Source organism: Patiria miniata, unplaced genomic scaffold, assembly GCF_015706575.1.
Source record: "Patiria miniata isolate m_02_andy unplaced genomic scaffold, ASM1570657v1 HiC_scaffold_18, whole genome shotgun sequence".
Classification (NCBI taxonomy): Eukaryota; Metazoa; Echinodermata; class Asteroidea; order Valvatida; family Asterinidae; genus Patiria; species Patiria miniata.
The window spans coordinates 6,511,511-6,638,752 of NW_024037056.1; the positions used below are offsets into that span (position 1 = coordinate 6,511,511).

The 127,242-nt window shown below is 40.1% G+C and overlaps 4 protein-coding genes across 9 annotated transcripts; 2 read left to right on the forward strand and 2 right to left on the reverse strand.

Annotated features, from left to right (window-relative positions):
- The first annotated feature begins 13,831 nt into the window (after nucleotides 1–13,831).
- LOC119725138 (melatonin receptor type 1B-B-like) lies at nucleotides 13,832–15,417 on the forward strand. The gene has a single exon (XM_038196499.1). It carries the CDS (start codon nucleotides 13,852–13,854, stop codon nucleotides 14,944–14,946), a length of 1,095 nt encoding a protein of 364 aa, XP_038052427.1. The 5' UTR covers nucleotides 13,832–13,851; the 3' UTR covers nucleotides 14,947–15,417.
- A 3,573-nt stretch (nucleotides 15,418–18,990) lies between these two features.
- Nucleotides 18,991–35,153, reverse strand: LOC119724432 (androgen-induced gene 1 protein-like). Of its 4 annotated transcripts, none has more exons than XM_038195489.1 (6): nucleotides 34,927–35,153; nucleotides 28,248–28,385; nucleotides 27,032–27,133; nucleotides 24,099–24,214; nucleotides 22,598–22,749; nucleotides 18,991–19,896 (listed from the first exon to the last, which is right to left on the reverse strand). In XM_038195489.1, the coding sequence occupies exons 1-6, from the start codon at nucleotides 35,119–35,121 to the stop codon at nucleotides 19,853–19,855; spliced, it is 747 nt and encodes a 248-aa protein (XP_038051417.1). In that variant the 5' UTR covers nucleotides 35,122–35,153; the 3' UTR covers nucleotides 18,991–19,852. The 4 variants fall into 4 exon arrangements, with proteins under 4 accessions (XP_038051417.1, XP_038051415.1, XP_038051419.1 ...); XM_038195487.1 differs by lacking the exon at nucleotides 34,927–35,153 and adding an exon at nucleotides 32,498–32,847; XM_038195491.1 differs by lacking the exon at nucleotides 34,927–35,153 and adding an exon at nucleotides 31,770–32,087.
- A 4,392-nt stretch (nucleotides 35,154–39,545) lies between these two features.
- Nucleotides 39,546–66,887, forward strand: LOC119724433 (zinc finger protein 40-like). 3 transcript variants are annotated; one of them, XM_038195492.1, is made up of 4 exons: nucleotides 39,546–39,855; nucleotides 52,097–52,168; nucleotides 55,170–63,505; nucleotides 63,846–66,887. In XM_038195492.1, the coding sequence occupies exons 1-3, from the start codon at nucleotides 39,816–39,818 to the stop codon at nucleotides 63,494–63,496; spliced, it is 8,439 nt and encodes a 2,812-aa protein (XP_038051420.1). In that variant the 5' UTR covers nucleotides 39,546–39,815; the 3' UTR covers nucleotides 63,497–63,505; nucleotides 63,846–66,887. The 3 variants fall into 3 exon arrangements, with proteins under 3 accessions (XP_038051420.1, XP_038051421.1, XP_038051422.1); XM_038195493.1 differs by having other exon boundaries at nucleotides 52,097–52,156; nucleotides 55,167–63,505; XM_038195494.1 differs by lacking the exon at nucleotides 39,546–39,855 and adding an exon at nucleotides 49,853–50,327.
- An 11,496-nt stretch (nucleotides 66,888–78,383) lies between these two features.
- Nucleotides 78,384–95,393, reverse strand: LOC119724434. Its single transcript, XM_038195495.1, has 2 exons — nucleotides 95,234–95,393; nucleotides 78,384–79,525 (listed from the first exon to the last, which is right to left on the reverse strand). The coding sequence occupies exon 2, from the start codon at nucleotides 79,450–79,452 to the stop codon at nucleotides 78,667–78,669; it is 786 nt and encodes a 261-aa protein (XP_038051423.1). The 5' UTR covers nucleotides 79,453–79,525; nucleotides 95,234–95,393; the 3' UTR covers nucleotides 78,384–78,666.
- Between the last annotated feature and the right edge of the window lie 31,849 nt (nucleotides 95,394–127,242).

Consider the following 127,242-nt stretch of genomic DNA (forward strand, 5'->3'; position numbering starts at 1 on the left):
CCAGTGAAACTGGCACCAAAAGAAGCAGAAAGAGTTACTCTATAAAAGTACATTTGAAAATATCGGATCTATATTGCTACTTACAAAAACAATGGGCATTTTTAACTAGTGAAAAGTGTTTTTTTTTTCACTCGCACTGTAGACAGCAAATATGAACACTTTGATAGTGCACATCTGATCGTAGTTTTTTCCTTCAAATTTTCCAGATCAAAACGTGTATTGTCCGACTGACAAATGCGTAATTTCAATGCGCTTTGTGGACGCAGACATGACATCTGCAGACATGACATCTGACGATTCCTAGTACGCGAGGTTACGAATGAAATCTCAAGGAGTATTCAGCTTAGAATGGACAATGTAATTTGTATTGCTTTTAACCACTTGAAAGCGAGATATACCAAAATGTCTTTCAGTTTGATCGCAGAAGGACATAATCTGCGGTGTGATAAAATGTGGGCACGCTTCATCAATTTGTTGGAGCCGCTGTATTCATAGTTCGTTTTAATGCGCGTACTTGAGAGTTCATGTTCTCTCGAAATGTTCCGCGTACTCGTTCAGATTCTAAACGCTTAATGAAACGCCGACAAAACATGGCGGCACACGAAGCAAAAACCTCAGTTTAGCTATGATGTTGTAAATTACAGGGTGGTGCAAAGAAGAAGAACACCCACTTTTGACAGCGATTTTCACCTACTTGTTGAGCATATTTTAAAAATCTAATTTAATAGTATACAAATATTGAATGCTTCGATAGAATAGAATGGTCCATGGATCATCGAGGGAGGCTAGTTTTACTTCACCACGAGATAAAGCATTCAATATTTGTTTTATAACACTTCACCCACAGATTCTGCTTGATTTTAATATTTTAACTTATTTAAATCTGAACACAGTTGAAATAAACTTCAATTTCAATACAAAATTGGTGGAAAATGTATTTCTCTCTTCCAAACTACCCCTTCACGAAATGTTTGAACCCAAGTCTGCGGCGCGCTCTCTTTGGAACAATACGCGCTACGCGCAACGCGCAACGCGCACACAAGCATCCATTTGCACACAAATACCGCACCGTGGAAATAGTACTTTGGTTGCCAATGGTATAGTACTTTGGTTGCTACGGGTATAGTACTTTTGGCCGTGAACAGAAAGATAGCAAAATTAGAAAGTAACATGTGACTCGATCTCGGCCAATCAAGACACATAATCTGTGAGTGAGGTGTTATAATATTAAGATATTGATCCTTAAGCATAAGTGACGAAAAATGACTGCAAATGCATGTTTTGTCCCTGAGATATGGTAGTTTAAAAATGTCATGTGCCAAACCGGTTTGTCCACGGACGGCTTTTTTCCATCCGCTTGACTGAGCTCCGGAGTTTGGTTTGAAGACAAAAAACCCACTATACTACATTAGATACGGCGCTGCACTTCCAGAGCTCCGTAGTAAATACATCTGGACAAGTCGTCAAGTCGACTTCGGTAAGTCGACTTGGCGATACAGTTTTGTGATTAAGTCGCCTTACTCTCGACGATATGTCAACATGACGTGATAAATTATCTGAGTAAATAAAGACGTGGATGGCACTCATGGAGCGCCGTAGTTCTCTTATCTTAACAACTTCATATATTGCACAGCAGTACAGAGTCAGAAATGTAAAGAAATGGTTATGCAACTTGTTAAAGATAAGATACAACATTTGCAAAGATCACAAAACGAATGATCAAATTATCACAAAATACCTTACTGGATTGCTAGGGAATGACAGTCTAAAGCATCCTGTAAACGTGGCTCTTGGTGTGCTGACATTTTCAAGAAAAATGGTATTTTTTTCCAACACACGGTCGGCTGCCGACCAGCGTTGGAGAAAACTGCTCCTAGTTTTTCATAATTAGTTATTTTGCGTTTTATTTGCAATGGATTGCACTCCTGTGAAGGGGTACAACCCTGGCAGACTGATTCTCTGACCTTAAAATTCCCCAAAGTTTATAAATTGCTCCGTTTCATCTTAAGTGGGTCAGGGAACCAGACTACAAGAACATGATTGGTTTTATTTGTTTTTCCATCATCTACAAGCCCAAAACGTGAAACAAGTCATTTTAACAATATTTCCTATACCAATCCTCCAAATCCATTTATTTTTGAAAATTTCAGCAAAAGTAAATGTTGTACATTCCCTTTAAATAACTGATGGCCAGAATGGCATTTAAGGTTGATCGGAGTAGCACAAAAATGACCTTCAACTAATAATTGCCAGTGTATACTGAAAAAAGAAAGAAGTTAATTTCATTCTTATTTCCAGGTACTGTTCAGGAAAACGGAACAAGATGCAAGCAATAAAAGTCTGCAGCCACTGCACGTTCATGCTTCTGATGCTCCTGGGCCATCTACCAGCAGTACACCAAGAAACCCATTTACATCAAGCACATTGTGTACTATTTGCTACGACAGGGAAAAGGAAGTATTTTTTATGCCTTGTGGGGACACCCTGTTTGCAGTTTGCGCAAGTACTGTACAGATAAATGACGGTCCATGCCCATTTTGCAAGGCACCAATTAAGAAGATCAAGAGTTTCTATTAGGCGTGACATTTCGAAAATGTACCATGACCAGCTTCCTCGGTAGTCACGATGCAAAATATCAGTGTGGCTTTAAGTACAGAGCAGTCTGACAGGTATCAATAAGTACCTGCTTAAATCTGGTTTGTTCAACGAAACTAACAAAATCTTTTAAATGAAGATCTTCAATTTATCTGCAGGCCCTTGACAACGACATATTAAGAAGTGTAACCTATCATGTATCATGTTTTGGAAACTGTATAGCCAATTGAAAGTTGCACAAAGACTGTGAAATTGTTTAACATTGAATTGGTCCATGTTTCAATCATTAAAAAAAACCTTAAAGCACTTCACTTTTCTGAGTCTTTTATCATGTCACATAAAGAAATTCGATTTGAAATGTAATTTCGCCAGCTCACCAAACCTCACAGTTGTTCTTCTGGATCTCAAACTACATGGCTATCGCTTTAATTTCATAGTTCCTAAACATTATATTAAAATGCATGCTCCACATTTCATAGCTCTATGTCATAATTGTGTTCAGTTGTGACCAATAAGTACATGTACTTGATGGATGTAGACATGTTCATGTTATGCAGTTTGTTCGTAATTATTTTTGGATGAAAGTTTGACTGTTTTTATCCGATTTATGGCCTCTGTCCTCTGTGCAAGAGAAACAAAGCGAGCGTTTTGACATAAGAAATGCAGTTTTAAAAATAACATCTCTGTTTCCCAAATTTTCCAAGATGTTTTTGAAAGTATAATGTACACAATACATGTTCTAGTTATAGTGCTGACATAGTGTTCATGTTTGTTTTTTCAGCAAAGTGATTTTTTGGCATAGTGATAACAATAGTGCTGACATAGTGTTCATGTTTGTTTTTTCAGCAAAGTGATTTTTTCTAGCATAGTGATAACAATAATATGTTCATTGTTTGAAAGCACAAAGCAACATCTCTTGTGTTATTTAGTTTCATTTTTCCCTGGAGAACACCGTTTCCAGCTACTATACAGCCATGTGGTTGCGAAGGTGAAGCGTGGCCCGTTGATAAGCAAAGTTAATTCGATTAAGTTGCAGGTGTTCCAGTATGTCACGATTGTCCATCCACAAATGAGTAAGCATAACTACATATCATTTAAGCTTGATGAGGCATGTACAAACAACATTTCACTCATAGGATTGCTTCAAAACATCTGGAGTGAAAGAGTTCATCATGATTGCCATTAATCACTCTAACAACTCAACGAGCGTGCAAAACAAGTCAAATGCCTCTTCTCTCGTACTTGGCAAAGAATACTGGTCAACATCTCCAATTAATTGGGTCAGCAGTGCCTCAAATCCTGGGGTACATCCGTGTACAGGAAAAGGCTCACAATAGTCAGCTCTGACTTGCTGCATCTCAACTAAGGAATAATGCAGACGCTTCTTGTAATCCCTCGTGCCATAAGCTTCAGGAAGGAAGTACATTACATCTGGCTTGCCAGGCGGGCATTCTACATTTTGTTTGATGTCTGATCCGATGCTGATTCCACATCTCTGCAACCTCGGAAAAATCACGCTGGATTAGTGGCGTGACGCTTCATTTGAGACCACCATGCTTCTATCCGTTGATTGGCGGTGGAACGACCGTACATAAAACTTCGTCCGGCCCTGAATGAATCGTTGTGGTGTAACCGGAGTGCTGTTTGGATGTCTCGTACTAAGGAGTTTTCGGTTCCTCTGTCTGCTCTTATTATTTTAGGAACACCTTGCAGCCGCTCAATAAACTCTAAGAAGAAATGTGCAATATTTCTGGGATTTGTATTCGAAGGCCCGACTTTAATCCCCAGAATCCGTCTTGAGAATCCATCGATTGCAGCATGAACGGATATCCCAAACGGCTTTAGTTAATCAAAACCGTCTATGTGGATCAGATCATTCGGGCCCTTCGAAATGTAACGTCGGCGCCTAAAGCGTTGGATAGATCTCAACCGGACACCCTCGGGATCAAGGGCTCTTAAAAGGTGTCTGACCGTATGCTGCGAAACATGCAAGTTGTACCGAGTTGTCAAAAGACGCCACATAAAACGATACCCGAAGGAATTTGGAGTGTCGTTAAGTACTGAAACCATAACTTCGATGACATCTTCTAGATCTGATTCCTCGCGACGACGTAGCCCAAGTTGTCGAAGAATTCTACGCAAGTGACGTAGAGTTATAGCAATGTCATACCGAATGCAAAGGAATGCAATGATTTCATAAGCAGTATAGCCAATTAATAAGAAGTAATGAGCAATCAATTCGTCCCTGGTAACGCCACCATGTCCAGTTATTTCTGCTGCTGTGTAGGGTATATAGCTGGTGCAGAAGCAGTCGCAAATAAAGTGAACAAGACGAGCTGTATTGAAACACAAAATAAAGTTAAGGTGAACATCTTCTAGAATACAAAATGTATTTCTGATTACACCTAGCCGTGAAAACGTGATACTTTGTATGCCAACGTTTGTTTACGCGAATTCAAAGATAATTAAAAATGGATATGAATTACAAGTGAACTTCATTACTCAGGCATGCAGCTTTTCCTCGGGTCTGTTGATTTCCTCATTTGTTTGTAACTTACTATGAAGGCCATTACAAATTGAAAAAAAAACCACCGTGCACAGTCTTGTGTGAATTTGAATTTCATCAGTTTTCCTAAATTCATAGTCAAGTCTGATAACTGCTCAAGCTGCATCGTGATTGTACATGGATATGGATAGAAAACAGCAAAGTGACCACATTCAGTTTTATAATGATTAAAGCACACATTTGACTTGATCCCTTCTTACCCACAACAAGCAGCAAGACATCATGACCTCTTATCAAATCAGCGACGGGATAAATGCAAGCCACACGTCCACCTGTGTGTTTTCAAGACGGCTTCAATGCTATCCTTGAAAAATTATGTCATGATGTCGTCATCCTATTTTCAGGATGTCGTCATCCCATCATGAATTATCTCGGGATCTCGTCATCCTATTTTCAGGATGTCGTCATCCCATTAAAAATTATCTCAGGATGTCGTCATCCTATTTTTGGGATGTTGTCATCCCATAATGAATTATCTCAGGATGTCGTCATCCTATTTTTGGGATGTCGTCATCCCATCATAAATTATCTTAGGATGCCGTCATTCAAATTTTTGGATGTCGTCATCCCATAATGAATTATCTAATGATGTCGTCATCCTATTTTCAGGATGTCGTCATCCCATAATGAATTATCTAATGATGTCGTCATCCTATTTTCAGGATGTCGTCATCCCATAATAAATTATCCTAGGATGTCGTCATTCTATTTTCAGGATGTCGTCCTCCCATTATAAATTATCTCAGGATGTCGTCATCCTATTTTTGGGATGTCGTCATACTATCTCAGTATGTCATCATGCCAGAATAGATGGTCTTAAGATGTCGTCATCCTATATTCAGGATGTCGTCATGCAATATTAAATTATGTCAAGATGTCGTTATTCTGCTTTGAGGATGTCGTCATCCCCTAACAAATTATCTCAGGATGTCGTCATCTTGCCTGTAATATGTCGTCATCTTGAGATAAAATAAGTCAGTATCTGAACAAGTCGGATGACACTTCCAAAGCTCCGTACATGTGCGTTTAGCGGAGAGTAAGGCGACTTAATCACATAAATTATCTCGTCAAGTCGACTTCCGAAGTCGAGATGACGACTTGTCGAGATGCATTATCTAGCCAAGTCGACTTCCCGAAGTCGAGATGACGACTTGCCGGGATAAATCATCTCGCCAAGTCGACTTAACGAATTCTAGATGACGACATGTCGAGATGAATTTTCTCGCTAAATCGACTTCCTTGGTGAGTTATCACTTCTTCACAAGTTGTCGTATTACTTCGTGAAGTTGACTTGGCGGCCTGATTTATCTGGACTAGCCGACATCTCAATCGAGGAAGTCGATTTAGCGAGATACATTATCTCAGTATATAAATAAGTGTATGGCATTCATGGAGCGCCGGAGAAGAGCTATACTTCACTACATTATATAAAAAAAAATGCCAGTTCAAATAAGTTACTAAAGTAAGTAGGTTAAAATTACTGAAAAAGTTGGTTTCTTTCTTTTTGCACCAACGTGTATTATGTTCTCCCTGAAAATCGTTCCGGAAAGATTACCATATCTGGCCATCACTTGTCACCCTGTGCACAAACCCTATGAGACTGGTCTGAAAATCTTTAAGTGTTTTCTCAGTAAATTCCTCAATATTTTCCCTGCTAATTTGACTTTTTATGACATTATCACTTTCTGATGGCTGATGGGTCGCTGAAGGGAAAAATTAGTGATGGCCAGATACGGGAATCTTTCCATCGTACCTCCTGTTTATCGCGTGGAACGAAATACAAAAACGAATTAACACAAATTAGTGCGTAGGCCACACAAATTAAAAAACACCCTGATTTCTTTTGGCTTCAAAACAAAATTATCGCCACGAAATAATTGTGTAACAACTTCATGGTTGCAAAAGAATGGCAAATTATTTCCAAATATTTACACAAAATCATATTTCGATGACGCCGACACGTCGTTCATGAACTGTCAATCATATTTAGTCTTCCTAATTTCTGCTCACATGCGTGTTTTTGTAAAAAATGTGTTTATTACATTTTGTGAAATAATGCTTGGCCGTTTGTTGTTGAGTTGGAAACAATTTACGCGCACCCCAAGTATTGTGTGCATTGATTTGTTTTGGCAGACTGGACACTCGTTCGCCAAGGTCAGATCTCTCAAATTAGTTTGACTTGATACAAGATGTGAAGTTAGATTTTCTTATCAAATTTACAGACAAAATTATCAACGCGAGCTCGAAGACAATTTCTCTTCAGTGTAAGAGCAAACGATAAATGGTTATAACGACTTAATTTTGAGTACGGTCATTCTGAACGTGTTTACCTCCCAAATTATTGTATTATATTTTTCATGTTTACAATCAATACGCCTACTGTGGAAATATTTGTCTCTTATTCTTATTAATCGATTCAACACACAAAGGCGAACAACGCTGGCGTTTGATTGTCCGTAGAGTCGCTTTTACCATGAAACTGCGTTTCATTGTGTACTGCTACACGAAATGGCACCCTTGTTTTGTTTTTCTTTGAAGGGACTTTATACTGGCGATTCAATACCAATGTAATCAAATCAAAGATGTAAAATTATGTATTCTGAGCAGGTTGACGTCTGCAAATATGCATCACATTTCGCGTAGAATCTCACAGCTTGGTGAGAAGTTATGCGCCTGCCCATAAGACTGCTCTTATGTTTCAGTTAGGCGTTTGTTTTGCAAAATCCATCTTAACTCACTTCGCCCTTAGTATCAAATCGTGTCAAGGAGCAGGTGCAGCAAGATGCCTACATCTTATAATTTACTATCAATAGCCAACGCCACTAGCACACAGATAATGATCAGAAACAGAAGCGGAGAACTTAAACCCGAGATGTAGTTTGACATTGAGAGACAAAATAATAAGTGATTGAAGCCACGCCCATAACCTACTGATAACCAATACAGCTTCGATAGTTGCATCAACGCTCTGAAACACTCCGGTGATCACAATGCGTACGCTGATTATACGTACCGTTCTTAGCGCATGCGCAGTTTGATATGACGTCAGCCGTTACTAAGCTCAGAGACGAAGGAACTGACCAATCACGGAAAGCTTTAGTGGTATATAGAAACCTGCAACTGAGCTCACTTTCAGTTGCCTTTCGTGGTCTCCATACGACATCTTGGTATAAACATATTGCGATATTACAACCATTGATAGCGCTACGTATCGTGTACTGTCGTGTCGTATTGTCAGCGTGCTCGCTACAGGTTTCTCTATTGGTAAGTTCTTGCTTTTTACTTCTGGCACTATTGGTTCGGACAATGCAGTCTCATTAATGTATAATTTATAAATGTGGTACAATCGTTTAATATTCAATTTTTCTCAAGTATGCTTTGGGTCAGTTAGGCGTAAAGTACCACTTATAACAATATCGTCTTTTGGCATCTAATCAACTCCGCTTAAGGTCATTTTAACGAAGCAAAGACGATTTAAATCGGACATGAAAAAAGTGGCAGACCTGGTTGAGTTTGACTCATGTCATCGTCCTTCCTTTGACATGACGAATCACTCATGATCTTAAAAGCGGAACTGTGGTACTAAATGTACTTCTAAATATTAAGACCTAACGTAACTTACGTGCATGTATAAGATTGGAGTTAGTTTTCTGCTTCTGCTTCTGCTCAATACTGTGCAATCACCTCCTTTGGGCGGTTATCGCGCGCAGGCCAGTGTAGCAAGTGCGCCTTGGTAAAGAAATTATGAAGGTTAATGTCCGCCAAACTGGTTTTGAATGTCTTAATGTCAGGTGCTGTACAGATGTTTGGTGGGAGCATGTTCCATTCTCTGGCTGATCTTGGGTACATTGAGTATTGATAGCATGTCTTGTTGAAGTCAAATCAGACACGACATTTTTAAGAATGTGATAAGCCGATAATTGAACATCATGGATAGACATGGTCGCAAAGGTGACTGCTCTAGGTGAGGGTTAGGTTAGGGTTGGGTTTAGGGTTAGGGTTTTGGATAGGGAGAGTATGTGCAGTCGGAACATTGACATAGGGGTGTCGGAATTACATAGGGGCGTCGGAATTACATAGGGGTGTCGGAATTACATAGGGGTGTCGGAATTACATAGGGGTGTCGGAATTACATAGGGATGTCGGAACATAGGGATGTCGGAACATAGGAATTTCGGCACATAGGTTGAGTTGTCGGAACATAGGGGTGTCGGAACATAGAGGTGTAACCGTCTCAAAAGTCGTTACCTAAACTAGAGCGACAGACTTAGTAAAGAAAAAAAGACCGCTATAACGAACACCATTCTAACCAACATTTGGCTATAACGAACACCCTTTGGCGCCCGGAGCAGTAAATTAATTAATATACAGCGTGTCACATGTCCCTCTGGAGGTTGTATCAGAATTCTCGTAATATATGAACATTCTCAAATCCGATTATTAAATTGATGAGCACAAACATTTTTCTTTCTTGTGTGAGGTTTTTGTTGGATTCGGTTCAGTGGTTTCGAAACAAAAGCCATTTTGTAACACCAGTCTATTTTGCTCCATTCCAAGTTTGAAAACACTTTGAGAGCGTACACAATGTGTTTCTCTGCAAGTGATTTTAACAACATAACGCTTTGAAACGCTGCTTTGCTAAAATGAAAGAAGATATATATTACACAATAAATAGCCACAGTCAACAATGAGAAGTGTCAACAATAGTATTCCTCCTATATAGCTTAGTATACTTTAATCAAAAAGCCAATTTAAGCAAGATGTTCAACTTGGAATGGTGCAAAATAGTATTGTGTTACATAAGAGCTTTTATTTGGAAAACCGGTGAGCCGGACCGAAGGAAATGTTTACAGAAAATAGTATAATAAAATATGCTTCACAATTATTATTATTTTTTTTTTGCGATTTCTGCTATATACAACCCAAAGAGGGGTATTTTAAGGACACCCTTTAAGAGAGCCCGTCACGTGGCCGGTTTTAAACGGTTGACAAAGACATGGCTGGCTGGTCTTAAACACTTTTTCAGTGTCACATGAAATTTGGACTGTATGAAATCCGGTGCCATTACCGTTTTATTGGTTGAACGTTCACAATCCTCACGTAGGCATGCGCAATAAACCTTTGTACTGATGACGTCACACTCTGTTTACTTGCGTGCTTTCCTATGGTGCTCAGTGGACCGTGAGCCCCCACTGGCTCCACAGGAAAGTGCACACGTAAACAAAGTGTGACGTCATCAGAACAGAGGTTTATAAGACCAGTGAGTCAGTGTTTCATAGTCCTAAATTCACACTACATCCGTAAATCTCGGTTGTGCGCCACTTCACGCAGTACGCGCGACGCGCGCGTCAATCTCCATACAAGGAATTGTTTACCAGATGGCCTTACCATTGTATAGTCAGAGGGGTGTTTAGTTGATCTAAATCGTTCAAAATGTATAATTTTGACCTTTTAAAAAAAACCTTTTGGATCAAAAAGTTTTGATCTTTTTTAACGAAAAAGGTATTTATGAATGGAATGGGAATATAATGCGTGGGCGGTATTAAACACTATGTTTAAGACCGTACGAGTTGGAGTCTGGATGCTGATAATTACCCTCACCTTCGGCTCGGGTAATCATCAGTATCCAGACTCCAACCGGCCTTAAAAAGAGTGTTTAAAACCGGCCAAGCACACATTTATTCCCTTAATAACGAACGACCACTATTACATTATTGTGTGTGTGTGTGTGTGTGGACCCCATCATGTTCGTTATACAATGGCGTTCTTCTGTATCCAATACCGTTGCGTGTGTCATACCTGGCAGATCGTGTTGTTCTTCGTCCATAACTGCCCAGGACGTTCAAGCGGTCTCGGCGCAGTTTAATCTCAGAGGATCAATCACTCAAATTCATTCGTGTGTATGTAATCCTGTTTCGTTACTCAGTCTCTCGAGGCCTAATTGCTTCCAAGTCATCGGTGTTTTAATAAGGGTCCTCGGTGAATGTCACAACAGTTCTGTCAATAATCCCTGGAGATATGAAATCCTGTCCTTGACGAGCGCCATGCGAATCAAACTTGAAATGGTTCCGACGAATTAAACGCTGATATTTTTTTACAAACTCGACTCCATCCATTGCATTTCGCGCTCAGCTTAATAGCCAGTGAAGAAAGCCACCAAGGAAGTTGGCAATGCATCAATGAACAAAGGAAAAACCGACTACTTAAAACAATTAAAATTTACTTCAGTAAACGATTTGTGAATAGCCCAGTGCGTAATTTAGCTATAAGGTCATTTTGCTAGCAAACATTTATTGCTTAGGGGTGAGTCCAATTTTTCAAAAGTCAAAAGTACTTAATTTTCAAATGAAATGCTTTGCCGTAACGGGATAAGCACTCTCCATTGAATTAATAATTAATCCAAGGCAGGAAGACTTCATTTCCGCGTGGTATATGAAACCGTCGACTGGCATTTTGCAGCAACCCACGAATTTGATTACATTAAGGCGCGGTGTTGGGGCCACTGATATTAAGTGTAGGCGCGCTTTTAATGTGACCAGACAACAGGTTTGTCTGGGAACGTAGCTAATTGATTGATAGGGCTAAGGAAAGGAAAATGTACACATCTGCGCACAGAGAAATATATCATGTTCAACGCTACCCCTAAGCGTACTTGAAATCGACAGGTTTTGAGAGCATCCATTACATTCCGGCTGGAGAAGGAGTTGAACGCACTCATTGTGTTTGTTTTATCGAGGAAACTCATTACGTTCAGAGCACATTGGCGAAGAGTAAATGTTCTGGATTGGTTTTTGTTTGGCCAATCGAGTTGGCATTCAATCTGTCACTGATATTCGCTCCGGTTTTGTCCAAGACAGGTTATTCATCGACTTTGGCAATAAAACTCGCCAAGTGGCTCTTGTTTTTATTTCATTGTGAAAGGTTTTGAAGTGTTTGTACCATTTCGTACTATGACAATACGGTACTGCGGTAATACGGTAATGCATAATGAATTGTTTATGGCATTTGTTCATCCAACATAATAACGCATATGACTTGATGATATCATTTTGATTATTATAATCTTAGATGATCACATCAATTATCCTCAGATAAAGCCAGTCGTTGGGTTTTATAAGATTTGACTTTTTTTGCGTCCGCTTCTAAGCCGTGCATTATCTCCTGCAGATCTGATTTAAGAGCGATGTTGTTCCATAATTTAATCTACCAGGGTTGGAAGGAATGGAATTTGTTTGCGAACATGAGCTCCGGAACTCTGGGGAAATTGACAAAAGCCCAGTCACGGACGGTAATGCATTTATCATTGTTTACCTTGGAAAGGACCGAGGTTGTTACATGTGCGGCAGCTGGAAGCACACGTCTGACTTGATTGTTTTCAAGCCTTGAAGATGATCGAGTTTTTCTTTTGATTAAGTCACGCACGCATTCATTTTCGAGAACTTGGTTCGGTTATTTACAATGGCTTAGAAATAAAACTTATTCAGGAAATACAAGTATTTCGGAATTAAGTAAACACCGCAGAGAAGAAAAAGTCCACGCTCATTCGAGCGGTCATAATTTTGAATCTGATCGTCTTAATGATAACGTCACATATATTATTTTATATAAGAACGTTAGTGAATGTTGTAAACTTCATTCTGGTACCCAGTTTGCTACCAACAACCGTACATCGTCCAACATTGACAACGGTTTATTAAAAATGATGCAGTTTGAAAAGTTGCAAATTTAAAGAGTACGCGAGTGGGAATGGCTCCGTGATCGATAATGTCACACTGCCCTAAACGAACGGCAGGGAATACCGACCGCACTAGTGCTTGCATGCATGGGAGCACGCGAATTGAATTACCCGCGCTTTGTTCGGGCACTGTGCGGTCGATCCGCTCCGTTCACAAGTACCCCCTCACCGGCAAAGAAAGTACAGTTGGGGGTGACCGACCGACGCCATCTTGCCTGACTGCAATTAATTTGCCGCGCAAGCACGGCCACTGCGTATACATAGTACAAATCCCCTGGTGAACGTGCGTCACACACAAGGAACGGTGCGCGTCAACCAGCGAAATGTCCCGCCCATAGGACGTTGTTGCTAGGTAAAAGGGCGCCCTCTTTTTCGGCGCACGGAGTCCATAGGGGCCAATTACTGGCATGTGTGGCTACGCTTAGCAATTTCTCTTCGCGTAATCTTTACATTTTGTAACTTTTCAAACTGCATCATTTTTCATAAACGGTTGTCAATCTTGGACGATTGACAGTCTTTGGTAGCAAACGGGGATCAAAATGTAGCCTACAAAATTCCCAAAGGTCTTTTGTAAATGACACCATCATAAGACGATCAGATTCAAAATTATGACCCCTCCAATGAGTGTGCGGTGTTTTATGTTGGAATATTTTATTAGGCACAGTGTATAGCACCTACATAGGTTACTAGACTAGCTTAATTCTAATAACGCAAATCAATGCGCAGTGCGTCCGGTGTAGGCGCTATAGGCTCCTTCACATGGAAAAATGACAAGTATATCCTGCACATGCACCTTCGTAGGTGCTGGTGTATTGAAAATCTAGGTAAATGGCACCCTATGCACCTATAACATCTTTAAAAGCGTCACTTTTCCCACTCAAGGGCGCAAATGCATAATTTTTATATATATTTCTCTATTTTCCAGTGACTGGAGGAGTTGTTTGTGAATGCCAAGATGGATATCACCGAACCTACAGTTGATGTCACCGTCACCGCCGAAGGCGTCATAGACAACAGCGATGAGATTTCCATCAACATCGTATTCCTCATCTGCACGATAATAATGTTGTGTATGGGCTTAGTTGGAAACGTGCTCGTCATAGGCGCCGTGCTTGTGCATAGGCGCCTACGAGTTCTGGGCAATGTGTTCGTCATTAACTTGGCCATTGCCGACATGTGCGTGACGATCTTCGTCGACACCTTTTCCATCGTAGGAATCGCAACCGATGGAAGATTCTTCGACACCCAACAAGCGTTGTGCGACATGGTGGGCGTGATCTGCGTGACGTCATGCTCATGCTCGATGTGGAATATCGGCCACATCAGTCTCAATCGTTACATGCGGATCTGTCACGGCAAATTGTACCCAAGAGTCTACAACAGGCGCACAATTCCCTTCATTCTGGCCGTAACTTGGACCCTGTGTTTCCTGATTGACTTACCAAATCTTGTGGGTTGGGGAGCCCATGCATTCGATGCTCGAATCATGATGTGCACCTACGATTACACCGAGTCCTACACCTACACACTATACTTCATTGGCTGGGGCTTTGGCTTTCCCTTGGTGGTAACGAGCTATTCCTACCTTCGCATTATCTATGTGGTCAAGCAGGCTGAACGCAACGCCAGAAAGGCTAACGACGTGCAGACCGTATCAAAAGCTGTCTCGGGTACCACGCGGCCGGCAGGTACCAGCAAGGAGTCCCAAAAACGCGTGCCACGGATCGGCAACACTGATATTCGTTTACTTCGGTCGGTGTTCACCATTTGGATCGTGTTTTTGGTGATGTGGTCCCCTTATGCGATCACGGTACTGGGAGACACGCAGTATCTGTGGCCAACTGACGTGTACGTGGTTGCAGTCATCTTGGCGCACACTAACAGTAGCATCAATGGGATACTGTATGCTGCCACCAATCGTCACTTCAGGGAGGGTTACGGCTATCTGATTCGTCGATGCTTGCGCGGTAGAAGAGTTAGTCCCGGAGCCGTGGACACAGAGAGCACCGTTTTGATGAGACCCCAAGAGAAATCTACCAGCACCCGTTGAACAGGAATTTTTCAATATATTGAAGAGGTATCATCAAGAAACGTAACAACAAAGATGTGTCCAAGTCGTTGAAGCTGATCTATTGAGGCTAGGAGGCCTCCGGCCCAGAATTTCGAGATTCATCTTTCGACGAGACATGGCTGTGACTAGTCTTCTACAGGTATCACTCATGTTTTATTGATCAGCCAGGACGGGTTCAGAATAATTATGACCCTTGAAAGGGGCAAAAACTGCAATTCCTGCCATTTGGACATAAACTTGGCTCGTATACCGTCACTGAAGTGGCCACGCCCCTGTGGATTTTCGGGGTTGCCCAGTTAAGACAACAGACAGAGGGCTAGGGACCTTGTATATATATGTACTGCTGATTTTAATAACTGCTAGTGATTTTAATGTTAAGTAAACTTTGAGGCTTACCATGGTGAAGATACTAGGTTTGCGAAAACACCTTGTGGGAATAATTTCTCAACTAAGAGAATGGTTCTGAAAAGAACCAGAGGTATAAACTCGACGTTCCGGTCTGACCGTCTTCAGGAGAGTGCCTTATCTCTAAGAAGGTAAACACAAATACTAAATGCGAAGTCGATGAAGTGTAAACTACCAGTGGGCCAGTTTCATAGTCCTAAATACACAGCACACCGGCACATGCGTTCTGCGCCACATTGCGCAGTACGCGCGACGCGCACGAAAATCTCCATATAAGGAGCTGTTTACGCAACCTCGTCCCCAGTGCTTACTTTATTTCCAACCGCGTTTCCAATAGTAAACCCTGGATAGGAAACTTTCTTCCTGTATCCTGATTGGATACCGCAATTGGCTAGTAATGGATTTTTATCGTGTACTTGGTGCTATATATTCACAACGTGCAGTACGTGTTTTCGCGATTATTCGTCCACGCCTTCTCGAATATACTAATTTCCTTTCCAACTTGCTCATATTAATATGAAATATGATACTGCATGTTGTCTTGATAAGATCGTAACAGTTTGATTTCAAAAATCGTGTTTTCGTAACTCACGCCGTGCTCGCGCTGCTACGAATTGACTCTGTTTTTACCCCAGACACCGCATACAAAAACAAACGCTAATGTGTAACGCATATCCAGGCACCAGACTGTTCCTCATTTGCATACGTGTGCAAAAATCTTGCACATGCAAATGATCCAATACCAGGGCGAGAGAGCAGGTAGTGGTGGGCGCGTACTGCTCGACACCCTGGGGGCGAGGTTGCTGTTTACGTCAACTCGCGTGAGGTCCATATCATATTAAAGCTAGCGGGGTGTCCCGAAAAACATGTAGTAAAATTGCTTAACAAAATCGTTGGAAATGTATATATATATTTTTTTACTTGTTTTGACTTTTGGACCGAATAGTTTTGATTTTTTTGACCGAGAAGATATTTATGAATGGGAATATAAATACATGTATGTGCTTGCCCGGTATTAAACACTATATTTAAGACCGGTTGGATTATGGATTCGGATAAACACCCTCGCCTTCGGCTCGGGTAATTATCAGCATCAAGTCTCCAACCGGTCTTAAACATAGTGCTTAAAACTGGCCAAGCACACATTTATTTTTTGCCCTAATCAAAATGCGGTCAGAAATAATGATCTAATGTAAAATACATAAAACTATTGTGTAATTTCGTGTTATGTAAATACATTTTGTGAACGTCTGAAAAGTTGAGAGCCTTGTGCAATGCAGTTGAGGGCGCTGGTATATGCGATATGATAATGTAGTCCTAAAATGACCAGCAGTTGAACGTAATTGTGTACAAACGTAAAGTTTTAAACATATTTTTGTACATATAGCTGTGTACAGTACATAATTGTGTATAAAATAAAGAAATTGTATTTTATAATATGAACCGATATTGCATGAGACGGTAGTGCACTGGTATTGTTTAAAATTAAAACAAATTTCTTTTAAGAAATCAGTCACAGAGATATGAATTATGTTCAAGGTGTATTTTATAAACAGAAATGGAGTGTCCGGTCGGTTTCAAAAAATGTAACTTACTCAAAAATTGCACAAAAACGGTTACTTGTTTTGCTTAAATACTTTATTTTACTTATTGGTACTTTATAAAGCTGGATATACGTTTTTGAAAGTGATGAACTCTCGGCTAAAAGTATTGTTATTATAAGGTGGAACTGTTGGGCGTCACTCGATAGAGAATGACAGTACATTGTATACTGTGACAAGCAAGCAGCTTTCTTTTATCTATTAAATAATTCTATTTTTGTGTAATTAATTAATGGTCAGCTGATAGGTCGATAATTAATTTGTTTTCAAATGAGCCACAAAGGGAAACTGACAAGGTGAATTATAACAATGATTTGAAAAGTTAAACAAAGAAATTGACTGGTGCAGGGGTTGAACCTGCGACCTCCGGATTACCGTTCTGGTGCTCTACCAACTGAGCTATCCAGCCCTATGTTAGCAGTTCCCCAATTCGTTAATATATTTGTTTAAGGAGCGCTAAGACCCCATTTACACAGGGCTGCGACCTTTGGGCCTCCCTTGTGCAACCATAAAACTGGCCAGGTCGCCGTTGGAGGCTCCAATGAGGCCGAATGGTTGCCTAGGTCGTTCAAAGGTGGTACACAGGATGTTCAGACATCGCCACGGACGCCATGTTTGAACATGTTCAAAACAGTCGCACAAAGGTCGCCGAGGAGGTTGGTTGCTCAAAGGTGGCTCAAATGAGGCAGAAGGGAGGCACAAGCATTGCCGTGGTCTCAGAATGGATGCACAATGGTCGGCCAATGGTCGCCACGTAATAGATCCGCTCCGTTGCAAATTTTACCGTCAGTCTAGGTGATATGCTTCTGCCTCCCTTGTGCCTCCTTTGGCCGACCAAGAGCGTGCATTGAACGATGTCTGTGGCGACCGCTGTGCCTCCATTCGGCGCTGGTTGCCGTAGGTTGCACAGGGGAAGCACAGGGGAAGCAGGCAAGTGGCTCAGTGGACGCACAGGTCGCTCGTAGCTCGACATGAAAATACCCGAAAATTGCAGTTTTTGTGGTTCAAGGGAGGCACAAGGGTAGCTGTGGAGCAGTTACATAGAAACATGATTTTCTGGGTTTAGGCGACCATTGAGCATCCTGGCTCATATGAAGCACAAAGGGAAACTGACTAGCAAGGTGAATTATTATAACAATGTTTTGAATAATTTAATTGTTAAAATCAAGTAAAAACAAAAATGGCGTGTTACTAGTAGCCTGAAAGCGAGGACGATGCTATATGTTAAATCTGTATTAACAGTTTCATTATTTATCTTTACTTACATTGATTTCTCTTCGTAGCCGTCACCTTGTAATTGGCTTTCATCACATTTAAAAAAAAATTGTCTACCTCTTTAATTAAAAAAATAGTTTACACAACTAAGAAGTACATGTAAATTCATAAAGTTTGATTAACGTTTTTTGATACTTGCGTAGTTCATTCCAGACATGTAATAACTGTTTGCGTGACGCATGGGAACCAGCTAAATGACGAGGGTCATCAAATGTCTTCATGATTTGTTTAAAGAACACAAGTAGACCAGTGAATAAATTATAATACCAAGGTGTTTCAGATTATATTTGCACCAATCTTGTGTCTAAATCCGTCTTTTGTTTTATTAAAAAGTTGGTTCTTGGTTTCTTTATACAGGGTGTGAGTAAAAAAAAAGGAAACCAAAATATGTCGGGACAAATTTTGTAATGAAGTTCTGCATGTAGCACTTTCCAAATCTAGGATATGAAAGCCCAATTAATAGGCTTTCTTTTAGTACAAGAATCAGTAAACAAAACAATTCACATACATGAAGCGGTGAGCGTGAATTGTTTACGTTTTGCTGAAAGAACACTTTCTTTTTGTGATCCGTGGACAGAACTTTAAAACGGTGTTTGTGTTCAAAATTCTGTAACTTGAAAAGTACATGAGAGATTTCATTTGAATGATTCTTGTACTAAAGGAAAGCTTATTGAATTGGGCTTTATATCCTAGATTTTGAAAGTGCTACATGCAGAACTTCATTACAAAAATGGGTTTCGTGTTTTTTTTTTTGACTCGCCCTGTAGACAGGCACAAATTAACCTAAGACTTTATTGCTAATACCAAACAAAGCTCATAATTTAATGTTTTAGGAAATAAAATAATCGTTTGAATTCCAGACACTTAGTCAATATTACATATTCTTTCAATAGATTTTAATGAAATAATTTAAAAACTGGATTTAAATATATATATTTTTAAATGATAACTGGCCACTGTCGCAATTTCTGGCATGATTTATTCCTCTTAACTGACAAGCTACATGATCTGTGGTCTTACGGAACCCTAAATTGTTCAACGTTTCAAGCATTATATCTTGACCATCTCCAAGGCATTCAGGATATCACCACAATGCTTACTACATGTACTTCACTATTTACCAAAGAGTGATTGCTGTGTGCGTGTTAACTATGTCTACATCAAGCACAGAACTAAATGTACTAAGCAAAATCTCACCCGCAAACTTAAATTTACAAAATACAAATTGTAAAAAAACAACAACATATTTTCACCTCAAATTTTCTATATTTTCCACACAAAATATCTTCATCTTCACAAACCGCAAATAAAATTATAAAAGACTTTAGCACAATATATTTATGGCTTCATTGATTTTCTTGGTTGATTGTTCCCTGGAAAAGTGTTGTTTACAATGTTAAAGTGTGTTTGACAATAATCTCTTTTCATGATTTTTTTGTGTATACACTTTGCAATGCTTATAACTATTAAATTATATTCATAAATACCAAAGACACTTTACCCATTCCTATTGGTCGACAGCCCGTCATATGACGGTTGATGAAGACCGGCTCATTTTTGATGAATGACTGGAGTGTTTTAGAACAGTCTAGGAATGCCATCCATTAATCTAACTTTGCCATCTCAAAGTCGTAGTCTGTGTGGCCACCTGCAAACAAAGCAAAAAAATTGAACACATTAACTTTTATCATCCATTACTTCTGTTGTATCTTTGTTTCGGTGTTTGAATGCTCGCCTTAAAGGGTCTACGACATGAAGTTTGCTCTGGAACTTATTTTGTGCAAAAATCCATTCCTCCGAAATGTATGAAAACTATGAGACATTCCTTTTTTTGGTTAAAATCTTTATGAAGTCCACTTTTTTTAAACATTTAAAATATTCCATTCCTTTTCTTTCAACAGAGGGCGACGTTGCTGTGATGTCACTTCAGGAACACACTCTTCATTTTAGGGGTTTTCTGTTCATATTGTCAACCCAAACATTTGCTCGTACGTAGATCTGCCGTACGTACTCCTGCTGGTATGTGTCTGTACGAATACAGACATTTATTTCTGCAGCGGTAGTGACACTGCTTGAAGTATCGGCACACTACGGAACTGGACTAGATTAAGTTTGTGGTACGTGTACATGTACGTCTGTCTGTCCACATTGCCCACCAACAAGTTTGATAAATTTCTCAGGTTTTGAGAAATTACAGGGGATTATCTTCAAGATTTAACATTCATCTGTTCATAACATGGACAGACATTTCATTTTCAAGTGGTAGAAAGCAGTACATGTATATACATGTAAAATACATCAATTATCCCAAATTTGTTCCTAATGTAAAGCTACCCATTGCCACTGGCCAATCTCAGGTTAATCCTCGAGGTATTTTAAACTATAGGGTGGGCACATCTTCAAGACTTCATGCTCATAACAGGGACAGATATTGTGTCACAAATTTCTGTCCATGTTATGAACATGTATCAAGTCACATCATAATTTCATAAATACTTAACAGGTTGCTTTAATGTTGAATGATACAACTCTTCATTGAATATGTAATTTAAATGGAACATGGGCTGGATTTATTATAACAAGAACCTATAGTATGAATCAAGAGTGTCCGTCCATGTTATGAACATTATCCTTCATTTCATCTTAAAGGGAATATACAACATTTGCAAACATCGAAAAATAAAACTACCAAGTCTTTACAAAACACCTTACTAGGATGTTGGTAAATGACAGTCTAAAGCATTCTGTAAAATTATGGCACCTGGTGTCAAGTCATTTTCAAGAAAATGGTATTTTTGTATACATTTCCAACGATGGTCGGCCGACCACCGTTGGAAAAACCTAACTATTTTTCAACTACAGCTCAAAATTTACAATTTTTTTCAGTCCAAATTTTGTTTGCTATTGGTTACATAATCATAAACAGGTGCAGGCCAGCTGGACTGGTTCCCTTACCTTACAATTTTCTGACATCTATAAATTGATCCATTTTATCTTTAGTGGAGTCAGGGAACCAGACTACTTAAACATTTTTGGTTTTCTTGGTTTTTCAAGCATTTTCAAACACAAAACTTCAAACATGTCAGTTAAACAATATTTGATCTATTATACTAACCCCTCAAATAGTTCATTTCTGAAAATTACAGCAAAAGCCAATGATGTACATTCCCTTTAAAGATGGCTGAGCAATTTCCTACATATCCAGTGAATCAGCCTAATTAGTTATCAGTGCAATCACGGATAAGACAGGAATCTTCAAAAAACAAAAATTAGCTTTGAAATCCACCTCCCATGTCTCACCCATAAAGCTATAAGTTGTAACTGTTAGTGTGGATAGACCCACGTACATATACATACAGGGGGGAATCGCGAAGCCCGATTCAGTGTGTGCTTACATACACCGTTTATGTGTACGTGTTCTACATAACCCCTGAGGACCGACACACAAAGGGAGAACAACAGATCCTTTCAGTCCTCAAGCGTTAGGTCCTTTGTTCAAAACGGTCCTCTGTAGTAGGTTCGTGTGCTTACTCTATGGGAGAGTGTTATATTACAGGGACAAAGGGAAACACAAAGCATTGTCCTCGGGAGTATAGAAAAAACAAGAGTGCGTGGCCGCGTGTATGTGTGGGATTGATTCAGCGAGATTTTAAGACAACCGATCGGGCTGGCATGACATCGAAATACAATGCCAATGTGTTGGGAAAACAACTGAAATCAAGGATTGTAGTGGCTGTAATAGGCTTATGGATGTTTATCACAAAAAGGCATGGGCGTCGCGAGGAGGGCAAGGGGGGTGCTTGCCCCCCTGGAAAGGCAAAAAAAAAAAAAAAAAAAAAAAAAAGAGAGAAAAGAAAAGAACAAGAGGCGCAAAGTCATAGTGGTGTAAATTTAATGGGTGGGGGGGGGGGGGGGCAAAATGTCCCTGCCCCCCTCTTAAACTGATAAATCGAGAATATGTCGAGAAATACAAGATTTTTGGGGAAAAATATGTTTTGCCCCCCTCTAGAAAAAATCCTGGCGACGCCCATACAAAAAGGGCACGACGGCCAAGGTAAATATGGGGCAAGGCAAAACGTGTCATGAAGAAATTTTTTTTTTTTTAGGGGCACCTCGGCCAGTAAAAAGGCAACTTCGGCACTGGCCCTGGACACGATTTCAAGGTGTTATTACATGGAGGTGTCGGAGAGAGTATCTATCAGCCGGTCAAAGGGAACATGTGATTTGCCATAAGTTAGATCATATTCCAACTGTGGTGAGGTATTGACACAGTTGCATGCACATTCATTCAGTATTAGGGACTGGTCAAAATTAACATATGGGAACGTCGAGTAAAACTTAATACTTACGCCAGAAAACTTTGGAGACCTTTTCACCAACAAGGTACATCCCGAGAAGAAGAACAGATGTTGTGAGGATAAAACCAACAAAGACTGGACCTTCCATGACTTTCAGGAAAGGATAGACCCAGATGTCGGCTACAAAACCAAGCCACAAAATCCTACAAGGTGAATAAAAACAAAAGTATATACAGGGTGAGTCCAAAAAAGCGGAACCCAAACCCCCAAAAATATATTTCACATTGAAACAAAATATCTAGCATATATTTCATATTGAAAAAAAATATATATAGTACCAAAAATAATAATGACTGGAAAGCCAATTTCATACATGTAAGCTACTTTTAAATGTAGATGAAAAAATTATTGAAATTGCTTAATCCGTTCAAAGAATATCACCATTTAAACGCAATGACCCTAAAACCTGTTTCGTCCAAAAAAAACCAATTTATTGTGAATTCTGACTGTTTGGAACAAAAAGAAAATGACACAGAAGAATACTTGTTTCAACAACTGTCAACAACTGTAGTACACAATATCTTTACAAACAACCCTGGTTAGGCAAACAATATAATTAAAAAATCCACTTTTTTTTTGAAAAGACGGGCCTTCAAAAGGACTTAGTTGAATATTTTTAGCTTTAAAAACGAGGTTTCAAGTCCTAAGCCAAGTCGCAAGCTACATGTATTCAATCACCGATCCTCTACACAAGGATAAAGACTCATCTGAGCTTGTCTACAAAATGTAAGGAACGGTTTGTCTACATGCATGATATGCCACGTCTGTGCATAGAACAACGAACAGAACATGTAGATCAATGCGCGCGCCATGATGGCAACAGCTGGCGTACTGACAGAAATTTGACCACTGAAAGACTGCAGTCGTGCGCCTAGTTTCGCGCACGCACGAAACGCAAGTGCCATATCACGCCTCTAACCAGAAATTTGGGGAAGTCGTTTGTCCTTGTGTTGAGGATCCGTGATTCAATTCGGGCGATTCACAATGCAGTGCGCCACCAAGAGTTTGCCACCGAGAGTTCATTTTCCCAGTGCATTGTGGGAGATGGTCAACAAATTTGCAGCGCGGGACATTTGAAATTGTTAGTTTTTTTCAGTCAGTGGTTTCGTAAGTGTATGATTAGAGGATCTGTTTGCCTATTTCTTTTCTTGTTATCAATATGGTGTTTTTTTTGTAAGGCGGCAGAACGCTATGCCCCAATCTATGACATATTAGCTCAAGTTGTCTACCGAAACTCATTCAAATGGGCCATGTTTTGTCGACCGTAAACTTGAAAAATGGACTCTCCGTGGCAAACTCTTGGTGGCGCACTGCATTGTGAATCGCCCGAATTAAATAGTGACAGAGGCATTCCTTTCTTTTTGTTCATACCCTTGTGACTGGGCTTACGGACTGACTTATGATACTGCGGACGAAACTTGTGATCGTCGTGGTGAAATTTACTAACTACAACTACTGTATTCTCCTGTCAAAGAATCTCATCTACACTCACCATGAGAGATACGACAGGGCTACGACAGCTAGACCAAGTATTCCAGTCAGCTTGGAGGGGTATCGGTGTCTGACCAGGAACATATCAAGGAGCAGAATTGGTAGCACTGTTGTATGCTATAGAGGACGAAAGCAATCAAATATTGCAACTTGATAAATCTACAAGGTATAAGCTTTTTCAATACGTTTGTTCCTTTACTTTGCATAGATTTAAGGAGAAATTGCATTTATAAGGCAAAGTAAAAAAAAACCAAGTTTCTCGTCCCCGCCCGCTTCCTTTTTGGAAGCCGCCTGGATTTTTTTATTATTTTTTATTTTTGAAAAATGCAGTAAAAACACTGAAAAAGTCTACAAATTCATCGGAAAATAAATACTTGCGAAATATGTGAGTCGAAGTTTTCAGTATAGACTCTGTCGGTCACTTTGTACACCACATAAAATCGACGTGTGATCGCTACCCCTGCGACGGTGCGAGCATGGCGAGTTCACAACTCACCCACTTGGTTCCCAGACCAAAAGATTCTGACTATTCCTGATGAATCTACGCGCCCATGGAGTCGAGGCTGAGACGTGAGCGTCAGGAATAATTGTCAGGTCTAGGGAACCAGACTACATACATGCATGTCTATTGATAGTTTTAGACTACAGTCGTTTGAAAATTCAACCGGAATCTGTCTGCCGTATTGTATGCGGTAAATGCTGACTTCAAAGCCAGAATGCAACCGGTATGAGACTAGCTCACGCTGGAGCATGTGTTTAAAGAATTCGCTCGCGACTTTTGGCGGTTAAAGCAAATGCATCTAAAACTGTTGGTATTGGTAGACCAATACAACTCTAAAGGACACTTTAAATATGTTCAGTTCTCTTGTACAACTTGTCTTTCATTTTAAAAGTGTCTTTGAACAGTGGAAACACCAACAGTTGCAGCAAATTTTAAAATGGTGGCCATCTTGAAAAAAATAAAAAAATAAAAAATAAAAAGCCCCTCTTCCTCCTATTTTTCAAAAACCCGGACGAGAAACTTTTTTTTTTTACTCGGCTTAACTTATTTTTGTTTAAAGCAAAAGTGCCAAAAGGTTATGATGGTGAACCAAGATACAACATCTGTCGACCTAAAAAAAACAACTCATGAGCTTGAAGTCGAGCCAAAGTCTTGAAAAAAGTGACAAACCAGACGACTAATCAAAGACTACCTTGCTGTCCCGAATATTCCGAATATTTGATCATTAACTGACATTTGAATAGCTTTTTGCCAGTCTGAATATTCGAAAACAAAAAACTACGCGCATGTTGTACACACACAACTGTGATGATATTTTATCATAACAATGCAGCGTTTTATTGTCAGGTGCCACTTTATTTGTTAACGGAGACTTTTTTGTCGACGGCAATTCCTTGTATCTATAAAGATCCTTTTAGCAGGTTTAAGCCCTTGACAATTTATTTATTTATTTATTGATTTCTTCTTTATCCGCTCCGTTCACAAGTACCCCCTCACCGGCAAAGAGAGTACAGCTGGGGGTGACCGACCGACGCCATCTTGTTGGACTGCAATTCATTTGCCGCAAACCGCGGCCACTGCTTGGACATACATGTAGTACAAATCCCCTGGTGTACGTGCGTCACACACAAGGAACGGTGTGCGTTAACCAGCGAAATGTTCTGCCCATGGGACGTCGTTGCTAGGTAAAAGGGCGCCCTCTTTTGTCGGCGCACGGAGCCCATACTGGGTGGCCCATTCAGTCCTTTTATCAGAACTGATCTCCCATGGGTCCCAGTAGGAGCAATAATACAATAAAACACGATGCGAACACTAAAATTGATAATTTTAATCACATTTTAAGTTCATGCATGTTTATTCTCATTGCACAGTATGAAACAAATTTTATTTTAAAAACAGAGAGCATAATAATTGCTTTAAATTTAGCGTTCAAAATTATACCTAACAATTAGCTGAAATAAATATAAACATTAAAAGTCAAATTCATCTAGCACCTAGTGCCCAACAATAGACACATTATTCAGTCCCTCAGACATCATTATTGCATATTTGATGATCAAAATTAAAGAAAATCAATTTAACAAAATCATCAATAGTCCAGCTAGTTATGAAAATACTTACTACAAAACACTCCGTATTGATATTTAAGTGCCGCACTCTGCACCCAACTTTTGACCGGAGCGGCACGAAGTTGCAGCTCCAACAACTGAATATTTGGTCTCCCATATGGAAAGTTCCCGTAACCAACAGGTTTGGGGCATGGCCATTAATGATGACGCAACAGAACAAAACAACCCTACCCCACCCCTAACACTACCCCCCCCCCCCCAAAAAAAAACCCCAACAAATCAAAAGACAAATACCCCCTAGCTAAAGATGAATATCTGTGCCTCCTTCTTACCCAGACAGGGCTCTGGAGTGCTCTGAAGCATGGACAACTAAATCAGGCCCACTTTACTCACAGTTTAGCCAGTAAATTTCTCCAAAAAATCCACTGGGGCAAAGAAAATGTCCTCAGTAGTTCACCAACCAAGTTTGCAGACTCAATTTTTAAAGGAGACTTTTCTTCAATATTTTGCACATGAGAGGGAAGTCAAGTGATTTCAAAATGGGGCTAAATACTAGACTGGTACATGTCCATCCATGGTCCAACTATTTGAAAAGACTGACCTCTTCATTCAGTGTCAATAGTCTGGTGGCTGACTATGGAGAAATGTGTAGCAAATTGAGACTAGTTCCCGCTTCATGCCACAAGTTTCTTGAATTCCTTTGGCATGGCTATGGTTGATTGATGCAGTTCTGAAGCTGTGTTGGACTGGTTGTTTTAGGTGCCAGTCTATTTTCTTGTTTTGCATGTTTTCAATACCTTAAGTTTTGGGACTCTCATACACTGTACACAGTTGAGAGTCCCAAATTTTCGGATTACTTCTTACCATGACATGATTGAGCCAAGCTGGAAAGAACTCGTCAAGTATTTTTGGGAATATCAGCTCTCGGTCTATCGCCCAGAGTCCCCAAAACACTGTCACCACAAGCTGCACAAGGATGAAATAAAACAAGGGTAAGACAAACATGTACTGGAGCTTGTTCATTTACCCTGCCCTTCCCAATTCCTCTAGACTTGATGACAAGGGGTCAGACAGTCCTGTTTTGTCCGTGAACTTCAGTCGAACTGAAGTCGAAATTTTTGTTGCGTAACAAATTTTGGACTTGGGAGGACTAAGACAAGTCAAATGTGATTTGGACAGCATTTTATTCACTATCGAAGTGTTACGCAATAGCGACCAAAGGTCCCTGGGCTTATCCTACTGATGGAGCTGGCCACAAATGAGGCAACCACTGCACATGTAATCGAAGCAAAGTCAAATCCTTTGAAATCTGGTCAAGCAAAGACACCACGATGGTCAACTATTTCACACCGTGACCGTGCGTGGACTGTAATCTTACAAATAGAAGTCGACGCTGTAGGTTTTGTCTAATTTTCTGATGAAACTACTGTACATGTACACAAAAATACTCAGAAAATACATGAGTCCAAAGTGAGTATTAGCCATAGAGCTATACATGTATTAAATGACTAGAGGGCTAACTCGATGTAAAAAGTAAAACTCAAAATTTTGTACGGCTTTTGTACGGCTATTTGCATATCTGCGTTTGTATTTCATACCGGTGCGTCATCGAAGCCGATACGCCCTAAACTGAAACGCACGATCAGCAAATGAGCATTCCATTTTGCTCCACGTAAACAGCACAACGCATGCGCGCCCCTCCGCTGCAGATGCTTTTCGCCGTGACGCTTTTTGAACCGTCATGACGCGCTTAAGTTCTACTTGCGCGTTGCATTTAGAGTGCACTTTTAAAAATTCAATCCATCTATTTTGATTGTGTTGTACAAACACGCACATAAAATCAAAATGTCTGCCCCCAGAGCAGCTTCAAAGCGTCTCCATGCTCAAGAATGAGGAGTTAGCGCTCTAGTAATTTAATATAGCTCTATGGTATTAGCCATGTTTGCATAAGCATGATCCCATTGCTGTGCTAACGACTGGCCTTAGGCGATCTTCCTGCACTTCGATAGTGAACTATGAAACTAAATGTACACCAAGTGAAAGATGCATGCAGGTTTTGATCAAAGTTGAAGACACTCACAGTTCCTATTGGGAATGCTACTGCAGCCAAGAACCAATCCCTGAATGCTGCAATCTTCCGAGTTAACGGACTGTGAGCTCCTGAGCTGGCGACTAGATCGCTGACGCAGCATATGAAGAAATACGTCAACTGAAAAACCTGGAGACAGTGAAAAAAAGAAGAAAAGATTTTCTAGTTTTGTCTTTACTTTACTTTGCATTGGAATAAACTTAGACTGAGAACTTACAAACAATGTAGGGGCAGATAAACATGCAAAACACAACCAGGAAAGAATGTTGCAACCTGACCCCACTTAGTATTTTCTAACAAACTTGGCAATGTTTCTTATTCCTAGATTCATGTCGTATATTTTTTTTTTACAATTAATGACCTTCATCATGTTCATTGAGATTATATATCAAGAAAAAGTGACGTCAGGTTGCAACATTCTTTCCCTAAACCAGGCCAATATTCACTCTTTAGCCAACAAAAATTGGAAAGAATGTTGGAACCTGAGGGATATATCTTCAATCCTTTCAATGAAAGTTATCCATTGCAAAAATGATGATAACACATGAATCTGGGACTGAGAAACATTTCCAATTTTGTTAGGAAATACTTGGAAAATGTTCTTAACTCTCCATAGACTTTGTACACAATCGCAGGAGTGGCGTCAGGTTGCGACATTTTTTTTTTCGCAGTGGCTATCGTTACGGCAGCCGTAATTACGCATTACCCATTTTCAATCGTTACGGTAGTACTGCAACTTTTATAAAAACATGAGAAGAGAATATAAAATTAGAAGGAAAAAAGTGAATTTGAACGTTATGAAATTCGGACTTTATTTCCCTTTTAAAAAAAATCCTCCAAAGCCTCAGGTTAGAAAAAAATTCGAGTGCAAAACTGAGATGAGAACCCGCAACCTCGCGGTGCAAAATCCGGTACAACTATAGAATGCAGGGCCACTTTACTCTACATCCGCGCCTCCGTACGGCTGCGTGGAGCCGCAGTCGACCTACCTCGGAAAATCGATCGTGGAGTCGTGGAGCCGCAGTCGATATCTCCGAGAATTGCGCCCTCCGCCACTCCAGACAGTGCCCCGTCGCCCTCCTCCCTTCCTAATTTGCGAGCCCATTTAAAATGGATACGGATGCTTCGTTCTCAAAAAAATTCCGCCAAGAATTGCGCCCTCTATCGGCGCGAGTCTCTGCGACTCCGCCACTCCAGACAGTGCCCCGTCGCCCTCCTCCCTTCCTAATTTGCGAGCCCATTTAAAATGGATACGGATGCTTCGTTCTCAACAAAATTCCGCCGAGAATTGCGCCCTCTATCGGCGCGCGTCTCTGCGACTCCGCGCCTCCGCCACTCCAGTGCCCCGCGTCTCCGCGACTCCACGACTCCGTGCCTCCGCCACTCCGCGACTCCGATCCGTACCGTGCCCCCAACACATTTACAAGCACGCCCTCCCTTCCGATCCTTCATGAGAAGCTTAGAAGACAAGTGCATTCGCTACTTTGCACTTTTTGCAGGTTTGCATATCTATTACTCCTATCCATCCACGCCTCCAAGCAAAATAAAAAACCTTGCTCCGGCGTGGCCCTGCATTCTATAGTTGCTCCCAAAATCCTATTCTCTATCGACTGAGCTGTCGCACTGCTCGCTAAAGCGTGGGGAAACAAATAATTTTATACCTGCGTGCGTATCAAAAAAGTATCGTAGAGGGCGCTAAACAACGGCTGCCGTAACGATAGCCACTTCGTGTTTTTTCCCCAAACCAAAAACCAACATCCACATGCGCATGATGATGATTAGCATTGAGTCATGATCAACAACACAAAATATCTGGACACAACGCACAGCTCACTACTGTCACTATCCAAAAACAACGAGAAAACTTGCCACAGAGTCTGTGATCATGGCTGATCAGCGACTGTGAAGACAATGCCGCATCAGCATGCAGCATTTTATGCATGCACGGCAAGTGACATGGCAGTTTTTGCCGCACACGCTCAAGTCAACTCACATGACTCACCATATTCCACATTGTGAGGAATTTCGTCATCCCATACTTATCTCCTCTGGAACTGGCTACACCTATCTTCTTAAAATACGCGTCCATTGATGGATTCACATAAGCAGTATTGTAAAATAACCCATAACTGTACAGAACGAGTCCCAGAAAACTGAGGATTGTGCTGAGCACGAGCATTCCACCGGCGGCCGCCATGTTTGTTGAATAAAAATAGTCAATTCAAACGAATACGATTATTTGTAAGTTGAGTATCGAAATTATAGCCGAGTCTTTGGTAATCGATTTTCTGAATTCTAATTCTGAGTGCAATTAGGAATGAATAATGAATCAGATGATTTATTCAATTTAATTAGTAGTTCAGGGGTATTTGCGTGTATATGTGTTGTTTGGTTATCTTGATCGTGGCCTTCGTGGGTGGGCTATTAAAACGTGTTTTGGAATCGATTATTGCTCGCCAAGAGAATCGAAATTGGAATGTTGTATTCGAATTCTATCACTACCAAAGTTTTTGGCGCCCCTGGGCAAAGTACACACGAGCGCCACGAGTTTGGAGTTAAAAATGTAATTATCCTAATTTAATACTTGAAAACTGTGTGGACCCACGCCAAGGATGTCGAGGATAATACAGGGAAGTTTTCCGTCCAACTACGGTGAGCGTAAAAATGTAGAATGAATGGTTTTCGACTGGATTGTTGGCGGTCAAGTTTTTAGCGGTCTCGGTGAAGGGCGCTCCCTAGCGGTAAAAACCGGTAAGTGGGAAGTTTATGAACTGGTGCTTTAACATGTTAAGTTACTTCGAATTTTCCCCTAAAACCCAGGCATTGTTTCCAACCACTTTGCTCATGAAACTTCATATTAATTCATGTATAATTATGGTACTACTACCTTGATAAAAATTGCTATGAAAAACCTGTTGAATAATTTTAAGTCATGAAATTTAGCCCGACTGTATAGTGGTGTCCGGAGATTGGGCGATATACGGAAGCCTTCCTCAATATCCTGGAATTTTGAACATGTAAAAATTTCTTTGTTAAAAATTGAAAAAAAAGTAGAACATGTTTGATAAACGTTAATTAAACTTCACTCACATATCAAATTAAACATTTGCCATTGAATTATGTTCGCATTTTTGGGCGCATTTAAGTGTTAATTCTCTGCGCACTTCAAAATAAAATCGGAAAATCACGCGTATTACGTCCGCATAACCTTTCTCATAATTTTGAGTGGAGTCGGTTATAAACTCCGTATCTATGAAAAGGAATATTAGAACTGGATGGAATTTCAATTCTTGGGTAAAACTTTTGCTCTTTCAAAGCGTTAGAGGAGACAAATAAAAGGGCGCCCCTAAGGGCCGCCCGAAATTAGGGGATGATTATAAATACACGCAGTAAAAGTTGCACATCTATATCTGCTGGCGTCATTTCCAGCAACTTAATTACATGACTGGTGTACTGGTCGGAGTGACCAACTAAATCTCTCAACAGAATTCTAAATCTTAAAGCTCCACTTACCGCACACCAACTCGTGAGATACATACACTTATAAACCGCAGAGCCATCAAAGAACTTGACGATATCAGGGTCCATGTATTTGCTCCTTATGAACACTGGCGTTGTAACCGTGATATCATATTTCAATTCGTAGGCGTACAATGAGAATGCCAACAGATGAAAGACGTGCACGAAGTGCACAACAGTCTTGGCCAATCCACGAGGAGGCCTTGTCTGATAGGGTGGAAGATTTTCTTGTTGTATTCATCTTAATGTTCGATAAAACTCCCAAAACAGCCTTGCTAAAATCATAACCAGTCAGAAACTATACATGAAGCTCTGCAGTGCCAAAGGCTAGATGGTTATCTTCGTATTATGATCACGTACAATTCGGAATGCAAACTGATTAACGTTGGGAATTATTATGGTTATCTGTCTTATGGTTATCTGACGTCGTTGTACCTTGCCTTATCCACGTGATTGTCTTTATTCGGAAAACAGTAATTATTTTGTTACAGCTTTACACAGATGAATTGCGCTCTAAGCATCGACGAACGGAAAAGCAGATTTCAGAGTTGATAAAAGTGGTTTGCATCTTTGCAAATATTGGTTTATTTGTGAACATGCTTGTCAGCAGGTTTGCCATGCTAATTGCGCAGTCAATCAAAAATAACAAAGCTAGTACACGTGGAATTCAAAATGACGTAAGCTTCACCATATATTTACCAGATAATCTTGTGGTTTCTTACCGCACACCACGATGTGAGATGCAACGATTTGTGTTTCAGTACCGATCCATTGCTCATGGCAGAAATCTTTGGGTTCACGTACTTGCTCTTCATGTACACAGGAAAAGTCTGCGTCGCATCGTAAACGGTTCCAAACGAGTAGAGGGAAAATACTGCGAAGTGGTGTACGGCCTGCAGCCATGTGACTGACACGTCAGATCGCTGGCTTGGATTGTTGTTAAACCTGGCCTTCCCCATGTTGTACACTTCGCAGTTTCGTTGCTCGAAGATTGCGCAAAATTATTCGGATCAAATCGGAAATTGCATGGGAATAAACATACGTATCCCCTCGTTCATTGATACAGCACTCACATTCAGCAGTGACAGGACGTGAGGTTTTTATCCATTTTTATCAAAGTGCAGATTATTGATAGTACATTGTACGGGGATTTGGTTGCGTAACGTTAACGACGAGGGATATATAGTAATCAGAAGTGTCAAAATTGGGTTTTGCTCTTCACCGACGTATTTCAGCTTGTGAATAATCAGAAATGTGAAAAGTGTTTATGTCAGTTAGATTCACAATCTAGTATTACATTTTGCCATTGACCGAGGAAAAACAATGTCATAACTTCCTTTCGCCTATAATGAACTATTCAGTAGTTGATGTCGGATTTGGAAAGTGGTATCAGCTGGGGTACCGGTGTCATATGAAAATTGGACTCGTATGAACATCGGACTCTTTTTCCCTTTTCCTTTTATTGGTTAAACCCTCTCACGTGACCAGTCCCTCTCCTAATTATCTATGCATGCGCATGTGCAATACCACCAATGAGTCCGTATTTCATAAACCTAAATTCATGCTACACCGGTAGTGCATGTTTGGCTCCATTCACGTATCTCTCGATCTCTTAGCTTAGACTTCGGACCTGTGCTGGGGCCCATTTCAATGCGCTGCTAAGCACAAAAAATTGCTCAGCACAAAAAAGTCTGGCATTATAAAAGCAGCTTACCAGTCAAAACTCCACGTGATGTATATTGTTTGTGATTGGTATTCAGCTCTGGTTTGCTTAGCATGAAAATCACATTGAGTTTTGGCTCAGTAACCTGCTTTTACTAAGCAAGACTTTGTTGTGCTAAGCAATTTTTTTGTGCTTAGCAGGGCCCGATCCACGCATCTCTCTTATAACCTAGACTTCGGACCTGCTGGGGCAAATTTCATGGTAGTGCTAAGGCACAAAATGTTGCTTAGCATGAAAATTCTTCCTGGGCTAAAACCGGATTACCAACCAAATGTCCATTGCTTATGATTGGCACTCATGCAGCTGTTATTTGCTTCGCATGAAAATCACAAGGAGTTTGCCTCAAACAATTCTTGTTACACATTTGCCGACAACATTTATGGATTTGCCAACATAAATTTTGAATGGGGGTGTCACACACCCCCTCTAGCGACGGCCCTGTTTAAACTCTTCCCGGAATCTACGGTAGATTACAACAGTTGAATTGACACAAACGTTATATCAACAGGCTGAACGTGTTACGTTAATTTTTGATTATCATTTTGGATAGGTATAGTGAATTGAAATTAATAAGTACCAGCAGAAATATGGACTTTGCCCTCGCGACCTCGATTATTGACATATTAATGATCAGGATGCAGGGCTGGCATGATTTGCACATTTTCTTGTGCCATGAATTACCTTGCTATCGCAAAGCAGACTCTATAACTGGTTCCTCTCTCATGAAATAGTATTTCGTTTATTTACGATACATTGTATGCATGTATTGTTTATAAAAAAAACACGAAAAACTTTTCCTATTTTTTACTCACATTAATTTTGATCAAGGCTTGAACACAACAGAATGAACTACACAATGCATTTAAAAATGCAGAATTTGCGATTTGCTAAAAAAATATAATCAATTAACTTCAGTTAGCAACTTAACGTAGCATATTTTGGTGTCATGATATATTTGACAAATTTAACAAACAAAACAACCAGAAGAAAGCAATGAACTTAAAAACTGGATGAGAAAAAGAAATTTGAATCGATCTTACCGAATTCCAAATGGTGATGTAGATAAACTTGTACGCTATCGATCCACCGAACATCTCAAGGATATCACTATTTAAAAGTTTGCTCTTCATTAAAACAGGGGTACATACTGCGAAATTATACCCAATTGCGAACAGGTTCAGACCAAATACGAATACATGCCATGCTCTTTTCAGCCATGCCATAGTTGGTCTATTGGCCCTGTTGCTGCGCTTCGATTTGGTGGAACGTTTACGCATGGTCTATTGCGAACACAATTTGACGCGGTGTTTTGGACTACAATGCAATTTGAATATTAGACTTCATGATGCCAACGAAAGGCATAACAAGTATTGAGTATAACTGTAGCAGACCACCTGTCAATATATTGGAAAACTAGGTTAAACTTACCATGTCCCAATACGTGAGTGCCAGGGCTTTGTGAAGTAGGTACGAAGTCCCAAATTTCTCTAGTATGTCGGGGTTGACGTGGCCGCTCCTCATAAAGCGTGGTGTGGACACGTTGATGTCATAAACGAAAACGAAGACGTAGAAACTGAGCAGAACAAAGTGAATGGGTAACATGACGACTGGAGATGATGCCATGATGTCGATCCGTATGATTATGCAGATGTGTACTTTAAGGATGATTCTTACAACGCATGCAAATCTACCCAGTTTATGGGGCCGACAGTCGTTCTATTTAATGATAATACGAACCAGCACGTAACCCAATGCACGTACTGTATAATATGGACCAGCTGTACTATATGCTGGGGTTACAAAAATCATCGGAGCATAAAATTCGATAGAAACCAGCTCTTTTGCAAAAACGTAAATGAGAACCGATGCCATATCTAACGTAATATTCGTCCCTGTGAAATTATTGCTCAGTCATATTCGTCACCGACACCACGAAGTAACACTCTACCGTGTTAAACCATATTTTTTTCGATTTCCAGTTTTTGGGATTTTTAAACATTATTCATCAAGGCCTACCATTGCACGAAGTTTCAAAGCTTCAAGAGCTTTACTTTAATAGTTACGCTAAGTATCCATGGCAACTTTTGCGCAAAAGTGACAATTTTCGTTTTCACGAAGTAACACTCAAGTTCCATGCATTTCTATATAAGTTTTTGTAAAGCGTGATCTATGTGACCGATTAAAATTTAAGAGTCACATAAGGGAGTATAACACTTTGAAAAAAAGGGGGATTGTGTTTTTTATGTGTGCAAAGTACTTCCTTCGAAAAGAGAATTTCCGATTATCCACCGCATATGCACCGCAACCATTATTATCATTGTGAATTGGTTGTTGCTAGATAGCGCCCTCTTGTGACCTCTATTGATCTGCCTATAAACCGGATTAGCCTCCTGTACGTAATTTTCCAGGATCGCCTTATTAGGTTGATATCTCCTCTGTCCAATCTGAATATGAATGGGGACAGAAAAGGGTTTTTTATTGAAGCTCATTTTGTTAGAACCGTACGTAAACCGTGGAAAAAGTAAACAAACGAAATGAATGATAGTTTTTCTTTGCTGTTTATATTCCGGGGGAAGAGTTCAGTTACATCAGGGTTTAGTCACGCACAAAACTGTCCATGGATGATGATTCCATATTGACCATACAATGTATCTGACCACTGACCCCTTGCCACAATACTGACAAAATAATCTTTATAAGCAATCCAGCTTTGAAATTTTGATCATATTTAAGGGCCCGTGAATGTGTTTTTTTTTTATGCAATCCTTGAAAAGGAACCTTTGTGTCCCACTTTAACCTTATTTTCAATTTTCATTTTGCCTTTTTCAAGGGTGCTTTAGCGCCTTTTTGGTTTTCTATGCTGATGCGAATTTCCATATTCATGAGCAAAAGTGTGATGTCATTTCAGGCAGAAACCCCAATGTTACAGCTATCTCATTAAAAGTTGCCAGAATTGTTGATGTTTTGCTGTTCATAATTTTTTTCTTTGGCGTTTGTGCCAGTACATGGCAGTAAGCCAATGAGCAAACTTTTCTTACAATTTATGTTTTCAATTAGCAAAAGTTTGGGTTCACAAAACCAAAAACGGAAAACCGGAAAAGTGAGCAGTGTCTTCCTGAAATGACATCACAGACACAGCGCCCTCAGTTGTCCGGAAAAGCATATATTTAAAGAAGTGTACTTTTCAATGAAATGAATAAAAAAGGGATTTCAAATAGTTTTTATTCATTTTAAGAGTAGTAGCCAGTTGTACAAAATGTGTTCCAAAGAAAAATCCATTCCACTAACCCTTTAAATTACATTTCTTGATGTATTGTAACATCTTTACTATCCTCAAGACTATAGCAGACTCTGTATACAGTATCCATGACAACCAAACATCTCTTCTATTAGGATTCCTGCCGGGGGCGGCGGAACGCCTTAAGGGGGGGGGGCACCAAAAAGGGGCACTTGCTCAGAAAAAGGGGAACCTGCCGTCGGTGTGAAAGTGGACGAAAAGAATAATGGTCCCGTTCATTTCGCTTTAAACTATATATGACGAGGAACAAAATTTATAAATACGTTGTCCATCTTGCTCTTTTTGTTCTTTTACCAAGTTTATGTAGAGAGACCATTTTTTTTTATCGCGAGAGGGCACTGTTGCTTTTGATGGCCAGTTCAGTGACCATTTTATTCTCGTGAAGAGCACTATTATTTTTGGGGGCCACTTTTCCATCTTGAGAGGGGCACAATTTTTAATGTTACGACCGGGGCGCTATAATTGTGCTTTCAAGGAACAGTTTCCCATCTCGAGAAGTTATCGCAAGAGGAGCACTATCGTTTTTGATGGCCAATTTTCCATTTCGAGAGGGGCACAATTTTATTTTTGCGAGAGGGGTATTTTGTGCTTTCGAGTGGTAGTTTTCGATCGAATAGATGCACAATCTTGTTAATGCGAGAGTGTTTTTGAAGGGCAGTTTTGCATTACAAGAGATCGAGATGAGAATTCGGACAAGTTTATTTGTAGCGCGATCATAATGCTTTCATACGTGTGCGTTGGAAGGGCAGTTTTGTTTTCATCTCGAGGGGACACATTATAACCGCGAGAGGGGCACTTTTGTTGGCAAGAGCCTCCCCCCCCCCGTTCCGCCGCCAATCCTGCCAAAAGGTTTATGAATCGAAAGTGAAAGCAATTCACGTCAGTGTACCCCATGACCTTTAGCATGTAAAGTCTGGGACGGTAAATTTACCTCCACACATCGAGCGCATGCCTCAATACCCGGAAAGCCATCAGCTTTGTCACTGCATATCAGTATAAAAAAATATATATATCATGCTTGTAGAATGTAGTGCACATTAACAATGTTTTGAAAAAAAAAACCCCAATATTTCGATTTCCTCCTCTTTTCATTAGACAATTCAACATTGTAATTTACTGCTTTCATTTATTTACATTATATGTAACACAATGTTATTGTTGTTTTGTTATATTTTTCATTTAAAGTGCCATGCGACGATTTTTTTTCTTAGAAACACTTTTTGTGCAACTTTCTACTCCTCTGTCCTAAGTTTATTTATAACAACTATTTGACATCCCTTTTTGGTTAATTTTATTGAAAAGTGCACTCCTTTAAACATTTAAAATGTTCCATTCTTTTCTGAACACTGACTGAGGGCGCTGTTGCTGTGATGTCATTTCAGGAAGAAACTGTCCAGTCTAGTAGGGAGTTCTGTTCAAACTGTTAACCCAACATTTGCTCATTGAATCATTTGTTGAAAAAGGGATGCTCATTGACTTACTGCCATGTACTTTCAAAACGCATATCACCAAAGAAGAGAAAATTTGTCACAGCCAAACATGCACAATTCTAGCAATTTTGTGTGTGCCGAAATAACTGAAACATTAAGTATTCTGCCCGCAATGACAGCTTTGTTCATGAATATGCAAATTCGCATTACCATAAAAACGAGAAAGGCACCAAACTATCCTTCAAAATGGCAAAACGAAAATTGAAAAATAAGGTGTAATGGTTTAAAGGTGCACTTTCAAGGATTGCATTTAGAAAATTACATTGCATGAGCCCTTTAAATGTATTTTTTATGTACCTTAAAATGCTCTCTCTATTATTGCTTGACCTAATACAACTGACCCCTGCAGTCCAGATTCAGTAATTTTGTGAAGCCGGCCACCATATCAAAAATATCATACACAGTGGCGGCGTGGACACGATTATGAAATTACGCCAAGACCTGTCAACGGCATTATTAATGATTATCATCAGAAATATGCACGGTTCTTACTGAGATGCATTGCATGAATTTCTAGGCCAATTCTTTTTATCTACCGGAAAATCGTTTGGGCAGATTTTAATCTTTTTTTTAGTAAACAGTTGATATTTTCCAGGCCAGGCCGCTGCGTGGGTGTGACTCGGACAGCAGGCGGCCGAACACGCACGACTTAACACGGCACGCAGCATGCAAACATAAGAAATAAACAGAAACATCGCAATACAACCAAACAAAAATACCAATTAAGCTTAAGAAGCGTTAATAAAGATAATTTTAAATGAGCTCATCAATTCCTTTTTTTATTTTCTTGATGACTACGGAAGAAAATTCATGTTTTATGAATGAATGGACGGTACCATTATGTTTCAAAGGAACTTATTCTTCTTCTTTTTTTTGCACGGGCGTGTTAATAATTGAAAGCAAAGTAACCAATGTCCACTTTAAATTTGGTTTGCTTAGTTTTTCAAGCTACAATAAAGCAAATTAAGTTTGACGTTTAACCTACAATTCAAATTTCATATTTCGGGTAATTTTGATCAGAAATCCGAGCAGATCCCTGAATTTACTACGACTTGATCCCTTAACCATCCGCGCAGCCAGGTAAATAAAACCCCTTTCATGGGTCATAAATTTCAGGATAGTCCCCGCCTCCCTTTATAATAAGGTATGTGCACGATAGAGTCGAGCCGGTGAACAGACTACTAGGGAAAATCCGCGCCAAGTCGATGCAGCCTCGCTCTGGGGCGTGGCGCGTTGTGGAGACCCATCGATGACGTCACCGAAGCTCATAACACAACCGAGTCACCGGACACACCGATCCGCCGCACAAACCGAAGCGAGAAAACACCTTCGATTCCACCATCTCGCAGGATAACGGCAGTTTATATCAGTACTAAGATGATTTCCGGCTATTTGCGGTAAAGTTACTGGAGTTGACGACGCGGGGAAGATAGAAGTGACGGAGTTTTGGCCGGGAATTCCCGGCATTTGTAACCCGATGGCGAGCCAAAATTGAGCGTGGGACTACCGTGTGTGTATACAACTACATCATGCCACGTCAAAAACAATCCAAGCCAAAGGCGCTGAAACGTAAGTTTTCCTCTCAATTCCTGCTATAATCAATGAATAATTTGCACGATTTATGTGACAGTGGGACAGTGTGTTAGTGGAGAATATTTTGTGGATGTTGTGAGGTTGATTCAGGGTCAGACTTGTGATGTTTTGAGAGAAATCGGAGGGGTTGTTTCGGGGAAATACCTCTCGCGTTAGAGTTGGGGTTCCCTCATTTATATTGCGACATTCCCTCTATGACGCGTCATCCCTCCGGAGGTCAGGCCGCGGACGTGAATCATGATCCCTATTTCTGCGAAACCTGTCAATTTCTTGAGGAATCCCAAGCATTCTAGTGATGTCATCATCATTCATGTTGTATTCTAGTGATTTTGTGCTGATATTGTGTAGTTTTGAGGAATTTTAGACCTGATTTTGAGTGTGTATTTTGGCTGTAGTGAGGGGGTGTGGTTGATACTATAGGCTTTCACTGAGACGCTGTAAGGAATGCCATTTCATTGACTGGATGGGCGCGTGATGTTTAGGCAATGGTTCTCCTAGTACCGGCTGGGGTGACTAAGTCGTTATGCTATGCCGGACCCCATGTACCTCTGTACATAATTTAAAGGAAAATTCAAATGCTGTTTTTGTTTGGAGATAATAATAAATATTAAACTGAAACAATGTTATGTAGAGCTGAATGATACTTGATTATTGATAGTGATATGTTTACTTGACTACATAGTCACAGTGTACAAATCCAATGCACATGTGTTATTGTGCTAGATGCACTTCTACATGTACATGTATGTATCAAACTATTCAATTATGATAAATAAATAACAGGAAAGAGAAAGATTTCATTTTTGTGTCGCCTAAACAAAGTTTTGGGATGACTGTATGACTGGTGTAGGCATTCAAGTTAATGGTTTCGATTCAGTTTTTGAAATTTTTTTTTATTATAACTTCTACATACTTTCATTGATTTTGATGAAAGTTGGATGCAGTGACCCTTGGGTGGGAAGACACAAGTCTTCATCGGATTACTGAGGTCAAAGGTCATGTAGGGGTCATTAGAGGTCATTGTTCAAATAAGCTTATAAATGTTTGTCTACAGAATTTGTTGGATTTTAATTTAACTTTGATGGAGTGATCCTTGGGTAGGGGTTCATCACAAGTCTTCCGAATTTGGAGGTCAAAGGTCATCTAGGGGTCATTTGAGGTCGTTTAAAAATGCAATTCAAATTTGACTTTTTTTTCAGAACACAAAACATATATATGATCGACCGTGGACAAAGGGAACACGTGATTTGTGAACACTTGTTGATATTGCTGTTGAAAATGCACAATATCTCAGTTTTATTTGCTGAACCTAAATAATTTCAACTTGCAAAATATTCAAATTACCTACATTGTGCCTTATTCTGAGATACTTTTGTCCAACATTATTTTTTTACTACTATGGAATTTAACTTACATGTACATGTACATGTGCACACCTGTATTTCCTGGTATAAATATCCTGTTTCCTTATGGATGTTTCTTTTCCACCACACAACTTGGTTTTTAGGCAGATCAAGGGTAGGAACTGCACAAACAAACAAAAGTTTACAAACGAAAGTTGATTTGAAGGTTTTTTTTGCTGTGGAATTCAGGTCTGGTTCAACTCCTAGAACAAGTTTTATACTTTTTCAAATTTTTCGTGCTTTTCTTATTGGTTTACCTTGATATTAAAATGACACAATCTGAATTTCATTTTAATAAGAGGAAACTAAAATATCATAAGGATTGAGGCAGTGGTCACCCCTCCTAGGACCACATTCAAGAAAAAAACTGAAGATTTTGGAGGATTGAGGCTGTATGCAATTTTTACATGGAGGCAGTTGGAGGATTTTGCAGGATTGAGGTTGCATCCTAGCAAAAATGCCTAGGGAGATTTAAAGATTAAACAAGAGTGCAAAGATCTGCATTATACATTGTACATTGTAGTTGATGGTGTACAAGTTACAATGTATTCACTATTTCTCCTGTATACAACAAACAACACTGATTAACACAGGTTTAGTGCATCACTTTTTGAAAGTTGTGTTGGGAACAGAAATACAGTCACACATCAATCAGGTTAAATTTCCGAGATACACACATGAACTTTTGTGTGTACATTGATTGCTCAAATACAACCAGGACAAAGGTTGGTTTTTGCCCCAGTCTAATTTCGTTAGCTTATTTACTTTTCACATAATTTCAGACATACTTGTACAACATACATTTACACAATGGTGTGCAGTTTATGCAACATGGCATGCATGTTCAGGTAGGTCTAGCTTGTCGGTCTGTCTCGATCACTGTGCCTCAATCCAGAAATAGATATTGTGAATTTGTTGCTTTAGAAAACAATTTGTTTGTTTGGTGAACATGCAATTTGAATTCAGTAGGACTATTTTGTGTGTGCAGATTTTCAGCCATAAACATGTTCAAGTAAAGTGCATATAAAATTATGATGGTAAAATTTACAAATGTATTACTTAACCGTAACATACCTGAATCCATCAAAATCCACACCCCTGTTTCAGGGGATTTCGGGGGACTATTATTTTTTATTCCAGTGCGGTATCCTTAATCCATCATAATCCATCAAGTCTTTGGCTGTTGGACTTGGACAGATTCAGGATACCTCCAGTATTTACACTGGTGGATTCTGATGGACTCAGGACCCTATTATTTTTTGCTTGATAAAATTAGTGGATTTTGACGGATTTAGGATACTTTCTAGTAAAAGTGCCCAAGGGGTTAGGGTGAATGTAGGGATTAGGGTTAAGGCCTACGGTTTCTGGTATGGAGCTTGCCCAAAAAGTGGTGCGGCGACGCGGCTTTCTTTTTTTTTTTACCTGAGTTTTTTGCTTCAAATGTCGGCTGACGACTGCAAATGGTGCCCGACTAAACTTAGTGCAAATATATGGGAGTCCAGAGAGGCCATATAAAGCTTATTCTTGACCATAACCCAATCTAAAAACACGTTAAAATTGTGCAGCCGCAGGATTCCTGTCAAACCAGTGAGTTTGGCGGTTTTGAGACATCATCTTTCATTGAAAAAAAACAACTTTTTCATTTTGCCGACGCGCATGGCTACGGCGACGCGCGCGCATACCAGAAACCGGAGACTTTTTTTTTTGGCCTAATGTAGGGTTTTAATGCAGCTGTATTTTTCAAGAGTTCGTTTTCTATTTTGTGGATTTCTCTGTTGTGACTTGTAGAGTAGATTAGTAAATATTTCTTCTGTGTGTAAATGCACAGCACAGAACCCCAATGTGAGAATGGAGAACAAACTCCATAAATTTATTTCCGGGACGTGAAATTTTCATATTATTAAAAAATACGGATAGGCTAAAAAAAACCTTCCATTCACACATTGCGTGAATCACAATGCATGCTTAGCAGTCCAAGTACGGCATTTCACTAGTGTGATTCTGCAGTCTTTCATGGTGCGACACTGGCTGCACTCGAGTCAATACAGTCTGCGGGTCAGGTGACTGGTAGTGACTGAATCTATTGGAACGCTCGACTGAACCATACGATGATACACACGGCTAAAAATAGAATCACTATGGGACCACGATACAGACAGCACACAGACTTTAAAGGGAATGTACATCATTGGCTTTTGCTGTAATTTTCAGAAATGAACTATTTGAGGGGTTAATATAATAGATCAAATATTGTTTAACTGACATGTTTGACATTTTGTGTTTCGAAAATGCTTGAAAAACCAAGAAAAACAAAAAAATGTTTCAGTAGTCTGGTTCCCTGACTCCACTAAAGATAAAATGGATCAATTTATAGTTGTCGGAAAATTGTAAGGTAAGGGAACCAGTCTAGCTGGCCTGCACCCGTTCATGAACATGTAACAATAGCAAACAAAATTTGGACTGAACAAAATTGTAAATTTTGGAGCAGTAGTTGAAAAATAGTTAGGTTTTTCCAACGGTGGTCGGCTGACCACCGTTGGAAATGTATACAAAAATACAATTTTCTTGAAAATGACTTGACACCAGGTGCCATAATTGTACAGGATGCTTTAGACTGTCATTTACCAACATCCTAGTAAGGTATTTTGTAAAAACTTGGTAGTTTCATTTTTCGATGTTTGCAAATGTTGTATATTCCCTTTAACGTGGTAGTACAAACTGTATTGCACGTCAATGTAAATGAAGCATATGACCTCAAATGTACACAATCGGTTGCTCACTGATACTAGTGGGATAAACAATGATTAAGTGATGTTACTCATCGGTGTTACACTATGGTACAGTGTTTGTTTATGAATATAGAAATAGACTTGGAGCCAGAACAGGTCCAGGTTTGTCTGAAAGTTGAAGCACAACTCTGGGTGATAAATGCTTAATTTGCTTTCTTCCGGCCACTTTCTTCCTGACGATGGAAAGAGAGTGACCTCATCTGTCAGTCCGCTGACTTAAGTCCAAATCTGGTGTTGATATGAAACTGACAAATGAAATGCATTTGAAAATTCAAACCTTTCTCTTTATTAATAAAACGCTAAGTGACAATTGACAGGACAAAAACAAAGAAGACAAATTTATCCACTTTAACCCTGATGTACCTGAATCATCAAAATCGACAGTTTTGGAGGAATTCGGCGGAATCAGGATACTTCCATGTTGAAAAAGTTGGGGGATTTTGATGGATTCAGGACAGTAAGCCTAGCGGTACTGCAGGATTTTGATGGATTCAGGATACCTCCGTCTTGAGCGATTGGGGGACTTTGATGGATTCAGGATCTCAACAATTTAATTCCCGGCTCTCTGGTGGATTCTGATGGACTCACAGGACTCCAACATTTTTTGCATGACAAAATTGATGGATTTTGGTGGAATCAGGATACTTTCTAATAAAAATACCTAAGGGGTTAGGGTTAAAAATAATCATCCAATATTTAGGAAATTTACTCGAAGGCGGCATTATGTACCATTTATTGGACTACAGTTGTAGCTAAGCAAGTACATTAATTGTACAATTACCCTATTCTCTGAAATTTAATCTAATGATTGAAATTCTACCCGCGTGTAGACACTTTGGATGCATTAGGCTACGCAGTGTGACTGCGAACGTGCGATGATAAAATACATTTGTCGCCGTTGACAAGTTTAGCAGAATACTCGACCATAACTTATTAATAACAGCGCTCGCTCGTCAAACATTAACCCGTAAGTTTACACACAATATTGGGACGTTTTTATCACAACAGGCGGCAGAGAAAGAAAGTCAACAAAACTGGTGACGCTCTGCCCTTTGGAACCCCGCATCTGGAAAGAGACTCTGGACTTTTAATAAAATTGAGGGAAACTGATAATTATTATTTTTTTTTTACGAGGACAGACCATTTCTCATATGTTTCATTTCTGATTTATATCTGACGATTCATAGCATCATCCTTATTTTTTTTGTATTACAATGTAACTGTGGATCCGTTTTATGTTAATTTTTCTGTTTTGATGGATACTTGAAAGGAATACAGAAGGTCATTGACATCCAAAAAAAAAGTGAATCCTTTCATCATGATATTTCTGACATTTTACCCCCAAAATTGGTTTTAATTAATTTGTATTTTCAGATATTTGTTGTTAGGCCAAAAAAAAAAATAATCGGTCTCTGGTCAGACTGAAGTTCTGGAATTGATGCGGCGACGCGTTTTTTTTTTTTTTTTTTTTTTTTTTTTCAAGCTTGAATTGTACAGACAAGGTTAGTACTATTTTGCTTTTTTGTGTCCTCATTTTAATATACATGGTGTCCTCCATATTTTGCCTTGGTGCCCTTTATCATTTGCCTTGGTGCAATTTCCCCATTCCTTGGTGCTCCTTGGTACAACAATTTGAGGAGGTGCGGCAATAGAGGGCGCTGTTGTAGCTTCCGTGTTAATTTGAAGAAAAAAAAGAAGGTTGACGCGCATGATTAAAATCGACGCGCGCGCTGACCAGAGACCGAGTATTTTTTTTTTTGGGGCCTTAGTTTTCAGGTTGTTTATTTCTGGTACATGTACATGTGCCAGTTTAGGCCTATATTCGTACAATTTAATGTACATTGAATGTTACCATACTACATTACTTATACAATACTATTTTATCCATTCACTTCAGTTATAAATACAGGTAGTAGCCAGGGCCTATGCGTACGTGCAATGCAGCATATTTCTTGATGCGTACACCACTCACACCGTAGACAGAATTGCCAATGATAGACTTTGGCACAATTCCAAATATTCCATATTGCAGACAGTCTTTACGTTATGTACCGGTAGCTTAGAATGGGTTTAACGTATAGTAGAAGCCGTGGTAATATTATACACTCAGTCTGGGCCGGTCTGGGGTCCACGTTAAAGGGACAGTGTCAAAATTATAAAGTTACAAAAACTTACAAATTGTGTCATATTAATTAATGCCATAAAGGATTGGATGTTAGGTGATTTACTAGGAACTTTCCTCATCCTTGCAAATCCCACCACCATATGGTAAACTGTGCACAACTGTTTATTTGTGGTATGCCTAATCCCACGTAAAGCACAGTCAGTTTACTACATGTAGTGCAGTACTCATCCTAACAGATTCCAACAAACCCTGGTGTTGGTGTTTGGCTGGTTTGGGATCGTTAGGGTTAAAGGATTTATACTCACATTGTTTAACCCTAACCCTGCTCAATCCAACGGGATCCAACTATTTTACATATCCGTTGGGTCCTGCTGGATTGAGCAATAAACCCCTTGTGTATATTCCTGTTGGAATCTGTTGGATTTAGTAGGCAACTGAAAACAATCAGAGTCGGATTCTGTTGGGTTCTGGTAAATATTTGCCACGTTGGTCTCTGTTGGATCCAGCAGGAAATAGAAAAAAAGGCCCTGTTGGATTCTGTTGGATTCAGCATGCCAGTCCTGCTCAGGTAGCCAACAACTTGGCAAGTTGGATTGTGTGGGAATGTGTTGGATTGAGCAGGAAACTCATATGAGAAACCATCAGACTTTGTTGGATTTAGCAGGAAAGAGAAAAAAGGCCCACATATAAAATGACTGGCATGCTCAATCCAACAGAATCCAACTGGGCCAGTTGGATTCTGTTGGATTGAGCATGCCAGTCATTTGATATGTTCAGGTAGCCAACAACTTGGCAAGTTGGATTGTGTGGGACTGTGTTGGATTGAGCAGGAAACTCATATAGTCCCGGGGAACTACATTTACCATACTAGGGGGTACCATGATATTTGGTAAACAATTTTTTTGATGCTGTTTGTTTTCTACTGATTTGTTGTGTAACTCCCTAGGCCTTTTTGCTACGATGTAGCCTCAATCCTTCAAAATCATCCAATTGGCCTCATACATGTCATAGTAAAATAGGCCTATAGCCTCAAACCTGCAAATTCCTCCATTATGCCTATTTCTTGAATATGGTCTGTGGAGGGGTGTCAACTGCCTGAATCCTGCAAAATCCTGCGGCAGTGACTGTCAATATGTTGAGGCTTGGTCAGTGACATCCTGAAGCAGTACGGAGGATTTCAAGCATAATCCAGTCCTATATTTATGCATGGCTGAGCAAAAACAACACAAGCTCCGGCCCAAGACCTTGACAAAGTGCATCCTACGAAATCAGTAACACTTTCCATGTACCGGTAACCTCAAATCCCCCCCCCCCCAATTCCTCCACTTTGGCAAAGAGGATTTTGAAGGATTCAGGGCGGTTAGGGTTACGTGTAATTAATTCACCTGAGACACTTTAAGGTCAGTGTGAGTCCAAAGACAGCCACGGGCACATGTTCTGTCAGAGGCATAATTGCAAGGCCAATAAATGTGAACAGCGCCATCTAGTGGCCAGACAAGATCCAACCCGATCATTGCAGTGGTTGCTTTGGTGATTTGAGTCTAGATGGAGCATTGCCAAGTATCAATGGTTAGATCCCTAGCGTTGTTGTTTCCTGGCCAAGTAGTGGGTTGAATCAGGATATGCCAGGCAGGCTTTCCCGTCCAAACTGGATGTGACCGAACATCCCCTCGAGTCTTTCCATTTCCTCATGGCATTTGGAATATAGCACAGTTTACATTTTTTTTCCTGATACATTGTAATTGTGGTAAATATTGTGATACATGAACATATGTGTGGACAGTTTGTGTTTATGTTCGTTTCTTTGAAACATGGTCGCTTCCAACTTGGATTTAAAGGAATTAATTCCTTGTTTTTCTCAGAATAAGTATATTTTGTGTGAAAATAGCAATTTTGTTTTACCTGAAACTCTGGGGGTTCAAATAACACAAATTTCAAACCCTGAGACTTTGGTCTAGCTGGGGCAGAATGAAAACAACACCACCCAAAAACAACAAAACAAAGAAAGAAAGTAAAATTCTACATTACATTTTTCAAACCATTGGCATCCTGAAATTATATGATACGTGTATCCGTGACAGAATTTCTGTCCAAACATTATTGACAAAAGTATCTTCTTTTTGAAAATGTTCTGTGACAGAATTGTAATGTTCAATATAAGGTTTTTGCCCTTCATCGACGTTTAAACACTGTATACTCATTGCGTTACCTCCCAAGTGAAAGTTGGAAAAAATCACTCGGGTGGGACTCGAACCCACGACCTCCTGCTTTCTAGTGCAGACGTCTTACCACTAGACCATCGAGCATGCCGGGATCGGCTGGCTGGTTGGAATCTGCTCAGCAGGTACCATCGTATTCGTAAGATGGAATTTGCGTCGGGGAGATGTAAAAGAAACTTGTTTGTGATGATATCATCATTTCAATTTGATTAAGGTTGACTTTCATTTTGTACTCGGCAATGCATCCGTGTTTGTCAGTAGAGTACATCTATGATGATTAGTTGAGGAATGACCATACGTAGCTGAGGCTCTATTTATAGGCTGCCAGTACTTGCAGATTATCAATAGGAAGCCATGCTTGTCACAGCTGACCCACAGGCTTCCTGGGTAGGCACAGACAACCTTCTCTGGCTTTGCAATTGCCAGAGGGGTGCTCAGTTGTCTTCAGTCCTGTGAGAGAGGCTACTTCGTCTTTCTAAAATTCAGACGTGTCAATGTGGGAAAAAAAATGGGTAAAATCCTCCAACAATTTAAAGGGAAGATACAACATTTTGCAAATATAAAAAAAAACGAAATGATCAAATTATCACAAAAATCTTACTGGATTGTTAGGGAATGACAGTCCAAATCATCCTGTAAAATCATGGCTCCTGGTGTGCTGACATTATCAAGACAATTTGTATTTTTCCAACACTGGTCGGCTGAACAGCGTTGGAAAAAACTGACTTTTTTTAAAAAGTCCTTCCAATTTTCCTATTTATTTATTCCTCATTTTCTTTGCAATTGATCACACACCTGTGAAAGGGTACAAACCTTCTTAACTGATTCTCTAACCTTACAATTCCCCAAAGTCTATAAATTGCTCCCTTTCATCGTACGTGGGGTCAGGGAACCATAATTGATAATGATAGGCCCTATTGATTTTTAGCAAAACGAAAACAATCCAGATTAAAAAAACACATCAGAACACTCTCATAACCATGACACAATGTACATGCAACTTTAATTACCATAACCTTTATTTAAACACCTTCTGCTTCCAATGTTAAAACAGCATGTTTTATAATTTAATGTCAAGAGTTTATAGTCTTGCCCTGCCTTCTACTTGGCTACCCTGGAGACTTATGGGATTATTCCGATATCTTTTTCAGGATACAACATGGTTTCAATTTGTGTTCCAAATTCCATAACTCAAAAAGTACATGAGTGATTTGAATGATTCTTGTACTAAAACTAAGAAAGCTTATTAATGGGGCTTTCACGTCCTGCATGTAAATTGGGAAAGCACTACATGCAGAACTTCTCTACAAAGTAGGGGGCGCCATTTTTTTTTTACTCACCCAGTATCATTGAAATGTAAATCCATGTGTACTTTAATTGAAAACCTAACTGTTGGTTGCTCACCAAACCTGGAGATTACATACATAATACAAATGCACGTGTCAAGCCGAGTTGAACAAGCCACAAGGGAAGGCTCTTCCGGCATATAAGTTGAGGAAACCCCCCTGTACTGATAACAGCTTGACCCAGCCTATAACTATAAGCTAACCCAGTTCGGTAACGAATCCACTGGGCAACTTCCCACTACGGGGAAACCTGTCTGGCTTTCCCTGATTTGACATTTGAGCTTTCGAGCGTCCCGTTTCTCATTCAAGAAAGGAAGTGATGACTGCCAGCCGGGATATGCTCGTGCCTGATTGCGGCGTTGTTAAACAGTGACTGAACTCGGAGTGGTGGTATTTACTTTGCCGTGCTTGCTGGGGAAAGTCGAGTCTCTTGTCTGACTTGTTGCTGAGTCAATCTGTCTGGTGGCTCGGAAGTTTTTCCTGCGAGCTCTGTTTGGATACACATGCTGTGAAGTTTTGGAAGACTTCTTGTAATACTTCTGGTGTTGGAGTCAGCATTATTGTTTGTAAGTTGTAATTTAAGAGTTATGCTCTTCGCAGTAGCAATTGGTTTTTAGAGTGGAGGGTTGGAGCGGTGAAGTTCAAATTACCGAAGTTTCCATTTGCGAAAAAGCAGTGTTGTGATCAAGTATTTTCCATGATTACAACTTACAAGTCATTGATTGGACATGAGTACAATTTATCTTGTTCTATTTTTTTTGTGGATTGGAGTTTGAAATTGTGGATGATAGGGCTGTCTTTTTTCGAATATTTTAGTATTCGATTACTCGAAACTGCGTTTGACCGAATATTCGGATATTCGAAATTTCCAGCTGCAACTGCGTGCTGCGCCGGTAAAAAGTTGTGCAAAGAGTGTGCCAGTTAAAGTTGCGCGGAAAGCAATATGGGACGCTTGAGTGTTTAGCAGTAAGTGTTTTATAACCGTAAAAGGGCTTTAACCTGCTAAAAGGATGTGACCAATGAACCGCCGTCAACAAAAAGTTACCGTCAACAAAAAAAGTGGCACCTGACACTAAAGCACCACAACTTTATGCTAACATTTACATGTATAACATCATACTCGTGTGTGTACATGTACATGTATGTGCTTAGTTTTTTGTTTCTGAATATTCAAACCGGCAAACAGCTATTCGAATATTTGGTCGATGATCGAATTATTGAGTAATCGGTAGATTAGGGACAGCCCTAGTTAGAAGAGTTACGCGCTTTGCAGTAGCAACTGGTTTCTAGAGTAGAGCAAGGGCGGATCCTGAACACAATTTTGGGGGGGGGCCAAAAAAAAAAATGGTGTCTCCCAAAAAGTGGGTCAAAAAATTATGGCGTGGGGTTCGGGGCCCGCTTAAGGGCCCAGACAATTTTTTGGATTCTCGATGCTCTGTGGTGCGATCTGAGGCAATTTCTGACCACTTTAGCCAATGTTTTTGAGGAAAAGATGGTGGTGTACTCATTGCCTGCCTTTATTGTGACGTCACATAAAAAAAAAAAAAAACGGATCCCCCTGGGTCCGCCCTTGGAGTGGAGTGTTGGAGTGGTGATGTTCAAATTACTGAAGTTTCCATAAATTTGTGACACAGCAGTGTTGTGCTCGAGGACTTTTCACAAGTACAAGTCTGTGTTCAATCATGAGTAAAAATTATCTTGTTCTTATATTTTTGTAGATTAGAGTTTGAATGTGTGGACGAGTATTTCATGAGTGACTGAGATTGAGAATGAGTGTTAAAATGTGTGCGGGATTGCTACATGGTGTTTCCACAAACTTTCACTACCGGTAGTTCATACATGTACCACCATGCAAAGTTTCAAATCTGACTGACGTCATCCTGACGTCACCTCAATTTTTACCAACATGTACATCCCAGTCGTCTGCAGTCTACCTATATGTTCATACCGGTACCAAGTTTGAACCTAATCGGACTTATGGTTCTCTAGATATAGAACTTTAAAATATGTATCTTTAAGATGACGTCAAGTGACCCATGATGACGTCATCATGACATCACTCTTTGGGACGCGTCTCCACCATGGGGTCTTTATATAAGATACTTTGTTTTATGCCAAAAGTGTCTGCGGGAATAAAACCTATACAAAGTCTATGGGATCGGGTTCCCAAAAAGAAGAAAAAAAGAAAACAAAGAAGGAAAAAAAATCAGAACAAAAACAAAGGCTTTTGCACTAAGTGGAAAAGTAAAAATTAAAAAAAATAATACAATTCTGATAAAGTGAGGTATACTTGAAAGACATGCTTTAAATTTTTCTTTTCTTTTTTTCCCCACAGAGCAACGTGAAGAGGTGGAGCAGTTGATTCGTGATGGTGAGACGTCTGACCTCAAGAAACAACCTGAACAAGGTGGGTACACAACCATAAGTCAGGCGGGGTTCTAGAGCCAATATTGGGGGGGGGGGGGGGGGGGGCTAGCAGGTTGGATCCAGAATTTTTTTCAGGTAGGCGTGCTGAAATGTAGACAGTTTTTTTTCTCCAGACACTTAGGCCTCTGAAAATGATTCTCGTTCCATATTTTGAATTGGGAGCGCTGATAAAATCTTGCAATCAGGCACACTATATTAACTAAAAGTGTACAAATGCACCCTTCTCTAGGTGGAGACCGTTCGCATGTACGTCACATTCTTACATTTTGCCAGTGCCATATTTTCTGTATGGAATTTTTTTTGGGGGGGGGGCTAGACAAAATTTACCCCCCCCCACCCCCCTTTCCCAGAACCGCCACTGCCGTCAGTTAAATGGAGCCTAGGCCTGTTATGTACCTTTACGTCTCAGTCTTGAAAGCCCCAAAATGTTTCATTTTCTCTGATTTTGTTGACATTTTTCTTTTCTAATTTTAAAAGTGAACTGATATTCTCACAATCACAGTCGCAGAATTTACCAGGAAGTAACCTGAGTAATATGTATGTACACAGTACCTGGCATGTTTCCCGTGAACATATGTTTTTGCTATTTCCCTTGAAGAATTCCAGGTCAATTCCTGGCCAAACCACCTGCATGCGGAACATGTAAGGTGTTATGAAATGGTGTAGAAAAACTGTTGTATGGTAAAAAGAAATGCAGGTTCATGTTTGACCATCTGTAATGTCCCAAAGCTTGTCGGTTGGAAAATAGGATTTTATTCAGTGCATTTTTGTTTTCAATTTAGATGATTTCTGTATGTTTTAATTGATTCGATCTTTAAAAATCTTTGAAAATTTGTACACAAGGTTTTACCGAGTTTTCTGTTGAGCAGGTGACGGGAAAAATAAGAGAACTTATGTACATGTACATATGTATGCAATTTAGATTTGTTGTGTGAGTTAGCAGAATTTGTCTTCAACATTTCGAAACACACTACTTCCTGGCTTGACTTTGTTCTTTGTATTTAAAACAATGGAAATGATTCATACAGATTTTGTGTATTGTACGTGTACGTTCGATTTTAGGTCATTGTCTTGAGAACATCTTTATTCTGCTTTGTCATTTCTCAAAGCACTTCCTTTGTCCTACTGTACATTACCACAGAAAAACTTTCCTGTTATACATGTACAGAATAGTATTTAAAACAATGTAATAGAAGAAAACATACATACAATGTACATGTACATACATGTTTACATGTACAGCTACAACATTTAGGTACATGTACATTGTACACATAAAATGTTCGTGTTCATGTTGTACATGTACAAGGCATTCATGCAATGGATGTTGATACAGGGTGTTCCCCCCCCCCCCCCCAAAAAAAAAAACCCAAAAATTAACCCTCAAAGCCCCCTCTTTTTCAACTTGAAACAAAATTCATCCCAGCTATCTGGTTTCTGGTCTGCACGCGCATCGCTGTAGCCTCCGTGTTGGCAAAATTAAAAAAGTTGTTCAATGTACATGTACATGTAACATGATGTCTCAAAACCGCCAAACTCACTGGTTTGACTGGAATCCTGCTGTTGCACAATTTTAACATGTTTTTAGATGGGGTTATGATTGAGTTTAAGCTTTATGTGGCCTCCCAAGCCTTTTTGCACTAAATTTAGTCAGGCACCATTTGCAGACGGCGTTGTCATTTTGTAATAGTGTGTCTGGAAGCCAGACTGAGGGAGCGACGGTCATGTACATGTATTACCGTAGGGTTAATCAGAGAAAAAGTTGCATCTCCTTGTTTGTTCATCTGTTGTTTGTACAAATTCAGTATTCAACTTTTTGAAAGTTTTTGCCTGTCTCTGTCATCATGCACACATGTACATCATGTACAAATGTACATGTACGTACTAGTCCATGTACATGTAAAAAACAAATTGTACATTGTACATGTACATGTACAAATGTATACATGTAATGTAGTTTTACAAACATACACAAAAGTGTACACTGTACAATGTAATTAATGTACAATTGTACTCGTGTGGTACAATTATTGTTGTTGAGATTCATCAATTGTCAGTTACTAAATGTATGTGATTAAAATGGTAATGATAGAAACAGAACTGCCCATTTTACCTTTTTAATGAGATGCATTCATGTACATGTACATTGTACATCTATTTGTCTACTGCACATGTACAGTATACATGTACACGTATGTACATGTACATGCACACTGTACTTTTATAGCACCAGTGGACATGTACATGTACCATGTACGTTTACTCTACTGGACTAGTTTTGATACTACATGTACATGTAGCTCTGAGCTTGTGTTTTGCATGTAAATTTATAAACAACTAGTGCAGTGCCCGTCTAAAATGTGCATGTTCGGGAAGCGCAAATTGCTTTGCCGCTGTTATTGGTTGCATGCTTGCAGGGTTTTTGAGAACTGCTCGTGCAAACAACCCACGCGATTCAATGGTGTGACAGGTTGAACGCGCACTCACGTCAAAGTTTATGCCAAGTTTGACGTTGTTTGGGCGAGTGGTTCTTGAAAAAACTGCAAAATATAGCGCAGATACTCACCCCTACTGGACAATGGTATCGCCCTACAATGCACGTGCGCGTGCCTGTCCTTTTTGCATTGTTTGCGTCATATTGAGCACGCGTGCTTTAGCTTAAACATGACGTAAACAACTGAAAAGAACATCAGTACGTGGTGGTACGGTTTAGGCTACCTGTATGTACATGTACTGGCACGTTTGCCTTAGAAAATATTACTTTTTTACAGCTTTTTCGAGAACCGCTCATCCAAACAACTTAAAACTTGGCACTGCACATTCTGTGGTCCCGAGCAATACACCCGCTGATTTTCAACTTCATATGGTGCCCGGTTCTGGAGATAATCGAAATACAGACACTCAGACAGACAGAGATTCCTGGAATTATAGTAAGGATTGTAGTGTGCAAATTTTGATGTCTGTTATCGGTTTTTTTTCAGATGCCGATTCATCTTTCAAGTCTTCAAGGCAGTCTGCTGTCCTGTCATCTGCCGGAAAGGGAAAGAAACGACATCGTCACAAGAATGCCATGAAAGTGAAGATAGCCAAGAAGGTACACAACAAACGCATAACCAAGGCTCTTCAAGCAAAGGATATTCCAGTCAGCAAGAATGCAGACATCCAGGACAGTGTCTCAAATCTCAACCCAAACAATAACGAGAAGCCAGTAATTGAACTTAAGGAACTGGATTCTCCAAAATCGGTTGCAGAAGTGGGACCAGAAGCAATATCTGATAGTTTTATATCAGACGCTGACATTGTCAAGGACAAGTATGACATGATCAAGGAGAGAAGCCTTCAGCGGGCTACTAAAGTCAGACAGACTCCCTCAGAGAAGGATAAAGACATTGAAGGTAGTCCTAAGAAAGGTTTAGACAGTCCAAAGAAATCCCCCATTTCCCCTCTGAAGGAACCTGGAAGCCACTTGCAAAGAAGCCCAACAAAAGCTGAAGTATCTGCTGTTCAGTTATCGTCGAAACCAAGGCATTCAAATTCACAAAGGAAATTGTCTGAGGAAAGTGGACGTTTGCACAGTCGGAGTTTGCTGAGTCAAAGTCAACCCATTGTGAAAGGCCGACAACGCTGTGTGTCAGAGGGGATGCTAACCTCTCAGGAGACTTTGTCTAAACAACATGCTCTTGAAGCTTTGCTTCAAATAACAGGTGTGGAACTCCACACCATGAGCAAAGTGCCTGACAGTGAACAATCTGTGCCACGTACAATGACAACAGTGACTAGTTCGACTCCTAATGTACCACAGACTTCACTCACTGGTTTGAACAAAGGTAGCATGGTAAAAATCAGTGAGTCCGACAGAGGAGTTGTCAAATACCACCTGCAGTCTGACTCGCTGGAAGAGCAGGGTTTGAAACTTGTATACACAGCACAAGCCGTTGGACAAACCAACCAGGAGCAAATTAATTACAGTGCCTATCGCCCACGTAAGAACAGCACAAGGAGCAATGCATCTGATTCAGCTGATGACCCCACTGCCAAAGACTTACAAAAGTGCTGTAAGAAACCTGGACGACACGTCTGCCAATTTTGTGGACGTCGGTGCACAAAGCCAAGTGTGCTGAAAAAGCATATCCGTTCTCACACCGGCGAACGCCCCTACCCATGTTCACCTTGTGGATTCTCATTTAAGACTAAGAGCAATCTTTACAAACACTGCAAGACACATGCACATGCCATCAAGGCAGGACTCACACCCAACTCTGAGGAACTTGCTAAGCTAGCCTTGCCTGATCTAGACGAAGATGACTCTGAAGAGACGGAAAGTGAAGATGAGATAACAACTTGTGATGCAACAACCTGCCAAACAGAACTGACTGTAAAAATGTCACACAGTGATGCCCAAATGCATGTTGGTTCTATACCGCAGTCAGGAATGGAGCCATTCTCAAGAACCTCACAGGACAGAAATACCAAAGGGACTAACATTCCCATGATGCAAGTACCTAGGAGCCTTGCTGTTGTACCAACTATTCCCCAGCAGCAAGCAGATAGCCAAAGCAACCAGGAAACTGTCTCAAGACATTCCAGCTGGGTTCCTACCCAAACTTCAGTACTACCAACAAGTAATATCAAAATGGACATGCCACTTCTAAGTACATTACTCCCCAACCAGTCTTTGAGATCATCCAACATCACATCAGTTGATCGACCCTCTTCTGCTCCTTCTGCATCTGTTGAGTTCTCCACAACAAACCGTTCCCGGCAAGATGGGCATCACACACCAGAGAGCCGCAATGATGATGAAGTAGTCATGTCAGCATCTGGAGCCTCCTCAAGCCAGCTTTTGAAGTCCATAGTTCCCGGAGAGCTAGCTGGCTTCCGTATTGATATGGAAACAAGACGAGCTATTCCTGTCCTTAGTCCTCAACTTGGAACACCAGGATTACCTCCTACAACCCAATCTACTGATGAAGTATCATCAAATCCTAACCAACTGTTAATTCCTCTCACAGGATTTAATATTGTAAAGTCTGGCGGTCAGTATCATGTTCAGATTCCAGTTCAGGGCATCTCAGAAGATTCTCTAACCATGAGCCTTGATGGAGAAACAGGTGCTGCTATAGATGACACAAGCAATGGTTCCAGCCTGACAAAAGGCGTTTCCAAAGAGAGTCTGCAAGAAAGAATCCAGCTTTTGATATCTCAGAACCGTGCGATTGTAGATAATACTGTGCTTGAATCTGTGAAGCCAAGACGTACCAGTGCTTCACGCAGAGACAGTGAGAATAATTCGCCCAGGATAGAGTTGACAGCGGAACCCCCCAGTGAAGGAAAATTTCAAGAAGGTAGAGTCATTAATCCTTCAGGTTACCAAGAGTTTGTGAACCCTGCGGTGCGTTTCAGGAGAAACTCCTTGTCAGAGGCACAGCACCCGCCTTCTGTAACTCATGGGTCTGTGGCTGGCTATCCCCTAGCAGGTGAAGGAAACCTTCTAGAGAGGGTTTTGAAGTCACAGCAGAACACTGCCAAAGGGCCATCTGCTTCTGACAAGCAGATACTTGTTCCATTAAGGAATTTGCCAGCAACTAAAGTTGAACCATCAACCCGGCAGACAGGAAATTCTGGTGACAACAGGAACTCCATCAAAGATCTTTTGATGCAAGACAGGCCACATCGCTTGGCACAGATTGCCCAGCACTCCCCTGTTCAAATGTCAGGTGATTCCCCAGGGGGACGAGGGTCACCTAGTATGAGATACATCCCTGGATCTTCTTGGCCTTTCCCACAAGGTGGAGAGTCGGCCATGCATCAGCTGAGAGGCACGCTGCAGCAACAAAGAGCAGCCCCACATGCACAGGGTCTGATGTATCCATCATTGTATAATACACCAGAGGAGGTCAATGTATCCCAGAGGATTTGTGAATTAAGAGGTACAGGTCGAAGGAGGAAGTACAAATCAGAGAGTGATGTCTTCGGTGAAGGTATGCCTTCAGGACCTTCATCTCCAAAGAGACGAGCCAGGAAAATAAAAGACATGCCTTCTGTGGTTTCTCCACTTGCCACAAGCAGTGTCCAGCATCCTTCCTCAAGTATGGCATCCAGAACTCTCGCAGAACCTCAAAAAGGTGGTGACGTGAAACCTGCCACCAGTCCTCATGGTCACTCTACCTCCTATACTGGACAAGTGTCCTCTTTGCCATATCCATCTCCAACAGCACATATTGCCACATATCCAACCCCCTTTACCTCAAAGAGTGGCTATTCAGCACCCTACACAAGCCATACAGCCATCACCACTCCTGGTCATGTGACCCAAGTACAAAGCCACATGACACCAATGCAGAGTCACATTTCACAAATGCAAAGTCACATGACATCAATGAGGAGTCCCCCGACATCAATTCCAAGTCACATGATATCTCTTGGAGGTGTTCTGTCATCAGTGACAACATCACAGTATCAGATGCCCCGCTACCCTAGCCCCATGATGTCAGTTCCTGGCCTGATATCACATCCTGGGCAACCGACATCTCAAGTCAATTTTCAGGGTACTTACACAATGCAAGGAACACCGGTTCACGTTCCATTTCGCACTTCTGTTCCTCTAACTTCTGTCACTAGTGTCTGCACACAGTCTCAGCCAGTCGTATCAGAGGTGTCTGTTATCCAGCATACACGAATGCAGAGCAAAAGTGAGCCAAGCAATAAGGAGCTGAAACTTGAAGTAAGCCAAGCCAGAGATGGGCCTCATGCGAGTTATCCATGGAACTACAGATACCCAGTCCCAATGCAGAGTCCAGGAGCTGCTTCTCCCTCTAGTCAAGGCCTACATTTGTTGGCAGTTGCTTCTAAAAGTCCAGACTTGTCTTCAAATCTCTTGATGGGTGGTAGGAAGCGTAGTTTCTCTATAACAGAGGGGATCCAGACAGTGAGGAAACAGGAACAACAGATAAAATCGCCATTGCCGAACGGTCCCCCACGGCAGATGGAGAAGCACAGACCAAGTGAGGAAACCAACAATGCATCCCCGATTGCAATGCAGCTTCTGGCAGCTGTTGCTCATGGGTCTTCGTATGCTCCAAGACTCAGTCCTAGGGATCAGAATGTGAACAAGGCGACTAGTGAATCTGGAGTCAGCTTTCAATCACCATCAGCTCAGCCAAGTAAAAGGAGTCTCTCAACACTACAAAGAGGCAACCAGGGCACTGATGTTTCTAACACGGAACATCCCTTGCAATCAGTCTCATCAATTCCACAGCAGAGACAAGTCGAATCACCAAAGAGAATTAAACTAGAGCAAAACTCAGCAAGTCCCAAATCGCCAAGATGTGATGCCAGAACTCCTAGGAGTGATGCCAGCAGGCAAAGTCCCACTACGGTACCAAAGGTCCCAGCCTCTAGACGACATCTGAAACTTGACCTCAAGTCCCCTCTGACATCTCGTATGAAGTCCCCTGGAGCTACAGATTCCCAAAAGTCACTCCTGCAGATTGACCCCAAGAGTCTCCTTACACCAGAAGCACTCTCAATTGCCGAGTCAGTGATGAAACTGGCATCACCCATGAAGGCAAATACACCTATCACTCCAGTGGAATCGGCACGTGAGCTGGGTCGACTAATGGCACATGCTTTCCATAATGCAGGTGGAAAGGTTGAGAGTCTGATCACATCAACACAGGGGACAATGATGATTGGACCCATCGCAACCCCAACTCCAGGATCGGGTAGTGGCTCAACACAATATTTCATCATCCCATCACCATCTTCATCCCAAGCTCCAACAGGTTTTCCAGGGCCAAATACTTTACTTTCTCCTGTTGTCAGCACTCCTTCATTATCGTTGGTCTCACCGCTCAAAAGTCCTTTAGCAACTCCTTCAGTGACATCTCAACTACAGGGGGATGAGGCAGTTGTCTGCACAATTGTTTCTCCTCACTACAAACGTGTACCTCCTCAGAAACCTGACAGTCACGGGTCCTTTGAAAAGCAGGTCTTAAGGCAAGTGAAGACAAATTCAGCATTAAGGCAGAAAGCAAGGTATTCCAAACTGTCCCGTAGCACAGCACGCAACTCTAAAATTACCAGGACAACATGCTGCTGTGACAAACGTCCTCAACCAATGTATGTACAACAAGGAAGTAACCGGAAGATATCTATGTATTCCAACTGGAGAACTGGAGCAAACTTTCCACATCCCCTAGGAATCTCATGGAAGGCTCACCTTGGTTTGTACGATACAAGCAGAAATAAGAAGCCACGTTTTTACTACGTGACTACCAGTATATCACCACCACAGGGTGGTATCGTGACAGACGCGGCAGGTTGGAAACCGGAGACAGCTACTGAAGCACCAGATGCACCATCGACACATATCAAACAGCAGGCAATTAACACATCTACATTGAAGCCATCAGATACAGGATGCACTGACAAATCAATGCTTGAATCTGATGCACTCAAGTCCAAAGAGAAAAAGGTGAAGGAAGCATCAGATCATAATGAACCAAGTCGCATTCAGATATTTAGTGGAGGCTACAAGTCGAATGAGGATTATGTCTATGTACGTGGTCGTGGTCGTGGCAAATACGTCTGTGAAGAATGCGGGATTCGTTGCAAGAAACCAAGCATGTTGAAAAAGCACATCCGGACACACACTGACATGAGACCTTACCAATGCCAAATTTGTAACTTTGCTTTCAAGACCAAAGGGAATCTCACCAAGCACATGAAGTCCAAAGCACACAGCAAGAAGTGTACCAAGAATGGGATCTCTCCATCAGATGATTCTTGCATGGAACATCAGTTCTCAGATGCTGCCGATGAAGACACAGATTCTGTTGATGGTGACACCACAGATGAAGATGAGGATGAGGATGAGGATGATGACATCTCAGAAACTCAGTCTGAAAGTGCTGTCCCAGTCGGTGGCACAGTACCTCACAGGGAACGTTACAGCTCTGTGCCAAACATCCAGGACATGCCTGACAGTTTAGATAGCCAAGGACGGCCACTGGTATGGCATCAGTATCACCCTGGAAGACCCAAGAAAGAGCAGACTGAGTCACAAGAAAGGCCCAGGAGAGACTCAACAGGATCTATCCCACCCTCTGATTCTCCAAAGAGTGGAACTGCATCTAAAGATGATGAGAAACAGCCAATTAAACTCTCCAGATCTGAAGTTGTTGGGAAACTGAGTCGTCATCTTACCAACAGACACCAGCAGAGTCTTGAAAAGGCGCAGAAGGCTAATGCATCTGCCGCAGGGAAGTCAGGAGACAGCAAAGACCACGAAAGTAGCAAAGTATTTGACATATCACAACTGCCACCATTTCATGCCAGTAATCTGCTGCCTCAACCAACAAATCCCACAAATGTCATACAGCCTCTGGGAAGCAATAGTGATACTAAACCTCCAGCGCCCCCTGTTCTTGACAAATACGGCCACATTGTGCTGACTATGTCAACTTCATCAACCAGCCAGTATCGTCTTTCAACTACCATACAAGGAAGTCTCAGCTCTAGAAGTAAGCCAGGAACAAATAACGGTTTAACAAGCAGCTTGACGTCACCAACCGCTTTGCAGATATCTTCAAGCAACGAAAAGCAGAAGATTAATACATCTCCTCGAGCATCACATCACAATACAGAATCTTTCCCAGCAGGATCACCTTTCCTACAAAGCCAGGTTCAAAGTGCAGCATCTACAGTAACTACCTCAGGGGCACTGTACCAGAAAGATCACACACCAGGTGTTGTAAGAACTCCAAGTAGCTTACCAACTGCAAGTGTCTCACAGACAGATGTGTCTTGGGCTTTTACTTTTCCATCCCATCATGAACCACCTCACACAGTAAATGTCCCACCTGGGGCATCAAACTTAGTCGTTGGCGTGAACCCAATGCATTCCATGTCAAACAGAGAGATGCACTTGTTTCCTCCTTACGTAGTAGCAAGTGAGGCTCAGCCAGCTGTAGGAACAAGCCCCAGAGCTTATCCAACCAACTTTGGAGTATTTCCACATGGACCAAGAATTATGTCACCTCCATTTCTGGCTGGTTTCCATGATCTCACACGACCAGTTACCTCTCCAGGTGTGAATTCAAATAGACCAGTCCTTCAGTCGCCAACTCCTCCAATAAAGCCACAACTTTCGCCAAGGAATAATCCAACCTCATCTGGCTTGTACCCTTCCTCCAGTGGATCAACACAAAGTCTACCACCACCTATTTTTGTAGAAGCCATCTCAGACGATGAAGATGAACGTGGCTCAAGGAAACGACAACAAGTTGAAATACAGCAAAACAAATTACTGGTGTCGGGTAGCATCCATCCAGGAAACAGTTCATCTTCAGTGCCATCTTGGATGTCTGAACCAGGGAGTACTATTAAGCAGCTGTTGTTAGCACGACCTTCGTTAATTCCTCCTCTACAAGAAAATACCAAGTTTCCCTTCTTTTCACCATTTCTACCTCCATCATTGGCATCTCCTAAACTGACCAAGAGCAGCCCCATAGTTTCGTTGAATAGTTCTCTTCAACCACCCCTAGTCTCACCCATGGTCCCTTCAAAAATGATGCAGCTGCCTCCAACAATACTCTCTCAGGTCAGGTCTCCAACAGTGCAATCATCAAGTTTCTCTCTTAGAGAAGATCATCGTGATTCCCCAGGGCCTTTTGTGCCTCCTGTTGCAAGAGCTAAGTCCCAGTTTCAGATGGCACCTCCACAGTCTCAAATGCATCTTGATAAATCACCAAGTGGAGATCAGATCCCAGTAGAGGTAGCTGAGGAGCTTGTATCATCTCCAACACAAAGTGGCAATCACAAGTGCTCCAGCTGCAACAAGATATTCATGAAGCCAAGCCAACTAAGAATCCACATGAGAATTCATCTTGAAGAGAATGCCTTCTCATGTCCGGAATGTCTGCTGTCTTTCCCAAGCCGGATTCTGTTGGCCAAGCATGAGCGGTCAGAGGAACACCTCTCAAAGGTTGACGCTGTTGAACTGCCTTCTGCATCCACTGAGAGCGATCCACGTCCCTTCAAGTGTAAGGAATGCCAAATAGCATTCAGGATTCCAGGTCATCTTGCCAAGCACCTGAGGTCACGAGGTCACAGGATGACCTTGGAGAGAGAGGGGAAACTGCCGCTACCAAAGGATGAACTTCTAAGTCCAGATACAATGTCTGATGTAGAGCAAGGAGATCTCATTATTGATGATAGCCATCAACCTTCCAGCCCTGCTGGATCATCAGACAAGACAGACAGCGCCAGTGAAGGTGGTGACATGGAGCAGATGGACACCAGCTGAACTTGAAAGGTAACTGTTTATACCACACATGCCAAATATTAATTCATAAAACTACACCTGTCAATAGCTAACAAATTTAAGGTTAAAATACCTTGTAACTTCCCTTTCCTCTGGAAAGTTTGAAATTGAGCTTCGTTTATGGCGTAATATTTTTGCAATGTTAAAATTTGTGGATGATGTATTGGACATGCATCACATGATTTTGAAGTATTTTTAGCATCTGGTAAACAAGTTCAAAATCTGTACAGTTTAAGTACTAGTTAAAAATGTGTCACAGATTGGAACGCATGACCTTTGTGCACTCATTGAACTCAAGGCATGATTGAATTTCCCCCTTTTTCCCCTCCAGCTTCAAAAGTAAAGTCTACCCCTGAGTCAAGTGTTGTCATCAGCATCACCAGTCAACTTCGAAGCCATGAGAGACACAGTTCTTTCATACAAGATCACGTTTATACGGATTGTGTAAGGTAACACGAAAAGCTTCAAAAGTTAGGGTGAAGAACCAGTCTCTGTTATTTCTATTATCAAGCAGGTGAAAATTTAAACAGGAGCAACTGAAAGTTCACTTTATTATAATAAGAAGCACCTCACAATGTCAAACTCGTGCGCAGCTTGAGCAAGATATACATGCATAAGATTTAAATTTATTGTTTGCTTTGTATTATTAATCGGGTTTCTTAAGGGACGGAAATATTTACGTTCTGTAAAATTACTGAAACTGATGTGCCAAGCCGTTGGTTCTTTGTACAGCTGCAGAATTTGAAATTTTAATCGTCCAGTGAATCACTGCAAAAATCAAACGATGGCATGTGTTATGTTTACACTTCGTCGCGTCAGTGCAACAAGGTTGTATCTCCTAAAATGGCATGAATGACGCAAAATGCGAGTTTTAGAATGTCAAAAGGTCGTATCTCGCTTAAAATAACCCGGAGGTACATGCAAAGTCAGTGGACGTCGAGATACGACCTCGTTGCACGGAGCTTATTCGCGCGAGATTCGACTTTGTTGCAGAATGGAGTTACGACCTTGTTGCACTGACGCGACGACTTAATCTCTGATTTTAAAGAAAAAGTTTTACACAGGGCAGTGTTCTGATTGGTTGAGAGTTTCGGTGATTTTTATGACGGTGCGTAGTATATAAAGTGTGTGTAGATAGGAAATGGCAGCTTATTATAGTGCGTCGTATGAAGGCAAAATGGATTGAAATAAGAATAGTTTTATTGAAAAATTTTATGTCCAAATTATTGTACTAGAAAGTTATGCTTATGTAAATGTAACGTCTTCATATAAACGCAATCAAATTGTGTTTTGTACATTAAGTGTATTTTTGGTAATACAAGTATTGGTTAAAGAATTAGAGATTTCGAATTCAGTGACAAATGTTTGAAAGAGATTGAAAATATAATCTAAGAAAAGCTATTATTTTCTAACAACCAAAGTGTAACGATATAAAATTGGGTCAAAAACAAATTTGGAATTACAGATCTTGTTAGGAAATAAGTGTAACTAAAAGTGTTAATCCTTTCACCAAATCACAGTTTCTATTCATCCACTCACTGGCTTGAGATTATGTGCATCATAACAGTCAAACAGAATCTGTGGAATTTCTGAAAGTGATTTTGTTTCGTTGGAAGTGAACCTGATTTTGCAGGTTTTAGACTAAACAGATGTCTATGAAAAAGGACGAATTATCAGATACCTGTAATTTTTTTCTTGAAGTCACATTTTTTTTGTAATTGGAAAAACAAATCAAAAGTACTTGTAAGCTTTGTTTTACACAAAAAGCCAGGTGTGAATCTTTATAATCCAGCTTACTATCCAAATCATTGGTACCTGTACATGTACTCATATCTTCGTGAAACGAGTCATGATCCTATCCTATACAGTAAAATAATGCAATAATTGAAGGCTCGCTAATTGCAGCAAACTTCATCAGCTTTGCATGTACATGTATACTACTATACTTCGCCCTTCTCTGTTTGATGTAGCAACAGTTTGAGTACGGTATAGGGATGAAAACCCAAACGATCATTTCACAGCCTGGTTGAACATTATGCTTACTCTGTTTGCACATGTTTATTTTTTTCCCTTTCACACTGCATAAACAAATGTAAGTCCTGTATGTGATGTAGCTTTCCATTCGCATCAGTTTAATATTTCTTGCAACTTTTAATAATGTGCATCATACTGAACCGAACAGCGGGCTGTCGAACTTGAACCTCTTTTATTAGTTACAATCTTTGATCTGTCATATCTGTATTTCAATTCGAAAACCTTGTCATGTTCCTTGGTAATTTTGAATATTTTAGTTGTGTCAAAATTGTCATTTCACATTTTAAATTAGTAGAGCGGTGCAGTGCACATGTAAACTGCAAATTAGTTTGGTTTTTTTGGGAAGCAACGAAGATTGTAGTCTGGTTGTACGTTTGTTTTATGTAAGACTGCAAGAATTTGGTTTCACTTTTACTGAACAATACGACCATTTTGGAAAAGAACTCATGCATTGTTGTTTTGGAACGTAAGGACGCGTTTATTTAACTTGGAAACTGCCAACACGTCTACAATTGAATCAAACTTCGTTTTATCATTTTGTGTATTAGTTCACGTGCTGCCCTGCCAACATATTTAAGTATCACCCAGGAAAAATATGACTATAATAATGGTCAGTTTATGACGAAACTTCAAGAGGGCATTCCTTTGACCTTTTAAGTTGTAAATTGTACGTCAACCGGAATCTGTAAGATAAATCTTGTATGGCCAAGTGTTTCCACCAGACTTCGCTTAGAGGAAAGCCTTCATTAACACGTGGAGCGAAGTTCTAAGCTGGCACTAGAGGCAGAAGATGCATGTGTCAGTGGCTTAACTGGAAACACTAATACTATCATTCGATATCTTGTGAATATTCTCCATTTATGTTTTTCCGATCCATGTATAAACCATTTTAAACCTTACTTGACAGTGTACTAGCCGGTTTTTGTTTCAGGCACACTTGCAGTGGCATGTTTAGTGCGGGCAAGTTCTCGCATCGGGCATGGTGGGAGCCTCAAATCAAATGAAAACCTCCAATACGATAATATTGCTGTTAAAAGCGCCCTCAACTGGCTGTGCATAAGGACCCAAACCAACAGCTGAAATCACATTTCTCGTATTTGTTGCATATGATGTATATTTAAAGAGATAAATCTGTATAGTACCGGACTTCAAATATTATGTACATAGGGATTGACTGTGTTGTGTGATTCCCATACCCAGTGGTTATAAGCTTTAGCAGATGTTTCATATTTTCTATTTAGTATTCTATTTCGTCATTGGTGGTAGTTTTACCCATATTGTGTGTATAAAAATAACTATACAACAAAAAAATATATTTGGCGATATTTGCAAAATTGAATTGGATTTTATAGTTTCTTTTATTATCTTTGTCTGTGTTGTACACAAGCAAGAAATCTGGTATTAATTTTCGTCTGATACACCAGCCCATGGAATGGGAAGTGTGGTATTCGTTTTGTATAACGCCGTCCATTTCTTGGCTGTTTTGGCCTAATTTCCTGTTTGTTCCAAACGTCGGACTTGTGATTTGTACTGTGTCAAACATCAATACTCAACAAGTTTGTCAACAACTGAAACAGGAGCAACTTGTCTAAAGATTATCAGGTGCAGCCGATTCACGAAACTTTTCGCAGTGGCACAACTCTGCTTAGCGCCACAATTCATTGCTATTAAGCTGCACAACATTTCACTTGAGACATTTCACGAAAGTCTCATATAGTCCGCAACTTGCGCAATGGCGTAACTTGCGCAATCATTTTCGGTGGCGTAGTTTTGGCGTGGCGCCCGTTGTTTCACAGCGTTTCAATGTCGATATACAATACGCGCACACACTATTCTTGTTTGAAATAAATGCATTTCTGCTTTACCAGTGACAGATTTTTTTTAGTGTTGCACGATTCTGAAGAAAGTCGGACGAAATAAGTTTCAAAATGGCGGGCTCAGATGATTCAACGACTGTTTCGTGAACGAACAAATTCATACACAAAAGGCCGTTGTAAATGCTGTTATCCTCGTCCAAGATATTTAGATTATTTAGAACGTTGCGCATCTACGCCAAGTTTCGTGAAATCGATCGTAAGTAGCGTAAGTCTATCCTACGCGTGGCGTAAGCAAAGCACTTTTTTTGTGTGAAATCGGCTGTTGCAACAATACAGTAAACAGTTTGTTTGCTATTGCTTCACTTGTTTTCTTGTTTTCAAGGCGCATTTGAAAGGGAACAAAATATTTAAAACATTTTGAACACAATCAATGCGTAAATTGTGTTTAAAAAACATTCTGGAATAGAATTTAACGCATGTTCTTTAAATCCCACTTCATAAAAAGTCGAACAAGTTACGTGTGAGTGTAAAACAAACTCTTCTACTGTGTGTTTTTAAATGCTCCCACATGTACTAGCACACATGTCACCTTGTGTATCTTGATCCATGAATCAGCCTTTTATTTTGGAATCCACCCAACAGAATCTAAAAAAGTCCGATCGAAAGTTGGCCAAAAGCCTGACAAGTTCACCGCCGTTGTTTCAACCTGTCTTTAATCACTTACAAAATAACAGATCAGATTTGACCTTTTGGACTCCAGGCGCGCTAATCACAAACTTTCCCCCGCCAAATTGGCCCCTAATACCCAATTCCTTCCGTTTGACGTAGCAAACTCCCCATCCGGGAACTCCGGGGATTCCGTGAGTCTTCTGCGCCTGCGTGTGACGTCATAAGAAAGTGATCCCTCAGTCAACTGTCATAGTCGGCTGTTTGGTGTTTAGGGTGAGCCCCTTGTGATGACGTCAGTCGAGCGCGACTGGCGTGACCTGAATGTTGTTGAAAATAACTAAATCGAGGGACGGCTCAGAGGTGAACCGAGTCCTTCGCTGTAAATTGTTTTTAACTTGAAGCCGCACTGTTCATTTGATTTTTAACTTTAAATTTTTTGTGTAAAATGAATACAATTATAAAAACGTTATGACAGTTCTCTGTATAAAACTCTTATTCAACTTTGGACCTGCACCTAAAAAGGGAGAACTAAAATTGTCTAAAATATTTCGAGTAGCGATTTTATAGTCTCTGTTGAGCACTAGTTGATACAGCAGTAAAAGGAAAACCAATCAGGAAATCCATCAAATTATGCAATTTTGAAAGATGACGGCGGATGTTGAGGTCAACTTGTGGTCAACCGCGGGGGGTTAAGGTCGGCGTGGTCTGAGTAGATCCAGGAAGGAAAGACAGTAACTGCTGGAATAAATGCAGGAAGTTGTACAATATACAGGTGGCTTCTGAACAGGTGTGCCGTGTACAGGTTGGTTTTAAAAAGTTTACACATTTTGAGATGCAGATTTCTTGGAATAGGGAAGATAAGTTAAAATTGCTTCAAGATATTCCTAAACTACAGCATCTTTGTGGCATATGGTGAAAACGGTGCTGAAAATGAAGCCTAAGATAAGAAAAGGCGATGGTTTAAAGGAAGATGGTCAAAATTCAGTTTGTCCACCGGCAAGTCTATGGAATTTGAGCTTGCAATACAATAGCACTGTACGCAAAGAGCTGCAATAATTGTGATTAGGTATACATGACTGCCATAGACGTGGACAAACTAGTTTTTGACCATTCTTCTGTAAATGGCCGCTATTTCTTAACTTGAGCTTTACTTTCAACGCCGTTTTCACTGTACCACCAAGATATTGTACTTTATTGTAGTTAAGGAATGTCTTAAAACAATACCAACATGCCCCTTCAATTTTGAGAAATCTGCCTCTGAAACAGTGAAAACCTTTTTTGGACCACCCTGTACATGTTATAAAACCTATACTTGTCGAGTTGAACGTTTGAATAGCACCCCTGGAGTTTGCGTCCCCAGACCTAACGGCCCGCTCTTCAAAAATTTTGAAGCTGCTGATTCCTTATCGTGACAAAAAGTGGCAGCTTCTGCGTGTGCGTGTTGTGAGAGCACGGGCGTAAATCCCGGGTCCCCCCCCCCCCCCCACGGCTTTGTAATTTTAGGATGTTGTCGTATGGTCATATCTTTCTCCCCCACTCGCCGACACGGATTTATGTCAGTGTGTGAAAGTGTCCGCTCATGAAGGGGTGCATACAATTATGTTCCCCAATACCTAAGTCCCCAATACCTATGTTCCCAAACCCTAACCCTAACCCTATGGGACGTCGGACCAGTGGGACGTCGGACCAGTGGGACGTCGGACCAGTGGGACGTCGGACCAGTGGGACGTCGGACCAGTGGGACGTCGGACCAGTGGGACGTCGGACCAGTGGGACGTCGGACCAGTGGGACGTCGGACCAGTGGGACGTCGGACCAGTGGGACGTCGGACCAGTGGGACGTCGGACCAGTGGGACGTCGGACCAGTGGGACGTCGGACCAGTGGGACGTCGGACCAGTGGGACGTCGGACCAGTGGGACGTCGGACCAGTGGGACGTCGGACCAGTGGGACTTCAGACTATAGACATGGGCGTCGCGAGGGGGGGGGGGGGGCAAGGGGGAGGGGCGCTTGCCCCCCCAAGAAAAAGGGGGGGGGGAGAGAAAAAAAAAAGGAAAAAGAGTTGCGAAGCCATATTGCTGTTAATTTCATAGGGGGGGGGGGTTAGGGCAAATGCACCCTTGCTCACGCTCGGAAAAATGATAAATTGAGAATACACTGAAAAAGTTAAGGAATTTTTTGGGGAAATTTGCTACCCCCCCCCGGAAATTATCCTGGCGACGCCCATGACTATAGAGACGTCCCCCGTTACAACACCTCCAAAAGTATTGACTGAGTTGAGATCAACAAGAGGTTGTGTAAGTGGGAGTAGTCATGATCGATAATTCAAACCTGCACAATAACCACAATAAATCCTACCAATTTGGCACTATGCATGGTGCTCCGAGAAACAGGAAACCCGGGCCCTTGAAACCTACGGCCTGTATACGCCCAATATGCCCACGCCCGTATAAGCTTAGGCCTACTTAGTTCTCTCCAGTATTTAGGAAGTATACTTAAAGTGAAGTTACACTAATCTTATTCAATAATTGTTGAGTGTATTTGAACTTCACTGTTCGGGGGAGCCCGTGGCGTCATATATTATGGAGGATTTAAATAATAATAAAATAATAATAACAGATTGAATTTTGTTTTATTTATTTGATGGAACAACCAACTCCACAGTCACCAAATGTATTAATAATTTTTAAGAAACTAATTTATGATGACCTAAATTCGTGTTCAATAATGTATCGTTGTATTTATTCGAACTTCACTTTTCGGGGAGCCCACTGCGTCAGCTGTTATGGAGAATTCAAATAATAATAATAACATAAAAAGAATATTATTAATTTCATGGAACAACCAGCTCCACATTCACCAACATTTTTATTTGAAACAAACTGATTTCTGATTATCTAACTTCTCGGTGAATTTGTTACCATGAATTCGCAAAAAAAATCAAAAAAAAAATCGAGGAAATGCCACCGGAAGGCCTGGATAAGCAATACAGTTTGTTTCTTTCCTTCCTCCGAGTCGGTTCTGCAAATTCACTGTTAACTGTACACCAATCTGTGGTTGGTATAATTATAGGAAAGCACCAAAATTTTGTGAGCAATCCCTGGATTTATGCACCCAATTTGTTATTGATTCCCAGAACGACTATAAGCAAATTGAAGCGGAGACGGAGTGTTTCCTGCCAAGTAGCTCGTGTTGGCATCGTACCAACCAGCTTCCGACCAATTGCCTTTCATCCTGTGTCGTCTGTCATGAACGTTTCCATCTTGAATTCATCAACTCCGATCCAAATTTAGCTCGCGAGGGTGGTTCCCTTGGCTTGAAGGAAAGTTTAGACAACCCAAGGTGCTGCACCCTGTTCCTTTACGAAACTTTAACCCTTGTTGATTTGTGTTTTGTCTTGTTATATCGGAACATAGCGCGGGCGGAAACCGTAACTCTGTGGTTTTCCTGCCATCACGAATGTAAGGTAAAAGTTCTTGGGCGTCGCCAGGATTTTTTTTCCTGAGGGGGGCAAAGCACATTTCCCCCGAAATCCTTGTACTTTTCCAGCATATTCTCGATTAATCATTTTCCGAGGGTGGGCAGGGACATTTCCCCAAACTTTAAATAAACAGCAATATGACTTCACGCCTCTTTTTCTTTCTTTCCCCCTTTTTCCTTTTTTTTGGGGGGGGGGGGGGGAAGCGCCCCCTTGCTTCCCCCCTCGCGACGCCCATGGACAAGATGCTAACACTATGACGAGCGGGAATAAAACAACACAGAAACTTCTCACTTTGCATGCAAGCGGCACTAGAAAAAAAGGTGCTATTGCGTGAAAATAAGTACATATCCTTAGAGGTAATTTAGGTAAAGTACATCATTTGCAGCTTTCCAAAAAGTAACTGACGAAATTATTGTTGTAAATCAAACTTGGTTTAAAGATGGTAATGGTACTAAACTCCCTGATTTTGAACTTAAAACAATAAAATAAGCCTTTTCCAACGGTGCGTCTACCGGCGCATTTTTGAAAATGTCCGTTAGTAGTTCGGGTTTTTTTTATTCGGCAAAGCCGGGAGCACACGCGCACGCGGTTTTCGAATGAATGCCAACTTGCCTCGGACGCTGAATTAGGGCGCAATTCAATACATGGCTCGGCAACTTTTGAATTGAAATTGAGATCCTAGAAAATATTGTTTTCTCAGAATGTACAGCGTTCACTGAGCTCAAATTTCATCAGGTTAGTTGTTAAGCACTCTTCTTAAGATTTTGAGCACTTTCGTTGCTTGAAACGAAAAATAAGTGCACACATGACATGATAGGCCTACTCTAACTTTAACATAACAAGTAAACGAAACGCAACGTTTCCGTAACTTCGTTTTTGAATTAGGTAACCTGCTTTCATAAGCCAGACTTTTTTGTGCTAAGCAAATTTTTGTGCTTAGCAGCGCCGTGAAATTGGCCCGGTGTCACAATATAACCATTTCTTTTCTTACATCTTATTACATTTAAGATATTCTGTGATTAATACTCTTGCTATTGATTCTTATTAAATCAATGAATGATTTTTTATTAAAGATGCAAAAAAACCCGAAAATTTGTTTTAGTAATAAATAAGACAAATAATGGCTATTGTTCATGCGGCGTGAGCCGTGAACCCCCTGCTTCGGATCTTTCGGACTAAAGTTTGGGCGCCACCAACGATTCAATTGCCATTTTACCGAAGCGTGACAACAACTGAAGTTGATGTAAGGGAATTCACAGAACATCTAGGCTCCGATCGTTGCGGAAATATTTAGGATATTTTTATACACGTGTTATATTGTTATACACGTGTTATAAGATCTAAAAGACAGTGGCGGTTCTACGGGGGGGTCTAGGGGGGCCTTAGCCCCCCCCCCCAAGTTTATCTAGCCCCCCCCAAAAAAAATCCATCAAAAATGCACTAGCAAAATGTAAGAATTTGACGTACACGGGAACCTTAAAATGAGAAGGGTGCATTTGTACACTTTTAGTTAATATAGTGTGCCTGATTGTAGGATTTTACCAGCGCTCCGCATTGAAAATATGGCAGGAGCCCCCCCCCCCCCCGTATTAATTTTCAGAGGCCTAAGTGTCCGGAGAAAAATAACCTATCTACATTTCAGCACGCCTCCCTGAACAAAATTCTGGATCCACCTTGCTAGCCCCCCAAAAATATTGGCTCTAGAACCGCGCCTGCTAAAAGATCTTGTGCGATGTCTAAATTCCCCTTTATTGTTGTTTAGATAATTAACGAAAATCCTGTAGGCATTTCTTTTTGGTGGTACAGTTAAGGCTAAATTAAAAATGGGTCTTGGTCGTCCCTAAACGACCTTTGAAGGGCAAAACCTAATATGACTTGGTCGTCCCGTTAAAAAAGGTTTTTTTTTAATTCAATCTAGTTTGCAGATAAGCAAATCAAATATCGACATCTTGGGTTCCGCTCAAGTGAAACTTTGGTGTTAGTTGTTGACTTGTAACACGCATAGGGAACGTGACCTGGCCGCAATCCAACTGCATGGCTAGCCATCAATCAACACTATGACAGTGGACTATCCTGAACAATCGTGTTGAACCCGGTGACTTTTTGGGAATCTTGCGTGATTCGGTCTTGCGGCCGGGTCCTGACTTGAGATGGCCTGTATCTTTAATCTTGGGTGAACTTTGAGTCGGAAATTGATCAAAGCAGCTGATTTTGACTCTTATCTCCTCCGAGCAGTTTGTGATTTCATATATCAAAGGTGAGAACCGTAAAGACGCTAAGGTTGAACTCTTCACGTTGGGCTGACTTCCGGATTGCGTTGAATGTTCATGCATCACTGTCAGTGACTGTAACATTAATGCTGCCCGGAGAGTTCGAGCCTGAAGTCACTTCTGGTTTTGAAACAACTATGGCTTCATCAATATTCATGTGTTATTGACACTTGCAACGTGTCAGGGAGTCGAGTTGGCGTAGCGGTACTTTCCTCGCCTTCCACCGCTGTGACCCGGGTTCGAATCCCGCCTGGGCCAACACGTGGATTGGGTTTTCAGTCCCTGTCTGATTCCGTGGGTTTTTCCCCAGAATATTCTTCTGGGATTTTCCTCCCACTTCTAAAACTGTAATTTCTTCTCATTGTCTCCTCTCTACATGTTTCTTCAGGCTTGCGAGCTACATAGGGCACTTTTGATTAATCCTTGGTTTCATTACCAGAAATAATTAATTATGATAATCATGCAATATGTCCCAGTTAATTACTCGAGAAAAAATGCCAGACGCAGCGGCGCTCTCTTCATTGATAATGGATGATTTTGAGCTTTGTTCTTTATGTGGAGAACTAGGGAGCATTTGCTCACTCGCCACTAGTGCAGCTCTGTTTACGTGGGAAGACTGGCTCATGTCTAGGCGCTCTGAGCAAATTTTCGTTAATATGCGGAAAGTGTGTTGGTTAAACTTACTTCCTCGCATCGCGTCACAAAATACAGATTTTCCTCTTTCACATGAATATAATTTCTTCATGATCAAAGGCGAATAATTATGTGCACTTTTTCATTGAAAAACGGGCAACTCAGTGAAAATTTCGCGTTTCCTATCATAATGGAGGTCACGGCACATTTCCCCTATTTTTGAGGGTGCGGGTTTACTTCTTCGAACAGCACACGTGTGAACCCGGTCGCATACAATTACCTCGCACGGTTTCTGAAAGATATTAGGCAATAAGCTTTCCATTCATGTAACAACCGTTTAGATTGGTTGAGAAGAACAAGGGGCACTTTTGTTGTCAAATCAGACATTCGTATCACCACCAACATGCATGCACCGACACTGCCAGCAACACTTTAACAGTCTCATGCAATAGACACATATATTTCTTTCAGGATTGTTTTATTTACACTTAAATGTCATTCACTTCAAACACACTTATTTGTACACGTACACCTGGGAAAATGAGCATTAAAGTATACACTATTTGGGGGTAATATACATTTCACAAGCCAATTATTGAAATGGATTCTTAGGGGTCAATAACACGAACAGCGGGATGTCACAATAAGTTCTCATTAATTAACAACCTGCCATAGGGAACAATAAACAAGAAGCTAGGATATATAAAGTGGTATCCCCAATCCGTAAAGGCCTGATAGTCCATCAAGAGTTCGTAAGTTTGTTTGACTTGACCTGACATATTCTACTCTAATTCAATTTGCCATATAGGAAGTTGGTTGTTCCGGTATAATTATCTCTCCTGTTGCCGCTACTGAGGGCGCTGTTGAACATTTGGCATTTTTCTCTGTATGTGTTACACATAAATGTAAGGTAAATGTCAGTGGGACGTTTTGAAATATAATCGTCAACTCGTCTACTCCACAATAGTTTTCTTTGGACCAAATCTGAGAATCTTATTTTGTTATTCTCGGCACCGAGTTAGTATCTTGCATATTCCCTTTATTGAAAAATAAAGTGCCTCCATTTCTTGTCCATGTCTCGCTGTTCGCACATTTGTACCTCTTAAGATTTTCTTTGATGGGTCTTTAAATAAAAGTCTAATTGCTCATGGTACCTGTTGTAGCCACTCCCTATTAATTCCCCACATAGTGGGGCAGATAGGGGAACTATCTGGGGAATTGTACCTTTGATGACACAAGCGTGGAATTTGGTACATGAGAAAAATATTTGGCTATATAGGACCATCGCAGATCAGTCCTCTGAAAAAATTATAGGTAGAAACCAAGCAATTTTCAACATTTTCAAAATGGCTGCCATAGCTTGTTATTCTACCTATATGTTTTCATAGGACAAATCTGCGATGTCCCTAAAGCCGATTATCTTTCTCATGACATACTCTGACTGTGTGCCAAACTCCGTGCTTGCATCATCAAATCCACAATTCCATCACCTTTCTGCCATACTAACACCTCCCTTCGGCTGGGGACATTGCATCTTGTTTATCATCTGTGCGTAGAGGTTCCTCAATAAATCCTTTGCCCGTTTCATGGTTTCATGAAATCTTAGCTTGACACACACCAGTCACACTGAATACATTCTGTTTTGCTCTGAAAACAAATTACCGTCTTCCCCAGTTAAAGTTTCAAGTTGATATAAAAAATATAACCATATACAGACCACATTATCAGTTTTATGGCTTAAAAATGTCTTATTGGAACTTGCCCAATTATAGACTGTCGCGAACAACCCCGTATTTTGGTCGAACAACTCTTACAGAATACTGCATTTGGAAATTTTAATGCGAAAAATCTACTGCTTGGTATAAATTAAACAGTGTAGGTCAATAATAACATTTACAATCGTTGAGGTACTACGTGTAAAAAAAGTCCTACATTTTATCCACAATAAGTATTTTTTTACCAATGGAATTAAACCAAAATTTTAGATCATGTAACAACAGGGCAAGACACATTCTATTGAGTGAGTTTCATCAACTTTTTGCAGTAGTGAGATTTAAAGGGAATGTACATCATTGGCTATTGCTGTAATTTTCAGAAATGAACTATTTGAGGGGTTAGTATAATAGATCAAATACTGTTACACTGACAAGTTTGAAGTTTTGTGTTCGAAATATGATGCTGGAAAAACCAAGAAAAACAAATATGTTCAAGTAGTCTGGCTCCCTGACTCCACTAAAAATAAAATGAATAAATTTATTGATGCCCGAAAATTGTAAGGTAAGGAAACCAGTCTAGCTAGCCTGCACCCGTTCATGAACATGTAACCAATAGCAAACAAAATTTGGACTGAAAAAAACGTTAATTTGGAGCAGTAGTTGAAAAATAGTTAGGTTTTTCCAACGGTGGTCGGCCGACCACCGTAGGAAATTTATACAAAATACCACTTTTCTTGAAATGACTTCACACCAGGTGCCATAGTTTTACAGGATGCTTTAGACTTTCATTTACCAACATCCTATTAAGGAATTTCGTAAAAATTTGGTAGTTTTGTTTTCCAATGTTTGCAAATGTTGTATATTCCCTTTAAAGTCATATCCCATACGAAAAAAACCCACTTTCAGAATCTGCCACTTTCGACTTGGCACCCTCCAAAGTCGAGACAGCGCTGGAGACGCGTGTTGTGGCCGAAAGCTTCTGACGGAATGCAGGATCACCCCTGATGTCATTGCACATTTCGATGATCGTTTGGCGCAACACACGACCGAGGAGGTGTGCAATGACATCAGGGGTGATCCTGCTTTCCTTCAGAAGCTTTCGGCCGCAGCACGAGCCTTCCGCCTCCGTCTCTAGCGCTGTACCAACATTTTGAAAGTGAGGTTTTTTTTTCGAATGGCGTTCAAATCTCACTCTCATGCACAAAGCTGATGAAACTCGCTCCATAATATTTGTCCTGCCCTGTTTACATCATCCGAAATTTTGCTCGAATTCCATTGGTAAACAACACAGTAATTTAGAATCAAAAGTAGGACATTTTTTTCAGTACGTTTTCCACACAAAACTTAGATTAATACATAAACTACTTGGCCGTTAGACTCAATTAAACAGGGATTCACCAAATTTTATTGCGTGGTTTGGTATATGTCTTTTTAGATGTTGAGTCTATATATAAACACATTCGCATTCTAATGGCTTATGAAATTCAACGCAACTATACGATAACTTTGTAGTATACATGTCATGCACTGTTACGGGGGTCGATAGATCTATTTAGTTAATTATATGATGCATGCTGACGACATTCAATTATCACATACTGAGAAAGCAATATTGCATCCTTGGTAATAAGAACAGAACTGCAAGAAAAAAAATTTAAACGGATTGCATTCCCCTCAATTTGCATAGAAACACAACTTAAATACGAAAACATTGTTATGCCCAATTCCGATTGAATTGAAATTAGGTAGAGGAGCCATTTCTTTTGAAAAACTTTGCGCAACATTACTTGCAGCATTTGTTGAATTATGATGACCAAGTTTTTTCCTCTTAAAACCACTTCGCGCCGGGATTATATTTGCAGAAAATTTCGATTTTCACAAAAGGCTATTTTTTTCAGCCCAACTTCTGAAATACAGCTAAACGCCACAAATACTGATTCACAAGAGTAATTTCAACATTTTGTACGATATTTCTTGCTGAAACCTTGTATGTTTCAACACTTCGGTGTAAATTGAACAACTGTAGGCCGTGCACAACGGCCAATTCAAGATCAGCACACGGTCCGCCTCCACAAACTTAACGGACTTTGTGTTTGTGTGCTCAAAAGGCACGAGGGATTAGCGTGTTTAGACGTCACCGGCACCTGGAGGCGAGTCGAGGTAATCTTGTCGTCTTAACCCGTCCGCCGTGCCTGTGTATAATAACAGCCAGTGCGTGTTATCACGTCCTCCAACGCGAACTGGTTAAGTGTGAAATTTACTCTCGACTTTTTATCTCGGCTTAGCCGATACTGCAGTTAACCAACATATGCTTTGCAATATGGCTTTATACTCTTTTGGAAATTTTTCACTGTGAGCCACAAACTTACGAATTGAAAACTAAGGTCTAAAAAGTCTTTTTGTTAGCATTATTCTTTTTAATTGGGTGGCAACTGAATATGACCTATCTGTAATGGTTACATTTTGAAAATGAACTCAATACCGACTAATTTTGACCGACATCAATAATACGCTACCAACGCTAACTATTTGCTTCAAAAGGGCGCCTCCAGCGACGAGTCTCTGGAAGGTTGTGTCGTTTGGCGGGAAAAGCTTCTGTGTCGAAATATGTTCCTCTGCAGTGAAATGAGAGTACTGTAAGTGACCTGCAGACGAACGCTTTGGTCCTCAAGTTTCCTTTTAAGGTCGGCGATGACTTTTTTCAGACGGTCCCTTCTGTGGACAACAAGCTGTTGTTTCAATTTGGTTTTCTCGCGCATGCGCAGGTCCTCCTCCTCTTGAGCCAATCGGATCTTCTCATCCACAGCCGCCTTCTCGTCTCGGAGACGCCTGACTTTCTGTTCCAAGCTCTCCCGGATTTGACCAATGCTTCGTGATTGGTTACCGGATTGACTGGCGGCACCGCCCATCCTATTTGAGCCAATGGACTCCTCTGAGTCTGTGACGTCATCTACCGATTCCTCTCTCTCCGTGATGTCATCCAAGATCTTCTCCACTTCTAGCTCTTCAGTCAGACTGAGGGAATTTTCGGAAATGCCCGAGTCTTCGGTGACCAGTCCGCAAGACTCCAGCAGTTCCCCAGAGCTGGTCAGGTCCCCACTTCCGCTATTGTCAAAACCAACGTCATCGTAGGGTGATTTGGGTGACGTCACTACTTCACGTGCACAGAATGTCTCGTTGGCATTCACCTCCAAGTTGTCCAGTTTGGCCGCCATGCTGAACTCCACGTCAGGCGGGCATGCTCTGGATACATCGTGTCGCACACAGATCCCTCCACTCGCTCTGCCTGTTTTGTTATCCATCAAATGATGAAATTTCATGATTCCTTGGTCGGCTTGGTGTCGTCCGTTAGCCACTATGGCGGGATGTTTTCACGAGAGATAGAGCTCAAATCTGGAACAGGATAAATGAAATCAAAACAATGAACTGATGGAAGTACATATCGGGCACGCTGTGGATGTTTGTACAGTGCTCGGTAGCAGGTGCTTTGATGGCAGTGCAGCAAACCGCTAGGGTCATCGGTCGGTCTCTTTAAACAAAACTGACAAGTAACAAACAAGAAAGACGGGAAATATCCCGGAGCTGCTGTCAAACGCACACTTGTCATGAAAACATGACGAAAATGGGAAACCTGTCAGAATGGATAGCAATTTCGGCCAAAAAACCCTTATATAAGACTGATTGCTTGAAGGCTTTTGACTTTTATTCAGCAAGGTTTTTTTTCCAAATTGCTAACCGGCCAAAGAAAGTGTTTGCAATTTAGTAGTCTACCCTCGCGGTTATGTTGAGACTTGTCACGAAGCCTAACATCACGGTAAAAATGTCCGGATGATATTTCGCAGAGGAGAAAGCTTTTAAACGTTGTCCGCAGCATAAGGTAGAGAGCTCTTCAGTGATCTCGTTAAGACGATGGTGATGAACGTGCATGTCAGTTGAGCCGCAGCATTTTCGGAAATCAACCACTCGAACCGACATCTAAGACGAAAGTGATCATCAGTGCATCTCCCTACAAACCGTCTGCCCTTATATACGCTCAGTCACTGATTTACATAATGCACGCACGTCTGCAGTGTGTGGGATGCGCGCATCAATATTCATCATGATTTGCGCGCATTACGCTTGCATAAATTAGACCTCAATATCGCGTTTCCACGTAAATTTTTAAAGGGCGAAAATAGTCTGGTCTCGTTTAAAGCTTACCCAGGCGAATAGATATAAATTAGAATAGGAGTGATTTTATGATAATTCAGTTGGATATTATATGTACAGGTCAATGGTTAAATACTGTATGCAATGTTGTAACATAATTGGGGTTTAATTAGATTTGTCAAAGTACAAAATATTAATAGAACTAGCTGTCTGTAATCTACACAATGGTAATGGCCGTATCGATTGATACATTGGAGCGCTTGGTTTGTTCCCCACGGAAATCAATGCTTCTCTGAAAATGTCTCCAGGAAATTTATTTCAATTGATGTAACAGTACACCATAAATGTCGATTAGATTAAGAAGTTGGATGGAGCACTATAAGAAATGATCGAAGAGTTCAGTGGATGTCGCTGCACGGTTGCCCTTTCTCAAGAGACACAATTTTCTCCCGTTTATTCAGCAGACTGTGGTTCCCTCAAATGAGTATTACCTCCGCCAAGGAGGTAATGTTTTCATCGGCGTTGGTTTGTTTGTTGGTTGGTTGGTTGGCCTGTCTGTGAACACGATAACTTTGAGGGGTGGTCCTTGGTACAAGTACAAATCGATTAGATTTTGGAAGTGATCCGGATCTGGGTCCGGATGCAGGATTAAAAAAAAGGATTTTCCATCATTTTGTATATGCGAATATGCTATGTGTAGAGACCATGAACTTCTGCGTACAACTGAGTAGCTTCGTGCGCGTGCACTGACCCGGTGACCCTGTATGCTTTATCACCTACCTAATCTAACCACACAGGTCAACGGACTACACCATTTAATACAAAAGGGGAGTGGACAGGTAAACCGACGTAGATGTAAACTACAAAATGTTTTGAGTTTAAGGCTTTGCTTTATTGAATAACTAACGATATAAAGAGGCCAACATTGCTACTTTTCGATACATTCAGAAAACAACAATCCTGTTGATATTTTAAATGTGCAATAAAATATGGAAGTCATGCGAATATTTTCTTGGGTGTACTGACATATGGCGGGAAAATGTTAAGCCTTGGCGGAGGTTTGCGCTACCTGAGTGCTTTCTAGTTTTGAAAGTATTACGCAATGGATACTTGCTGTGCCATGTCTTATTATTTTTTTGTTATTGATGAACGACATCGACGATGATTCAAAACTGCTGACATTATAATAACTTAACATTTCACATTGACGTAAGCAAAGCATCATCACCTACGCTGTATTCTAATTATAGTTTTACTTTGCCGCTGGCGAGGAAAATGTTTGGTCCCTGAAACATTCGCACCGACCAAAAACAAACTGCGTGGTATGCGAGTCATTGCCACTGACGCTAATTCACTGGAATCATCATAGCGTTCGATCATGTCTCGCCGAGCCCACGCAAAATGATTTGTAATATGAATTCCGAGGAAAGGATGATATTAAAAACTGCGGTTTTGAACAAGATCACTTTGCCATTAGAAAGTAATTTTGAAACGGAGGCAGGCACTAGAGGAAAGATCAATTTGAAAAAAAAAAGACGCGGGGATGTGGCGTGTAACATTGTTGACTTTGCATTACAAATGAGAACAGGATCTCCACTGTTTTTTTTGTGAGGGGTACGTAATGATTTACAGGTTCCACTTGTCTGGACATGGCTTTTTTTCTTCTAAATACACGAGTGTTTTCTTCATTCCATGTTTTCTTACATATGATTGATTAAATCCCTAGTTCTCTGATCAAACATGAGACCGTCAAGCGGACGGTTAGAAAAGTCCATCAATCTTACGGAGACCATACCTTAAGTAGTGATAAGCTTTTAAAAGGTTACTTAAACTCAAAGACAACGCCGCCGGAGAATTGTATCGTCGCATTGAATTTGGCGAAAACGACACTTGTTATACAACACTATAGTTATATGTGATATTTCGGTGTGCAGTCAGGGCGATCAATCTTAGATATTTACCGTAAAGTTTCTTTACTTGTCTTCGTTTTTGTTATTGGTGGTGGTGGTGGTGGGGGGGGGGGGGGGTGGTGGGGGGATGAATTACTGCCGATGCGTCAAGAATTATTTATAAAGCAAATTAGTTTGTTTTTGTAGCAGAAAAGTTGAAAGGAAAAAAGGCTACATAATTTTTGTTCTTAGTCAAATAAATCAAGTCAAAAAGAATCGAGTTACTCCAATACGCATGATATTTCTCAGACTTTTGTCTGAAATCAGACTTTAACTAATTGCCCTTCAAGTAATACTTTCAAATATAAACTAAAATTGTTCGTATTCTCAGAGTGCCTGATTCATTATTACGTTAAGTTGATTTAGCCGTTAATATTGAATGTTATTTATTGTCGTTTCTGCTTTGTTTATCTGCTTTGTTTAACTGTTACATATTTTAATATTGTTATCATTTGTAAATTCTATAATTAGTGTTGTTTGTCTTGTTTTGTCTTGTTTTGTTGGGCACATCCACCACAAGCTTCGGCTTTTTGGGATGATTCCTCCACAGAGTGAAAATAAATGTTTAATGAATTGAATTTGGAATCCGAGAAAAAGGCATTAGGCCTATAGTACCGAAAGATGTGCATTCAGACATTTCATCAATTTTCAGACTTTTTTACTTGACAATCCCATCCCTGCAACCTTTTTGTTAATCGAATAATTCATCCCAGACGCTTTTCAAGCGGACCATGGATCGCCCATGGCGACTTTGACCGGAACTGTATAATCACTGACCCATGGTGCGTCATGGCGTTGCTGGAAAGAAGTCTATCGATCTGATGGAAAGGATGATTAGAGGAATGCCCTGGAACATTCTACGTTTGGTGGTGAATGCAGGGGGACAGACCAGTACTGTCGATCAAAGGATATAGACACCCGCCCTAGAAAACCAGACCAGATTTAAATTGATGTATACCTCAAACTTGAATCGTCTTGGAGATATTTTCTTCGGACATTACCGAAAATAACAATAATAAAAAGAGCTGTTTCGGTGTATTCCGAAACAGCTAATAACGCGGTGCTTATATAGCGCTTTTTATATAGGCTACCAACGGTCTTAAAGCGCTTCACAATTATTACCCTGTTCGTCAGGCCATGAGACCATTTTTTTGGCAGCAGCTCGAGATTGGCGCATTCTGGATTCTACCTTAACAGGTACCCATTTATACTCCTGGGTGGAGAGAGTCAATTGTAGTAAAGTGTCTTGTCCAAGAACACAAGCACTATGTTCTCGTTTATAGTCCAAACCACGGCACGTGAGTCGAACGGTAACCATTGGAGTGTTCCAATGCTCTCGCAAAGGAATGATGTTCTCTTACATGCTTTGTCATGTAACAGAGTCACGAACATCAATATCTCAATGAAATTATCGAAGGAGAAAGTATAGCATTCATTAAGGCCCCCCCTAAAAATGTCAGTGAAGGTCAGTTTTGATTAATAACATGCCACGGTTAATGGTCACTTTTGGCCAGAGTTACCCTTGACCCGAGTGCTAAATTGCCCTTGGCCCGATGAAAGATTTCACTGCAATATAAAATCTAATTAATGACTGATAAATATTAAAATACATACGCCAAACAGTCGAGAAAATGCCGTGATTTGTCACCAAAGACACGGACATTTTGACCTAACGTTGTTGATATCTAAACACGGCATAAATGATACATGTTTACGTTACATACCTAGTGTGGACATTCGTTTGTTTTAGTGTAGTTAAGAAAAACCTATGAAAAAAACTAATTTTACTCACACTGTGAAAACTCTTTCAACCCATTTCTTTCCTATGATTCCCTTTAGCGTTTCTCTTCGTTTTGCCACGGATAAACCTAACCCCAAAATGCCTCTAAACCTGTTTTTTCCAGAGAGGGGGAAACATTGTGTGGACGTGGGCAAGTCCACACAACGTCGCTGCTACCTGGTTTATGCGGACATCTTTTGTTCGGAAGTCCACACAGTGAATGTTATGCTTGTACAAATAATTGTTTTCATGCAAATAGCAGTAAGGATATTCATCGGTGTATTTATTCTTGTGCAAGTGAGGTTTTGTCAACTCAATCACTGTGATTTCTTGCTTCAGATAAAGTGAGTCAAACCACCACAAAAAAACGAGCATATCATCTGTACAACTATGGTATTTTAGTCATGCACAACATAACGACAGAGACATGTATTATTAAAAATGTTTTGTTTGAGCTAACTTAAGTGGAACTCTCGACGGTGGAACGGTACTCATATTTCACGAGCAAGACTTTCAATCAGTACTCGGATTTCAAAAAACAATTCGAGTACACTTTTACGAATCATGGCCAGCCAAACTCGAATGGTTGTTCTTAAATGTCACCGCGTCGAATTCAATCTTTTCCACTCTTTGGTGAAGGGTTTGGAAAAACACATTACAAATGAAAAACCTGTTCTTGGTCGTTGACTTTTCGTCCGATAGTAAACAGAGAATGCTGGAGGCATTTTTGATAGGATCGTCACGACCCACTGCACCGGGGCTCAAAAGTAATAAGATTATAATCTGCTTATAATGTAGGCAGAAAATAGGCAGAACGGATGGTTTGTGCTCCGGGCGTATTGACGGGTTTGCAGTTATTGAAGATATGCGTGACGCTCACAGCAATGTACCTTTTTACTTTTTTTTTGTAAATTCAGTTTCCAACTCTCCTTGTTTTACAGTGGGGCAGAAAGGGGAAATATTTGGGGCAACTGTGCCTTTGATGACACAAGCATGGCATTTGGCACACAATCAGAGTGTGTTCTAAGAAAGATATGTGGCTCTAGGGCCATCGCAGATTTACCCTTTGAAAAAAAATACTGGTTGAATAACAAGCAATTTTCAATTTTTTTAAAATGGCTGCCATAACTTGTTGTTCTACCTATATTTTATCCAAAGGACAAATTTGTAATGGCCCTATAGCCAAATATCTTACTCATGACACACTCTGACTGTGTGCCAAATGCCATGCTTGCATCATTAAAGGCAAATGCAATCACCTATCTGCCGCACGAGTTAGACGTCGTTGGGTCCCTGCTTTACGGTTTATTGGTTGGAAGACAACTTGCTAATCTCGATCAGTAAATTTTTAACGATTCCTAGGATTACCTGACTTTGTGTTGCAAAAACTACGTTTTTATGAAACTCAACAAAGGAGCCTTTTATATTTGCCACACGGGTACCCGGATCTTTGTTGTTATTTCCTGCGGCATTTCGAATTCTGTAAACCTGAACAAATACTCCGCAGACCGCTCGTATATTATGCATCCCTCGGTAATTCGGTAACCATGGCAATGACTCAATTGCTGAACCACCATCAACATAATGTGAGACCACGGGTCGCTATATTAGCTACAAAACAACCTCTTCATGTAGTAATTACAGCCTATATATTTATAATTTTCTAGTTGGTATGTTATAATGAATATAACATCACCTGACGCAAATTCTATCTTATGAGTGGTTTATGTTACAATGGAAATTGTCGGTTAAAATTTCGATGGAGAAAAATGCATAATTTAGCCGAATGATATTTTGTTTTATTACATGGTATAGTGCATCCATCCTTAAAACGATTTTCATTGGATTATAAATAAATAAATGTAGCTGCAAACGGCATGATATAATCAGACGCACTGTATTGAATGCACACAGATGTTTGACCTGAAATGAATATTTGTCTGAATCGATATGTTGCAAGATTAATGATAAACGAAAGGTATCAGAGTGGCCCCCCGCGCTGTAACCCTTGCAGATGTTTATGAATGTTAAATATTGTAAATTTAGAAGTAACGCAATGCTAAATATAACAGATAATCTTATGCATTCCATGATGTATGATCAGACAGTAGAATCAGACATACACGTGTACAGAGCCACATGAATGAACGTCTGTATATCCCAGCATAAGTATTTTATGCGACCCCGCGCGCCAGCCAATCGGAGTCGACTTTAGAAACTATGACGTGTTACGATCAGAAATATGGACTAAGCTGTTGATTGGTCAATTTGACCATGGTGACCGGTTTAGCTGATTTTCGGCTACTTTTGACATTTTTTTGTTAAAAAACGAGTTTGACAGAAAATTTGACAGAATGGATTTTTTTGGGCAGATTTCTGGCAGAATTCTGCAAAACTGGTTATTTGACAGAAAAACATAAGGCAATACTACATCTGCATGTGATTTTAAGTGTTTATTGTGTATTTAGAGTAATTCAGGGGAATCTGGCAGATTTTTGATAAATCTGACAGATTTTTGAAGTGTATTTAGCAGAACTTGGCCATGATATTACGGTCACCCTGAATGTGACTGCCATCTTTTTGTAAAACAACAACGGGTTATGGAAGATCCGATAGAAGGCGTCCGCTGACTGGTCAGAATCTCTGTCGAGGTCAAGACGCAGTCTTGTTTTGCATAATTAATCGCCGAGTCTGCGCGAATATCATAGACGCTTGCATGCAAGCGGCTATTCCATAGATGATGTATGATATGCACGAGCGTGACCGCGCGTGACTCATAGTAATTACTCATAGAAATCAATGGTGACTAAACTGTGCTGTGTTACATCATCGTTGAAAGCTACAAAACCTCCCTCCATTAAACCCTAGGCTGATATCTGTAGCCAAACCAATACGATACTAGTTCATTTTCCGCATCGGGTGGACTGTAGGAGCTCATGCGATGGTAATACGTGCAGCAGACGACAAGCCGTAAGGCACTTCCGCCATTTCCGTTTTCCTGTTAAGGCGCGAGTTGCTAAGGACGGGCCGGCCGGCTGTGAATTGGTGCACTGCGACACGCGCGCGTCGATAATGCGATGCGCTGGCCTCGGGGTTGCAATAGGCTGACACACTGTGACGTCACTACGGCTGGCCGTATGTGCAAGCTGTATCCACAATGTAACACTGTGCTTGCAAATTGTATTTGTCTGTCCCCTAACAAAATAATATTCATGATTCATTGTTGGGAACTCAATGGCTAAAGTATTATGTACTTTCACAGCGTTGTTCGAAAACCTTCGAATCCACTTATTTAATGTGAAATTCACGATATAAAAACCATACAAACAAGAGAAATCGTTATTAACACAAACCCTGTCCTTTTTTACAGAGATCGCAAATTTTATTTTGTCTGTTCCTTAACAACAAAATAAAATTAATGATTCATTGTTGGGAACTCAATGGCTAAAGTATTATGTAGTTTCACTGCGTTGTTCGAAAACCTTAAAATTTACTAATTTAATAAAAAAATGCACGATATAAAAATCATACAAACACGAGAAATCGTTATTAACACAAACCCTGTCAATTTGGCAGAGATTCGAGTTTTGAATCCAAATTGAAATATTTGTTTAAAAGAGTAAAAATTTTTCACACTATTTAAACATAGTATGATACAGAAAGAAGCAATCGGTGTTTCGACTTTTGCATTTTGTTTTATACCGACATAGATTTCCAATAGATCCAACGCGCTCCCCGTGAATAAACAGCTCTGCCTTCGGCTCGGATACTCAGCCGATATTGGGATTGATTTTCCCAGCACGAGTGAATTTCCTGTGCATCTTCGCCAAGGCTCTTGGGATGTACACGCACAGTAATGGCACGGGACCTGGAAGTCTGGATCTACCGAGGAGGTCAAGAACAGAACCAGTCTCTAGACCTGAATTCTTCCCTCTGACGTGTGAAACGTGCAGAGAACGTTCAAGGGAACGTTTCTGCGAAAAATCGAATGCAGGATTTAAATCTAGTTGTACATTTAACTGATGGTGGCATTTTGCTTGAGAAGATAACAGTACATTTTTTTTTAGGGGGGGGGGGGATTTGCCCTTCACCGACGAAGTATTACTTATACAGGGTGAACCAAAAAAATGTAACATGAAACTTTGGCCTTTTTCAAAAGCGTGATCTGTGAATTTGTATGTTTTGGATATCAGATTAAAGCTGAGAGGGTTTTTTCAAATACTGAAAAAAAATCATGAAAACAGCACATTGGATTGTTGTGAAAATGCCAGTTATGTAACACAACTGCTTATTGGTCCATTCCAATGGCATTACCAGTTAAGGGATTTACACAGTACCTATTTGTGTATGAAATGCATGTTTTAACGCACTAATGTCCTAATCCTTACAAACAACACGGCACATAATATGACAAGAGTACAAATAAATTTGATGGAAATCCCTTTTATTGTCCATCTGAACAGGTATCTTTATAAACTTTAGTTATCCTTTTTAGTCCTATTTTAAACCTTTTCAGCATCATAAACATGTGGAAAAATTAAAGAAATTGCACAAATGAAAGACAATTGCACAGTGGGCTTACAGTAACATGTTTCACTGTTTCAAGCACCACTGGAAATGATGAAAAATCACTAGTTTTACATCATTGGCATTTTCTCAGCAACCCTATGTGCTGTTTTCTTGCTTTATCAGTATTCGAAAATATCAAACTGTCAGCTTTAATCTGATACCCAAACGTAAAAACATTCATAGTTCACGTTTTTGAAAAAAAGGCAAATGTTTCAGGGTTGCAATTTTTGGGTCTCCCTGTTCATTTGTTATCTTTCTCATTGCCAAACAAGAAGTATTCAAAGAGCCAGCGTTTTAAAAATGTAGTTTTTTTGTTGTAATATTACTATGTTTTCTCAGTCACAACTTAACTGTCCATTTTAAAGGCCTGAAACTATTCCTGTCTGATTCAGTTTGATATGATGGTCATCGATCATCAGATCAAAGATGTATGAAATGCAGTGATATACAAGTAGGGTAAAGGGTTGACCGCGACTGGCTTGCTTTGTGAACCAATTACCAAACGGGAGGGCAATTTATAAATGTGACCATATGGGCCATGCACTCTGAATGTAGCCTGGAAACCAGTCGTTTATGAATGCGCAGATAGCAATTTGCATAATGGTGGTTTTGAAAGGGCACAGATTTATGGCGTAGCCTTTTTGCAAGTCGTAACCAATGCATTACCAGGCTTTATCAGATTACCGGTTTAGGATAAAAGTATTAATTCAAACCCTTTGTGGTATGACGTCATGCAGTTGAGCGGCCTTTTAGCAAATCGTAACCAATCAATTTCTAGGTTTTACCAGATTAAAGATTAACATTGTGCAAACATATATTCTGTGCCAACTAAGTGGTTCTTTCAATCAAAATCAAACAAGTGATTGTTTTCAACAAGTAAGAATTCCCAGCCTACATAAAGCAGGATTGACTAGCTGCGACTGCCTAAGTAACTTGGTACAGCTATGCTTTGACTGCGGGTGAGTGATAAAACAGCTGTGACCACAAGTTGCCTGCTTTGTCTGTTGACCCAGTTTGACTAGTCACAGTGCTTGCTTTTGAGTGAGTTTTGACTGTCTGTGACTGTTTTAACAGCAGGACGGTTAAAGGATAAAATATCAACGCAAAAGCTTTATGACATTACGTCATGCAGTTGAGCTAAAACGAATGACCCGCCGGAGGTCTTAGCCAGCTTTTGTTTTAAAGCTTAATGTTTACTATGAAAATATGTTTTAAAATATTAATTTTTAAAGAAACAGAAACACTAGAATCCTACTTGCAAAATTACAGCTCATTTCATCAAATTTATCAAACAAGGTTGATCTGTTTCAGTTTTTTCCTGTTATATATCAAAGTGAAGGTGAATTCATATATAAAGTGTATTACAATACACCAGGCATGAGAACTGAACTTATGCTGTGCCCAGTAAGTCCATTTTTGTCGTCTTGAAGAAAGCTAAGGAGCTAACATGACTCAGACATTTCTCTTTCATTATCGTCCTATACCTCAACGACCCTTCAGAGCTTGTTTGCTTCGCAGAACAAGTATTACGTTACCTGTGAGTCGTCCACCTCAGAAGGCTGAAGATGAATTAGTCATATTATGGTAATTGGGAAATTACGGTAAATAGCGTGTGTCCTGAGTGAGATTGGGATGTTAAGGGCGCTAAGTGGAATACAAGCATCGTGTAATATAATAGTCATTGGTTCTTAAGAGATATATAGATAATAATTCAAGCATCGTGTAATGTAATAGTCATTGGTTCTTAAGAGATATATAGACAATAATGCAAGCATCGTGTAATGAAATAGTCATTGGTTCTTAAGAGATATACAGTGTGTATAAAAAAAATGCAAACACAATACAAGGAAATGCCAGACGTAGAATGTGTAACCAACATAGATAATATAGGTATGGTTTGAAAGATACACCTTTCCACTATAAAATGAGACATTAAACGTCCAAATATGATAATTTTGACAGAGTTATGAGTAGTTTTCCAAGAGAGGTCTAATTGACCACGGGATTTTAGGCATTGGGGCAAAGGTAGCCTAATTGCCTCTGTGTGGATATTTACCTTGCCTTCAAAAATGTGTTTTGCGAGTAAACACAATTCTAAACACTTTCTTGCCATCACTTCATGCTGAAAATGTTGAGCATGCAAACATATTTACAAACTAATAGCAAGAAAGTGTTCAGGATTGTGTTTACTTGCTTAAAAATGGCGTTTAGAGTATAAACACATTTCTTAATACATATCTTAAATTGTTTCACATGTTTAGCACACGATAGTCGACATGTTTAGATTTTGCATTTAGATGTTAAAATTTTGAGATGTTTAAACGACTTTCGAATAATGTCTGTTGTTCATTATAGGTTTCCAGAAAGTAACTGCATATTTACAGACTTTAATGGGATTTAACTTATTTCACATTAGAATGTTCAAATGCTACGCTATGCCTAACCAACCATGCACTACATACTAGAAGTTGTCGTGGCTTAATTTTATATTCAGCTTTTCCCGCCATGATGGAGTCACGGTTTCACCATGAATAATTTCAATACTTAAGTACGAAAAGAGATTTAATGCGATTTTACACTGATGTTTGCCAAAAATCACAGTACTTTGTTTAATATTTTTAACTTGTCAACTGAGGCTTTATCGCTGGTGATGTTTGAAGACAATTGTGACGACGATTCTTGAAATCGCATTTTTGGACGAGAGAGGTTCTAGGGTAATTGCATTTAAATGGTGATATAGTTTGAACGGATTGAGCAATTTTATTATTTTTTTCGTCTAAAAATAGTTTATGAAATTGGCTTTCAAGTCACTATTATTTTTGGTGCTACATATTTTTTTTAAAATAAGAAATATATTTTTGGGGGTTTGGATTCCGTTTTTTTTTTACTCACCCTGTATTTAAAAAAGAAAGTTTTACACAACAGACCTAGATCTTTTGTAAGCTTGTTCACGTGCACTTAAAAAAATGCACCTGTTTTTCTACACTAATATTAAATTGATTTTGCAGCGTAGCGTTGTGCACGCAACGCTACGTGTATTCAATCGGTAGATCGCTTAAACCGCACGCTGGGGAGGGGTACTTCTTAAGACGAATTGCAATGCTTGGGTGGTTTCCTGAGGAGATCTGGGGCAATGCACTTTACGTTCCTGGACTGCACACCCTTGCAAGCTGTTCATGGTGCGAAGCTTATGGAAGAGTTAGTGTTGATCTGGTACACGGTACCCTGTGGAGACATGTGCACAATAGGGAACAAAAGATTGTATACGTCTCCATAGAGCAATTTCTATAGGTGAATACGTCTCCACAAGGTATCACGAAACAGATATATGGATTTTACTCAAACACTAGGAATTTCAAAGGTGTGTTGAAACGTCGCAAATTGAAATATTTTATGTAAGGGATATTAAGTCGGAATTTCAGCCCAGGAAATTGATTCTGGTTAAAATAGGAGCATTTTGAAAGTACAATTTCATAATCGAAAACTTTAGTACACGAGAACAAAAGAATTAATCCACAAGGATACAAATTCCAGTATGTGGAAACCACTGCAAGAATCCGTCAGGATTTGGCTAAATTCCTCTTGAAGAGAACGATTTTCTCAAACCGACTCGAACGAACTGAATACTGAATTGCAAAACGAAGCCGCTAGAAAAACATATCCGCATTATATTTCTCCTGTCATAGAGAGGGGCTCTCTCGGCTTTTAAATGATATTGATCAGAAGACAGGTGAATCCACATTAATTTCATGATAATCGTCAGATCATACCGTCAATTTCACCGCAGGTGTAACCGATGTAATGCTTCATATGTTTGTGTAAATTGTCCATAGTAAAGCCAGTGGGCAGGTACTTTTTGGTTTGATCGGACACTGCTAGGTGCAGGGCGGTGGAACCGGGGGAGGGGAGCCCCCCGCCCCTCCCCCCTCGCCGATTTTCCCCAGGCCAACAAAAGTGCCCCTCTCGCGGTTATAAATGTGCCCCCTAGAGATGAAACAAAACTGCCCCTCAAACGCACATGAAATATGATCGCGCTACAAATAAAATTGTCTCTTCTCTTGTAATGGAAAACTGCCCCTCAAAAACACAAAATACTCCTCTCGCAGTAATAAAATTGTGCACTCTCTCGAGATGGAAAATTGGCCACCAAAAACAATAGTGCTTCTCGCGCGATAACTTCTCGAAATGTAAAAAGCACAATTTTATTAGTGCCCCGCTCGCAGCATTAAAACTGTGCCCCTCTCATGGAAAAAAAATAGTGCTCCTCCTCACGTGAATAAAATGGTCACTGAGCTGGCCATTAAAAGCATCAGTGCCCCTCGATAAAAAATAATTGTCTCTCTACAGAACTAGTCAATTTCATTGGCGAACCCAGAGAGATTACTGCCGTGGCGGAGGGTATGCGATGTGCCGAAGGCCCACGAGCGGATCCAAGGGGGGAGGGTACAACGGGGCCATGCCTCCCGCCCCCCCCCCCCAAAAAAAAACAAAACACGAACCCCAAATTTTTTTTAGAGACGTCACAAAAAAGGTAGCCTTTACGTACACCACAATCTTTTCCTTAAAAAATAGCTTAAAGTAGTCGGAAATCGTTTGTCAAGTGAACTCCAAGGAAATTTCAAGTCGAGATTTGAGTTTAATTTATTTCATTTCGACCTAAAGACGTGCGCAGGCGTAGAAAAGCCTATCGCAATCAAATTACAGATTGGTTGATGCAGTTAGGACGAGTGCAGCCATGCGTAGATTGCATGGAATGCTCTGCTTGGTTAATGAAACAAATCTATGATTCAGCTTTCTGTATATCCATTGGTGAAAAACTTGCGTTGGTGTAAGGATTCTGAGAAAAGCAATGAGTCGAATTGAGGTTTGTATCACTCTGCTTTGCTCTTCTCCACAGCGTCTCAAGATTTGTATTAATTTAGCAATCGCATTATAGGAACCGTAAAATGCTCAGCTGCAAGTGTAAAACAAACTGACTTTTTATTCCGGACGCCTTCATTTGGAGGTGTTTGGATTTAATATAAAGTGTCTCCATTTGTGAGGTGTATCGTCGAGGTCTGCGAGAATACTGTCGATGCCCAAGGGTAATATAATATACATGATATACGATAGCACTAAGAGGCGTTGTCACCTCGCCATCTGCCGTGTTTCTGGGCAGCATTTCTCATCTTTATTAACGGTAGTGTAGGTCGGATCTCAGCTTCTGTATAACACCACTGCATCCCAGGTTTTAAGACCTTACAGTCTGATAAACAACGTCTTCGCTTCAAGTGCTCTGAAAATCAATTGCACTTTCGACCCGGAACCAGAATTGTCAAGAGATTTTGTTTTCTGGCAAGAGATTTATTGAGGAAGCATAACCTCGCACAAATTCATCATACAGGGTTAGTCAGAAAGAAAGTGAACCGGATTAAAGATATTTTTTCTTCTTAAAAGAGCATGTTCTTCCACTCATCTGAAAACTTAAAGATTTACTGAAATTGATCCATGCCATCAGAGGTTTATGCTCGTTTTACCAAAAGAATCCATTCTTACAGCTGTCTATGGAATGCCATTGGAAGCTATTGAGCAATAGTGAGAATTACATATTACACACTGATTTCAAATCCAAAAAAAAAGATTTTAATAATTTAAATGAAGACTTAAAAATTGTTTTTACTGTCAGATTCTGTGTTTTGAATATGAGAAACAAACAAGTCAACTCTTTTTTTCTCATATATTGATGGTGATTATTGTATGTTTTCCTTTGTAAGTTTTCGTTCATTATCGAGGTGGGAAAACGTCCATGTTTCATTGTTCTCAATGGTATTCATCAATTCGTAGAACGGTAAATGATCAGTGATGGACAGCCGAGTTTTGTGATCTTTTATTGAGATAGACATAACTTAGGAATAGAGTATGCAAATTACGTGAAATGTTCACAGTTACAAGTCAATAACATGTACTTCATCCTATGTTTTTGTATAAAACGGAGCAATCTAAATATTTGGGGGAAAAAATGCAAATTCGGTCACTTTCTTTTTGACTCACCATGTACACTATCTCTTAAAATTTGGTTGACATAATGTGAATATTCCTTATTGATATTAACGTCATTCGTGTCCATACTCATGACTTACCGGACAGTAACATGTTCTGCACTTTGTTTTCCTAAATTTTTAATATACTATTTTTGGTTACAATTTACTTAAAACCGTCACGTGTGATCTATTATTGTCAACTGAATCAGAAACGGTGCGCAGCAGCGAGGCGTACTCGGTTTCATTTCGTTCCAGTATCTGCAGCCTGTATTTATATTTTGGTACTTTGTTCGTCATTAACATTAAGTAGCAGTCAATTGGCACAAGATGTTAATTTCGTAAGTGGCTCTACTACAAAAATGTGTGTGAACAATAACAACCACTGTCAATTTTTTTGAGTAAATTGAATATTTTCGGCAAAATTCAGTTCAGTTTAGTTATAAAATTGAAATGTATAAAACTGATTTGAACGTGTACATCTTGGGTTAAATACGTCATAATAGGTAAAATTTAATATTCCCAAACGAATTTAGTTATTGACAACGTGCACACACTGCATATAATACAACAATCACCAGCGTTTTAACAATTCAATACTGCAACATGAAGCTGATCTTTCATAGGAAAATCTTACCTTTTACTCGGCGTGTAGTGTGAGCGAGTCGACATTATATCTAGCGCCGTACATCTCGTCACAATGCCCCACGATGTTTGATTAGATGAAGCACTGACGTTTCACGCTGGCGGACTTTGTATGTTTTGCTTCGTCTGTGTGAAAGCCCCCGTCTTAATTATAGCGGGCGAGGACTGCATGAATTCTGCCTTGCCGTATGACTCACCAAATAACCAGATCTCTCATTGGTCGCTGTGTGAAGTGACGAGACGCACTGGCCAATCGCAGCCGCGGTCTCACACGTCCCTTCCCTGCTTATGTATTCTTGTCTGTCCGTTGCGTGCAATTTTAACATTAGACTTACACACAGCTTTGCATTATTGAGTACATGAGCCTTAATAAAGCCAGCCAGCAAGCGTCTGTCTATATAACTGGCCTCGATTTATTAATTAAATGATGGTGAATATCCTGACTCGGCGATAAAAAATAATTATGTGAAGAATATTTTGTGAGAGGAAAAATCATTGCGAAATGATCGCATTTCATATACTAGCTTGATTATTGCAACCTTTTGTGACGTGTGGAGAAAAGATAATAATTTTGATAAATCTGTAATTGAGGAAAATGTTTCATTTATTTGTTTTGCAGTGCACGGCACTTAACTGTACAATTAATATCAATTCGTTATTTACGTCTTTTGTCATTTTAATTCCATCGAGTGCATCACTCATCTTAACCACGAGATGGCGCTCAAACCGATTCACGAAAGGCAGAGATATGTAAATGCTAGTCTGTCTGAGACACCGCCACCTAAAGTTGGATCCATGGTCGGTTTGATATGCAAGGGCGCCACCATTTCTTAACTAAGCGCGGTTCAGACAAGAGCAAACCTTCGCGGTACCCCCCCCCCCCCCCCGCCTTGCAAACAGGGCGCTGGGAAGGGCCGATGGGCTTCACAGAATCTTGTGGAAGAAGTGTGGTCGGCATTCTGGGTAATTTATCATGACCTGTATATAAAGCATCTGGCTGCAGCTGTTTAAGACCGCAGTTAGCTAATGCGTGCAAATGCTATCCGAAAACTATCTCATAGAAATGTACACATTCCATACCGGATGCGATTTCTTTTTCATTGCAGACCATGTGGACACAATTTTGAGCGTCGCATAATGCAATCATTAATCCTTCGTGAATTCGAATCGGAGCCTGAGCAAGTGACGGGAATTGAAAATTTACAACACAGATAAGGTTTACCGATTTTCTCCATTATTACGCGTACAATTTTCAACGCAAAAAAAAAAAAAAAAAAAAAAAAGGAATGGGAACGAAAGAGTGATGTCTGTTTAAAACCTTCGCATGTCGACTGTGGCCGTGATGACTTGCAGGTCACAGGTCACGCCAAATCTATCCAATCAGAGCGTGAATTCATCAGCCCTTCCCAGCGCCCTGTTTGCAGGGCGGGGGTACGAGCGAAGAGCAAACCTTGTTCCTGTACGCCTTGCAAAGATAGAGGGCGGGCTTCCTGTCAACGTCCGCGAATTTGCTTGGCGATGTGGCTTGCAAATTAACGACTGATGATTTCAAAGCCGTGCAGATGAAAAGAAAGGCCGTAAATTTTTGTTTTATTTCCCATTCACATTGTACTTTGAAAATCTCTATTATCATAGACAATAGAGGATCCAAATGAAATAATGTCGGGATTGTTTTCCTCTTCAATAACTCAAATTGTTGAGGTTGATGACCACTAATCATCCTAAAACGGGCCTTATCAAATTAAATTTCCAATTAGCAAAGTGCAATGCCATTTAAATCAAACTGCAATAGTAAGTGCAAAGTGCGTTGTCAAAGCTTACACATCTTCGTTATCTTTCTAACAGCTTGTTATGTTACAACCATGCTGACAATTAAATGACTCAGCTCTGACGGTGATCGCTGGAACGAATGGATTTATGGTTGCAAGGCGTATACCATTGAGGTAAGTGATTGGCTATTGATTATATCACGTGATAAAGATAATGTTTACGGTAATTAAAATTACGTCAAGTGTCATTGACGTTATGTCGCTTGACATAAAATGAATACATATAGGAATACATTTAAAAAAGTATTGATAATATCGTTTTAAATCTTTAGATTTTAAACACCTTCTCCACATATAACTGAACTGGTTTACATTTTGAAAGGTTCATTCCAAAGTGTAAATATTTTCTATATCATGTAAAAATATTTCTACATTTATCATGTAGAAAACACAACAACATTTATCACTTGGTGAACAAGAACTGTAACAAATGACTGAATTGAAAGTTTGTACTTTGTGGTCATTTTTCGGAGAATCGTTGTGGTCGTGATGCGTCATACTCAAGCGCCAATGCCCGATTGTGATGCGCTGTGGAACTTTCCTCCATATCCATGGGCGTCGCCAGGATGGGGCAAGGGGCTTCCCCCTCCCATCCCCCACCCCCCTATAAAAAGTAAAAAAACAACAACCAGAACCGAAAAGGAGGTATGAAGTCATATTTGCTATTAATTTAATACACGTGTAACAAAACGGTTGTCTGCAGGGGCGGGGTGGATACGTGTCCCCCGTCCACTGATACATTGAGAATATGCTAAAGAAAGTAAAGGATTTTTGGTGGCCTGTGCTTTGCCCCCCCCCCCCCGAAAAATATCTTGGCAACGCCCATGTCCATATCGTCACTTCCCGGCCGCTACACGCGAACATTTAAGTGGGATACTTAACAGTCGGAACCAATAATTATTGCATAACAAACCCAAGTCTGAGCTATGTACACTCTAAAGTCCGAAGACTGTATTAACTAAAACCGAATCATTGATTAATTTGCCTCGCCATAGTGACTTGCTCATTATGCACGGAGAGAGTTCACTCCCAGTTCTCTCCGAGTCCGAGTAAATGTGTCCTTTCCAATAAACACAGCCTGGTATAGCTGCTTGGTCGAAGTCTATAAATAGCCCACCATTCATTAATTAACCATATTAGGATCTGTAGTTTTCTGCTGCCGTACAGCAGGGGTCGTTGTTGCAGGAGGCCGGCATCTGTAGAGTCTATCTTTGTATGGGTCGATGACCTTCTTTTGATCGGAGGTTTGTTAGCCGATTCAGTCGGCTTGTAGTCCAAGGATGTCTTATGATGTGTTGACTTAAAACACTGTCGTGATTCAAATTTGCTGAATTATATTGATCGTGATCGTTTAAGGATTCTTTTTGGCTGCGTCCCGGTATTGAAGCGGTTTCATTAGATTTGTTTTATTTTAGGCCAACATCTTTTTTATTTGATTAGTCTTTAATGTTTAATTCGCGAGATGTCGTAAATAGTCTATAGAGTCTGAAAGTTGACCCCTGGTGGAGCGCTTTCGGGCCCCTCAAATAGGAAAATTAGCGTGTAAAAGTCGGAGGTTGTAAAATAATTTTTGGTACATTGATTTCTTAGGAAAACCTCACTCGGAAAAGGCCTTTGTAAAATTGCTATTAGCATCTCATGACATGGAAGAGAAATATCGTGCCAAAAATTGACCTTTTACTTCCAACTAACTGAAATACATGTGGATTAGTGGAACTCGGAGCACTCGTACAAAGATGAACATTTGTTGCGGTCATTGGGTAAAAACTGAAGCTTAAATAGGAGCCTAAAATGTCTTTTGGGACACACATTTTTTTTGAATAAACTTGAAGGACTATTCTAATTTACAAACAACTTTAAAATGACCGTTGATAAGAATTGTATTCAAGCAAGCCCGACTAAATCTAGAAACCATCGGATGTAGGTAGAACAAATGTTGGCGTCGTTTATCGTTTTCGTTCTCACGCAAGTTCCCGATGTGAAAACAAACGTCATCGAACGAGAAGACCTATGTATGAACATGCCGGATGTGAAAGGTCGTAAGTAAAATTCGGTTTTATCCATCTCCAACTGATTTCTCATCACATTTGTTTTTATGGAATGCCAAGATAAAATTCCAACATGAATGTTTCTTGGGGGTGATTACGGTCAGAAATTCTGTCAATAGCAAGAGAAAGGGCAACCCCGTGTAAAATGCCCATAGAAGGGTCGCGGAGGGGTCCGGAAGCTCACAGACAAAATGGCGTACTTTCAGGCTCTGTGGAGGCTGAATTCTAATACTAGCCGAATGGCATGATATTTCTAAATATCAAACTATGAATATAATGATTCCCCAATTTGTGAAATACTAACAACATTCCCATAACAAAACATCTTATTTGGGATTTATTTGGTTTGTTTATCATTTACTCGGATGTCTTGTTGTTTTTGTTATGTCTGACTATGCAAGCAAATGCTCTTATCTTCTCACGTGCTGAGTGTAGAATATCATCGTATAACCTTTACTTGGTTCAAACACGGCTCAAAATAAGTGTGACTTCTAAATTGCTGTGACTGGTTTTATTGAATTTAATCCGTCCCAGTCACTTCCTACGCACTCAGACAATATTGTCACGAACTTCTCTCGGCGACACCGTATCGACATCGTGTTGATATAAACCCAGCACAAGGATACAATTTGAGGGGTTTCGGCCACGTTTCACACCGGATTGTCTGGAAAATGTGTCTGTCAATTTACGACATCGCGGCAGTTGCCAGCAATAATGAAGGAACGCCAAAGACAGCCAGGAGACAATTGATTTACATTTGTGCTGCTGACAATGTCATCTGGCGCTACTTGTAAAAACCATGTTACCTACAAACATATGAGCTCCAATCATAACACAGGAGTCTTATTTTAGGCGGCAGGGGCCAGACCGGGCCGTGCACTGATACTATTTATACATAACTAAAATATCCCACTGGGTGATTACATTCAGCAGTTTACATAAGGTCACGTGAATGCCCGTCCCTGCCCGGATAATATGATGAATTCCCCCACAAATATGCCTCCGCCTCTGACGTCAGTCCGGTTGCTTAGCAACGGTAAGTCTGGTTAATGATGGCGGCCAAGGCCATGTTGCTATGGCAGGCCCTGAGTAATTATATAGACCGACGGTGCCGACTGTGGGGTCATCCAAAACTCTTTGTCCTCACCGCTGCGAAAATGAAATTTAGTCTGTCGCCCCTGGATGGCGAGGCTGAGCAAAGACCACGAGATGTTATCGTATATTCTTTCCTGTAATGCTATCTGTATATGATAATATTTGCTCTGTATGACTGATAGACCGCAAAGCCTGAGAAAACATTCGCTGTCGTGGATATTTTTGCTGTTACGAATAGACCCTTTTCATCAGTCAAATGTTCCTCAACTTTTGCTCAAACCGTCTTTCTAGTAACAACAGTTGAAAGCTTGTTTATATTTTCTTTGGATCGTGATGTAACATTGAAAATAAAGTGTAGTTTAATACGAGTGCTGAAATTGACTGCAATATTTGTAACCCAGTTTAAAGAAACGTGTGCTTCGAGTAAGTACGCTTATTGCAAAATATTGTTACAACAAATAAATAGCACTTGCTTAGACATGAAGATGTCAGTAGAATTTGAGGCAAAACACGAAGTGTCTTGGCCCTTGTATTTGAATATCTCAATTCATTGGAGGCGCCTCTTTGTCTACGAGTCTGTTTCCATCAACTTCAACTGACTTGATCTTCTCAGGGTGGTCGCTTGTCTCCGTCTTAACGTGTTTACAATTTCTTCTGTGCAAGCCTGTTAAAGATGTGTCATCAATCGCCGTGAAATATGAAATATTGGACGGGGAGCGAAGAGCTATTATTATGACGTTGTCTCCATGTTAGTTGACATTTTCATGAGCTGTTTTTAATGATGACTGTCAGATCTAACGAACTTTGAAGCGAGTGATTTGTGACTCGTGTGATGTCATTGGGGTCTACCCGATGTTCCCTAATACAAATATATGTTCCCTAATACCGATGTTCCCCAAAATCATCAGGGTTAGAGTTAGGAGTAGGGTTAGGGTTACTCTCTAAATTCCAAAGAGTAAACATTCACTCCATTCGAGTGAAGATTCACTCCCACAGTCGGAAACTAGGGACTAGACGTTTTAGAGTGAAATTTCTTCAATCGTCAAGATCGAGTTTTCACTCGAGCTTCGACTGAAGTGGTTCATTTTTCAGACTATTTCAATCGAAAATGAGAGTGATTTTCACTGTAAAACGTCTTGTCCCTAATTTCACTCTTTGGAATTTAGAGAGTAGGGTTAGGGTTAGGGTTGGGGAACATAGGTATTGGGGAACATAGCTTTGCACCCCTGCCATTGGTTTAAGATCATGATACAGATATAATGACATAATAACATACGAGATAATGAACAGAATGGTTGTGCACTCATTGTGAAGCCATTCTAAAAGAATGTGGATTGGTTCTTCACTCGCGAGGGATGGAAAGTTGAAGAACAATATGGTCGTTCCCAGCTGCTCTGGCAAGTGCGAATCCAGAACAATTCTTTGGGTTGGGGGGGGGGGGGGGGGTAACAAAAATGTGGTCCCAAAAAGTGGGTCCAGAAACTAACTGCGTGGGGTTCGGGGCCCGCTGAAGGGGCCCGACATTTTTTGGATTCGAGATGCTCTGTGGTGCGATCTGAGGCAATTTCTGACCACTTTAACCCATTTTTTTCAGGAAAAGATGGCGGTGTACGCAGCGCCTGCCTTTATTGTGACGTCAATTGGGGGGGGGGGGGGGGCGCTTGGCCCTCGTTGCCCCCCCCCCCCGATCCGCCCTTGTGCTCAGGTGTAGACTGGACTGACTGACAAATATCAGTGTCTTCATTCGCTTTTTTTCTTTAAAGATTTCATAGTGCGGGGAAACTGAACGATAAGCTAGAAACAGATAACGGAGTGTCTAGAAGAGAGCATATTGGATTTTATTGATAGGGCCTGGTCCCGTGTTTGTCATCGCGTGAAGAATACCAGGCAGGTCACGTGTCAATAAATTTTCAAAAGTGTTATTGGAAGGTGCGATAAATCAGGCAATATGGAACCGATGTCCTTCCACAGGCCTCTGCTGTATTTTGTTGTTGGTCGGATTCTATTTACAGTGAGACAGTCCAGCCGGCTTCAGTTTTAAAAATCAATTTTGTGCTGGTTCTTATGATACTGATAATGAATGACATATGAATTACCATAGCTGCAATGTGCGTAAAAGTAAGCTTGCACTTTTTAAAAAAAAATTAGTGAGCAAGTCACAATACAGCTGTACTGTTGATAAATTGATGTGATCATTGAAAATTGAAATTGAAAGACCGCTTGGACCATTTTCCGCACTGTTGCTGATGCTAATTTGCATTTTGCCAGCAATCCTTAAATGGACACCGGCGGCAGTAAGTTGTATGCTGTTCTGTTGATGATATTTTGCTATCCTAATGGTGCCATTATCGAGTTAAGACCATCTCATTATTTCGCTCGAGCCAACAATTATGACCACCATACACCGTATCATGAGTGTAATTTGTACAGCAGTTATGCAGCCAGGCACTTGGGAGAATTTCCTTTTAATGGTACGAAGCACACAATCTAAATTACACTAATGTCTCCTCAAACACGATACGAATTGATAATAAAAAAGACAGAATTCCTTGTTTATAAAATCGGACTGGTTGTCATTTTTTTCGGATGAGATTTTTTTTCTTCAGTTTTTCTTCTCAGAAATTGCTGGATAAGTTATTTTTATTCCCGATAAAACAATGACGCAAACATAAATTACAAATGTCTTCTTTTTAATCCATACAAGATTTAACTTTAATATTAAAATATTTTAATGAATTAATAAGGGATTAAATTGTGTGATTGGGAGGTGTTAAACACTCTGTTTAAGACCCATTGGAGTCTGGATGCTGAAAGTTACAGGCTGAAAATTACAGACTTCAACTAAATACCTTTTCTGTCCCCCCCAAAAAATCAGAACTTTTCGTAGGAATCAAAATTTCATGTGACACTGGAAAAGTGTTTAAGACCAGCTGGCCATGTCTTTACCAACCGTTTAAAGACCGGCCATGTGACGGGCTCTCGACCAATAGGTATAGGTAAACTGTCTTAGGCATATTTATGAATAACATTTAATACGGATAACATGGTTATTAACTACGGTATGAACCCACGCATTTTAAAGATGATTATTATGTAGAATGAGTACGATGGGGACGAGGTTGGTCAACGCAGTGGTGCCACGATGACCCAGTCAGTCAAATCTTTTGTTTTGGTAGCAAAGGTTGAAACAACTTCTCGATAGCAAATGGAGACGGGTAAACATCCCGAAAATAGCTAGACAAACAAAAGATTTCAGGCCTATAATCGCTCCGGCTCAACCCCTTGTAGTTTATGTCAGAGAATGGTCGCCGATTCCTTTCGTGAGGAACGAAAAACAGCGAATGGAGTCAACTAAAAGTGGGACGGGTTAAAATTGCCAAGGCCAAAATGCAGCGGATTAATCTCATCCTTAAAACACTGGAGCCGTGTTAATGGCTCGTGAGTCTGAAGACGGGGACACATTCTCCAAAAAGAAACTGGATTTTGGTGGGTTAAGGGGGGATGATTTTACTGGGGGCATCGGAAGTGTGGATCATCAATACTGTCCTCATACGTTCATTGTTGTCCCCATTAACTCGTAACTTAAAAGAGAGTTGTGATCAAAATCTTGATATCTATCCTGAAATAAATTTTACGAATAAGGTAAAACCTATCCCTGAACTTTCTGTTTTAAATGCAATCCTTGAAAATACACGTTTTTGTTCCATTTCACCTTTTTTTCAATTTTTGTTTTGCAATTTTCAAGGTTTTTTTGTATGCTGATGCAAATTTCCATATTCATGAGCATTAGTGTGATGTCATTTCCGGCAGAAACCTCAATATTAAAGGAATTTCAGCATCAAAAGTTGCCCGAATTTTAAATTTTTCGCTCTCGTAAATTCTCTTTTCTTTCGTGATTCGTTGTTGTGTCAGTCTGTTCATTGCTCAATGATGCATGGCTGTAAACTTTTCTCACAAATGTTTTCGGAGCAAATTTACTTATTAAAGGTATTTCACTAATTTCAGCACCAAAAGTTGCTCGAATTTTCGATTTTTCGCTCTCGTGAATTCTCATCTTTTCTTAGGTGATTCCCCGTTGTGTCTGTATGGCAGTGAGCCAATGAGCAACCTTTCTCACAAAATGTTTGAAGTGAGCAAATTTTGGCTCTTAATTTGAACAAAACGACCCTAAATTGAACCGCGTCTTCCTGAAGTGACGTCAGTTGTCCGGACAAGCGTGGACAATTTTAAATGCTTAAAAAAACATTTTTTATCAATAAAATTAACTAAAAAGGGATGTAAAACCGTTTTCATACACTTTAGAGTAGAAAGTTGCACAAAATACGTTCCCAAGAAAGATTTACTTCATGTACCCTTTAATTGTGATGCGAGCGCAAATTCTCTTGTGACCAAAAATAATATAATAAATATGAGCTTGAATAGGTTTCAATTGTTAGACCCCACTACACTACATGTCTTCATACAATAGCAGTTGCAATAGAATTTGACGATAAACGTCTGTGACAAAGAGTGGACACATCTGCGTCTGCTGTTATCATGTTTTCAAACAATCTGAAAGGCCGTTATTGGTAAACACGTCTTACCGTAGATTGTTTTGAATTCTTAGTGGAAGGCTCTTTACTTCATCTGACAATGGCAGGGATTTCATCAAGTATTCTCCGGCTTTCAATTCTTCCAAATGATAACCAAATTATCCAGGATGATGTTTACGACTAGTGGAGAATGTCGCTGATGAATGGATCAAAATGGTTATTGTTGTCGTGATTTTAGTCTTCCCGTCCCCTGATTGTTTGCTTTGAGTCAGTCTTGAGTGAATAACATGGCCATCAATTATCATGACTCTTTTGTCATCGTACCTTTTTCAAGGGCGGATGGGGGGGGGGGGGAAACGGGGGCTATGCCAGAACCCATTTTTTTTTCTTTAAAGCTATAGTCTATCATTTGCGGCCATCCGAAAAAGTAACTGGCGTATTATTGTTGAAAAACATACTTGGTTGAATGATAGTAAGTGGACTAAACTCCCTGTGAAATTGATCTTTCTGGCAAGCTATCATTTTGAAGTAATCAACGAAAGAAGGCCTTTCCAACGGTGCGTAGACGCACCGTAGGAAAATTTAAATTAGTAGTTCGTTTTGTTATTCGGCGCAGCGCGCGCAAGCATTGGCACGACGCACAGGCGCGCGCGGTTGCTATAATTCGTCGGATCAGTGCGCGACATCGCGTATAGCTGCAATTCAAAACAATTCAAAACATGATTCAGAAACTTTTGATTTGAAATTGAGATCCTAGAATGCTGTTTTTCTCGGAATATACAGCTGAAGCTGAGCTGAAACTTCATCAGGTTAGTTGTTCAGTATCCTTCATTAGATTTTGAACACTTTTATTGCTTCAAACGAACAAAATGCACAAATTACAAATGATGGACTATATCTTTAAGTTACGTCACAATAAAGGAAGAAAAGAAACTGCGTACATCACCATCTTTTCCTCCAAAAAAAAATGGTAAAAGTGGTCAGAGATTGCCTCAGATCGCAACACACACAGAGCATCTGGAAAATGCTGACCAAATGGACAAAACAAAAAAAACCAATGCGCTGTGATGTACCTTTGGTTTCGGCATGAAACAGTCGTTGTGCCTCTTTCCAAAATTCTCGCTTCACCAATAGCGCCCTCTAGAGAAATCAGCGAACACAGTATCCTTGTAATTAGTTGGCCGATGGCAAGGAGGTATGGAGATGGTTTTCTCGTGCATCGACTCGTAGCATCGGAGACTTCAGTGTAGTCTGCCTGGCTGACCATAACAGCAATAACCTGCTAGGTATATCTTCATATTTAACATCACCATTTACTACTGAACCGTTTTGAAACAGTTGGAATGGAAAGGTAGTATTTATTGTATATTATGTTCATTAGTTACGGCTGTTTCATATTTCAAATGCGGTATATTTTTTGGCATGTCGGCATGCAGTAGCCGTCGGGTATGTATTCATAAATGACTAAGTGCAAGTATTTTAATTGTGCGGGAGATATTTCCATCTTTGCAAAAAGAATGAATATCATCATGAGTAATTAAGGTATGACGTCATTAAAAGCCTTGGGATTAAGCTGAATAGATGCTGTCAGCATGTAGGCACTCAAGGAAGCATTAAGCGTGGATTCAACCTCATATATTAGACTTTCCGGATTAGACCTTGTGGATCAGACCTTACGATATCTCTTTTGTCATTCCGTTTCGGTAAGAAATGAACCCACAAAGGATGTACTCACGCCTATCTACGCGTTCAAACAAAACCTTTGCCCTCTTACTCCGCCCTAACGCACATTGTCTATACAATCTGTCATGCGCGTCATTAAATTTGCAGAAGTTTGCACTAATAAATAATAATGACCAGTCCTTCTTTCGATTAATATGTATAACGTGCTAGAACCGCAAACCCAATTGTTGTTCATGTTTAATATACATAATGTTTAAAGGGATAGAAAGTGAATGAAAGGCAACGCGCCAAGGAATAAGACCCCTAGCTCTTTGAAGTATAAAATAAAAGGTTAGCCCTAGGCACTTTCACTTTTTGTAGATATTGGTAATAACCTCCGCCAAGGAGGTTATGTTTTCATCGGCGTTGGTTAATTTGTTGGTTGGTTAGTTGGTTGGTTGCTTGGTTGGTTGTCTGTTAACAAGATAACTCAAACAGCTATAGACGGATTTTCATGAAATTGTTTTTAGGGGTGCTCTTTGGTACAAATACGCATCGATTAGATTTTGGAAGTGATCCGGATCTGGGTCTGGATCCAGGATTTTTTTGAAAGGATTCTTCACCATTTTGGCCAGTATTTTTGTTGTACCGACAATATGGCGGGGAATTGTTTAGCCTTGGCGGAGGTTTGCGCTCTCTGAGTGCTTTCTAGTTGCTCTCTATTTGTTCTGCTCAGTTTCAAAAGTCAATGTTAATAAAACGTTTACCTTACGTATACGCACATTCACACCTGTTTACAGGTTTTGTTTAATATTGTATTCCCCCACCCAAATTCCAATATAAAATAGAAAGAGTCAATGTTGCTTCAGATGTCGAGCTGCTCTGTTTGCAAATCGAAGAGAAACGTCTATCATTTAATGCATGATGCAAATTAAATTAAATGACCTCAAAAGTGCATTGGTACAATTCCCTTCGAACTGTGCATATCGTTTGTGCCATCCCGTCCAGTTCACATGCGATTCAGGTCAATGAAAAATTATTAGTTCGTCAGCAACTAAACACGCATAACAGGAATGTTCTCTTGTTTCTTGAGGTTTTTTTTTTTAGTGAATATAATTCAACAATTCGGTTTGTAATAACAGTACTCAAACTGAGCCCAAAATATTTTAATTGAATTTTTATCCGAGTTCATAGCAAACTGTGCTGGTTCGCGTGTTGGCGGCCATTTGTTGCTTGCATTTATTTTTTTTGTTCGCCCGGTTGCTCTCCGTCGTCTGATTAGCATTTCCAGCCGGCCGTCACCAGCTCGTCGCAGCAGATGGACCACCGCCAAATCCACCAGGCAAATCGAAAACGAAGGTTACCATGGCGACGGTGACGTCAAGCACACATTGTGGGCATGATTTTGCCTGCTGTTGGGTAAGGGGCTGACGGACAGCGCTGTGGGGCCGTGGGCTAATAACTGTGTGAAATGGGTGACTACGCGTTGAAACATTTTGCCTCATTAGGTTGTCAAAGCTGTGGGGTCGAGCCCCTCCACGAAAAACATCCAGAGTTAGTCAACAAAAAAATTTGCATATTACTTGCGTGTTGACATATGTTGTATCGAATTTTGGATAAAAATGTTACCTGATATAAGTCATACGGCATGTTTGAAGCATTTGTTGATGATTTAATTAAATTTATGTTACAATGAGTCAACAGTAAGTTTGCCGCGTGTTATTTTGTGCAGACCACTTTTTGGGTATTCGTCAAATGTATTCATTTTGTGACTTATACTTGCAGCACGTCCATTGCACAGCCTTGCAATCGACAACTCGTGGACATTAATTGGAAAACTTATTAAACATTTATTTCCGATTTGAAAATAAAGCATTTCATTCTTCTCATAGGTGTTATACAATACCTTTGAAGGAAGGTACGTAACTGGGTGTCATGTCAATTTGAAATTTGAATTTTTTTATTTTTCACCACGAACGAAATCTTGAAACACGGTCAAACCAATTCCCCATTAATAATTCATTGTTCAATATAAAACGGACCCAATCTGACAATATTTATCTTTCCCCTCGACTGCGCACCCCATTACAGTAATGGTCACTTTTAGAAATTGCAAAGTCTGGCATGGTAGATTTTGAACTCTGCAAAGGTAACCCATGCCAAGTAGACACTAGTTGTACGACTTATGCGGGCAACATGCCGTGAATATACGAGATCCATTCAGTGTTTTATTACCGGTAAAAATGAGACCTTATCAAGTCTGGACGATTTCACATTAAAATTCTTCTACAACTAAACTGATCTAGTATCCCGACCTTTTTTTATCGTCACGAATTGTTTGGATATATCGGTCAAAGTCGGGGCGCTGTAGTCCAATGGTTACGGTGTTCGACGCATGTGCCGTGGTACGTGGGTTCGAACCCTGACGGGGAACATGGTACAAAGCATTGTCCTCGGGCGTATAGAAAATTCACGACTGCATGTTCCTGGGCAAGGCACTTTACTACGATTGCCTCTCTCCACACAGGAGTATAGGTGGGTACACGGGAAGGTAGATGCCATATTGCGCTGATCTCGAGCTGCTGCAGAAAAGTGGTCTCTCTCCCGATGAAGAGGGATGTGAACCACTTTGAAACCTTAGGTATAAAGCGCTATGCAAGCATCACATTATTATATTATCATGAAGGTCTAATTGATAAGATTTGCAGATTTGCCACATATTTTTATCTAAATTTCCATGTCTTTATTTAAGACAATCTGTTTTACATCGATGTATTTGACAGATTTTGGAAACTAACCTTTGGAAAGGAACATGTGGTACATACTTTTGGTTGTGTTTCGGTCCTCCAAGTCGTCAGCAGTTTTTTCTCTTTCCCACGGAGAGGCAGGTGATTGGCCGTTCTGTTCACGTCTCCTCCAAGCCCTAACCCTCTCGGTTGACGAGGCGTGGATGAGACGCTCTGGCAAGCGGAATCATCGCTAACACGGACTCCTCCTAAACCGACCAAAGAAGCCCTTTGCGATTGTCTACAGCTGACTGCCTGCCTTCGATCCTGTCGACGTAAACAAGACCGCCCTGGACTATCGCTTCATTCCTTACGGTCACATGCAAGGCCTCTCAACCTTTGCCATCACCTATTTGTTTTGCAGAGAAGCTCTTAAATTTGATGTAAGAAATTGTTTGTCTGTGGACACAGGTATTATTTATGCTTCGTCAAAATTAAAAGCGATCAGTCTACAATAGATTACCAATTAATCAATTCGACCAACTAGTTTCTCAACTAAGTTGATTTTTTCTTTACCTTTAAACTGTCTTCGGCGAAGAAAAAAGTCGAGTTATTGTTTTCGAAGTTATTATTAAAACAGCTGTTTAAATGCTAGGGTTTTTTATCATCTGGGACCGATGTTTTTCAGAAAAAAACAAAGATCGAATATCTCACTGCGTTTCAAGATAAACTTTCAACATTTCAGATTAAAAGTGACGTAGAACTATATAAAACCTGAAGTTTTTTTCCTAAGATCACAGACCTTGATGATAACAAAAGCTGTTAGAATGCTAGGATTTTATTATCTGCATGATGGGGCCGATTTGTTTCAGAAAAACAAGTCTCAGAATGTCAAGATCGGATATCATCACTACGGTTAAAGATAAACTTCAAACATTTCATCAGCTTAAAAGCGATTTAAAACCTGAACTTTTTTTTCTAAGACCACGGAGCTTGATGAAAAATTAGATCAACCTGCGGATAGCGCATCTCGAGCGGTGCTTAGAGAAAGGGATTTAAAGGCAAAGCAGGGAGATAGATATCCTGAATTCGGTATTGCGGTCTGTGGCACCTGTCCCTAGTGTTTGAAGGGCCCTTAGGGTGGGATTATCCTCTAAGTAGTTTAAGGAGTTGAAATCAGGTTATAAGGCGTGACAAGTGTGGATCGGAGATCATCTCCCTGAAAACAGCTGTCTTTACACTGCCTGCATGGACATATTGCATCGAGAAATCAGAACAAAAAACCTACTCAATGGAAACATCTTGGACTTTAAGACATGGATTTTTGGAACCCTCTAAGTGTCCCATTAAATATAACAAGCAAATTCTCATTTCAAGCAAAAGCAAACAAACGAAATGAAATACTTCGCAAAAATTGTTTTGTAACAATTCGTAATTTTTTTTATGAAAATTTTGTGAATGGAGGCAAGATAGTGTGGAGTAATGATATAGTCACGTGGTATATAGTGCGCTGTTTTTACGGGAAACTTAGGGAGCTTTTTGGGTCGGTTTTCAGCGCGTGATTTTCGCGTGGGATTGGGACGGCGGCCCGGTCTTGTACGCACGCACAATCATTTCAAGCAAGAGTTTCATGCAAGTCGGCCAAAGATTATTATGCAATCGCACTTGTTCGTGTGAGTTTTGAAACCATAAATACACGAATGCTGTTATCAACAAATGACGAGACCCTAACCGGTGACAAAGTACAAATCGCGAGATACAATCGCGAGATTTTAAAAGCATGTTTTCATATATTCCGAATATGACACAAATAGATTATAAAAACAGCTTATTTAAAATCGATTGAATAGTCATTTCGGCATCTCAAAAAGACTTGAATGAAAGGTTAACAACCCAGCCGAATTGCACTTTTAAAAGTTGTTTTCGTCATGCATGGTGAGAACGCTTTGACCTTTGTTGTTGATCGTTTTGTGAAATGGTCATGGACACTGAACAGTGTGAGGCATGAAGAATCCCATTAATTACTGAGACAGGTGGATTATGTGTCAGAGTCATTTTAATTAAGATTAAATTCCATTCCAAGAAAGCAAATCCTTGGCAATTTAATAAGATTTGCCTGAAGGCAGTAGTGCTGGTACTAGCAGGCTGGCAAGTTTGTTGGACGGATACCTAGCCTGCTGCTTACAAGCCATGAATAATGTCAAATGTGGAATAACCACTTTATCTATGATATGCGTAAATTTCAAAAACAAAATATAACTGAATGCCAGACAAGGAATGTGTAACCAACATAAATAATATAGGTATGGTTTGAAAGATACGTCTTTCCACTTTAAAATGAGACATCAAACGTCCAAATCTGATAATGTTTGACAAAGTTATGAGTAATTTTCCAAGAGATGTCCAATTTACCATGGGACCAAGTTTCAAATTTTAGGCAAAAGGTAGCCTAATTGCTTTGAGTGGATATCTGACTATCCTACAAAAAAAATGTCTTTAAGCACAATTCTAAACACTTTATTTCTACCACCTCATGCTAATTTTATTTTAGCATGTAAACATGTTTACAAACTGATAGGAAGAAAGTCTTTAGAATTGTGTTTACTTGCTAAACACCTTTTTGTCGGCCAGGCAATTATCCACACAGAGGCAATTAGGCTACCTTTGTCCAATGCCTAAAATTGAAAACTTGGTCCCATGGTCAATTTGACCTCTATTGGAAAATGACTCAAAACTCTGTCCAAAATTATCAGATTTGGACAGTTCATGTATTGTGTTAAAGAGGAAAGGTGTATCTTTCAAACCATACCTATATTATTTATGTTGGTTGCCTGGCATTCCGTAATATTTCGTTTGCATTTTTTTGATAAACATTGTATAATTAAAAAAACAACAACAACACATGATTCATCCCAGCAACGTCTACGGAGGAATATGAGACTTAGGGACAAAATGGCGCCCCGTGGAGACTTAATTGACCAATCAGTTAGCAAGTGTGATAGGGCGCCACAGGAGAATGACCAATCACTTGCCCGAACAGTGGACAAATTGAATTCCCGTGATGTAACCTAGCAACTGATAGTTAGCACTAAGTTGTGGCAGGTCTTCTCATGCAGTGAAAGGCTGCCACTCATCCACTGCGGCAAATCAATTCCTTTATTTTGCTCCTTTTGCTGGGTTTTATTTTACCGGTTTTATTAGTCGAACTGACCAGAAATCACAGCTTTGTGATTAAATTTTAGTGCGTACCCTTTGACTGATTCAGAAGACGCCCCCTCCCCCCCCCAAAAAAAGAATAAAAACAATTAAATTAAAAATAATAAAAATAAAAATTTAAAAACAACACCACACCCGTATTTCATTTCAATACTGATACCAACTGTAGGCCTATAGTACAGCAGATGATGGGATTGTGCCTTTGATGATACAAGCATGGCATTTAGATTTGTCCTTTGAAAAAAATAGATGCAGAATATCAAGCAATGGCAGCCATATTTGAAAATTTAGAAATTTGCTTGTTATTCTAACCATATGTTTTCAAAGGTCAAATCTGCGATATAATAGCCAAATATCTTTCTCATGACATTTTCTGACTGTGTGCCAAATGTCATGCTTGTATCATCAAAGGCACAATTCCCCCAAATATTTCCCCTCTCAGTCTACCCCACTATTGTTACCTATTTGAATTGTAAGCTTCTTGTTTCGTGTTTTTCTCTCGATATCTTTCGTTGTGAAATATGTGTTGTTCTAGTTGTTCCTTTGTAAACAAAATAGAAAACAATTAACAAAATAGTACTCATCTTTCTAAAGTGCCAATTTCCTTTATTCGAAAAAAAAAGGACAAAAATCGTGTTTACGACAGAATGTACGATTCGTTCAGGTCCGGATATAAATAATGAAATGTGGAATCTCTTATAGCCCAAGGCCGCTATTATTTGATTTGGTTCCCATGGCAACGAGTCCGCGTATCGTGACCGATGACCACCTTTTCTCCCGCCTTTTTTTCTCTGAAGCACTTAAGCATAGACGCGGCCAGATAATCAGTAGATATGGCAGCCCAGTCTGCACAAACAGCCTTCTAGCTTGCTAGATCAGTCAGGCAAAGAAGAAAAGAAGAAAAAAATATTAATAAAATGTAAAAAAAAAAAATCCTTAAAGCTGTTTTAAAAAACAAATAACACTTCGCCATTAAACTCTCATTTCTTCATTTCATAATTTCATGGAGTTCACTTGATATTTTTTCTGCAATATTAGGGTTTACCATCAGAAATGGTGTCCCGTTTCTTTACCTGCGAAATAACACTTAAGATCGAGTACATCGAGTACATCCAGTCTGGTTCTATTTAAACGTAAATACCGGGTGAGTAAAAAAAAAGAAAACCCAAATGTCGGGACCATTGTTTACGTGAAGTTCTGCATGTAGCACTTTCAAAATCTAGGATATGAAAGCCCAATTCATAAGCTTTCTTTTAGTACAAGAATCATTCAAATCACTCAAGTACTTTTTAGTGTTCTTTCAGCGAAACGAAAACAAATCACATCATGTGTGTGAAGTGTTTTGGTTTTGCTGAAAGAACACACACCTTTTTTGTGATCCGTGGACAGAACTTTAAAACAGTGGTTGTGTTTAAGACTCCGTAACTTGAAAAGTACACGAGTGATTTGAATGATTCTTGTACTAAAAGAAAGCTTATGAATTGGGCTTTCATGTCCTAGATTTTAAAAGTGCTACATGCAGAACTTCACTAAAACAATGGTCCCGACATTTGGGTTTCGTTTTGTTTGCTCACCTTTTATAAGACTTGTTTACTTAATAATTATATGGAACTAATTAAGTTTCACGGGGTAGCGGGTTACAGGTTTAGTTTATGTGTCGTTATTTATGTAACTAATCATTTAATCCTTTCAATCTATACTGTTTTGTCTTAATAATGTGTTAAGTGTCATTATGCATGTATACATGTTGAAACTTGGCCCCTACTCGACAAGCTTTGCTTTTTTGGGACCCCATCCACACTTATCTTTATTAATGTTCATAATTTACTGATGCCAAACGTAGAGTGGAAAATAGAGTAATTGATTGAAATAATTGATTGATTGGAATCATTACATCGAACTGATAGACAACTACTAAAATGACTGTTCCATTTCCGATTGATCTGCGCGCTTTTAGGATTGCTCTGTGGTGCTGTTGACTGAGGACAGATGCAGTCGAGAAGAAGAAAATCGACCTTCCGAAATACAGAGGCATTAATAAAAGTATTCATGTATACACATTCAACCCAGGTGTTAAATGGGTACCGGCATTATTCAATGCAGGAAGGTAACAGACTCGCTGTGGAGGAGGTGTGGCGATCCCCCCACAGCAGCATATGAGTCTGGCCCAATCGCTAACCAAAGAGAGATGGGCACTCCGTTCCTGTGAACACTGGTTCGTCCTCTTTACCTTTTCTTGTGTCAATATAGTCCGACATTCACAAAACAAATAATTAAAACTGTTTGTTTGTTTTTTCAATGAAAATAAACATAACATTAAGGCCCGACTCAGGAAATACAGTCAATTAGGTGAACAGGTGTAAATTTTACTGGGCCACTTTCACCTGTGATGTCACCAAATTCAATGCCTATTCAATGCTTAACCCAGATTCAGCATGTCCAGGTGAGAGTGGCCCAAGTACAATTTATACCCTTTCACCTGACTGATTGTATTTCTGGATCTAGGGACCCAAATGGAATGGGGTAAAAAGGAGTGGATTGAGAAATAGCCAGGCTTTAATGCAATATATTATTTCATTGAAGAAAAAAACGTTAATTTCATTGAAACTAAAAAAAATAAACAGTCTTAAATTATTTGTCTTTTGAATGTTACACTTCTTTTTTGCACACTCTCTTGTAATACTGTTGACTCTTCCGAAAGGTTTGAAAGACGTTTTCTTTATCTCTATATGCAAAAAGGAACAACAACACACAGAGTTACCTATGTATCCGATTCACCATCTTTAGATTATTTTTGGATTGTACCAATGCGTTACTCATCACGAAACAGCCGTCGATTTCGACTATAGGCTTAATGTCTTAAGACGTAATGACCGCGTAGTTCGTGCTAGTGGTAATGCTGACGAGGATCGGAAATGTATAGGAGGCTTTAACCTGTGGTACACTTATACTGAGAATTGAAAGGACACGACCTTTAGACAACTGCAAGTAATTCATTTCTGTGGTTGCTGGGATGCTTCTTGTAGATGTTGCCAGATGTTGCATCAGTCTAGTTATTTTTTTTTATATTGGACCAAATAAAGATGCGATCTTTATCAGTGTGATTTGAACAGTCGTGTGAATCTTTGGTTATATCTTCAGGCGTGCGGAAATTTCATTTGATAACCATTTGAAAAGACGAAGTAGGAAGATGAAGGACTTTTCTTCCTTGAGTGTCACTTAGACAGTCTTTGGAGTGCTTCATCCTTGGAGATAGGTGCGATCTTTCTGTTAAGCACGAGAGTGGGTGGATGATCTTTAATGAAGAGTTGGGTGTGAACACCTGGCCTTCTCTGTCGTGTGACTCCCATCAGAGGGTACACCACTTACAGAAATGTGAGCTTGTCCCCAACAGTAGGATATTTTTTAGTGACAGTTCTTGACTGTAAAAACGACCAACCTGTCCTTTGATGCGTTTACATCTCTCATATCTATTTTGTCTCAGGCACGTGCGTGCCTCCACGTGACCTTGCCTTGCTGCTCTTTTGCTCTTCGCCATTTTTTTTTATTTTACTTCCTTTCCGCGACTCGTGTCAACTCACGAAATCAATCCGGCAGCAAAGTGCACGTTTCGCTAAACAACAAGCCATTCATTCTGATTGGCTGACCAGGCGTGTGTGCGCAATCGATCCAAGAAATTGATCGGTGAGTAATTTCGAGCCTCTCCCAGATCATTTAATTAGCGAGCCCTGGGAGTGAGCGCGCCGGCGAAAGCCGAAGCCGTTTTTCGGTGGGGCGAATATATTGGAGCCTTCCTATTGGTTGATTACGGGGACCAATCACTGGTGAGATTGATCTCAAACATCGATCCTTGTGTATTTCGTGATCAATTTAATTAACGCGGTTTGTTGATGACGCCGGGAAGTGGTGTTCTTTTATTGATTACGTCATCACCTCGGTATTTCTGTTTCGAGACGTGACTGAGACTATACTGCGTCCGTGAAAATGCCTGATTCGTCGGATGTTTCCAGCTCACAGTTACACATTGACAACTTGCCAATTTTATGTTATTAACTTTTTTAATGTAATGTAATGTAACAATTAGCACACTGGGCTACAACCCAACCATCCTTAACGTAAAACCTTATTGAGCATTGGTAAGCAACTCAAAATATCGATTGTTGTAATTTACCTCCATTTGAGGCCGTATACGTCTCCAAATAAGATAAATGAAAGTTGTTTTGCATTAAACTCACCGAACAATTGCAAAGTCATCACATTACTCTTATATAGTCAAGGATGATTTTTTTTAATTTCATTTTTGTCATCTCCCGTGGTGTTTTCAGTTGTACAAACTGACTGAAACGTGATCCAACTGACGTAGTTTACCTAAATCCTATACGTTGTTGAACAATTCACGGTATCCATGGAAACCGCAGGTATTGTGCATGGAAGACGGACTCGATCAACGGATGCAAAATAATAAAGAAGCAAGCTTTTCAGTGTCTAGGCCTGGCGCCAGGTATATTAATATTATCTAGTTTCTAGTCCTGATTGCGAACAACGTAGGGCTGCACACTACCCTACAATTTGTCTTAAATTGTGTTCTTCACTTACTTAAACTTAAAGGGAATGTACAACATTTGCTTTTGCTGCAATTTTCAGAAATAAATGAATTTGGAGGATCAGTACATTATAGCAAATATTGTTAAAATGACTTGTTTCACGTTTTGGGCTTGTAGATGCTAGAAAAACCAAGAAAACCAATCATGTTCTTAGAGTCTGGTTCCCTGACCTCCCTTAAATTGAATCGGAGCAATTTATAGACTTTGGGGAATTGTATTAAGGTCGAAGAATCAGTCTAGCAGGCTTGTACCCCTTCACAGGTCTGTAATCAATTGCGAAGAAAATGCGGAATAACAAATTAGGAAAAATTAGGAGCAGCGTTTTAAAAAAGCCAGTTTTTTTCCAACGCTGGTAAATACCATTTTTCTTAAAAATGTCAGCACACCAGGAGCCACGATTTTACAGGTTGCTTTAGACTGTCATTCCCTAACAATCCAGTAAGATTTTTCGTCATAATTTGATCATGTCGTTTTGTGATGTTTGCAAATGTTGTATCTTCCCTTTAAAGGGTTCATGCGATGAATTTTTCTGAGGAACTCAATTTGTGCAACTTTCTACTCCGCTTAAATGATTGCAAACTATTTGACATCCCTTTTCGGTTAATTGTATTGAAAAGAGCACTTCTTTAAACATTTGAAATTGTCCATGCTTTTCCGGACAATTTAAGGCGCTGTTGCCGTGATGTCATTTCAGGAAGACACTGTTCAGTTTAGTGTTTTTTTTGTTCAAATTGTGAACCAAAAATGTGCTCATTAAAAAGATTTTTGAGAAAAGGTTGCGCATTGGCTTACTGCTAAGTACAGACATAACAAAAATCACCAAAGAACAAGAAGTTAACGACAGTAAAATACCTAAAATTCTAACAACTTTTTGAGTTGAAACAGCTGTAACATTGACTTTTCTGCCTGATATGACATCACAGTTTTGCCCATAAATATGGACATTATTTTGTATCGGCATAAAACCCCAAAAGGCACCAAAATACCCTTACAATGGCCAAACGAAAATTGAAATTAAGGTTAAATAGGGCGCAAAGAAAAACTTTTCATGGGCCCTTTAAGGCCAGATTTCTTGATATCGGGTAAAAAACCTTACTGTTTTTTCCTTCCCCGCCTTCGACTTTGTTAATTCCCGCCAATCCTTGGGACTTTGTTTGTTTATTTTGTTTTGTTTGTTGTTCGTCGTTTGTTTTTGCTTTTGCACTCGGAATTAATCCGAAAAAGTTGGGTCTTGTGTCCCTTTCAACGATTATTCAAAGCAATCTATATTAAACTCATGACCAGGACCTGTTTTCCAGAATTTGAAACAAAACGGGGCAATCTGCACTCCACTGAATCGAAGCTCTTGCATTCCAGGTGAGCCGAAACATGCAGTAAACACGGTTCTGTGAAACTCGATGTCTCCAACACTCTCTTGTGTGTTCGATTGACGGTAACCGAGCGGGTGAGAAAAGCTTAAATTAAATCAAACATTTAGACTTGTCTTCATCGTGGATTCTAATGGCGCTCCATTGCGAACCATCACATCCAGGGTACGGCGATATGGAACAAGTAAACGAAACCTTTCCACCAGAGGAAATTGAAGAGAAAAAAAATGGATTAATTTCATATCAAAGGGGCTTTTTTGAGTTCCCTGCCTCGGGCCTTCACGTTTGTAATTGAGGCGGGTAGATACGGACATCATTCTATTTTCCAGGGACTTAGAGCAGATATAATGGTTCTGTGTGAAACATTTTACTATTCGCGCGTGCTAAGGAGATATTTGTTTTTGTCTATAGCTGGAACACATGTGATCAAAAGGTGTTCCGGTTTTAGGTACAATTTCCTTTTACTATAGTTTTGACCATAGTTTTGTAATAAAAGCAGTTGGGTTTTGCCCTTCACCGACGTATAGGGTAGGGTTAGGCTTAGGCCAAGTTAGGTTGAGGGTTATACGTCGGTGAAGGGCAAAAGCTAATTTGATCTACATCACCCAGACGCAAAAATTCCATCTTATGAATAGTAGTAGAATACATACATAAACATTTACCATGCATTAAGTCACTCATTCATTTTAATCGATAACCTCTTCTACAAAACAGGAAAAGTAAAAAAAAAAAATACCCAACTAATAGTCTGCGATACATTTCAAATTGTCCCGTCACTTCTACCGCTGTGTGGAGGTTGATCTGCCATGGTGTTGCAAATATAATCCAAGACCGATCCATTTAGGCGGCTGCTATCGCGTCGTAACATCTCAACTTGAAGGATCGACTGTAGAGTGTTTTCGTCATACGGAGGTGGCTAACTCATCGGGTTTGCAGACTTTCTGCGCCTGAAGGCAATAGGACTCCTCAAGCGAAGAGGTGCATGTAATTAGATAACTTAAGCTATACGCAAAGAGCCCCCACCGCCTCAGGACGGTACACGAACGGCCAGCGAACCCACTTGATGCAGTTATTTTTTTTTCACACGCCTAAAAAGGTCAATCTCTTAATTTTGCAAACCTTTTCTGGAATTGATCGCGGCAGGCGTTGGTGACAATCTGGCTCTATTTGCGGCTTCGTTGATTGAATCGTTTGCAGGAATGAACTCCAATATAAGATATCAGACGTTCGCGTCAATATTAAACTGAACCGCACAGGACTCGTGCATGTGCACAATAAGCTCTGACCACTTTTCATGAAAGTCTTGCATGAAGCGATTGTGCGTACAATTTAACCCCGGGCCGCCGTCCCACGTAAAAAAAATCCCGCAATGAAAATAGACAAAAACTTAGCCCCCTAAGTTTCCCATAGAAATAGCGCGCTATATTCCACGTGACTATAACACTACTGCACATTAATGCCTCCATTTACACAGTTTTCATAAACAAGTTTACGAATTGTTACAAACAGTTTTTGTTAAGTATTTAATTTATATCGTTGGATTTTTTTCTTCAAATTTGAATTTGGTTGTTATATTTTATGGGAAACTATAGGGGATTATTGGGCGCCCGTTGTTTTTTTTGGGTCAATTTTCCGGGGACGGACATATGCAAAATAGACGCGCATGCGCATCGATCGAGACAAAGCCCGATTTCCGATAACTTCGTCAAGAGTGCATTTACTGACGACGGCATGGCATTTGATCACTTTTTGGTCAAATATTGTCGGTCAATTTTCGGGGACAGACTGACCGACCGACCAACATCCAAGTGAAAAAAATATATGAAGTGTTCGTGCTTGTCCTTTTCACGTCTTATTTATTTCATGAATCTGTGTCACTGGAGAGTGGATGATGTATTAATATTGAAAAAATTACAAGGCTTCTTTGTTCAGCACGAAATCACCACTATACCTAACATGTAAATAACATGCAGTTTCAAGCAATATTGAATATTGAAATATAATATTAACATTTGAACACCTTTGTTTGCTTTTACAGAAAGATTCGATTAAGTGCCTCGTAAAGTCCGCAAGAAAACAAGTTATTATTACTTCCCATCCCAAATTAAAAAAATCATGTAGTGTTGAAATGTAATGTACTATACCCGTCTTAAAAAATAGGTTGAAGTTCAACATGTAATTTAATAACGTTCTTATCGTCGATGAAGGAGTTGACTATAATATACAATGTTTTTAAGAAATATTTGTCATTGTTATTGTTAAGAAATGCTAACATATTGTTTACGTAAATTGAAGACCTTTTCTCAGTGATAAAACCATTCTGAGTCTTTTTTTTTATCGGTCATTCCTTGAAAGTGTACTGTGCTTTTCATTATTTCCTGGTATTTTAACCCAATTGCTAAGAACAGTAACAGTTTGTAACAAAAGATTGTTGACCTGGGGCCCAATATTACGGGAGAGTCCCAGAAGAACCTTAGTCAGTTTTGCGAACAACAACTACTTAGAAAAGCCCAGTCGATCTTAGACAGTGACAATCATGTGTTGAAAACCATGTTTGAGTTTCTTCCATCGGGACGCCATTTAAGATGCCCTCCATGTAACCAACAGAAGGAAGTTCTCGTTCATCCCAGTGGCTATTAGACTTATAAACAACTGATAGTTATTTGTATTTTTTAGATCCATAATTTTTTTGTCATATCATTCCATTTCATCTCATTTTGATATGCAACCAATAATCAGAAGGACGGTACCAGTATCGTTATCATTATTCGAGCTGTCAATACCCCAGTGGCCATTAGACCATAAAACAATGGATATCTGCATTTTATGGGTCCATCAATTTAAATGTATTTTTTTTACTTGCCATTTTACATTTTATGTCATCATGTGTACACTCATCGACTAATTATTTCTTGTAGTATAAGATATTACGTTTTTAGATAAGATGAGTTTTTACACCAATTTTAATCGAGATAAGACTTTTTTTTGTGATTGCTTTAAGTTTTATATATCTGCTCGACTTGTAATTTACTAAGTGTTTTAATGAGCTGTCCAACCATATGCAATTGCCTTTTTTAGGATTAATAGAGTTTTTTGAATTGAATTGAATTAAGCACGTGATATGGAAGCCATTCATTTATTCGTCAAAGTAAAAGCAGAAACATTTCTTCATATGGCGACAGCTTCCCAAGCAGATGTCTCGGAAGTGGACTATGCGAGAACTCGCTCCCAAGAAGGAGAAGGGTGAGAAGAAACAACATGCCCGCCTCCGCTCCTGGAAAATTCCCTTCCGGACTCGCCCGATGCGAAGCCCATCTTGCATTCAGATACAACAGCTTTACGGGTTCATGACTTCGCTCAATAATTCGATGATTCCTCCTGACAGTGCCTTTAGCGGAGGAACATGTTTTGCCTGACAACAAATCTGCCCATGGTGTAGAAATTATCCAGAAACACCTGCTCCTTGATCTGAGGTGAGCTCCTCTGAGTTCAGTCTACATTTAACTTACACAATGCCTTCATCGTGCTCTTGCCGTGCTCTACAATTTAAAGCCTCCTGTCACGTAGTCGAAATCGCTGGAAGGAAGTCCAACAGAAGTCCTGCATACAGCCTCATCCGATATGGCCTAGAATTCGTAATTCTTGCGTTACCACACTGTGAATTCCAAAGATATTCACAAAAAAGCAGGCATTTCTGCTAGATTGTCGTATTCAATGCTAAATAAAGTATACTGTTATTAAAACGGGCATTTACTCTCTAAATTCCAAAGAGTGAAATGAGGGACTAGACGTTTAGAGTGAAAATCACTCTCATTTTCGAATGACATGAAAAATGAACCACTTCAGTCGAAGCTCGAGTGAAACCTCGATCTTTACGATTGAATAACTTTCACTCTAAAACGTCTAGTCCCTAGTTTCCGACTGTGGGAGTGAAGCTTCACTCGAATGGAGTGAATTTTCACTCTTTAGAATTTAGAGAGTAGATTGGATATCTAATAAGCTGTAAAACATTGTCCACTCGATCTGAATCATTTTGCACAAACCAAGAAGGTAAAATTGTTCCAATCTATAGTGAGAGTTTTTTTTATGTAAGGCCAGAGCCAGTGATAAACTGTGATGATCCCAACACCTCCTCTTCCTGACGTAGTGGCTAAAAACTATGGGCAGCCGGAACAGGTAAACAGAAACCTAACACCTCACCAGCACAGAAGCTAGAACCATGAAACCGAGATTTGCCCTGGGAAGTTCAACAGCCAAGATAAGAGAAGACGAAGAAAAACAGAGATGGATCTTTGCAGATCCTCGACAAGTATAGAGTTTTGACAGCTGGCACCGCTGGCAATAAACTGGCCAAGGTGTGAAAATGATGGGTAGGCTGTTTTGTTTCTGGTAGGATAAGATGTTGCTACGCTTGAATTTAGGCCTACCAGCATAGGGATTTTTTTCCCCGTGACGCTGGCGAAGATCTGAAGACGGTGGATTTTTTTTTTACAGACAGAACCAGAGATAATTAAAGGCGTTTTAAACAAACTGATATTAAATGGTAAGAACATTTAAAAGTAGGATATAAACGTCCACACAAACAACCTTGAAAGACTGGGCGTTTTTGTGTTATTCTTGTGAGCACCCTGCGAGAACGAATTTCGGGGGTTGAAATTTTGTTCCCGAACAATCGAGCTGTGATTGCTAGTTGTGAATCCAGCTGCACAATGCTTTGCATTCTGCGGACGTGTAAGAAATAACGTTTGTGTATTGGTGCTGTGTGTATTATGTATCCCACACACAACATGTACTATACATGGACAGCGTTGTCAACGTCTAGTTTCATCAAATTGAAATCATGCAAGAATGTACTTAGGGTTGACTTGGACTACATTCATTTCTCATTTGAAGAACTGGGCCTATGATAAGTTTTTCGAATGGCACAACTGCTCAACTGCATGTTTGCCATCATTTAAACCAAAAGTAGCTCAGAGTAATGGCAACATTCTGCACTCCTCATGGGAAACAAGTTGGTATGGTTTGATTTATCTGGTTGAGGCTGAGGGCCTCTGTTAAGTACAAATCATCATGTGTACATCTGAATGAGAATAACAGATTCTCATCCAATCTGTCTACAAGTTTATTTCAAGGGAGGAGTTGTCAACTGAACCAGACGTCGAAGTTACAGTTCAGCAAGAGTTCGAGTCAACGCCCGCGGCTCCCTTAGCAAGCTAAAGCCATTAGGAATACTTCATGGCACTAACACCGCGCATTCTGGGTGCATCTCTAAATATCTGCTGACAGATATGGTTTATGAGGATTTAAATATAGACGGTCTAGAAGCTAAAGGGTACTTGAGGGTCTGCCTAATGAACGATAATGAGGCACTTGGCAAAGGATTGTTCAACTCCAAATAAAGTGACATGTCAAAAATTGGGCCATGCTTTAATGCCGGTTCACAATGCATGCATGGTTTATAACATGTCATTTCATTCCTCAGGGTGTAGTGTTCATTAAAATCTCTTATCTGTTTTTAAGGTCTGATCATTAGTTTCATTTTTAATGACATCTGGGAGCTCTGTCGGAGACCTTCGTCTGCTTTAGTCCCGTACGCGCAGGTGAATTTCCATTGTAAAGTACCTGATTTCCATGGACAATGAACTGCGCATCGTTCACCTGGCATTACAATCATCAGCCATGCTCGATTTGTCAGGATTTCAGAGGCGACCACATTTCACAACCAATCAGCCCTGGAAAATTGATGACAATCAGGGCTCGTATTCCCGCTCCAATGTCACTGGGCCATGCAGAAATAATAAGGGATGAAACGATAAACGGCTCCGGTTGCCAGGCAACGCATCAAGGGAAGGGATGCTGAGAAGGAGATGCCTTTGATCACGTCCGCCATTACTGCATCTTATCAAGCACCTCGTCTTAATATTGAACTGTAGCATTACTTACAAAGGAACCCATAATAATCGCAGGTGCACAAAGGCCTGACTAAATAATTTTTTTCCGTAGGTTCTTAGCTAAAATAATATTTCATTCGAAAGCCTCGATGGCCTCCTTTACTGCAATTGTTGCCATGGTGATTTCCGACCGAGCATTATGCGAACGCATCACTTTAAATACACATCCGTTGACTTTAAGATAGAGAGTCAAGAGGTAAAGCTGCCTTAAATTTTCAATTCCAATTCTTATTTTTGTCAAAGGCTGATTCACTTGTATTTGCAATACATGTATTTATATGTAATAAATTCTAAACCAGCACATATCTATACATTTTGTGAACGTGTGTAGGCCTTCATGCACTTTTCTTATTTTGGAGGTCATTTTGTCGTTTTTGTTTGTGGCATAAAAGTGGTTAAAAGGTCCGTGTGATGAACCTTTCTTAGGAACACCTTTTGTGCAATTTTCTACGCCTTTTGAATGTATGAAAAAAAGTGGACGTCCCTTCTTTGTTAATTTTATTGAAAAGTGCACTTCTTTAAACATTTAAAATTGTCCATGCATTTCTGGACAACTGAGGGCGCTGTTGCTGTGATGTCATTTCAGGAAGACACTGTTCAGTTTAGGGGTTTTCTGTTCAAATTGTGAACCCAACATCTGCTCATTGAAAACATTGTAAGAAAGGTTTGCTCATTGGCTTACTGCCAAGTACTGACAGAACAACGATTTACCAAAGAAAGAAAATTTATGACAGTAAAATATCCAAAATTCTAGCAACTGTTTGTGCTGAAACAGCTATAAGATTCAGGTTTCTGCTGGAATGACATCACAGTTTTGCTCATGAATATGGAAATTCGCATTAGCATAAAAACAAAAAAAGGTACCAAAAACCTTCAAAATGGCAAAACGAAAATTGAAAATGAGTTTAAATGGGACCCAAAGATGTATTTTCAAGGATAGCTTTTAAACAATTACATTGCATGTGCCCTTTAATGCAACATAATATTTAATGCAACAAATATAATTGTAATAGAAAACTGTGAAAACATTTGTTTTACCCGGACGTAAAGGTAATTTTTTGGTCACTTTATTCAAAAAGAAAGCAGCATAATCAGTACCAGGAGGAATAGTCTGGGGAAACCCTGTACATATTTTTTTTGTAAAACCTCATTGCGAATGTGTCTTTGTATCATTAAAGTCCGAGCACGTGACCCGCGGAATCAAGGACAGACTGCGTGCAATATGAGCTCATGATTCCTTTCCGTTCTCGCCTCTAGAAAGTACACGTCCGTCGAGGAGTGACGACTGAATATTATTGGCGCGGACGGATACTTCAATCTGCCGAGTGCCATGAATGTTTTAAAGCTGGTTGGTCGAGATAAAATGCCGTTGAAGGCGTAGCCTTGTACTTGGTAAAAATGTCGAGTACAGCGTGTATGAATTATACATGGCATTAAGCGGCTGGTCCTGATAGGAATGTCTAATAATGATAACTTGATTTATGTTAAAGAGCATTCTCCTTTGTACTACACTCAGCCAAAAAAGAAATTGCCCTAATACTCTTTTGTGTGACTCAAAAACAACTGGGCACCTCTCACTAAAATATCGACTAACTAAACAGAAATTCCTTAGCTATCCAGCCTTACTCTTTATTTGGCCCAAAACAGTGAGAGTGGGTACGAAATTAGGCAATTTATGACAAACGATACCGAAAAAGCTGCACTTTTGTATACGTGCAGGTTATAGGTGAACATTTCGTCTCTGACGCAATCTTCCAACAGACTTTGAAATTATTTAGAAAATGAAAATTGTTGAAAGATTGCGTCAGAGACGAAGTGTTTACCCACAACTTTTTTCGGTATCGTTTGTCATAAATTGCATAATTTCGTACACACTCTCACTGTTTTGGGCCAATTAAAGAGTATGGCTGGATTGCTAAGGATTTTCTGTACTGAATAATTGTTATTTGAGCGAGAGGTACTCAGTAGTTTTTTAGTTAGACAAAAAAAGTATTGGGAGGAACTTTCTTTATTTGTTGAGTGTAGTTAAATGATGGGTTCAAAGAAAACAATTACAATGTGGTTGTTTATAATATTTGCTCAAATATCCAACAGAATAGATCATAACAAATATGTAGGAAGATATGCGATTGCGGCCTCAATAAAGAAAAAAACCTGCGTTTTTGCACTTACAATTTGCGGGAGAACAACATGGATACATTTGAAGACTTTAAGATAGAAATGCCCGAAACGTTTATCTGAAACTTTGGCATTACCTCGTCCAGCAGATGGGTTGTCTTCACGGTAAACCCATGTCAGTGACAAAAATAAACACTCACCCGTGGTATTCACATTCTAAAAAAATTGTCGCTTTAGGAGGAAAGGTGACGTGTTTCCCGGCAAACCATTACCGCTAATTGCTTTAGTACCCAGGGAACGTTTCAAGATAAACGAATTACCTAACGCCATTCTTTTCAGAACACAGGGATTTAATGAAATTAAACAGCTACGGCAAGGAGCTGGCGGCGCGACCATGCCGTGAAACGTCATTTTAAACATCGAGTCAACGGGCGCTTTTTTCACAGAAAACACTTGTGTTTTGTGGACTTGCCAAACATTCGTTCGAAATGAACTCCATGTCGAATGTCTACTGATAAAAAAAATGTGAGGCAGTTCTTCCAGTAGGTTACAAAAGGATTTCTCTGAAGATAAGATTCCATTGGGGAACATGGAAACTATGCTGTTAAATATAATATGGGAATAAATGGATATTGGGCGCGCGCCTTCGGCTCGGGTAATTATCAGCATCCAGACTCCAACCGGTCTTAAACAAAATGTTATATAACCGGTCAAGCACATCTTTATTCTCATTCATTAATACGTTTCCAGTAAAAAATAATCAAAACATTTCTGTTCAAGTAATCAAAACAAGTCAAACATTATTATTTGCCAACGATTTTGTTCAACAAAATTAACTTCATGTGTTTCGAAA

What these genes read in the sequence shown, in the direction of transcription:
- LOC119725138 (XM_038196499.1), top strand. Translation starts at nt 13,852, where the DNA reads ATGGATATCACCGAACCTACAGTTGATGTCACCGTCACCGCCGAAGGC.
- LOC119724432 (XM_038195487.1), bottom strand. Translation starts at nt 32,734, where the DNA reads ATGGGGAAGGCCAGGTTTAACAACAATCCAAGCCAGCGATCTGACGTG. An exon ending in ATCTCACATCGTGGTGTGCG is followed by an intron (nt 28,386 to 32,497) that starts GTAAGAAACCAC and finishes CACTGTCTCCAG; the next exon opens with GTTTTTCAGTTGACGTATTT. An exon ending in CTTGGCTCAATCATGTCATG is followed by an intron (nt 24,215 to 27,031) that starts GTAAGAAGTAAT and finishes CGTCCTCTATAG; the next exon opens with CATACAACAGTGCTACCAAT.
- LOC119724433 (XM_038195492.1), top strand. Translation starts at nt 39,816, where the DNA reads ATGCCACGTCAAAAACAATCCAAGCCAAAGGCGCTGAAAC. An exon ending in CAAGCCAAAGGCGCTGAAAC is followed by an intron (nt 39,856 to 52,096) that starts GTAAGTTTTCCT and finishes TTTTCCCCACAG; the next exon opens with AGCAACGTGAAGAGGTGGAG. An exon ending in CAAGAAACAACCTGAACAAG is followed by an intron (nt 52,169 to 55,169) that starts GTGGGTACACAA and finishes GTTTTTTTTCAG; the next exon opens with ATGCCGATTCATCTTTCAAG.
- LOC119724434 (XM_038195495.1), bottom strand. Translation starts at nt 79,452, where the DNA reads ATGAAATTTCATCATTTGATGGATAACAAAACAGGCAGAGCGAGTGGA.